Here is a 144,179-nt window from a genome sequence, read left to right on the forward strand (position 1 = left end):
GGTGCGATGTGCCGGGCCGTTGCCACGGCAATCACACCTAGTTGGATCGAGCCCCCGGTCTCACCACTTTAGGAAGATGGCACACTTTTATTTCATTTAAATAATCTAACTTTAGCAGGTGGGTGCAAAACTAGGGATATTCCACACTCATCAAGATCCACCAAACAGGTTGGGTTTGGGATCCCAGCGGTATTCCGGAGCCGGGATCCCACGCGGTATTCCGGAGCCAGGACCCCGGCTGCTGTAGGGATTCGGGCTCTGGTATTTTGACCATCCACATCCCATCTGACAGGATGCGGACTACCTCCCCTACCAAACTTATCACATTGCTCAATACAAACTCTTGCACCCCCACAAAAGTACCTTTGTTCTGGAGGATCTGCACTCTTGTAAATGAGCCTTAAAGGTGCATACACAACGATTTTTTTAATGATTATCGATATCATTCAATTGTTGAAAAAAATTGAGTTTTCTTTCTGAGTTAAGGGGCCTATCCATTAGCAGATAAATTAGACTGAACGATACATTGTTCAATTTATCTGCTATGGATAGGCCCTGAACGATGACAGATGCGCACTCCCGCGGCCGATAAATTGAATCTTTCATCTCTCCAACGTATTGGTCAATTATCGCATATCGCTGCCAGATATTAGAAATATCTGGCAGTTTATATGCGGTAAACGACGAAAGATATTAGCAGCAGCTACAGAGCACTGCAGAGAAAAAAAATCCACTCCCTGAATGTCATGCGATATCGTTCATCTTTTGCCAAATCTGTCATGTACATGACAGATATCTTTCAGCACAGTCACCGGAAATGTTCAATAGATATCTTTTGTCTTTCATCTTTAAGAAAAACGTCTGCTAATGGATAGGCCCCTTTAAGGGGCCTATCCATTAGCAGATAAATTTGAACGATTTATCATTCAATCGTTCAAATTATCTGCTAATGGATAGGCTCTGAACGATAAAAATGCGCACTCCCGCGGCCGACAAATTGGGTCTTTTGTCTCTCCAACATGTTGGTCAATTATCGTTTATCGCTGACAGATATTAGAAATATCTGTCGCGGTAAACAACAAACGATTTTATTATTAAAATGAATAGAACCATAAAAAAATAAAATCCACTCCCAGAATGATGTCATGCAATATAGTTCGTAAAAATCTGTCATGTACATGACAGATATCTGTCACAGCAGCCCCAGGAATTTTCAAAAGATAAATCTTTTGGCTTTCAGAAAGATCTGCTAATGGATAGGCTCCTTTAACGATGATCGTTCATGTGCGTTCACATTTGTAGTTCAGTCAGACTGACCAACTCAACGATTTTCAGTAATGGAATATGCAAAAATCATTTGTAGTTCAAAAAAATAAAAATCGGTCATTACATTTAGAAAATGAACGATTTTAGTAAGCGATTTTTGTTAATTTTTCCCTTGGAAAAAAAAAATTCACGAAAATCGTTAATTTACTAAATCATTGTGTGTATGCAACATAATATATCATACAGCCATTAGTGATGCACTGTCTGCTCTCCTGATACCTACAGAGAGAAATATATATATATATATATATATATATATATATATATATATATATATATATATATATAAAAAAAAGTTTTTATTTATTTTTTTTGTTTTATTACACACACATCCAAGAAAAGCAAAGTCTACCTGAATTGTGAAATTGTAGCGGTACAAACAGATGGGATATTCTATAAGCATATGCACATGGGTCTTCTCATAATAATAATAAAAAAACAAGAGCACTGGTAATGTAGCTACAGGCACTGTAGCAGAACACACAGAAAGCTTTTCAATTCTGGTTTAGTTTTTACAAAAATATAATTGTAACACCATTATTAGATTTTAAAAGATTTAACAATTGGGTTAATGTGCCTACAAAATTAGGAATGCGGACACTTATCAATTAAGGACCAAGATTTTTCTAAGCATAAAGTAGGTAGGAGAGGTTTCAGTGGGTGAGAGAAGAAGCACAACTGTTCCAGCAGAAGGGGGCACTAAGCCCGGTCGGGCATATTATGGTTTAATTTTCACTTTAATGCCATCTGTCATGACTGGAGTATGCCACTTTCGATATTAATACAAAGCAACCCTTTAGAATGATTCATCATACATGTAGCTCTAGGGAGAGCCCGCAGACACCCGGACAGAAGCAATGGGACAGGCGTCCAGTTTCCATGGCAACCGCCCAGCTCCTGCCACCCGCTGTCCCGTGCTACACTGACCCCTGAGCGCAGACGCCGGAGGCAGCCGGCAGCACGGAGACGATGCAATGCTGTGAGCTGAGCTGTCAGACAGGAAATATAGTGTCCCCCGTTACAGACTGTAACACTCACTCACACATACATACATACATACATGCATACGTACTACACGGGCTTACGGCTCAGGTGTGATCCATGACGCTGCTGCGGCCTGTGATGCCGGACAGAGTATGGAGAGGGTTAGTGGATACTCAGCAACAATCCCCACACCCGCACAGTACTGCTGCTGTTACACTGCGTCTGCAACACATTTTAAAAATGGCGCCTTTGCCCCTCCCTCAATCAAACTTCGCTACTAAACCTTCCCTACCCTAGTGACCAGGGAATGTGGGTGGGGAATTTAAATCCTGCAATACGCTTGCCATTCACTTTGAAGCTCCAAATACATGTTTACAACGTCACATCACCGCTGCCAGGCAGCTCAGCACAGCCACTATGCGCCTGCGCAGCACGACCGCTATGTGTGCGGAGACTGCAGCAATGAAGTCACCAACTGCCGGCGTCCGCGGGAGGGCGCGCGCTGCCCGGTGAGCGGGAAAGGTGGCGGCTGATATGTGACCTGCTGTCCCCGGCACTCTCCCCAACATCCAGAGTACCGGACAGGAGCTAGAGACGAGCTGCTGAGTTTTCAAAAGGAAATACTTTTTGTTTTTTACAGTTCCATATATTCATTATGTATAAGGTTACATAAAGGGATATTACTTATTTGATTTTTTTTCTTTTTGTAATATTTGTGGTTTGCTTTCTACAGGGGCAGTTTAAGAGTGCAGTCTCCATGCAGATCCCCTCTTCTCTCACCATCCCAATTGCAGAGTAGGCTCTGGTACTGTGCCAGAGTCTACTGCGCATGCGCGCCCATGCCATGTTCACAGTGATTTCCCTACTGCGCACGTGCAAATGGTGGCTGTGCCATTTTCCAAATAATATTGGACTCTAGAGAGGTAAGTATACTTTATGGGTGTGAAGCGTGGGCTATTCTTCCACGTGTACCTTTTATATGCCACCAAATCACTCTACATCAGTGGTGTCAAACTCAGGTCCTCCAGCTGCTATGGGACTACATATCCCAGCATGCCCTGCCACAGTTTTAGCATGCCCTAATACATACCTCCCAACTGTCCCCGCGGGCCTCAGTGTCCCGTGGTTGGGGGGAAGCATACACGCTGCTATGCAGAGCAGCGTGTATGCAGAGCTATAATAGACGCTATGCGCATGTGCACAGCATCTATTCAGAGTACGGGGGGAAGTCCGGGGGCTGCCCAGCATCTCGTAGATGTTGGGCACGCCCCATTAGTGATGTAAACGGGGGCGTGTCATCAGACCATGCCCCCTTTTGGGAGGTATGCTAATAGCAAAATTCTGGCAGTGCATGCTGGGACATGTAGTTCCACTGCAGCTGAAGGGCCCAAGTTTGACACCACTGCTCTACATGATCCTTTATGTGCCATTAGACTCCTGCTCCATAATGACATCAGAGAGCCCCAAGATACCCCTTTGCCATTGGATCCCTGGTAACATTACATACCATGACTGGTTGACTTGACATGTGATAGTGTATGATTGTCGGTAGCCCAATCTGATGAACGCCAAAGGCTGAACTCTGCAGATAGACATTACTGTAACAGACTGCAGCATACTTGCCTACTTTTTAAAAAGCATTTCAGGGAGATTGTGAAAGCAACACCTATGAGTAGGGATGGCCATCGGTATGGTTACCATCGATGGCAAAATAGAAAGTGGCAATCGATAAAAAGCGAAAAATGCAGCTGGTATTTGCCTTCGTTGATAAATGGGGGCCTTAGTCAGATCTGCTTGTTGATGAAAATTTTTCAGGGTTTCCTCATGTATTGTGTTTTACAAGTGATTCCATATTCTTGTCCACGAGAAATCTTATATGAAAATGCATGTAGCCATAGGGATCATTGTGCCTTATAACCAATGCAGGGAAATGGCAGTGATGATCCCATTTGAATGTATATATCTCTGATATATATATATATACAGTCAAGTGCATAAATATTGGGACATTGACAGAATTTTCATATTTTGGCCTCTATTCACCACCACAATGGCTTTGAAACAAGATGTGCTTTAACTGCAGACTCGGATTTAATTTGAGGGTAATTACATCCAAATCAGGTGAACGGTGTAGGAATTACAACGGTTTCTATATGTGCCTCCCACTTTTTAAGGGGCCAAAAGTAATGGGACTATCAACTCAAAAGCTATTTCATGCACAGGTGTGGGCTATTCCCTCGTTATTTCACTATCAATTAAGCAGGTAAAAGGTCTGGAGTTGATTCTAGGTGTGACATTTGGAATCAGTTGCTGTTGACTCTCAATATGAGATCCAAAGAGCTGTCACTATCAGTGAAGCAAGCCATCATTAGGCTGAAAAATCAAAACAAACCCATCAGAGAGATAGCAAAAACATTAGGTGTGGCCAAATCAAGTGTTTGGAACATTCTTAAAAAGAAAGAACGCACCGGAGAGCTCAGCAACACCGGAAGACCACGGAAAACAACTGTGGTGGATGACAGAAGAATTATTTCCCTGGTGAAGAAAAACCCCTTCACAACAGTTGGCCAAATCAAGAACACTCTCCAGGAGGTAGGTGTATATGTGTCAAAGTCAACAATCAAGAGAAGACTTCATAAGAGTGAATATAGAGGGTTCACCACAAGATGTAAACCATTGGTGAGCCACAAAAATAGGAAGACCAGATTAGAGTTTACCAAACAGCATCTCAAAAAGCCATTACAGTTCTGGAACAACATCCTATGGACAGATGAGACAAAGATCAACTTGTACCAGAGTGATGAGAAGAGTATGGAGAAGGAAAGGAACTGCTCATGATCCAAAACATACCACCTCATCAGTGAAGCATGGTGGTGGTAGTGTCATGGCGTGGGTATGTATGGCTGCCAATGGAACTGGTTCCCTTGTATTTATTGATGATGTGACTGCTGACAAAAGCAGCAGAATGAATTCTGAAGTGTTTCGGGCAATATTATATGTTCATATTCAGTCAAATGCTTCAGAACTCATTGGACAGTGCTTCACAGTGCACATGGACAATGACACGAAGCATACTGCAAAAGCAACCAAAGAGTTTTTTAAGGCTAAAAAGTGAAATGTTATGCAATGGCCCAGTCAATCCCCTGACCTGAATCCGATTGAGCATGCATTTCACTTGATGAAGACAAAACTGAAGGGAACATGCCCCAAGAACAAGCAGGAACTGAAGACATTTGCAGTAGAGGCCTGGCAGAGCATCACCAGGGATGAAACCCAGCATCTGGTGATGTCTATGTGTTCCAGACTTCAGGCTGTAATTGCCTGCAAAGGATTTGCAACAAAGTATTAAAAAGTGAAAGTTAGATTTAGGATTGTTTAGTTTGTCCCATTATTTTTGACCCCTTAAAAAGTGGGAGGCACATATAGAAACCGTTGTAATTCCTACACCGTTCACCTGATTTGGATGTAATTACCCTCAAATTAAATCTGAAAGTCTGCAGTTAAATCACATCTTATTTGTTTCATTTCAAAGCCATTGTGGTGAATAGAGGCCAAAATATGAAAATTCTGTCAATGTCCCAATATTTATGCACCTGACTGTGTGTGTGTGTGTGTGTGTGTATATATATATATATATAAAAATATAATAGCTACATATAAGAGGGTAAGGTGCAATCAGGGAGATTACAGCCATGGCCAAAAGTTTTAAAAATGACAAGTATTGTTTTCCACACAGTCTGCTGCTTCAGTTTTCATGATGGCAATTTGCATATACTCCAGAATGTTGTGAAGAGTGATCAGATTAATTGCAAAGTCCCTCTTTGCCATTACAGTGAACTTAATCCCAAAAACATTTCCACTGCATTTCAGCTCTGCCATAAAAGGTCCAGCTGACATCATGTCAGTGATTCTCTCGTTAACACAGGTGAGAGTGTTGACGAGGACAAGGCTGTAGATCACTCTGTCATGCTGATACATCAGTAATCTGAAAACCACAATTGAACAATTTTAGGATTTCCCAATCTAGCAATCTGTGCCCATACATTACAGATCTTTTTCAGTGATTTGCAGATCTATTGCAGCAATTACAGATCTGCCAATCTTGAAAGGCCCATCATTTTACTGGCAATGGTCTGCAAATCTGCTGATCATGCCCATACAGTAGCAATCTACAGCCCCAATCGATCTGTGAAATCCAACAAGTTGGACTATCTGATTTAACAATTCCAGTCACTTTTTGGTTTCAGTCTGCGATCTGTGAAGCCCATACATTACAGATTTGTATACACAACCGATTGCAGAATTGCCACAATTGATTGCTGACTTATGGGGGCCCTAAGAATAATAGACTGGAAGCTTTAAAAGGAGGATGGAGTTTGAAATCATTAGTTTTCCTCTGTTAACCATGGTTACCTGCAAGGAAACACGTGCAGTCATAATTGCTTTGCACAGAAAGGGCTTCAAAGGCAAGGATATTGCCGCTTGTAGGATTGCACCTAAATCAACCATTTATCGGATCATCAAGAACTTTAAGGAGAGAGGTTCAATAGTTGTGAAGGCAGCTTCAGGGCACCTAAGAACGTCGAGCAAGCGCCAGTACCGTCTCCTAAAGTTGATTCAGCTGCGGGATCGGGGCACCACCAGTGCAGAGCTTGCTTAGGAATGGCAGCAGGCAGGTGTGAGTGCATATTTACGCACATTGAAATGACTTTTGGAGGATGGCCTGGTGTCAACAAGGGCAGCAAAGAGGCCACTTCTCTCCAGGAAAAACATCAGGGACCGATTCTGCAAAAGTACAGGGATTGGACTGCTGAGGTCTGGGGTAAAGTTATTTTCTCTGATGAATCCCCTTTCAGATTGTTTGAGGCATCTGGAAGAATGCTTGTCCGGAGAAGGAAAATTGAGCACTACCATCAGTCCTGTGTCATGCCAACAGTAAAGCATCCTGAGACCATTTATGTGTGGGGTTGCTTCTCAGCCAAGGGAGTGGGCTCACTCACAATTGTGCCTAACAACACAGCCATGAATAAAGAATGGTACCAAAACATCCTCCAAGAGCAACTTCTCCCAATCATCACACTGATCGCACACCCCCTTCCTCAGCATAAATAAGGTTTTTTCTTTTTTATTCTAAGGGGGTGTGGCCACGCCTCCCGCAATTAGGCGACGCTGCCCGGGCTGGCTCTCTACGGCCCTGAATATCATATGGTCGCGGTGGGACAGGCCCTCAGTGTTAAAAAGCAGACGATTGTTTAGCAACATTATGTCACCATAATTAGAATAATAACAGCCAACCATGTGATTTGAATCCATTGGTTTTTGAATGTGATCAGTAATTGGGACCGCAGTGGTGCTCTGGTAGATACATGAGCAATATTATTTATAAATATATAAAAAAAATTTTTTTAAATGTTCTTTATATAAGGTGTAGTTTTCATAGATATAAGGAGTGGGTATATACAATCTATGAACAAAAATAGCTTAATTTGACTATTACAGCTTGGTCCTTGGAAAAACGATGTCTTATATTGATAACTAAGCTGCGCTTATTTAGGAAGTATTTTATATATATATTTATATTTACTGCTCAGATTACAATGTTATTTGCTGTCATGATCGTCCCTCATAGAAAAGAGAACTGCCTTGTATTACTGATCAGCCTGTTTCACGCTCATTGAAGCTCTGATACTTCTTGTTTTGATGGAAGCCTAGGAGCATATCCAATTGGGTACAAGGTAAAAAAAAAACGTTACGCCCAATTTTGGATTACCACGGGTATGCACGCTCTTGATACACACGGTATCCAATTTAAAAACAAGGCTGCATCTTGTTCACAGGCCACAGCCTGCCAAGGCTGCTACACGGCCCAAAGGCTGCATCTTGTTCTACGGCCCACAGCCTACCAAGGCTGCTACACGACCCAAAGGCCACAACAAGCCAAGGCTTACCAGCCCTCAAGGCTGCTGCACGGCCCAAAGGCCGCATCTTACCTCACTACCCTCGGGCCCAGACTAATCAAAGGCTTACCAGCCCTCAAGACTACTTCACGGCCACAGCTAGCCAAGGGATCCAGCCCTCAAGACTGTTGCAGGACTATACCTACAAAGTATAATACCCGTATCCTAGCACTTGCAGCTGCAGGAAAAAGCTTGCAAGTGCAGGATTTTTGCTATTCTCGACCCCAATTGAATATGCCCCCTTGACAATATTGACATCTGCGAGCTGCAGGAAGATTCCTGGTATATCTGATTGCTCGCATGGTTTGCGATCATATAACTGACAGCCTGGTGTGGTTACAAACTTTGCTACCATGCCAGGTAAGTGGTTAAATAAAGTAGAAACTACTCATTATCAATGTAGGACAAAATGTCACCACAGAATGGCTGCCAGTAGCTGGGCATCCTTTATATTAATCGGGAAGCTGGCTGTCTTAATACCGGCAGCCGGCTTCCCAACTGTCATCCCGGCGAGGGATGAAATGCCGGGCGTCTAGATGTAGGCGCCTGACATTTCCCCGATGCCGGGAGACAGGCACCCGGTATCCCGATCGAAGGGATGCGGGGGGGAGGGTTAGGGTTAGGAACTCCCCCCGGGAGGTTTAGGCACCCCCCCGGGGGGACTTAGGTATAGGCAGCGGGGAAGGGGGGGGATTAGGGTTAGGCACCCCTAAGGGGGGTTAGGTTAGAGAATACTTACCTTTCCATGATTGGGATTTCCAGCGCTGTCTGGCTTCTGCTGCCAGGAACTCTGCTGTTGCCGGCAAGGCGCTGCCGGGAATCGAACCGCCAGCCATGCTGCCGGTGGTATTTCATACCAATCCCCTTTATATAGGGCTGTGATCTGCATTAAAACATCACAATGCAGGCTGCAGTTAGAGATGGTTGTAGCTTAGATCAGCTCTGGGCCCTACATTAAATTCATCAGTAAATGTGAAGGATGGTGCTTCCTTTCATGACTGCAATTGCTCATGGGGTACATAAATCCTCTCTGTACCCCGCAACCAGGAGAGGATGGAGACATAGTTATTGTAAATGCAGAAGATAGTTATGACTATTTTAAGGTTTCTACAAGGCCTTGTTCTTGTATTATGTCTCATCATGTTGCACCATTGGTAGCAGCACAGATAAGACATTCACCAAGGATAAAGCTACTGCCTAATAACACACTTTCGTGTCCATCTGCTACAATTGTTATAAATAAATCACAGTAATAATTAAGGGAATTATTACTTTGAATTATTATGTATAAGGTGTTCCCAAAATCTCTTAGACCGTAAACTCATTGGGGCAGGGCAAGATTCACCTTTTGTTTCATGTCATAAACAAATTCCATTCTATGTCATAATCCCTTCAGTGTCCAGCACTGTGTAGTATGTCAATACATTAAAACTAAATGATAATATAAACTCCTGATTAAAGCTTGTGTATCAGATTAATGGATAGCTAAATGTAGGAATTGTGATGTAGTATAATTGACTCTGTTGCCCAGTGGTTCCCAAACTGTGTGCCGTCGTGGCACCCTGGGGTGCCTTGGGACACTTGCAGGGGTGCCTCAGGTTGGTGGTCCAGCACCAAATGAAATTATTTATGGTCAATGTAATGTAAATATGTGAACAAACAGAAATGCATACCTGTCCACCACATAACTGAACCTAAGGATGACAGTTAAGCACCATTTACCACTTTACTAAAAAAAAAAAATCTGAATTTCTCAATAACAAACTTAAACTTAGGGGTGCCCTGAAAACAATGCTGATATTCTAGGGCGCCATGATTCAAAAAAACGTTTTGGGAACCACAGGACCTATGCTCAGGATCAGGGGCATAGCAAGACCTATTGGACCAAATAGCACAATTTTTCCACAGGCCCAGTCAGCACTAGCTCTCATTTCTAATGGGAGGAATAATGGCTAGAGATGGATCCAAGCCCCTGTTAAACATGAGGGCAGAATAGGATTATGACCACATTATATCACACCCAATAGGATTAACAGTCTGTGACAAGTGTGTACCCATCTTAAATCATTTAGTATCACATCAGAATAATAATTTGCTTTATTCATTGTTTCTAAATTAAAAACTGCAGATAAAACGGCGGGAGGTGTCTGCAAGGGCAAGAGCTACAGGCCAAAAGTTGTTATAAAGTCTTTGCCTGAAAATATTATTCAGATTCTTTTTCTGAATATGTTGTTGTTCAGGACCTTATTGGAAGATGTAATCAAAAATCCTTATTGGTACTCACTATAAATGTAGGATAAAATGTCACCACAAAATGGCTGCCAGTTGCTGGGCATCCTTTAGCAGGGGATGTAGTCGGCGTCCGAGCTTGCGGGATGCTGATGGTCTAAATACTGGCGCCGAAATCCAGACAGGTCAGAATCCCAGCACTAGTATCCCAACCATCGGCATCCTGAAGGGTAAGTATTGGGGTGTAGGGGGAGTTTAGGGTTAGGTAGCGGGGTTAGGTTTAGGCATTAGGGGAAGGGTTAGGCACCGGGTAGAGAGGATTAGGATGCGGGGAGGGGGAGGTTGGGTTTAGGCACTAGGAAGGGGGGGGGGTTAGGGTAGGGAAAATACGTACCTTGCGTTCCTAGCTGTACTTGCAGCAGGATTTGTCGATCAAAACAGCCGTGCACGAGCCTGGAGCCGGCAGTGTAGATCACCAACTGAAGTTATAGAAAAAGTGCTGCTTATAGTGTTTATGCAGCAAATATCAGTGGCGGGGCGGTCTGTGTATGTACACTGCACTGTCAGCTAAACTCACTTGCAAAGGTACTTAAGGTGGTGCTGGTAATCAGAAATTGTGAGGCCCACTATAAATATAATCAGACAGGGCCCCCTTATGTTCCCCCACCCTGGCTTGTTGGACACAATGGCCCTGATTCAGAGCCGGACGCTCTGACCAGAGCGCCCGCTCTGAATCAGGGCCCACCTCCATTAATATGGAGCGTCCTCCTGGACGCTCGTATAGCTGTGGGTCACCACCCACAGCATATACGAGCGTGCAGGATGATGGTCACCATCGACAGCACGCCCCCTTTGATGAGACACTCCAAGCGAAGGAAAGTCCTTCGCTCGTCGGGTCTCGCGCATGCGCACGACGGAGCTCCCTCCGTCGTGCGCATGCGCAGTGGGGACCATCGACCCACTTGCGAGCGGACAGCCGCTCGCGAGTGGGTGTGAATGAGGGCCAAAGTTCCAACAAGCCCTGGCGCACCAGGGAAAGCACTTGCTATAGTATGATGCTTCTTCCCACATGACACACACAAATAAATATATATAAAATGTGTAAGATTTATAAAACACCTATACGATCCCTCCAAGAGAATGCTGGTCATTTTTTTTGCAAAAGTATATTGTGTCTCATATAGGAAGAATTATCAGGCTTCCTTTGCAGGAGCACATAGCTCCATGTGTAAGGTGTCTGACTGTCAGGTGAGAGGTGAGGGGAGCAAGACCTGGGTATGACAGTGTTTTGAAATGTATGTTAAATAAAGGAGGATGTGACTGAAGGTGCTTGGGGAGGTGGCCAGATAGAGGGGGAGAAAAGTGTGGCCAGGAGATGCTGGGGATAAAAGAGTAAGTTACAAATGAGAACAATTATAAACAGAAAATTGACAGGCACCGCTTAACTGTATGCCCTGTGCCATGGGACACGTCACCACCCTAGTTACAGCCCTGTTCTTTAGGTCCAGTTGATATTTAACATTTTAAGTTTCCAAGCAGACCATCAGACCTCTTTGTCTGTTATTGCCCAGTATTGTTTTATTACTATTTTATTCCAAATTGTATGGATTATGCTGGTGCTAAAAAAGTAACTGTTAATAAATACATATTTTTCTTTCATGACTGCATGTTTCTGTAAATGTAAAGATTTTACTATTATTTCATGGTGCCTCCCCTCTTTTAACCCCTTTGTTGCTGGGGACGAGTGGGGCTTATCCTCGCATATGCACCTACTCAGCAGTCCCCCTCAGACCTAGTGGCTGTTGTGGACTCCCTCCTGGCGCCAATATCAGAAGTGACGTATTGCACGCTGGCAGCAGTGTTTAATAACAAAATAAAAAATTTTAAATGTGGGTGAAGAGACTTCTTTCAAACAAGGTGCACACATGAAAGTTAATATCTGGTGAACACACTGACCACCAGACATTAACCCCCTGCACTGCAGAAAAATAATGTAGTCCAAGCCTGAGTGAAGATTTCCCCCAATCTGGCTACAAATAACTAAGGGGTCCAGTCCCCCTTTTGAATTTTGAAACCCCTTAGTACTTGCACCATGCTACGGCAAAATTTGATTTTTACTCACCGTAAAATCTCTTCCTTGGAGTCCATCTGGGGGCTGCCATTACTGGGTTATGCGTAGTGAGGTTTGGGGTCGGACACTAACTAATTGAAACTGGCTCCCACCCCCTATATAACCCCTCCCCTTCCACCATAAGCTCAGTCTATGTTTAATAAAGCCAGAGAAAGACCCACGGAAGAACTGAGAAAATCAGTATCTAGTATGAAACCAAACAAGGGAGAGATCCCGGCATCCCCCAGATGAACTTCAAGGAAAATATTTTACGGTGAGTAAAAATCAAATTTCCTTTTTCATCCATCTGGGAGATGCCATTACTTCTGGGATATACCAAGGCAAGCCTGTTAGGCTGGCATCTGTGGTGACAATGGTCCAATTTATTACTGACAATTCGCAACCCCTAATATAAAAATAGAATCAAGCGCTTGTATCTGTTTAAAAATGTGTAGCACAATACCATCCATTAGCGCAGTGATGTCTACTTTAATTGGCAACCCCTGTTCAGATTTGCATCCTGTAGCCACCACCAAAGTGACTGCCACGTCTGCAGAGATAATCTGAACATCTGCCTGTTTAATCAAGGGTCTGGCTTCACCCATTGATGAAGCAATTGGTTTTGCAGTGGACGGGCATGAATTCTAGAAAAGGAACGGCTTCAAATGAAGCCATCATTTTTCTCAGTAGCTGCATATCATTGAGAATTGAGATGAGACATCTGTAAAATGGTCCTTATTTTGGATTGCAGATCCTGAATCTTTGCCTGCAGAAGACACTGTGATACTGGGTGTCAAGGAGAAGACCCAAAAATACTATCCCCTGATGGAATTAAATTTGATTTGGGAAAATTGATGATCCAGCCAAATCGCTGAAGCATGTCTAAGGTAATCTGAAGATGTTGTTGTAATAGGGCTTTTGAGGATGCCCTTAGCAACAAATCGTCCAGATAAGCCAACACATTTATCCCCCCAAACTGAATGGCAGAGCCTTAAAATTCAGATGCCCCACTGCAAACTGCAGAAGATGTTGATTACCCCTCCATGAAGGAACCCCCCGTGGGAAGCCTAAAAGCTTCCCCTGCCTTGAGTCCGAAACCTAGGGGATTTTGATTTTTGTGTTGTTACAGGAAGGTAAGGACGTCTTCCTCCTGTGACTTGAGAAATAATTTTAGTTACTTCTGGACCAAACCAAGAACGTACTTCAAAAAGCAATGCTTCTAAAGCCTGCTTGGATTCTATGTCTGCCTTCCAGGTTTTAAACTCTCTGTGAACAACCAGCACAGATCGACCCTGTGTCCAGACCTTTTGGCAATTTTTTTTCTCACATTTTATACAAGTAAAAAAGTGACTGATCCCTGTTTTTTGCAACCCTTGTCTGGCTTAACCATATTGAGAGAAAGACAAGCCTAACCCATGCACATACCTACATTCCTGTGGAAAAAGCAGTTAACTAACTGGGGTTATTACTTGTCTTAACCTGGTGATCTATAAATATTGTGATGTGTATATATAAGCACCTTTACTGCACTGTTTCTTAGGAATTTAGGCAGTAACATACAGGGGTATACTAAAGATTTGTTTGCCTTTGTTTTTTTGCAAAGAATATGGACTTATAGGAGTCCGGGGAGTTTTGCATAAAACAGATGGGCGAATTAGAGTCTAAATTAGCCACTCCAGCTGCTCTCATCAGCTGTTTGCGCGTGGCTCTGAAGCTGCGTGAGCTGCTGAAACTGAAATACAGGTGGGGAGGTGTGGCCGGGTGCGCTGTCAGCATCCTGCTTCACTCAGGACACTTGATGTTATCTTAGCCTCCGGCATTCTCCAGAGACTAGTGTTATCGTGGCTTAGATTAATGACATTACCCACGGCGCGCCTGCACATGCAGCAGCACCGCATCCTGGGACCGTTCAAGCCTCTCACAAAGCTGGCAGAATGTTGCTGCTCTGTAATACCCTCTGGCTGTCCTCCAAACGGAACAATCAGAGTCCAGAGAGCGGCAGGTGCTGTGGAACCCCGGGAAAGTGAGACATGCTGGCCCTACAGTGCAATCATGTGAGTAATAACATACCGGCCGCTCTGCTCAAAAGCGGCATGCTGTGATGCAGTATATACAGGCAACTAGGTCTTTTACATATAACTGTATGTATAAATGTATAAAGCTTACCTTCTCTTTTGCCAACGGTCCATTCAGATGTGTGTCTGGTATGGAGAGAGACCCAGGGACTATGTAGTTTGGTGATGCTCCTACGGGCCATCTTTAGAGTGGGATACAGGGATCACACAAACCTCTATTCTAGCCAACTCCCATTCTGCTAGTGCTTGTCGCCAGTTGCCAGGAACTAAGCACCCAAACCAAAACAGAAAAATAAAGAAATTAAACTTAACTGAAAGCTAGGCGCTAGCTAGTGCCTTACTCCAAGACACTAAAAACAAGACTGAGCTGATGGTGGAAGGGAAGGGGTTATATAGGGGGTGAGAGCCGGTTTCAATTAGTGTCCAACTCCACACCTCACTACACATAACCCAGAAGTAATCGCATCCCCCAGATGGATAAAAAAGGAATGTACATTTTCCGTATGTGGGAGGTAGGGCACTATGTGCCCCATCACCTTCATAACTGTGTGGGTACCCATATTTAAAAGTGGGGAGTCCCCACTTTCACATTATGTGGCCCACTAGAAGCTAGTGTATGGTGAACACCTCTGATCACCAGACAAGATTACTCGGCAGTACTGAAAATAGATCTTTTATGTATATGGCCGGCAGGGCAGCATCTTGTAATGGTTCAACAGATGTACCATCAAGGCATTCAAGACCAAATTCAAATCTCATGGGGCTATGAATGATTCGATTGGCGGGCGGATCTTTTTAATGGCCTGGCAAAATCTCTTACTTAACTTCTCTGCCAATCTTCTGTCCAAAAGGAAACTTAAAGCTGCTATCTGCCCTATTATAGTTGAAACTGCCAATCCTTGCATATACCCGTCATGCAGAAATTTTAAAACCTGTGATGTTTTACTCTGTATATTATCAGAAGTGCATCCCATCCAGATAATATTTTTTTCCATATTTTATAATATGCTTGTGAAGAAACTTTCTTCTTGCTTGCATAAGTTTTGATTACTTGATCGGATAGACCTTTACCTTTTAATAACTTCCGCTCAATCTCCACGACGTTAAACAAAGATTTGCCAGATTTGGATGGAATATTGGCTCTTGATGCAGCAGATCTGGCCTGATTGGCAGTATCTATAGTTCCTGGATCACAAACTTCATTGCTGTTGAGAACCATGTCCTCCTTGGCCATTATTGGAGAATTGCCACAACCTCTACTTGTTCTCTTATCTTCAATATGTGAGCTATTAGGAAAAAAGGCGGGAATACATATCCTAGTTGGAACCTCCATCTCATTGAGAATACATCCACACTGCTTGTTCCGAGTAGATAATATCTGGAGAAGAAGCATTTTACTTTCATATTCAAGTGTGTTGCAATCAGACCTATTTCTGGATGATCGAATTTGTTCACAACGTGATGAAATACTTCTACATTTCGTTCCCATTCTCCCGGAAGAATCTTCCTCCTGCGGAGGAAATCTGCTACTACATTATGTTCCCCAGGTACATGAACTGCTGACAAAGACTTAACAAGAATCATGATATGGTCAGAAAAACATCTCGATTTAGGTGTGCTACCACTGCTACATTGTCTGAGAAACTTCTGAGATGTGTTCCCTCTACTTGATCTTGAAAGCTGTATATTGCCTTTAAAACTGCTCTTGTTTCTTTCAGGTTTGAAGACATTGACCTCTCTTTCAGGAACCAACATCCTTATTTCACCTGCTCCCCATGGTGAGCACGCCATCCTGAAGAGCTTGTGTCTGTCTTTAGTTTTAGAATCTGAGGTTGTGAAAGCGAAGTAATTCTGTTTTCTAATTCCTCATCTGTCTACCAGGAGAAATCTTTTCGCTGCCTGTCCCAATTTCATGACACATCTTAGTGGAAGCTTCTTTCTGCTGTAACATATTCTGTTAAAAATACACCTCATTCTCCATTATGCTCAAGGAAGTACCTCTATTATAAACTACATCCCAAAAAGATGAAGTCCTGACCTCAATGGAATTCTGTCACCAAACTGCAAATTTTCTTGCATCGCTCTTCTGACAAGACAATTTTGTATTGCAGCATGTCTATTTGTACTCCTAGGAACTATATCTGCTGCACCAGAATGAACTGGCTCTTCTTCCAATTCATGATTCAGCCATGGAACTGTAAAAATTGTACCGTGTGGTCCAAAGTTCTTCTTACTATTTTGTATTACTTGCCTAAAATCAAAATATCGTCGAGATACAGCCAAATCTCTATATCCTGTTTTCTTAGACAAGCCATCAAGGTTACGAGAACATTTGGAAATGTTCTTGGAGATGTTGTTAGAACAAATGGAAGGCAGGTAAGCTGGAAGTGTCTGTCTTGGTTACAAAAGCAGAGATATTTTAAAAATTTCTGACTGGTATATGGTAGTATGCATCTTTTAGATCTAACGAAGCAAGGAAATCTTTTCTTCTTAAACCTGTAAGGATTGATTTTTTGCGTTTCCATATGAAACTTTCACTTAAACAGCTTTGTGTAACTCTCTGGAGGTCTAGGATTGTCCTGATACTTCCTGTAATCTTCCTTACCAGAAACAAAATGGGAGTAGAAGCCTTTTTTCGTTTCTACCAATGGTACTGGTTCCACAACCTGTGACTCTAGTAATTGTTTCAAGCTTTGTTCCAATGCTCTGAATGGCAAAGTTACACCTGGAACCTCTGACTTTGCAAATGTGTTATTTCTTGGGACCTCTACAAATTCTATATGGTATTCCAGAGACACCACAATCATCACCCATCTGTCCTGGACAGAATACTTCCATCTTTTGGCAAATTTTAAAAGTCTGGCTCCCACTACTGTGGGAGAACAGTCATTGTCTTGTATTGGTTATTCTATATGATTGGCAAAAGGACTATCTAATCACACCAGAGGAGTACATTCTATTATACTGTCTACCAGGTCTATAGTTTCTGGCTTCTCTAAATTGCTGCTTAGGAGATGGCAGTGTAAATCTATTCCATCTATCCTTTGGCATTCTCATTGACTCCCTGCCTGTTATCCTCTGTTTGGTTCCGAACAATAACGAACCTTCAAAAGGCAATGTTGCTATGCCAATTTTTTGGAATGAGCATCTGCCGTCTAAGCTCATAGCCACAAAGCTCTTCTCGCTGTCACACCTGCAGCCATAGACCTTGCTGAGAAAGATAACACATCCAAGGATGCTTCACACAAATATTCTATAGCCTACTGCATTATCTCTGGATTCCCTAATAAGTAATGTTTAGAAATCTCTTCTAAATCTGTATGCATCAGCAAACTCCACAATCTTGAGGCAATGGCCACACTATAACTCAATGGGTATGCAATCGGGAAGCCGACTGCCTAAATACCAGCAGACGGCTTCCCGACTGTCATATCCCGGCAAGGGTGAAATGCCAGGCGTCTAGATGTAGACGCCCGCATTTCCCCCGACGCCGGGAGACCGGCGCCCAGCATCCCGATCATAGTGATGCCGGGTGCCGCGAGCGGACAGCTGCGGGGGGGAGGGTTAGGGCTCCCGGGGGGGGGACTTACCTTAGGGTTAGGCACCCCCCCCGGGGGACTTAGGTTTAGGCAGCGGGGAACGGGTGGTTAGGGTTAGGCACTTGGGGGGGAAGTTAGGGTTAGGCACCCCTAAGGAGGGTTAGGGGGGTTAGGTTAGTAGATACTCACCTATCCACGATCGGGATTTCCAGCGCTGTCAGGCTTCCGCTGCTCGGAACTCTGCTGATGTTGGACTGCCGCTGCGGCCGGCGGTATTTCATACCCATTCCACTCAATGGGCTCTATTTACTACAATCCGCATATTGAATGCGGATTGTAGTGTGATATTACCGAGTAAATTCGCATTGCGAATTCAGGTAATATCACAGGGATTTACTATAAATCCCTTGCAGGGACAGAGCTTGCGATAAAGCTCTGTCCCTGCGGATCCCATCCGCACTCTAGTCGCGGTATTTTCGGAAAAAATACCGCGACTAAGAGCACGCGCATGCGCCGACCGACCACCGCTACTACCCCCCCCACCGACGCTAAGCCCCGCCCCCCGCGATCGCGGACCCCCGCGACCCCCCCCCTCCGCGACCCCCCCTCTCTCCCTTCATTACACTTACCTGCATCCTCCTGGCCTCCGGTGGTCTTCTCCGGGCTTCCCGATCAGGTGATCTCCCATACTGCACTGGGGCCCGATCACCTGATGACCGGGCCCCAGTGCACTGTGGGAGACCAGCTGACCGGAGAGGAGCCATCACCGGAGGCCCAATCACCGATCCCTGGATTCAGGTAAGTGAAAAAAAAAATGTTTAATTTTTTTTTTATTTTTTTTACAGCAATCAGCTTGCGGTCTCTTTAGACCACATAGCTGATTACTGGTACCGGCTCCCGCCTCTGCTCTCCCCGTTAGAGCAGAGTGGGAGCCCGGTAACCGGGGGAGACCCTGGATAACGCCACCTCCAGGTGACGTTATTATCACAGGGCTTCCCCCGGTATTTTTTTACAATTAATTTTTAGTAACTTGCACACAGATCACATTTCCCATTACAATTATGGGAAATGCGATCTGCTTTACTAAAAATAAGTGATACTGGGGGTTGGAGTAGAATTTTACTAATTCTACTCCAATTGCCCTGTAATAAATACAGGTGAAACTAAAATAATGTGAAAAGGGTGTGAAAACACCCTTTTTCACTTTACTTAAGTAAAAATAATGTTAATAAATAGAGCCCAATGAAACAGCAGATGAGATATGCAACCTCCGAAAAGCATTGTCCATTCGTTTATTTATAGTGTCTGTAAATCAGTGATTCCCAACCTCGGTCCTCAAGGCACACTAACAGTTGGTGATATCCGTGCTAACGCACAGATGGTTTAATCAAAATAACTGAGGTACTAATTATGTTGCCTTTGCTCAAGTATGGCTATCCTTAAAACCTGGACTGTTAGTGTGCCTTGAGGACCGTGGTTGGGAACTCCTGCTCTAAATGAAGCAACATCTTCTAAAGGAATAATACTATATGTCAATTCAGCTACTGCTGCATCCACTTTACGTACTGTACACCAGGATACATGCACTCAATAAGGGTAAGATTCCCCAGTCACTTATCCAAATTCTGCCACTCCTTTAACATCATGTTTTTCATTACTTCAAGTACACCAAAACACCTGCTTTTCCTTGATCTATTTTCAAATAAAAGGTCTTTCTCATTAAAACTGTTCAATAGTTTCTTTAGAATTCATAGATTTATAAATGTTCTTTAACATACTTTCTTCAAGCTCCATATTGAACATCCTAGCTTCTTCTTGCAATTCACCTGATTCTTCACTAAATACACCCTCCATATCTTCTAAAGCCAGATCTGGTAATTGTGCCGCACAATCAATCCAAACTTGTCTGGGATCTAGACCTTTTAGATCTCTGCAGTTCCATAAACTTTTCTTTAGATACAAATTATTTCTTCATCCACTCCATTAACTCCTGCAGTTGATTACAATGACTAGGCACAGGTGCTGGCTGTTTAACACAATCATCACAGAAAGTCTTAAGGCCCCCATACATCAGAGATGTATTGCAGCAATCATGCAATTTGCAATCAATTGTGTATAAAAATCTGCAATGTATGGGCTTCACAGATCGCAGATTGCAACCAAAAAGTGATTGGAATTGTTTAATCAGATTGTCCAACATGTTGGATTTCACAGATGGATTGGGGCTGTAGATTGCTAGTGTATGGACATGATCAGCAGATTTGCTGACCGTTTGTAGCAAAATGATGGGCCTTTCAAGATTGCCAGATCTGTGTTTGCTGCAATCGATCTGCAAATCACTGAAAAAGATCTGTAGTGTATGGGCGCAGATTGCTCGATTGCGAAATCCTAAGATCGGGCAATAAATCTTCAAATTGTTCAATTGTGGTTTTCAGATTGATGATGTATGGGGACCTTTATCCTGACTACCAGAAAAAGTCTGGTCACAAGCTGCACATATATTAGTTACATGTTTCATCTTACAAATTTTCTTCCTAGGTTCTGCAGATACTGGAGGCACACTGTAGAACAATGAAACCCTTTACAGGTTGAGTCTCCCATATCCAAATATTCCGAAATACGGAATATTTTTAGCATAACTGACATATTGAAACCTTTGTTTTTTGATGGTTCAATGTACACAAACTTTGTTTAAGGCACAAAATTATTAAAACTATTGTATAAAATTAACGTCAGGCTCTGTGTAAAAGGTGTATATGAAACATAAATTACTTTCATGTATGTACACAAACTTTCTTTGAGCCACAAAATTATTGAAAATATTGTATAAAATTACCTGCAGGCTGTGTGTATGAAGTGTATATAATACATAAATGCATTCTGTCTGTATATTGGGGTCCCATTCCCAAGATATTTCATTATGATATGCCAATATTTCAAAATACGGAATATTCCGTTATCCAAAATACCCCTGGTCCCAAGCATTTTGGATATGGGCGATTCAACCTGTACTAATAACCATAACATTATATATATGTATATATATATTGTATGCGTTCGGGCATCCCGGCGGTCTGGATACAGACATTAACCTTACCGACGCCGGCATCCCAACCACCGGGATGATGAAGGCAAGTGGGGGGGAAGGTTATATTTAGGCACTAGGGGGAGGGTTAGGGTAGGGAGAGGGGGAAGGGTTAGCATACCGACCACCAAGTGTTGGTATGTTAACCCTGTTGGGATCCAGGCATTGGGATTCTGACCGCTTGAACCCTGTCTGTTGGTATTACATACAGATTCCATAATATATAATCTGCTCCCCCACCACCGCCGCCGCTCTGAATTTTATGTGCCAGCAATTTGCCGATACATGTTGACACCAAACAAACCAGGAAGCCGCTGCTCTGCTGAGATCTTTGTTGCAGAGACCCGTGGACTTCCAACAACACACCATGTGTCCCCACACACGTGTATGCACACTCCAATACTGCACCCGTGCAGGTGGTCACCAGCAGAAGGGCTACTCCCCAGCCCCGAAGCACACAGAGTTACTGGTGCAGTATCAGGCAACTGAACAGTGGGTTAGCAGGTGTTACTTGTAGTATGACCTTCAGAAGCAGCTACATATTAAGGGACCACCATTACCACTGGAACCCTTTGGTGATGCAGCATAAATAAACTAGCATAGTAATAAAGTGATACAGCATAAGTAAACTAGCATAGTAAACTATATAGTAAACTCTATAAAAACCATCAATAAGAGGTACACAGTTTTGAGCAGGAGCACCCCCTACAGAACACTAGGAGTCTTACCTGCTGAAGAAAATCCATGCAAGAACCATCTCCTCTTGGGGAAAAGACAACAGTAGGCATACATTCCCCAGGACCTTCTGGATGGACCGTTAACAGCTACTGCTGGTGAGTATATGTGCGACCACTGCGCCTCACAGATGTATCACACACATATACATCCCTGACTAGTTCACATCATACCTATAGGGCAGGAATGGGGAACCTCAGGCCCGGGGGCCGTATAAGGCCCCCCGTCACCATTTGGTCTGGCCCTTGGAGCTTTTTTATGCTAGCCTCATCTGGCTAGTAGGTAGCCTAGAATGGCACCCTGCAGCCAGGATCTATGCAGCAGTGCCACCTGGAGCACTCTTAAGACGCTTCAGACGGTCACACCGCTGCCCTTACAGTTCCCCGGAGCATCCTCAGGATGATCCAGGCATTGCTGTAATCACTAGCAATTGTGGCCTATATGACTTTACACAGATGGGGCGTGGCCTGTACCAGGCCCGCGAATAATGTTATATATATCTAAATGTCCCTCGGCAGAAAAATAGTTCCCCTATAGCAGGGGTGGGGAACCTAACGATACACTCACCCTCAAGCTTACTGCCTATACATGCCAGTATATAAATGGTCAGACATTTTAGTGGCTTTTGATTTTTTACTATTTAATAAACCTAGATCTTTATTTACCTACACTGCACAGTTGTTAATTTGAATCATTCAAGATATATAATTTTCTGCCAGTTGAGGGCAACCCCTCACAATTATTGCTCAAAAGGATGGAATAAAAATATATATTTGCACACAGGACTGTAACTAGGACTTGGCGAGTGGTGCCACTGCCCAGACTGCAGGGCCTAGGAGGCGAATCAGTTGCCCCCATAGCACCCTAGGAAGTGGCTGCAGAGCTATCCATAGTTTCCTCAGGATGCTCCGGCTGCTCAGCTCTTTCCTAGTTCCGACATGTAATATGACATCAAGGCGAGGAGACGGCGCAGGGCAGATTATAGTCCTACTTCTGCACTGTTTGCCCATATGCAGAGCAGGCCACATCTGCATGTATAGCATATGTGCTTGGTTTGCTGCTAGTTATCATCATGCAACTGTCCTAAACTTAAAGCAAATGGTATGCTGTCATAGGAGCATTATCACTTCCATCTACTTCTGCTCTGCAAATATGTGAACATCCCCTCACTTGTCTGTGAGAACACCGCAGTTCCACCTCTTCGGTCATAAGTGTAGATGTGATTGAAAGGAGTATGACTTTACATCGCTGTGTGTGTGCTCATTTTCTGAGTATACAAAGGGCATATTAGTGCAGCATACACTCCACAAACAGATTCAGCTCTGCATTAACTAGTCAATGTTTAACGGTTTCATTGATATTTATTATTTCCTATCCTAATATTATGCTTTATTTAAAAAGCAACAAAATAGTATGTACTGTACAAGGAGGGAATCATGATACAATCAAATCACGGGCAATGACAGGTTACACTAGGTAATGATAGTCTCGCCCCAAATTAATTTACGAAGTATTGAGAACACCTGATACATAAGTCAACAAATGCAGATGCTCTAGGGGTGTGCGCTACTTTAAGGTTGAAATACTGTATTATCAGCAACTAGTATTAAAGCGGGTGTGGCATATTTTGTTGACATTCATCATGTCAACACAGATATCTCATACTTAAAATTGAATCAGATAATACAACTTTTACAATGAATGAAAAAGCACCAAAATCAAATGGCATTTAATGGTTTATTTAGGGTTATAACTAAATCTATGTAAATGTATAGTAACAAAACAGAATCTACATGTAAAGAACATAAACCAAGATCCTTATGTACAAACAGACACATCTGCAGTGCTCTGTTTTTGGGGCAGACCAAGTCACATGTAATATTTGTTTATTGCATACAACACAGCTCTGCTTATACAGAGTATAACTGGCCTTCGTCACCTCTAAGGTGGTGGAGGATTTTACAGCTTAAAGGAGAAGAAACTGTACACATGCTGCATAGATAATGATTAATCTCATAACCACATGCCCGCCTAAGCGCCATCAAGGCTCCCTCTCTGGGCAATACATACATGCAATGCGACAGAGGTGTCAAATTGAAATGTGCTGATCTTCTCCATATTTGGCCTGTGTAAATAGATTCCCAAATATTATGTGCAACAAAAGTCCTATTTAAAAATATTTACATTTCTTACAAAGATACATTCACAGGTCTGACAGTGAAGTGTATAACTCATTAGGATGATTTTAAAATATTACAAAAACAGTTTGCAATTCATAAAAGAGGTTAACACTATAACAAGTATAACTTTAATACAACTACGCAGACTGAAAAACACTGCATCCATTGGTCTAAGAGAAAAGCTGCTTCCATGCAGACTTTCAGCAAATTTGCAATATTTTGACCCATCAGACCTGCTCTTAAAACAACTCTCTATTCACTAGGATTCTTTAAAAAATAAATAAATGCTGAAACACCTATATTTAAACATAGAACACACCCATATTGACATAGATTATAGACACTGACAAAAACATAAGCTATCAAATCAAACAAGTATTATAATCACCCTTGCTGAAAATAGGAGTTTTACCAACATAGCAGATGTTCTAAACATGTGTTATTATAGTGTCACAATGGGGGCGATTCAATTCAGCGACATGTTGAATAGCCCCAGGAAGGAGTTCCCAGAACTATTCAATTGACCGTGCTGTTAGCCAATAAAAGGATTTCTGCTGGCACCCTCCTAAAGTGCAGGCCACGAGGCTGTTTTCTGGCTCAGCACGGCGCTAACAGCCTTGCGGACGGCACTTTAGTCAGAGAATGCCAGCTTTAGTCACGCTAACCGGTATTCTCCGACTTAATTGGCATTAGTCAGACTTAACCACGCTCTGAATTGAATGGCTTCTTTCCGATGCTATTAACAGCGTGCTGAATGAATCGCCCCCAATATGTGGGCATATATATATATATATATATATCTCTATCTCCGTATATTTCCATTGGGTTTCTGCATAGGAAAAAATAACTGGGATAAAATTGGTGTAAATGCTACTATGACATGTCCAAATGGAATCAAACTGCGGTGTTTAGCACAAGTCAGTAGGATAAAAAGGTGGTTTCCACTTTAAATATTCCCTGTCATAAACACTCTCCTTTCTAACAACTGTATGTTGAAGGAAGTCTCTCCCTTGAGATAAGCACGATTCAATCTGTTTAGTAGGATTCTGGAACTCATAGGGTACATCTGTTGATCACCTTTGGCGCCAATCCACTTTCTGCAGCAGGGAAGATCCCAGACTGAACTAGGTTTTGAAAATAGTGGTTGCATTTGACCCCCTCCTGATATGGAAAAAAACAGAGCAATGTTGGGATAGTTATATTCAAGCGTAAGGGTTACAGTAACAAGCCATTTAATCACAGTGTTACTAGTTTTTCTCACTTCAGTTATTCATGAATAAAAAATGTATGTTTAAAGAACATAGATGTATGTAAGAATATATAGCTGTATATATTTTCTATAACTTTCAGTATAGTGCAATAGATAACTTGGAGATCTAGAAAAAAATAAATAATAAGTCAGTGTTTAAGCTAATGCCATGAGAATTTTTGGAAATTTTCATATAGAAAGGATAAAGCGTTCTCAGCATCTTATAACAGTACAAACCAAACAGTTTTAGACACATTGGCTCAAATCCTATTTACAATATATTAATGTAAGTACAGGTACTTTAGAATTAGAAGCAATGCCAGCGCTATTTTTATATGGCTGAATTTGTGTTAAGTGAGTGGTGTGTTTGTATCAGTGTGTATTTTAGTGTGTGTGTGTGTCAGCTTCGTCTGTGTGTGTATAGGCATAGTCAGTGTGTGTGTTGGCTTTGTCAGTGCAGTCTGTGAGAGTGTGTGCGTTTAGGCTTTGTCGGTGTTTGTCAGTGTGTGTATGTTTGCAGTGCCACCTTTTTATTTCTTCGAGGAGCTGAAATGCTGCACATAAATATAGTCAAGTAGACTCCAAATAAAGTTCAACACGTGGGGTGCAGATCCTAAGAACTAAGCATACCGCTCAGTCTTGAACATACAATCACATACAAGCAGCGCTCCTCAGGTACTCAATAATCCAAGCTTGTTAATCCATTACTGTGCAACGTTTCAGATGCAATTATTACATGTTTTGTCAAGGCATTGATGAAATATGTAATAGATTAATCTGAAACGTTGCGCAGTAATGGATTATTGAGTATGGATTATTGAGTAACCGAGAAGTGCTGCCTGTATGTGGTTGGATTTTTTGCGATTGGTTTTTTAACCAAGTATTGGAAACCCCCCTTTCAAAATCCTGCGTTTGCCACTGCATGTACTACTAAAAGAGGTGTGTGAATAGCACAAACCATCCGTGTATGTATTTTGAAACAAACCGTTCATAATTTGTAGAAGTAGTTTTAGGTAGTAGTTAACATAGGGGGGTCAATCAGATTCGGTATAAAGGGGGCAAATTTCTGTTGGAATAGCACAGAAATGCCAGCAATGGTACGGCAATTCACCCCCACAACCCCATACAACCACACTAACTCGCGGGTGCAAAGAACTCACACCTAATTTGGTTGACCCCCATGTAATAGTTGTAAACAAATAAAGCTTTTGATTTATTCACAGTGGCAAAAACAGCTATTGACAACACAGACAGTAGCTGGATAAACCCTACCTGCCACAGAGACACAACATTTAACATTTTATAGATCCGAAAGAGTTGCTATTTAAGAGGACCATCTGGCTCTCAAATTTGTATAAAATGGCTCCATATGAACAGATCATGTTCATTCATTGCACAGGTTACTAATATCATAAAATCAACGCTTCTAAATCAGAGTTCCCTTCTGGCAAATTTATAATATATTATATTTTAATGATCACTTTAAGCAACATATTTTTCCACTGTATTCTAACAAAAAATAGAAGAAAATATTACAGTATCTTATTTTGCATAAAGTGTTACCACAGAATGGCAAAGCGGTTTCACAGCTTAGAAATGCGCAATTTGAGGTTGTAGATGAAAAAAAGCATAACTATGTAAGTTTAATTAAAATATACATATGCATATTACAAATTCACACATCTTCAGCATACAAAACTGCATGTAAGCATTTACAAAATTTAAACTTACAGCTCCACAGTATAAATCAATTGATTCATATGATAAAGTTGTTTAGTAAATCGCTGTTTAAACATTCTGCAAGGAACTCAATTAGGCTGCTAAAAATGTAGCAATAATTTGATTGAAAACCTAGTTATTGATTCATTTGAGCGGTGTCTGAATATCATTTAGGGCCGGATTCAATCAGATGCTGTAATTTACTGTGCCGTGAAAAGGGTGATAGCCTCGGGCATTAACGCCCAGGGCTAATCAATTACAACCCCTTTTCCTCATGCATTAAATTACCCGCTGACATGCGTTAACCCATAGAATCTGGGATAAATTTGCAGAGCTGTGGGTTAACGCATTCGCAGCAGTCACGATTAGGACAGTTAGCGCAGATTTCAAAAACCTCGAACAGAAATCCATGTTAACTGCAGCCTGCAGGGTTGATCTCATTCTGCCACGGGCTATATTGAACAGGCCCCGCAGATCAATTAGCCGGCTGTAATTAATCGCAGCTAATTGAATCTGGCCCTTGAAGTACTATGGAAATTTTAAAATTAATATCCATATAATTCCTACAGACAACTGTTCTAAATATGGAACTGTAGCACCCCACAATTTAAAAATGTATGTATGTCCCCAAGAACTTCCTGCTGGTAGAAAAAGGTTTTTTTTTCTAAGCATCTGACATGTATTATTTAAATATAATACTACTATAAGCGCCCCATGATACACTACAATAGACCTTAACAGGTAGCCAAGACTACTATTATGTGGTGTACACACTTGAACAAGTCGTTAAATCGGCCGACCCATCTAACTATTTGGCAAGGTTATGCACAAACAATCTTGTGCATACACACTTACCAATTGGCCATCTGATTGGTCTGGCCAGTAAAACCAGCTGTGATGTTATTATCACTGGTTCCTATAACCAGCATATGGGTTGGTCACAGGGGTGTAAGCTCATACCAGGTGCCAATAGTCTAATGCAAAACAGTAAGGCCTCGTACCACTCCACATATGATAGTTACTAAAGTCTAGAGGTCACTGTAGGCTTCCAGAATTAATTTACTTGCAGGAAAATTATGTGAATGGAACAAGATGCTTTCAGAAAAAACAAACAAAAGCTAGTAACAACGTGTGTGTATGAAGTAATTAAAAACATTAAATTCTATGAAGTGGGAGTTCCATCTACAAGTCTCACTCCGCTCATCCTTAATGAATGTCCCGAAAATGAATGTGTGAGTACCCATGAGAAAGGTGCAAGCCAGTACCGAAACGGCCGTCAGGCATCACCTCTGCTCTATGATGTGCAACTCCATTCTGGAGTGATAAGCATACTTTTATCATACTGTGGGAATGCTGCTTACTTTACAATATACCCTTTTTTCAATTGCAACTCAAAGCTTGGTGTGTTGGTTTTCCTCCTTGCTGAAGTATGGATTACAAATTGGACCTCAAATACTATCTAACCTTGCACCCATCTAATAATTCTTTGTGTGGCACTTGTTTATCACACATACACATCCTTAAATAAGGGGTGCACACACCAGACTAGAAAAAACATCAGGGTTTGATTCACATTGAGGCCATAAAATACATCAACGTTTCGGTCCTGAGCAAGGACCTTTGTTGACAAAGATTCTTGTTCAGGACCAAAACATTTATGTATTTTATGGCTTTAATGTGAACAAAAACCCTGATGCTCTTTCAAGCCTGCTGAATGCACCCGTTATTTAAGTTTGTGCATTCAGGGTCCAAAGACTCTTTTGGATAGCCACGTGTTATCTTCCCTGGGCATGTCCTCTCCCCTCTTTACCTGTTTTTTTTTTAATATATTTTCTATAGCCTTTAACCTGTATATTTAAAAAAAAATCTCCACAAAAGATGCAATAAATAAAAAAAAACAGAAAAACAATAGATTTAAAAAATAAATAATAATAAAAAAAAAAAACACGTCAAAAAAATTGCTTAGCGTTGGTGGATATACGAGGTCTTAGTGCTGCATAGAAGCGGATATTATTTTTAACAATAAGACCTGCAACACCGTCTATCATTTTAAGGGTTTGAAGCATATTACTAGAGTATAAAACACACTGTCAATTGGAGGATATAAATTTAAAAATAAATATTTGCATGGATATCTTAGGTCTGACATATGCTCCCTGTTACTCATATGAAGGATCAGTGGGGACTTCAGCACAGACTCACATCCCATACGGTTTCTCTAGCCTTTCCATTTTAAACACAGAAAATTCCTTAGGTAGCCACTTACTACCCATGGAGAAACTGATGGTACCTGTGATCAATTGTGGCTGCCCTCATTGTTTTTTTATGCCACAGATGAGACACTGAGCATGTATTGTCCTATCGTGCTTTGAAACCAAACCAAAGGTCTCAGAACACAATGGGTAAAGGCAGTTTGGCAGCAGAGGAAAAGATGACTGACCAAGATGGCTCACACCTTCTGCAGAAAACACAATATTCTTATTTAATAAAAGTCAGTAAAAACAAGAAATTATAAACAAATGTATTTACACTGAAAACTAGTTTTTGACATATCCACTATAAAAGTACAGTAGGGTTTAAAAAGAGGAATCATTCTCCACATAAATCAAGTGGCAGATGGTATTTTATTTTTTTAATCTATTAGTTTGCTTTAATTTCCTTTCTATAATGTGCCACAGCCTTTAGAAATGACTACACAATATCAAAGAAGTACATGGTAAGTTTTGGAGTACCGTTGAGCAAATTAACACCAGATTAGAGAGGCAGGATAATACAGTATAATTTTACTGTATTATCCTGTTGTTTTTGTACAAGACTGGCCAACCTATGGTTCTCCAGCTGTTGTGAAAATACAAGTCCCAGCATACCCTCCCACCAATCAGCTGGTAAAGCATGTTGGGACTTGAAGTTTCAGGTTGCCTGTTTTTGTGGTTTATTTGACAATTTCAGTGGAGCTGGGGAGTGACATTTTTCATGCAGACAACAGATGGATATTATTTACTTCAATGCACATTGTCTGGAAAGCCTGCTTGGCATGCAATGACGTGCGACCACATATTGCTGTAATATATACCAAACAAAAAGATGAAAGCTCATTTACCAATTGGCCTACTTTCATTTAATTCATTGTAAGCCCTTGTAATCACAGGAAGATACCGATTCAGTCAAGGTGTATAATGTTTATCTTTACATAAACCATTGTGAATTGGATTTTTATATTCAATAAACACTATATTTTGGGGATATTTAGGTCCATTCTGAGCTTTGAAATAGCTATGGTTAATGTAATAAGATTAACAGTTGCAATAATTTTATGAGGACACTGCTTTTCTTTCTTTGGTACCTCACTTTCTTTTGCTGCAGTTGAACTAAGATGGGAACATTGATATCTGCTTATCAAAAGGTGAAAAAATAAAACATTCAACTTTTGATGCCATTTAGCATAGAGAATTAGGGGGAATACATGTTGAGCGTACACTCTTAACTGTTACTGTAAGTGGAAAAACATACATGAAAATTCAAGAGCACGCAGATAAAGTATTAGCCACAAAAACATGTTTGTTTTGATAAATCTGATAGGATAGCACAAATGAATCCATGTAATGAAACTTAACATTAAGCAAGAAAAGCTTTGGTAGGCTAAATTAATTCAACATCAGGCTGAGAAACCCAAGAGTCAGAATATTGTTCCTGCTACACAGAAATCAGCAGTTTACAGATTCACCTTCTCATGGTTGTCACTTAAAGAGAAATCCAGATAAGGCAACATATGAAGGTGCGCATGCCAAAACTGGTGCAAATAGTATACTAAGCAAATGACTGTGAAATCAATTGCCAACTTGTAAAAAAAAAAAAAAAGTCCTCTTGCAGAAGCCTTTTAAAATCCATCAATGAAATGATTAATGTTTGTGCACAGTGTGTTCAGCTTGGCATAAGGATACGTTCTAGGGCACATAATATATTATCCCAGTTTTTACAAAGAACTGCAAACAATGTCACTGCAAAGAAAGTACACATTATATGAAAACGACTCTTCATCATCGGAGCTGTGAACTTGGCAATGGTAGATACAAAAACCAGGAGGACTGTGATTAAAGCCAGGAGTATATTTATACATTTGCCCAGGAGTACTTTGGCATTCACTGTCTCAGACTGTACAGCTAGTTGTTCTTGCTGATGGAGCTCCAGTTTAAAGACACGAGTCTGACACGATTCCAAAGCTTCCTATGAAATAAAGTATATATACAGTTAACATATATCAGGGAACATTAACCTACATAATGTGTTAACTGAAAATCAGACCCTCAGATCAGTCACAGAATGTAGAACAGATGAAGCACACATTCCAGTATGCATACTTTAGTACAAGCAAACTAATAGTGGTTAGCAATTTATCATCTGAAGGTACAAAAGCATAAAATGTATTATAGAATTGAACCCTGATAAAAATTAGGTCATCACGTTTGCGTGAAGCCCTAACCGAATAAATACATCGCACATAACTCTCTGCACACGCGGTGGACATTAGGTGTGATGTACCTGCGTGTGCCACAGCTGCGATGACAGGACAGAAGAGGACCATGAATGAGGGGTAAGTAAGAGTATAGTTCAATAAGTAAAGGTAACAAAGACATCTCTCACATGTGTAATGTTCTCTATTTTATTCTAACTTCCCACCAGGCCAAAGTAGGTAGATAACTATTTCCCCTCACAGCCATTAGACTGCGTCTCATATGTCCCAATATCAGTTGAAAGATGGCGGGGCTCTCTTCAGGTGGAAGCAGCTATAAATGGCAAAAATCATGCAAATCTGCATTGGCCCATTCGCATGCACAAAGCATTTTTACGTACATTATACTACACAAACTGGCATCAGGCTCTGAAGAGAAGGTTCTGGTACAGAGATCTCATTCTGCATCAGCCCCAGAAGAGTAGACTTAAACTCTGGTGCAAAGAAAGAATTATGGGAGATGCCACATTAAATCTTAGCTACAGGAAGTATACTGCTTACAATAGGGGACTACAAACCTAATTACTGAGGATATATACCCACGCAGAGCCTGCTGGATATTTACACATATTGTCCTGATCAGGTTGGAGTACCTTACAAATAAGTGACCATTCCCCATCAGTGGCACCTCCAGAGGTGGGGCTGCAGCGCAGTCCAAAATTCAATAGGGGAGTCACACCAACTGCCATTTCAAATGCTGCCATACATAGATGGACGGGACTCACTGGCAGTTGGTGTGGCTCCCCTATTTGAGTTTTGCACTGTGCTGCAGCCCCACCCATGGAGCCGCTACTGATCCCTATACACAACTGAGGACTGCTTATATCTGCGTCTCTAAACATGGTGGACTGATGTAGTCTAGCTTGGTAAAACATGTATCTTTCAGAAACACTCTAGGTGTTATTTAGTTTATTTGTGGTAGAAGAGGCATGTCTAACCAACTCGAAATTTCCATTTTAAAGTGATGCTTTGTGGTTCTTTAAAAAATTACAGATCTACATGTTTACATACATTAATAATAATAATAATAATACGGACCACATATATTTTATATCATGCATGCAGCACATCTCATCAATTGTACAACTGAAAGGTGAAAAGCTCTGATATATTATTGATGGCAGTGAGATTCTTCCATCAAAGCAAAATAAAAACAGAAGCGATAACTAGTCTGTACAAAGTACTTTTGCTGCTGGCCTCACAAATTGGAGGTCATTGGTTGATCAGATTTGATATACAGATAAGAACTTTGATCTTGCTAAATCAGATTTTGACCTATAAAAAAACCATAGGCCAACACAGTTTGCAATCATTGGATCCTAGAAGAAGCAATCTGGACACACAATCCCTGTTTCTGGCCAACTTTAGACATAGACAAATCATTTTATTCTGAAAGTAGATGTCTTTATCTCCCTTCTCAAAATTAACAAAATAAAGAATGTTCGCTATATTTTCTAAATAGACGTTTATTCCACGTAAAACCATAGATCTTGCTTAGCATTGGAGTGACATTTACCTGAATATCTCTAGATCTTTCATAAGCTTGATAGGCAACCTTTTCTTCAATGCTTGCCAGATCCTGTTTTAAATTGGTCGTCTCATGCTGATGTAGGTCAGTCAGATCATTTAGTTGGTCTTCAAGCCTTTCATACCTTTGAAAAAGTAATTGTGGGATGATTAAAGGCCAAAAATACAAGTTTTTTTTCCAAGACAGACATGTTTCAGTATCTTGTCAGAAGTCATGATAGTTGCGATTGTACAAAAAATTATTTTATTAATGCAAAAATAATGTAAAATAAAGGTTAATAATAGAACAAATCATAGTTGCTACTGAAGTTCACAGTAGAGTGCGGTACAGGATAGATTATAAAATATGAGATATGGTAAGAACTTACCCTTGTTATCTCTATTTCTACGAAGTCCATAGGGTATCCACAGGATACCTTGGGGTATAGGTGTGACGTCAGTCGCAGGGCACCAAAGAGTTAAGCTTTCAGCCTCCCAGGATGCACTAGGTCCCCCTCCTATACCCCGCCCCCGGGCCAAGGCACCTCAGTTAGTTACCAAGCCATAGGCCGGAGGAGGAGAAGGAAGAGAGAGAACAAAGATCTGGACACATACAAGAATCACATTCTCACCAGAGGGAGACGGAAAACCGGTGACCAGAGCAAAGCCCATCTGCAGCACAGGTGCGACAGGGCGGGAGTCCTGTGGAACCCTATGGACTTCGTAGAAATAGAGATAACAAGGGTAAGTTCTTACCATATCTCATATTTTCTACTTCAGGGTCCATAGGGTATCCACAGGATACCTTGGGGATGTCCCAAAGCAGTATCCTTTAAGGGTGGGGACGCTCCTGTGCAGAAAGGAGAATCCGCCGCCCGAAGGAAGCATCCTGAGAGGCGAAGGTGTCAAACCTGTAATACCTCACGAAGGTATGGACAGAAGACCACGTAGCAGCCTTGCAGATCTGAACTGCCGAGGCACCACGTCTAGCTGCCCACGAAGGACCCACAGACCTAGTGGAATGAGCCTTCAGAGAAGGAGGGACCGGTAGGCCTTCATGAAGATAAGCTTCAGAAATAGCCATACGGATCCAGGCTGCCAAAGTTTGCTTTGAAGCAGGCCAACCCTTTTTACGGAAGCCAAAGAGGACAAACAAAGCGTCCGACTTCCTAAACGAAGAAGTGCGGTCAACATAAGTCCTTAAGGCCCGCACAACATCCAAAGAGGCCTCACCCACGGAAAGACCCGGTGAGTTAAAGGCCGGAACAACTATTTCCTCGTTAATATGAAACTGGGAAACAACTTTGGGAAGAAACTCGGGCCGAGTGCGGAGCACTGCCCTGTTCCCATAAAAAACCAAGAAAGGGGGTCTACAAGAAAGAGCCCCTAACTCAGAAACACGTCTGGCCGAAGCAATGGCCAGAAGGAAAACAGTCTTAGCTGTTAGCCATTTAAGATCCACTGAGCCCAGTGGTTCAAACGGCGGTCCTTGGAGAGCCCTCAGGACCACAGCCAAATCCCAAGGCGCCACAGGTGGAACAAAGGGCGGCTGAATGCGGAGAACACCCTGCATAAAGGTGCGCACCTCCGGGATTGTAGCAATCCTACGGTGAAACCAGACAGATAGGGCCGAAACCTGTACCTTCAAAGAAGCAAGGCGAAGCCCATGATCTAGTCCCGCTTGCAGGAAGGCAAGAATCCGAGACAGACGAAACTCCCGCGGTGCATAACCTCTCGGTCGACACCACTGGAAGAACGTATGCCACACGCGATGGTATATCCTCGCGGAAGACGGTTTCCGAGCTCGCAACATGGTACGCACCACAGAGCTGGAAAACCCCCGGGACCTCAGCATGGCCGTCTCAACAGCCACGCCGTCAAAGACAGCCGAGTCAGGTCCGGGTGAAGGCAAGGACCCTGAGACAGAAGGTCCGGTCGTAGCGGCAACCGCAGAGGAATGTCCACGGACAGACCCTGAAGGTCTGAGAACCAGTGCCGTCTGGGCCACGCGGGAGCTATCAACAGGAGCGTCCCTCCTTCCTGTTTGAATTTCCGGATTACCCGTGGAAGAAGGGAGACCGGAGGGAACAGGTATGCGAACCGGAACGTCCACCGGACGGACAGAGCATCCACCAGAGACGCCCCTTCGTCTCTTGTGCGAGACCCGTACACCGGCAACTTGTTGTTGTGCCGGGACGCCATGAGGTCGATTTCTGGAAGACCCCACCTGTCCACCAGTAGTTGAAAAACGTCCGGGTGCAGGGACCATTCCCCCGGATGAACGTCCTGGCGACTTAGAAAGTCCGCCTCCCAATTGAGCACTCCCGGGATGAAGACCGCTGATATGGCCGGAAGATTGCGCTCCGACCAAACCAGGATCCGAGAGACCTCTACGAGAGCCGCCCGACTGCGAGTTCCTCCTTGCCTGTTTATGTAGGCCACGGTGGTAGCGTTGTCCGACTGGACCTGCACCGGGCGACCCTGGAGAAACCGCTGTGCCTGCTGGAGAGCATTGAAGACCGCACGGAGTTCCAAGATATTTATTGGAAGCTCCGCTTCTGTCGGCGTCCACCTGCCCTGGAACAAGTGTGGACCCGAAACTGCTCCCCAGCCCCGAAGACTGGCGTCCGTTGTCAACAGGACCCAATTTGGAACCCAGAACGGACGTCCCTTGTTGAGGTGGGTCGTCTGTAACCACCACGTAAGGGACAGGCGAACCTCCTGGGTGAGCACAATCGTCTGGGACTTCAGAGACTGAGTCAGCCCGTTCCACTTGGACAGGATCAGGTGCTGCAGAGGTCTGGAGTGAAACTGGGCGTATTCCACCATGTCGAACACCGACACCATGGAGCCCAGTAACCTCATCGCCGAGTGTAAGGACACCCGGCGGCTGTGCAGACAACTGCGCACCCTTGACTGTAAAGCAGAGATCTTGTCCTCCGTCACGAAGATCCTTTGCTGTCCCGAGTCCAATAAGGCTCCAAGATGCAGAATCCTCCGAGACGGGATTAGAGTGGACTTCTGCCAGTTGATTAGCCAGCCGTGCCGTTGCAGCAGTGCAATGGTCAGGTCCAAGTGGCGTAACAGGAGCTCTGGAGATCCTGCCACCAATAACAGGTCGTCCAAATACGGCAACATGCGGACTCCCTGCAGCCGCAGAGAAGCCGCCATGACCGCCATCACCTTGGTGAAAACACGTGGTGCTGTTGCCAGGCCAAAAGGTAACGCCCGAAACTGGAAGTGGTCGCTGCTGATTGCGAACCTGAGGAACTGTTGATGGCGCCAAAGAATAGGGACATGCAGGTAAGCGTCCTGTATGTCCAATGACACCAAGTAGTCCCCAGGTTCCAGCGCCAGAATGATGGACCGTAGGGTCTCCATCCGAAACTTCGGGACCCGCAAAGACTTGTTGAGTGCTTTGAGGTTGAGAATCGGACGATATGACCCATTGGGTTTCTGTACCAAAAATAGATTTGAATAGAAACCCTGGCCCCTCTGGGAGAATGGAACCGCCACTATAACTCCAGCCTGGAGCATAGTGTGCAATACCTTCCGCAGCTCCGTAGCCTTGTTCCGGTCTGATGGGAGACCCGTGGTGAAGAAACGAGCCGGGGGTCTGTGCCGGAAGGAGAGGGCGTATCCGTGAGAAACCACCTCCAGAACCCAAGTGTCTGTCGTAGTGGTCGACCAACACTGGGCGAACTGTAGCAGGCGGCCTCCCACCCTGGGATCCCCCAAAGGGAGGCCCGGACCGTCAGGCCGCAGGCTTGTCATCTGGCTTGGGGGCCGGACGTCTGGTACTCCATGCCTGCTTCCGGGGCTTGACCGATTTCTTAGGGCCAGCCTGTCGAGGAAACGACTGTGGTTTGGGCCTGCCCTGGGCCCTAGATGACCGAAAGGACGATGGTCCCGAACCAGAAGGAGCAGCGGCCGACGGGAGACAGGCAGATTTGGCTGCCGCCAGCGTGGCCACAATCTTATCCAGATCCGGACCGAAGAGAACTTCTCCGGTAAACGGCAACGCTTCCAGACCTTTCTTGGAATCTGCGTCCGCCTTCCAGGATCGCAGCCACAAGGTGCGACGAGCAGCTACCGCTGCTGAAGAAATTCTAGACACCAGAGTACTAATGTCTAGAGCCGCCTCGTTGATGTAGGTGGCCGAATCACGGAGATTGCCAATCAACTCCGCCTGATCGGCCGGACAGTCGGATTCAAAAGAAGCCTCTAATGAATCCGCCCAGCGCTCCATCGCTCTGGCAACCCAGCAAATGGCCATAGCCGGCCGTGCTGCCCCCCCTGCAAGGGAATAAGCGGACTTCAGGCAGATTTCTACCTTGCGGTCCGTAGCATCCTTAAGGGAGGACATGGATGGCATCGGCAATGTGGCACTACGGACAAGACGGGTCACGTGAGAATCCACCTGTGGAGGGGATTCCCACTTCGCAAAATAATTATCCGCGAACGGATAAGCCACCGCCAGGCGTCTCTGCGGCTGGTATCTTTTGCCAGGTTGTTTCCACGCCTCCTCTAAATGGTCCACCAACTGACCCGAAAGAGGAAAGACTGTGGCATCGCCCTTCACATCTTTGAAAAAGGCATACTTAGATTTAGCCGCTGGGGGAACTTCGTCCTCAATCACCAAGGCTGTGCGGACCGCCCGAATAAGTCCAGGAATATATACTTTGGACTTAGCATCAGCGTCCTTAGTATGGAGAGGTTCCTGATCGTAAGGATCTAGAATCTCCCCATCATCAGACATCCCTTCGTCATCCTCATAAGGAGCGGACAGAGACGCCACCGGCCTTTTATGAGACCGCATCACAGACTCCCCTTGCAACACATCCGACAAGTGCTGTACAGAACTCGTCAGGGAGTTAACCCACGCTGGCTCCTGAGAACCCGGGAGCGGGGAAATAGGGAGACTGTGTGGTACCACCAATTGTCGTGGGAACCCCTGCATGGGTGACGACACCACAGACTGCTGGGACAAACCCATCGGAGTAAACGCGGGCTGCGGAGCTAACTGGCCCACTAAAGCTGTTAACGCCTGAGCGAAACAAGCCCAGGGCGGCTCCTGTACCGGTGCTGTAATCGTAATAGGCCGCGCCATGGACAAACACTGCCGGCAAAGGCCCTCCGCGCTACCCTCCCCCTCCGCTAACGGTACTTTGCACGTGGTACACTGTAGCCGGAGGGGAAAATCACTTTCAGACATGATGGCACCACGTATGTGACCTCTCTCACCAATTAAGTATTAAATAGGCGAGAGACCACCCTGCAGCACCGCACCGCAAGGGCTTTAGCAGAAAGAACAGGGACAGTAATAAAGCTGACAGTTTAGATGAAGAAAAGATTACAGGCAGCAGCGCTAGCACAGTCACATACAATGCAGAGAAATAACAATTCCTGCACTAACAGCGCTGATCACTCAACTACACAGACACAGGGCCTGGTAGGACACAGCGCTGCATACACAGACCTGACCACAGCGGAGGAGAGGTATGCGGGGGGACCCAGACCACGATGCTTCCGTCCAGCGCTTCCAGCAGCGTTCACCATGCGTTCTGGAGAAGATGGCCGCCGAGGAGCAGAGAGGAGGCTGGCCTGGGGGAGGAGCGCTGCCACAGGACCAGTCGGCAGCATGCAGAGAGGGCTGTGTGCAGCGGGGGAGGCGCCGGCTGTGAGACAGGGAAGGCGCGCTCCCCTGGCATGCATTTAACCCCTGGGACGCCGCAGCGCTACCGCTCTGCTGCGGTCCGCTGTCCCAGGGGGTAGTGGAAGCGCAGGTTGGTCGCCTGGCTCCACGCTGCAGCCAGTCCCCAGGGAGCCCCCTGCCTGGGGACTTAGGACCATGTGATCAGCGGGGACCCACCGCGGGACCCCGCTGCTTACCTCTGTCCCCCTTGAATCCGGCCATGGTCCGGAGCATCTGGGGTCACTGCTAGCTGTGACCCCAGACGCCCACCAGCATCCCCGGATCAGTACCGGCGTTCTGGTACCGGCGGGGTGTAGGGAAGACAGCATGGACGTCAGGACTGACTGTCCATGCTGTACATCCAGTTGTGCAGCCACAGCTGCATGAAGAATAAGCTTCAGGGGCTCTTCTAGCCCCCACTCCAACAGGTGCACCCGACTCCGGCCGGGCACCAAACTAAACTGAGGTGCCTTGGCCCGGGGGCGGGGTATAGGAGGGGGACCTAGTGCATCCTGGGAGGCTGAAAGCTTAACTCTTTGGTGCCCTGCGACTGACGTCACACCTATACCCCAAGGTATCCTGTGGATACCCTATGGACCCTGAAGTAGAAATGAATAATTCTAGCTAACCAAAGCGCCGGCTTTTGAAATGTTATATTATTATTATTATACTTTATTTATATGGCGCCACAAGTGTTCCACAGCGCCTTACATAGTACATAGAACTAATAGGTGAACAAGAAACAAGTAACTTACAGTACATTACAGTGCATGACAAGGACACGACTTACATACATTGCTGAAATAGTGATTAAAGCACTCACAATAAGCAGCCAGGAGTTGGCAGTCCCATGTTAGGTGCCCTTATGGGGAGTAGAGAGTAGAAGAAAATGTAAAGAGAAGCACATGAGGGAAGAGGTCCCTGCTCATGAGAGCTTACATTCTAAGGGGAGGGGCAGACAGACAGGCGTGACACAGAAGGGGAAGATAGGAAGGAAAGAGCATGAGGTGGGTTAGGATGAGTGCTGAAAGGCCTTGATGAAGTAAGGGCTCTATTTACTACAATCCGCATATTGAATGCAGATTGTAGTGTGATATTAACGACTGAATTCGCATATCAATATAGGCAATATCACAGGGATTTACTACAAATCCCTTGCAGGGACAGAGCTTGCGATAAAGCTCTGTCCCTGCGAATCCCCTTTGGAGCCTCATCACGGTATTTTCGCAAAAAATACTGTGACTAAGTGCCCGCGAAAGGGCAGACTGACCGCCGCTGCTACCCCCCCCCGGCACTAAGCCCCCCCCCCGCAACCCCCCCTCCCTTAATTACACTTACCTGCATGATCCGGGCCTCCGGTGATGTTCTCCATGCCTCCAGTCAGGTGATCTCCCATACTGCACTGGGACCCGATCACCTGATGACCAGGCAGCAGTGCACTATGGGAGACCAGCTGACCACAGGGGAGTCATCACCAGAGGCCCGATCACCGGTCCTTGGAGTCAGGTAAGTAAAAAAAAATTTTTACAATTTTTTTTTTTTTTTTTTTTACAGTAATCAGCTTGCGGTCTGTTTAGACCACACAGCTGATTACTGGGACAGACTCCCGGCTCTGCTCTCCCCGTTAGAGCAGGGCAGGAGTCCGGTAACCGGGGGAGACCCTGGATAACGCCACCTTCTGATATTTTTTTACAATTTATTTTTAGTAACTTTGGCCAGATCACATTTCCCATTACAATTATGGGAAATGCGATCTGCTTTACTAAAAATAAGTGATACTTAGGGGTTGGAGTAGAATTTTACGAATTCCACTCCAATTGCCCTGTAATAACTTATAGGTGATACTAAAATAATGTGAAAAGGGTGTGAAAACACAGCTTTTCACTTTATTTTAGTCAAAATAATGTTAATAAATAGAGCCCTAAGAGGTTTATGCACTTTAAATATTAATATATATTTCAGCATCTAGAAATGTAATATAATAGTCTTTTAAAATATTTGTTAAGGGGAAGCAAGTAAGCTAATCAAGGAATATTTTTATTTACTCTTTAATTTTCCATTAAGCAGCTGTTAGAAAACATGAGGTTTGTTTGCTTAGAGAAAATATATTCTCTGTATATTTTCAGCTAAATAGGGCTATTAAAATGGTGTTGATCCTCAAACAAAAGTTAGCTTTGCATAGTTTTCAATAAGAGCACAGTAGTGTCTTTATATATTTTTGTTGAGATTATTTTATGTATCAATACAAAAGACATAATAGACTAACTTGTTTTCATCTAAGAACAACACTGACTGAGTAGAACAGAAGAACATACTTCTCAAAGGGCACAAAGCCCTATTGCTAGCAAAAACTTAGTGCAAGTCCCTTTGATATGTATGAATACATGAATACTTATTGTGGTGATCGAGTGGAGGTAGATTTAGATTTTTAACATACTGTATATTATATCCAAAGCTAACTTTTATATCTGGAGCAACTCATCAGCTTTTGTTTATTATTAATATTATTTATTTATTTTAAGAGGTGGAACTAGAATCTGAAACCGGGCAATGCAGTTCCAAACATGTGCAGGGGCCCTTTTGCATTCTCAGCAGAGCAGGACAGTGGTCTCCAGCATGAGAAGAATTACCGTGGTGGCTGAGAAACTCTTAGTTGCCAGATTGATACAAAAAATCATAAATATATATATATATATATCCCTTTCTAGGAGGTTCTCTAACAGGCTTCTTTCAAAATCCTCAGACCTAAAGAAAAACAGAAGACAATCAAGAATACAAAATAATAAAAACTATATATGTAAAAACTTTTTGTTGGTATTACACATATTTATATACCAGAAACCAAAGCGAACTACGATTTTTTGGGGGATCTAATTCATTAAGACCTTAATGCATAATATGATCATTTAGAACTCGTTCATTTAAAACTCATTCGTTTAAAAAAGAGGTAATTTCAAACCCTGAAAGATCTAGAAATATTACTACAGAGAGGTCTACAGGAAAATTGTATCTCCAGGGACGAATTTAATTATCTTTTGAATTTTACGCCTCTATCACCTGCCAAAATTACACAATGACGCTATACATCCGCCTGGCCGCCCCAAAATATCGGGTATTGGCTCCCTCACATCAAGAATATCTGAATTTGTGGACATATATATTAAAAAATATGTCCAAAACCTTGATTCTTATATTAGAGACTCGACCCAAATATTACAAATTATAAAGGATATTGAATGGGATCCCAGTTTTATGTGGTGTACGGTAGACGTTCAAGCGCTATACACCTCTATACCTCATGAGAAGGGGATAGAAGTGATAAAGAGGGTATTGCTAGATGATCCAGATATGGATACGGAACTAGTAAATTTATTGGGGATTGTTTACAATTTGTCCTTAAATACAATTATTTTACATTCCTTGATGATTGGTTCCTGCAGACATGTGGGACATGGCGATGGGGATGATTTGCGCACCGAGTGTAGCAAATTTGTATATGGGTGATTGGGAAACCAACACCCTGAGTTCTGAAATTAGGAAATTAGAAAGGAAATATTGCCATGTACAAAAGGTTCTTAGATGATATAATTATTTGGAGAGGTTCTGAATTGAATTTGAAGAGTTTATTAATCACTTTAATGTGAATAATTATAATTTAAAATGTATTTATAAATATGAGAAGACCACTATTGAATTTTTGGATCTAGTGTTTGAGACTATGGGGCATATTGAAACTTACACCTTTTTTAAAGATGTAGATAGTAATAGCTATCTGCAATATTCCATCTGTCATCTTTCACAAGGGAAGAGAAATATACCATTCTCGCAGTTTTCTAGGCTTCGAAGAAACTGTACATCCATAGAGAAATTCAATCAGCAATGTGACATATATGAGGAGAGATTTTTACAATGTGGCTATCCCTCTGAATTGATTGAGAATTCTAAAATAAAAGCTAGAACTAGAAGTCGTGAAGATCTATTAATATATAAACAGAAACAAAAAGGAAAATAAATAGTTTTGCCCTTTTGTCACCAAGTATAATAGTGAGGACAAGGAGATATTGAGAAAAAATTGGCATATCCTTAAACTTGATCCTATACTAATGGAACACCTTCCAGATCACCCTGAAGTGCTCTTCAAAAAAGCCAGGGACATTAAGTCCTATATTTCAAAAGAGTTGTTTAGTGTCTATTCCTGAAGAGCCTAGGGGTATGAATACTAAAAACTTTTTGAAGAATACAAAAGGTTTTTTTCTATGTGGGAATTGTAAGATATGTAAACTGTCCGAGAAAGGAAACAAAAGCTTTCCTAGTTACTACCTCTACCAAATCGTAGGAAATTACTAATTTTATTCATTGTAATTCTTCTTTTGTTGTATACATGGTAACCTGTCCATGCGGTTTAAGCTATATTGGAAAAACGAAAAGAATTTTTTAAAAAAGGTGCGGATTCTTGAGCATATCCGTAATATTAAAGATAAAGTACAGAACCATAGTCTACCTCATCATTTCCAACAGTGTCATGGTAGTAATCCTGACTGTTTAAAAATGAAAGGACTTGAGCACATTTAATTAAATAAGAGGGGAGGTGATAGAAACAGAGCACTTATGAAAAGAGAAACTTATTGGATTTTAACACTTGATACTTTGAGCCCTAAGGGGTTAAATGAAGGGTTTGAAATGACCCCTTTTTTAAACAAATGAGTTTTAAATGAATGAGTTTTAAATTAAGTTATCATATTATGCATTAAGGTCTTGATGAATTAGATCCCCAAAAAATCGTAGTGCGCTTTGTTCTCTGGCATATAAATATGTGTAATACCAACATAAAGTTTTTACATACATAGTTTTTACTCTTGATTTTTTTTCTGTTGAGGTCTGAGGATTTTTAAAAAAACCCGTTAGAGAAAGCCTCTTAGAAAGGGAGGGATAGATAAATATATATATATATATATATATATATATATATATATATATATATATATATATATTTTAGAGTGAAATAAATGTGTATTATGTTATGTTTTATGTAACAATTTTTAAATCTTATAGCAATTATGTGATTAGTCTTACAGCTATGTTACCTTTGTAACTATGCACCCGGAGTGAGGTTTTGTATGCTCCGTGGAAAAGCGAGTTGCTATAATTGCATTTATATTTGTGCATTTGTGTCTGTTAGAAAGTACTAGCAGACGGCTGATGTTCAACTGTTAAAAAATGTGATTAATGAGACTGTTTGTATTACGATTAGCTAGTGCCTATTTTAAAAAGTGTAGATTAAGTCACCTGGCCAGCCCTCTAACAAAGTAAGATACGAAATGCGCTAAGCCGTGGCCTAGGTGATCTGTTCTCCTCCATCAAACGGCCTTCGGCTCTGACCCCGGTGGACAGTGTACAGTAGGACGCTGCACCTGTTCGTTCTACGGTAACGTGCATGGTGGACTTGTGTTCTCCTTGAAGCGGGTGGCAAGCTGTTGTGCTGTTGGATATCGGTTATTGAATCATGTGGTAACCAGCCCACACCTGTTATATATCTGGTACGAGTACACCTGTTACTAAGTGTATTTCTTGTATGTCTTTTAAAGAAATTAAAACATTTATGCACTATGGAGCGCCCCTTGTCTGATCTTCTATTTTAGTGTCTTACACAGTGGGATTACAGTGGTTCTACCTATAAGAGAAGGGAGCTGCGGTCCTAAAGATTGAGAAGATTCTAGTGCGGGAAGTATTTCATGAATATTTATGCTGGATATGGACAATACTAATACAAAAGGAAGCACTTCAGTGTGTGTGTGTGTGTATGTATGTGTGTGTAATATATACAGTCAGGTCCATAAATATTGGGACATTGACAGAATTTTCATATTTTGGCCTCTATTCACCACCACAATGATCTTGAAATGAAACAAACAAGATGTGATTTAACTGCAGACTTTCAGATTTAATTTGAGGGTAATTACATCCAAATTAGGTGAACGGTGTTGGAATTACAACGGTTTCTATATGTGCCTCCCACTTTTTAAGGGGCCAAAAGTAATGGGACAAACTAAACAATCCTAAATCTAACTTTCACTTTTTAATACTTTGTTGCAAATCCTTTGCAGGCAATTACAGCCTGAAGTCTGGAACGCATAGACATCACCAGATGCTGGGTTTCATCCCTGGTGATGCTCTGCCAGGCCTCTACTGCAAATGTCTTCAGTTCCTGCTTGTTCTTGGGGCATTTTCCCTTCAGTTTTGTCTTCATCAAGTGAAATGCATGCTCAATCGGATTCAGGTCAGGGGATTGACTTGGCCATTGCATAACATTCCACTTTCTAGCCTTACAAAACTCTTTGGTTGCTTTTGCAGTACGCTTCGGGTCATTGTCCATCTGCACTGTGAAGCGCTGTCTAATGAGTTCTGAAGCATTTGACTGAATATGAGCATATAATATTGCCCGAAACACTTCAGAATTCATTCTGCTGCTTTTGTCAGCAGTCACATCATCAATAAATACAAGGGAACCAGTTCCATTGGCAGCCATACATGCCAACGCCATGACACTACCACCATGCTTCACTGATGAGGTGGTATGTTTAGGATCACGAGCAGTTCCTTTCCTTCTCTTCTCTTCCCGTCACTCTGGTACAAGTTGATCTTTGTCTCATCTGTCCATAGGATGTTGTTCCAGAACTGTAATGGCTTTTTTAGATGTTTGGCAAACTATAATCTGGTCTTCCTGTTTTTGTGGCTCACCAATTGTTTACATCTTGTGGTGAACTTTCTATATTCACTCTTGTGAAGTCTTCTCTTGATTGTTGACTTTGACACATACATCTACCTCCTGGAGAGTGTTCTTGATTTGGCCAACTGTTGTGAAGGGGTTTTTCTTCGCCAGGGAAATAATTACTTTGTCATCCACCACAGTTGTTTTCCGTGGTCTTCCGGGTCTTTTGGTGTTGCTGAGCTCTCCGATGCGTTCTTTCTTTTTAAGAATGTTCCAAACAGTTGATTTGGCCACACCTAATGTTTTTGCTATCTCTCTGATGGGTTTGTTTTGATTTTTCAGCCTAATGATGGCTTGCTTCACTGATAGTGACAGCTCTTTGGATCTCATATTGAGAGTTGACAGCAACTGATTCCAAATGCAAATGTCACATCTAGAATCAACTCCAGACCTTTTACCTGCTTAATTGATAATGAAATAACGAGGGAATAGCCCACACCTGTCCATGAAATAGCTTTTGAGTTGATAGTCCCATTACTTTTGGCCCTTTAAAAAGTGGGAGGCACATATTGAAACTGTTGTAATTCCTACACCGTTCACCCGATTTGGATGTAATTAATTACCCTCAAATTAAATCATAAAGTCTGCAGTTAAAGCACATCTTGTTTGTTTCATTTCAAAACCATTGTGGTGGTGAATAGAGGCCAAAATCTGAAAATTCTGTCAATGTCCCAATATTTATGGACCTGACTGTATGTATGTATGTATATATTAATTATATATATATATATATATATATACATACACACACACCACACAATGGGGAAGGGGTCACTGAACCTCGAAACGTAGAATAAGAGACACCTGCTTTCACCTTTGTTGGAGTCTCCGGAGTGCCGCTTATGTGCTGCTGCTTATATTGAGGGGAGAGATCTCCATGTTTTTTTTTTAGGGCACCCGGAGCAAGGTATAGTCAGTCTCATGGTCTTTTACCCGATACATCTGCGAATAATTGGGGCAATCTGGCATTTTGCAATGATTGTCCCAAATAAATCGGCAATGTATGGAGTTCAACAGACAAATTCCGAAAAAGTGATCGGAACCACTACATCAGGTGGTCCAACATGTTGACTTTCAGCGATCAATGGGGTGTATAGATTGGTAGTGTATGGAGATGATCAGCCAATTTACCAATCATTACTAGTAAAATGATGGGCCTCTCAAGATCGGCAGATCTATAATTTGCTGATAACGATCTGCAAATCACTGAAAAATATCTAATGTATGGGTGCAGATTGGTGGATTAGGGAATCTTTAAATCGGGGGGGGGGGGGACACACAATCTGTGGGGGCGATTCAAGTGGTTTTTGGGAGGCTCTTTATTTTGGGCGCCCGCTGGAGCATTATTGCTCTCACCCTCAGGGGAGTGCCAGCAAAAAATATCATCAGTAGTACACTTGCATCTGCCCCATAATAAGGTGCAAAAAGTTTTCCTCTAAGGAAGCATATAGACACTTAGGGGGTTAGTCAATTGTTTTCACCCATGGCTGACACTAATGGGTGCCCAATGGAGCAGTTAAATTGTTGCTCCGTTCAGGTGTGAATAGTCGCAGGTGGACACATTTCTGCTCGCACCCTTCTGAGGTGGTGAGCAGAATTGTTCGATAAGTCTGTGGTTTGGGCACCCATGCTAATGTTTGAAAACTAGGCTAACTAGGACTCTAGATGGTTTTTGTCGGTCTATTTGGGCACGACATGCACGATAAGACATGAGTACCAAAAACAATTGAATATCAAGCACCGATCTCCCATCACTTTAGAGGGGAGATTGGGCAGGTTAAAACAATTGAATCGCCCCCTTAGGTTCTGATCCTCATAGGTAGCAATTGCTTGTGCATGTCCTTATTGAACTTCACCTTTGTGAGACTATCGTGTCACACCCACATTCCACCTCTACAGTCGTAAGTATAGATATGTTTGCAATGCACTTGGCTGAGTTTGTATACCTGCCCAAAGGACGGCTAACTTTATTAAGACATGTGCAAAGTATAACATATGTATTACAGCAGTGTACGATCTTATAACAAACCCATTTAATTTGAGTGGATGGTCTTTTTGGGAGGCACCTGCAACTTTTATTTGGATGGGAGTGCCACCCCCTGGGACTTATATATATACACACACACACATTATATATATATATATATATATATACATACATACCCACATACATACATACATATATATATATATATATATATACACACACACACACACACACACACATATATGTGCCTATGAGAAGAGGTAACTGAAATGCTTGTGGTAGAACACAACAAAAAAATACAATAGAATAAGTAAGGCCAATCAGTTAACCAATTTGGCTGCTCTATCTTACAGTGTATGGGCATGATATCGGACAGAGCGCGCACCCGTGGGGTTGTACATCGCTCCCCCTGATCTTATTGCAGGTTCAGTCGATCTGGGGATGCGATGTGCGATCCCATACAGCGCTATGCGGGTGAGGGAGGTGGGAGCCGGCATATCGGGAGGTTGGTGTCAGGTTGCGGCCTAGGATCGACTGTTACTCACCATGGTGCCGGCTTCCCCTGATCCCTCAGGTGGTCAGACGCCAGGTGCAGCGGCGGGTGACGCGCTGAGCATTATTCTTAGAGCGATGTGGACAACAGAGTGTCGCGTAGGGCCTTGGTTACTGTGGTCGCTGTCACGGACCCGGCCATGACAGTTCACATCAGCTGACTACCCTTTACCCAATGGTAGTGGTCAGCTGACGCTGTCCACGTATGATCTGCTACCTTAGGGTATAAAGCCTGCCTTCGGACAGAAGGAAGTTGCCCGTGCAATGTTGTCGCTACCTCGTTCCAGGTTCCCTCTTCGTGATATCCTTGTGTCTACAAATACCAACTCCTTGTGCAACAGTGTGTCCTAAACATCTCGCCTGTGTGCTAAGCAAGTGCCTATCCATTGTGCAACAGAGAATATTTACATCATTACCTGCATACCCATCAATTGCCCCCTTGGTGTGCAATTGTGCGTCTGGACACCACACCGGTGCGTATAATCAGCGCCACTCCTTGGTGCAACTCTGTGTCAAACCACCATCATTTGTGTGCTGTTACGAGTGCCACCTCTCGGTGCAATTGTGCGACAAAGGACCTTTCCAGTGTACAAGTTGCAATCTTCTCATTGGTGCCGTTTACTTCTTACAGAAGTAGTTATCTAGTAACTTCTCTGTAGTAACTTCTCTATTCCCGTGGGTACCGGACACCTGACCAAAGGACCGCGACCTGCCACCTGGGTGCAGCTAAACCCACATCCCGCTTGGAGGGTCACTGGTGAACACCTCACGGCTGGTTAGACACCATTGGTCAGGTCTTGTTAACCTCTGGTATTCGTGGAGATCTTACATACAGGCCCCACGCCCCGGATTCCTTCCTCAGCCCGGGACCTCAGCTTTCATCCCCTCAGCAGGGGATTCCGCACAGCCAGCCATGACAATTGGCCACCCAATCGCACAGTGTGTGATGACCGCCTGAAAAATCGGACATCAAACCCCCCGTCGCGACGCACCGTGTATAGCCAGCTTTACATTCCCTGCAGAAATACATCTGCAGCATGCTAATAACAGGTTCTAGATCTCAGAGGCTCTCACATGTTGGTGACAAAGCATTGTACAAAAACATTACTGTCTGCAGAATGAATTGACATATCCCACTTTGAAAAATAGTAACTGAAAGCTTATGTTAAATTCTTATGCCTGGCTTTAGATGATGCCCACTGTAACCTATCAGTAGCAGTTAAAAGTCTACCAACACCAATGACCAGGTGCAACACTGGAAGAGAGTTCAACCAAGGTTCTTAAATCATGCAATAAATGTTATAATAAATGCAGTGGCACAATGGAACAAATATTTTATCAAAGCAAAAGTTTATTCCTCAGTGTTTCAGTGTAAAAACACATTGAGTACCATATAGAAAAGTGCACTATAACAAGATCTTATGCAAAATCAGATTACAATTGACATTTTCAGGTTCAAAAATACAAACTCTCAAACTGTATTTTCCAAGATTACCTTTTATATTTCTCCATCTCCTTTGCTCTGTTTCGTGTATAAGGTAGAAGAAACCAGACTAAGCCGACATTCTAATTATGTAACCCCCGCCCCCAAAAGGTACTTCTGGTTTCTAAAATACACAGTAGACCAGATGAAATCTTATTTAACAATTACACCATTATGGATTTGAAATGCACTCACATTTATTGTGCTAGTAAGCCTAGACCAGCTTATAAATATGTCCAAAAGGTATGCTTTATATGCAAATTATATGGGTGACCGAGTACCCTTCATATCATACGTTTCCCCTGATTTTATAGATTCTGTAACTTAAACTATTATACAAGTTTGCATCTAAAGTAACAAATTTGTTTTCATAGTCTAAATGAATCAGAAAGAAAAATATGTGCAAAGATGAATTCTCTTTATATTCACTGTTATTGTAATAAATACACTCCCTCCCATCATCTTCTGAATAAGACTTTCATTTCTATGCTAATGCAAGTTTCATTTTCTAAAAGTACTTTGGCCTTGATAATTATTTATGTATCTTGCTAGGTTAACATTATAGCAGCTATAAACACTATTCATACCTTACAGTGTGAAATTAAAATGAATTTATTCAGGAATCCTTGCCATTGATCAACACAGAACAAAACAAAGTTTTAATTTACAAATAATGAAAAAAAAAAATTGATTACATAGGTATACCTGGGAGGTATTCCGGGGGGGTAGGGGGTTGGAGGGATAGGTTTAGGCACCTTCGGGGGAGACTTAGGGTTAGGCACCACCCTGGGAGGGTTAGGTTTAGGGTGTGGGGATGGTTAGGCATCACCTTGGGAGGGTTAGGTTTGGGGTGCAGGGAGGGGGAAGGGGGGGTTAGGTATTGTCGTTCAGACATATCAGATGTACATATCCGCCGTCAGGTTTGGGGTAGTAGAATTCCCTACTGAGGGGTTGTGGTCTAGATTTGGAAGAACTCTGGGTGAGAGGCCTGGATACAAGAGCTCCTCGTCCACGGACCTTGGACGTTGGCAAAACCTGGTCAATGGTGCGGCATCTAACCTGCAGGGAGGTGTTCGCCAGTGACTCCTCCAATCGGAATATGGGCTTAGCTGCACCCTGCAGGCAGGTCGCGGTCCTTTGACCAGGTATCCAAGATCCGTGGGAATGGAGGCTCAAGATATCAATGGCCCAAGGGAAGTGCCTAACAAAGGCACTGTTACACTAGGAGTACACAGAGATAATACTTGAAAGTATTCCAGGAATAAAGTACTAACACACTTAGCACAACTGGTTTACACTAGAGAGGTACACTGGGAGTGACACTTGAGAAAACACTGGGAGTGACGTGTGGACACACTTTGTACTGCGGGGTGGCACACAAGGGAAACACTAGGAGAGGAGTGCTGACGCACTTTGGGTAGACACACAGAGGATGGGTAGACACACAGAGGATACACAGGGAATGGTGTGTGGACGCACTTTGCCACATGGAATGGCACTGGTAATAAACACAGGCTGAGAAGTATTGCACCGTAGCTCACAGGAGACACTGGTAACTTAATGCACAGGCAGGGATGTTGGCCACGCTGCTGCTCACTGGAAAACACTGGCAGTAATACACAGGCAGAGATGTTAATGTTATAGCACTGTCACTGAAAGTAAAGCTCTCAGGCTGAGATGTAACTAGCACTGCTGCTCACAGGGAGCACTTGTAGCAGGGGCGTATATATAATGGGTGCAGGGTGTGCGGGGAACACGGGCCCCTGGATCCAGGGGGGCCTTGCACCGCACACCCTGCACCCATAATATTGCTTACCTCTCCGGAGTCCCACGTCAGCACTGAGTCCGGCGCTGTAAAACGATTGGAAAATGGCTGCGGCGGCCATTTTCCCGTTGATTGCGCAGTACAGGGAAAATAGCCGCCACGGCCATTTTCTCGGCGCCCTGTGCATACACTATAGACTCTTGGCACACTCTAGTGCCCAGAGTCTAACTCCGGCGGTGGCCGCGCACAGCTCAGTGCGCTGCCAGGCGGAGAGGAGGGGGCCCGTGTCTGAGACTGCACACAGGTCCCCTCCTCTCTAGAAACGCCCCTGATTTGTATCTAGTAATCACAGAGAGGTGATGCAGCTGTAAGGTACTCAGGATAAGCTTGTGGCTTGAAATCACAGAAACAGCATGCACAGGCAGGGAAGTAAATCACACTGGTGCTGAAAGGAGACACTGGAAATCCCACACAGGCAGAGATGTAATAGCACAACTGCTCACTGGAAAACACTGGAATTTAGGCACACAGGCAGAGATGTAGATCGCATTGCTGCTCGCTGGAAAACACTGGAACAAAGGCTTGGAATCCAAGGGAACCTGGAACAGAACTCAACTAGAACACTAGGGGTTAAATTTACTAAAGTGAGAGTTTTTAGAAGTGAGTTTAAAAAGTGATGTTGTCCATAGCAACCTATCAGATTCTAGCTATTATCTTCCAGAAGATTAAATGTTAAGTAGAATATGATTGGTTGCTATGGGCAACATCACTTTTTAAACTCACTTCTAAAAACTCTCACTTTAAGTAAATTTACCCCTAGGAGTGACAATAGTTGATCAGGCAACTTCCTGGAGTTCTGGGGGCGGATTTATACGCAGAGGTAACAGATAATTGGAGCACAGCGTCAGCTGACTGACATCATGCTACCATTGGTTAGGAGCACTGTCACATGAGAAGAACGGTAATGCCGGCACCCTTGATGGGAACTCCGATCCCCAACACACACAGCTGACCATGAAGGTCTGCAGAAAGCACGTAAGGCAGAATACTCAGCATCTCGCCCATCACTGCACCAGACGTCTGACCACAAGGAAGTCAGGGAAAGCCGGCAAGGAGGTGAGAGATAGCCGATCCTAGGCTGAACTCTGACATCCGCTACCTATTTATCGTTTAATTGAACTGAACAATAGATATAGTAGCGTGTACCCAGCATTAGAGTACTATCAAATCCGTCAAAGAAATTCCAGCATGATAATGTGTCTCAAAGTGGTATACAATCGGGAAGCCGGCTGCCTTAATACCGGCAGCCGGCTTCCCGACTGTCATATTCCGGCGAGGGTGAAATGCCGGGCGTTTAGATGTAGACGCCTGATATTTCCCCGACGCCGGGAGACCGGCATCCCGAGCAAAGGGATGCCAGGTGCCACGAGCGGACAGCCGCGGACATCGGTATTTCATACCGATTCCCTTAAAGTATATAGCCTTCTATCTGGTGATTTATTAATAATTCACCTAATATTAGTAAGTATTTTTGAGGTGATAAGGCCTGTATACAGGCTTTTACGGTCAATAACAGATTCTGGGGGTGTGGTATATTATTTAGATATTTAAAATATAGACATCATAATGTCGAAAGGTACATTATGTAGACAACAAAAATGTCGACATGGACTATATGTTGACAAAGGAATGGGATTGAAATGCCGGAGGCTGTTTAGCCGTCGGTTCGAATTCCGACAGCGTGAGCCTGACAGCAGGAAATCCTGATGGTGGCAGACCCTCCCCTCTCCCCCTCCCTTAACCTGAATTAGGGATGCATAACCCTAAACTCCTCGGATGGTGCCTAACCCTAACCTCACCCTGGGGATGCCTAACAATAACCCCCCCTTATCGCCCCCTAAACCGAACCCTAACCCCCTTCCCCCCCAAAATCTAACGCTTACCACGCTAACTGCCCTAAACCTAACCACCCCCCCCCCACCCACAGCTAACTGGATGGGCGCCTCTGACTTACCTCGTTTGGGCACGCGTCGTCCTGGATTCCGCCGTCGGGATTATGATAGGCGTCTGTATTTCGACGACTATCATAAACCCTTTGCTGACATTCTGCAGTCGGTCACATACCTACATCCCGTTGACAAACTATGCACAGAAAAAGAAATTGCTGATGCACTATGCAATCATTACTGTTCAAATTTAAATGTATTCTGTACTTAAATAAAATTTCAGAGGTAGTTAGCATATCAGTGGCCAATGATACGGGACTGCCCACCAGCGCCCAGATCACCTCGTCAAGTAGGTCCCCAACACTCTGGGGTTCAAATCTGGGGCGCACTGCCCATACCATATGTTGACAATATGTAGATAGTCAAAATGTCAACACATAATGTAGACATGGTCAAACAAAATGTAGACATTCATAATACTGTATAGGCATATATATATATTTCGAAATTAAATGTTGAGATTCAAAATTTAGGCAAGTCTATGTTTTTGTCTGTCGCCATTTTGCTAATGTATAGGTAACTGTGCACACAGTTTAACCTGCAGTCAACATATAGTCAGGTCTACATGCTTTGCTTGTCATTTATTTATTGCAAATATGAAGGGGATAAGCTCTAGTGACAGAGTTTAGCAGAGCTAGATTAAGTGTGTGAGCACAGGGGGCAAGTGCCCTAGGTCCCCCTCTGAGCTTTTGATTACAGCTGCAATGCAGGAGTGTACTGCAAACTGTAGAACTTGAATAAGGACAGGGAGGATGGAGTCCAGTCTTGGAAGAGGGGCTACTCGGCACTGTACAGTATGTGACTGCAGCATGGGTAAAAGGAGGGGAGGAACAGCTGCAGACAGTATACACTGAGTATAAAATAAGAGGGAGGGGAGGACACTATATTGTCTGTATGTATATATGTGTATAAGTATGTGACTGTATATATGTGCATAACGGTGTGACTATGTATGTATAGGTTTGTGACTATGTATGTATGCAAACCCCCCCATCACAATTTTGTCAGGACAGTCCTGTATTTTGGGTACTGTCCCACCTGTGGGCTGGGAAGAAAGGTAGGCCAGGAAGTCTTACCTGCTGTGCACGCAAGGCTGTTGATAGCCCAGGAGCTGCGGACACTATATTCACTCCCCTAGCGTGAAGTGAGATGGGGACGTGACATGTAGCCATGCTCCCTTTTTGTGTGCACATCAAAGGCTTGCACATGAGGACCCAATCCACGTGTCCTAAATGTTGCTATTTAGGGCCCCCAGTCTTAAATGCCCCTGGCCCTGAAAACCATAATTCAGCTTATTGGCTTAGCGCTACTGTTGCGGAGTTTAGCGCAACAGTAGTTGCAATTAATTTATGGAGCAGCACATAACAGTGGTGTAGTCAGTCAGTTCAAAGTTCTCCAGCACGAGGGGGGGGGGATTATTTTCATTATGAGACATTTATGACATGCACAGTGCTCTTCCCTCAGTAGGTAAACTGTTGCAGCTCTGCCCCTGTGGAAATACACTTGCCCACATGCCATAATTTTAGCATGCCCTACAAGCAGCACAACTGACGGGGATTTGCGCTACTGTGATAGGTATTAGCGCAATGTTTGTGGCAATTAATGTATGGTGTGGCATATAACTGGCATGGAGTTAGCCAATGCAAAGTTCAGGAATGATTTTTACTATGTGACATTTAGGGAAATACTGTATGACTGTATGGTTTACATGATAGAATCTGTGTTTGCACATGCACAGTGCTCTTCCCTCAGTAGGCAAACTGCGGCATGCCAAACCCTTAGAACTACACACGCCAGCATGTCCTGCCACAGATATGATGTTAGGGCATCCATAAGCTACGTACCCTGCTGACTATGTTGCACGTTGGACCTGCATGCTAGTTCGACATGCGATGTCGCTGACAATGTGCGGGAGCGACATTGAGTGCACACATTAGACGATCAGGCTGGATCGGACAACATATCTTCTAGTGTATACTGGCCATAAAACTATGACAAAGAATGCTGGCATGTGTAGTTCCACAGCAGCTGGAGTGCCACAGGTTGTCTACCACCTGTTCTACATATAACTTGATATGAAAATTAGGCATATCAGACAATATGACTGACATGACAGGATCAGTGTTTGCACATGGGCAGTGCTCTTCCTTAGGTAGGACACTGTCTTGTACATTTATCCATTATGACTGGTCACCATTATTTATTATATTTTCTATATCGACATTTTAACTGTGTCTACATTATGGATTTCAACATTTTGCCTGTGTCTTAATTTTAACTATCAACCTAATGACCCAGTTGACCTTATGCCTGTGTCAATCTTTTGTCTGTCTACATTATGACAGTTGACATTTTGTCGTCGACCTTGTGATTGTCTATATTTTCATTGTTGACCTTTTGACTCAGCACTGTAACTTGGCGTTATCGCGTCCTGTGCCGGTCATGCCCCCCCCCCCCACCTCCCACCCCCCCCAAGCGCATAACGTCATCCCTAGGGACCAGGGCCACAAGCAGTGCCCAAAACATCCTCACGCTGTGGTGTCCATGCCTGGAGGAGGCTGCAGCCAGAATTATTCTGTAGTGCTGCCTGCAGAGTGCCATTCCAGGCAATCTGCTAGCCAGATGCAGGATCGTGGGGCAACAAGTGAAATTTTCACTTGTGATTCTGTGAGGAGACCTGGAAAACATGTACTGTTTGAGGTCCTGAGGACAGAGTTTGAGAACCTGTGATATACTGGAATAAGGACTGTACTATCTGCAGTTTATTAAGTTGTACAGTATACTGACATAGGTCATTTACAACTGGACATGGTATATTAAGGATGAATAGCTTCTTCTCTTCTCTGGACACACTCTTCTGAGGAAATCCTGATTGGGAAGAAACACGTTAGGAGTCTTTTGGTCACCATTGTGAAATGTTATCGTCCAGCACTTGTATCCACCAAGTTACACCCATCTGACCAGAACAGGTTGGGTTGAGACAGGTGCCTTTTTACTAACCGCACCAAGCCAACTTTCACAAGGGAGTGATTCCTGTCCTACGGAGACACTCCACCTCACCAGCACGCCACTGGAAGACATCACAGGCTGACTTTTTCAGGCCGCACATTAACAGCGAGTCACGAGCCGGGACGCAGTGTGGGAGAACGGACCCTACAGCAAGGCTGACAGAGCCTGAGGTTTGCTGGTGAGTGGCAGGACATTACATTTTATGTGGGTCATCAGAGCCCAAGGATAATAAACATCTTGTCCTTATACGACAGTGCGGCATTCCTTCTATCCCTGCAATTCGTTGTGGGGAACTGCTACTAATCTCTAACCGGATTCAGTTTAAAGTTCTATTTTCCCATTTTTATAGACCACCTTCAGGTATTTGAGAGATGCCGAAATATCTAAACCTGTCACACAGACAACAGTAGAGAGCAGCAGAATAACAGTTTCTCAAGCACAATCATTTGTATGGAGCATACTTTTTAATTCAGCGCCCGATGAGGCCAGGAGGCACAAAGCCATGTTGAGCCTGATCAAAATAAAGTCATCAAAAGGATGGGTGCACCTGTACAACAACTCTAAGGGGTCACTTCAATTAACTGCAAGGGGCAAATTGCCTTTGCAGCAATGTGGAATCGCCAGCAACAGTACCTCCTCTCGCCCCAGACCTGCAGATTTCTGTACACTGCCTATGGGGTTGTCACCAAAAATTGCGTCAGAAGACACCGTAAGTGCAACGTACAGCCGCACTTACTTGCACAGGAGTGAATACTTTTATAGTCCATGTATGTAACTCACCAAGTAGCATACATTAGAAAAAAATAAAACATTTGCATGGTCCCTCTAAGCTGCGCAACTCAGAAAAGGAAAAATAGTTAAAGTCAAAGACTTCACCCTGAAGGGCTGAGTCCACAATTGGCAGGATTTTATTTTTAAACCTATCATTTCCAGATTTGATTAAAAAGTGCTGACAGGCCTCTTACTTGGAATATCAACTTAATATATCGCATTCCAAATGTCGATAGATGACAATGAAATGTTGCATGCAAGTTTAATCTAACAATAGCCCAAACCGCAATTTATCCCTAACCTAACCCTAGAACCAGGTGTCGACATTCTCACTGTCTACATGGTGAATGTCACCTGAGACCAGCATTGCATCCCGGCCAGGGGCAAGGAGATCAGCTATTCACTGCTGAGTGGGATGTTGAGCTGGGCTGTAGGCGGCATTCAGGGACTGTAAAACAGCGTTATCATCTGACGCTTCATCTGGTGTTTTTGGATTCATTTATTATCCAGGTACCTCAACATGGTGTTATGGATTGAGAGCTAATCCTGCAATATCCCTTTCATTTAAAAGACGGCCAACATTGGATAGAACTGCTTAGTACATCTGGAATATTTACAACTCTTATCCTATTTTGGGACACACACATTATATATAGCCTAATTTCCTCTGGTGGATGAGAACGTATTTTTTGAGATTGCATTTAGAATTGTACATTTTACTATTAAAAGGATCTATATTAAATTTTAAACAGTCTTAATAGGCGCTCTTATTAAAAGGTATCAAATACTTTTAATTGTATGTTTGTTCTTGATTAAGCAATTATCAGAGTTGCTATGTAGGAGCTGCTGTTTGTCAAGGTGATCATCTATTAATATTTTATTTTAGCGCCCAAATTTATATATTAGCTTAAGTCAACATTCTGTACATTTCGGCATTCAGACTACATACACTGGGGTATATAATATAGGCTGCGGACTTAAAGCATTGGCGAGTCCCATGCAAGACTGGCCAATGTTTTAAAGTCATTTAAAAGGCAATATCAACCTGGTTTTGTCATTTAAATCACAGGTAATTTAAATCAGCAGACAGTCTTGCATGGGACTCGCCAATGCTTTAAATCCGCAGCCTATTACATATACCCCCATACATTTGTTTTAATAGCAAATTGCACAGTGGATACAAAGCGTTCACTATACATTTGACTGTTTATTCCCTCTTTAAAAAAACGTATGGACGTTGAACTGGATTAACCTTAGAACAAACTTTGGACTTTAGCCAAATTAAAATTAATAAAAAAATAAAAAATATCCAGTCATACTGCTGAGTAAGCTGTTCATACAAAGGCAAATCTACAGTTTGCAAAGTCAATAGTCCAGCCAAAACAAGTCACATAAAATGAAAAGATAATACATAATAACGTGAGCTTTCTCTTACATATAACCAATTACTGCGTCGCTAGGCTATAATTATATTTATACACTGGCAATTTACTGCTCGTAAGGTTAGTTCAACTTGCAGTGAGTCACAGGACGAATAAAATAAGTCACAGGTTATAAATATGTAGTAATAGCAGGTCAAAGTGAACATTTTACCACACAATTGGGCATTACTGTATATGAAAGGTTGTGTATTATTGAGCAGAGCAAAATACATGAACTAAAAGGGATTATGCTTATCTAAATAGGTCTATTAGTCTCTCTCTCACTACTAAGCTGCAGGTAGTCATGTTAAAAGAGAAGAGCTTCTCCAACTAAGGGCCGTATTCAATCAGCGGCGGAAACAAACTGGAGAAAAGTTTTCTCCATCCCAGACCAGGCGGAAAAAAAATGCAAAATCCCTATTTTTGGCAACAAATGTGGGGATTTCTTTCAGAACCCTTTGGACCCCCCCTAATGATAAATTACCAGAAAAAAAATTGTAAGTTGTGTACTTTGGCGAAAAACGACAGCGCAAATTTTGTGCGAAAAAAAAAACATTCATTGAAAATGGTTTTAACATATTGGGTCCGATTTTTCGATGGGCGGTATGGATGCGTCAAGTGTTTTAAAAATTGCACGCGTTCACAGTAGGCGGTTTATCAAGTTTTTTTTTTTAAATTTTGTTTTTACGACACGAAAATATACTTGCACCCATTTTAACATACCCCCAATTTACGTGGAACAGTAATTTCCAGGAAAAAAATAGTATCTTTCGCCCAAAATTTGCACAGTCCTTTTTCGCTAAAGTACGCAATTTATGTTTTTTTTCCCGGTAAGTTATCATTAGGAAGGAAGGGGGGTGTCCAAAGGGTTTTGAAAGATATCCCCACATTTTTAGCCAAAAATAGGGATTTTGCATTTTTTTTTCCGCCTTTTCTGGGATGGGGAAAACTGTTCTCCAGATTTTTGGTGAAAATTTCACCAAAGTATGGCTCTAAGCAGGTAGAGTTTAAGTGACAGCTCTGCAGTCCTGATATCCAGAAATACTCTGCTTTGATTGGTTAATTCATATACAACAGCAGGGCCAGAATTTGCTTTTTTATTTAAAAAACATTCCATCATGAGCTAAAGATGCAAGAGGAGCTACACCTGTCTGTAGCATAGACAGAGAAGTGCAGTACAATGTTACAGCAACCCTGACTAATATATTCATATTTGAAATTTCCATTTTGGCATTTACGCAGTCCTTTAAAATAAAAGCGGTTACCATCACAACAAAGACATGCCATCTCACTATGCACACATCCCTGTTCCCCCAGCCTTTACACTGGTTTCCTCTGCTATTCAGAATAATATACTGAATTATATATCTTTAACATTCAAAGACATTCATTATTGTCCCACCCTCAGTGATTGCAAAATACGCACTGTAGCGCATTAATAAGCGCTACAGGCACTGAGGGACTCGTTTTAGAAATAAACGGGTCCTGCAGGACGCGCTGTGAGTCACTGATCTGTGTGCGCTGCAGCAGCCAATAACAGTCCTTAGCATCTCCCCAACAAATCACAGCCTGCAGCTTCTCCTCGTCCAATTGCCGCCCAAACCCTGCCGACCACCCCCACTGCCTCCTACATCCTGGCAGCTGCTAGACTTGAGCTGACCCCTTGCTGCCGGCAACAGCACCAGGTTCCGGCGCAGGTAACAAGCTCACTGTCTCCAGGCTGCTCTGCAGCTTCAAGTTCCTGCTCTGTCGGGCAGCCGGCATTTGTGCCTCTCCTCCCATCATGTGCTGACTCCCGGCCCACAGACTTTCCAGCATAAAGGCCTCTCCATATAGTCCATGGGACATCACTCAAAAGTAAACAGGGTAACGGGGATATACAACGGATGCCATCTGTAACTTGAAGTCCACCTGTGGCTGTCCACGCAGGAAGCCAGGCAGGTGGACAGTGCCCGGTACAGAAGGGAGCTGAAGGTCTACATCCATATGCTATCTACCCTTGCCCCAGTGCTGCCCCAGCTGCTATCCTGACCCCCTCCCTACCCCCAGCATTGCCTGCCGCTAACTCCCTCCTTGCCCCCAGTACTGCCCAAGCTGCTATCTACCCTCAGCCCCTCCCTACCCCCAGTACTACCTGCAATTAACCCCCTCCTTGCCCACCAGCACTGTCCCAACTGCTGTTTGTACTTACCCACTTCCTGTCCCCAGTTCTACCCCAAATTCACCCTGCTTTTAACCCCAGCTCTACCCCCAACTGCCCCTTACACTTAACCCCCTCTACACCAAATGCTACCTACTCCCAGCACTGCTCAAGCTGCCACCTGACCCATGCACTGTCCCAACTGCTGCCTGCCCTCATCCCCCATTATATGAGATGGGGCGAAAACAAACTGGAGAAAAGGAGTAGGACCCAAATCTTTTAAAGTGAGGGGTCCCTGGGACCCACAATTTATTTTGCTCAGCACGATCACTGCATCCTGCATGAGAAATAGCCTTTACAAGCAGAGGCGTCACCCGGTGCGCACTCTGGATACCCACCACACTTCGGAGGTCCGCCCGGGCGAAAAGGGGGTCGTGTCCTAAGTAAAGGGGCGTGGTCTCACAGGGGATCCCGATAACATAATTCCAGGGGCAGCCCAGCATCACCGAAGATACTGGGCTGCTCTTTGAGACTGGGCAGTCTGCACTGTCGGCTCCTCTTCTATGACAGGAGCCGGGTGATGCAGGAGAATGTCACACTGCAGCACTCGGCTCCTGTAACTGAGGAGCCAGCATTTTGGAGTCACCCTCCCGAGTGCGGCCCATACCCCCCATCATGACGCCACTGTTTACAGGTATTCTCCCAATCACACATTTATCTAAAGATCCAGAGATAAGCGAACCAGCTAATCACCAACGCTTATGTTCCTGTAGGACTGCAATATCCATTAGGTAGGGCTTTCTATAACCTTGTTTTAATTTTGAACTTGTATGTTATGTTTACGCACCTTGAATTAACTGTGCAGGGATCCAATAAATGTATTTTAATAACTACTCTATAAATCTTAAAGTCTGCAGCAATGGTAGAAACATACAGCCATGCTTGCACGGTGCCATAATTACTTGTGCTTAGTGGCTATATAGATCATTTAAGCTTCAATAGAAAAATGTAAAAAATGCTTATAAATTAGTAATTACCTGTATCTTTCATCTTGTAAAGTTTGTGAAATGACAGCATAGTCTCTCTTAAATTGTACTTTAAGTGTCCCGATGTCTTCAACTAGCTGAGACTGAGCCTCTCGTATTTCTCGCAGCTCATCTAGAAACACAGCAAGATCTTGGCTATAATTAGTATTTGTCCGTCCTGTATCAAAGGCCTGGTTCCCATTGCTGTCCGCAGAACCGGATGTCCCACTAGAACACTCGTCATCACTTACATACTTGGGTTTGGTCACTATTGTTGCACTACCACTCAGGTTCCTGGGACTGTTTTCTGGATGAAAGTCATCAAGAGTATTTTTTAGATGAGCAATGTTATCAGCACTTCCAAACTTATTACGAATAAGATTTGCAAACTCCCTTGATTTGTTGAACACAAACATTGGTGGAGTCAAAGACACGCCTGGCATACCCGCTTTACAGGAGTCCACTGGCGCAGTAGGCCGAGAACTGATGTTCACATCTTTTAGAGAATGATGCAGGTCTTTCAGGTTATCTTTGGAAATATCCTTTGTACTTTTGGTTGTAGTGCCATTTTGCTCTACATCCTTTAACTTTTTATGATACTGCTCCAGTTTTTTCTGTAGCTGTGCTATCGAGTGAGCAGATTTCTGGTTCTTCTTCTCAAATACTTGTTTAATTCGACCTGCTTGCTGCTTGTCAGCGCTATTCACTAGTTTCAAGTACTCTGCCACGTTGCCATCACGGGCACTTTGTTCGATTTTAATCTGTTCAGTGACTTTGAGGATTTTTTGTTTCAGGCTGTCAGCAGAGAGTTTTACTTTGTGAAAGTCTAAGATACCATCTGGTATGTCAAAGTTAAGGTTGGTATCTGATCCTCCCCTTCTGATGTTTAGAGGCAAGCTGAGTGTGTTCATATCAGACCTGTTCACCTAGGAAAGAGGAGAACACAATTTTACTTGTGACTTAGATTGTATCCATCTTTATAATTACTTGCAAAGGAATTCATATATTTTGGAAATTCTTTGTGAGGTTTAAAGATGAAATGCCATTCAGCACCTGGGATCTTAGTAAAATGTAACTCCATTTTATATACTTACTCTTCACTTTCAGAATTTAAAATTAATTTGGGGATGTAGACCTTCGTAATGGATTGCAAAGCTTATTTGTAGGCAAACAGACATGACTGGCCATACGACATACCATCGGTTTCCTTGATATCACTGATTGATTATATCTAGAGTGCAGTGATGTATGGAAGTTTATTACATAAAATTATTATTCATATAGCACCAATTTATTTTGTTGTAATATGTGGTTTTGCTTTCCTAAATTTTGACTAAGCAAGAATAGGTTAATCCGTGCATTATATATCAATAGCAGTAGAACTCCATATGAATTAGTTTCTGCGGTGTGAGATATAGCTATAGCGGGTCCAATGGGGAGGATTAAAGTTGGGCGCAAAGCAGATAAAAGGAGTAATGGTGCATACACACAAAGCAATCAGACAACGATAACGCTGTCTGATCGTCAAGCACACCTCCTGGTGTGCTGGATGATCGGTATCGATCATCCAGCACACCACCTACTCGCCGACGACTAAGTCCCTATAGTAACTTGCTTGATATCGAGCAAGTTGACCTGCATGCACGGGCTATGAACAATATCGCTATCATCCATACGTGGCCGCGCATCGCTGGTTGCTGGTGAGTTTGTAGGGACCTACAAATAAACGATTTTAACGATAATGATATAGTTATCGTTCAAATCGCTCACTCATATCGCTCCGTGTGTATGCACCTGGGAAAAAACCATGTTGCAATGCAAGGGGGGCAAATGCATTTTTTTTTTGCATGCAGGGTAAATGCTGGCTGCTTTTGCATGTGGCTCACAAATACTGAACAGATTCATTTTTATACTGCAATTTAGATATGAACTAGGGCATGCCTCTTCCAGGTCCAAATATTTCTAGTTGATGTAAATCTGACCCCCAGTGCAACATGATTTTGCCCACATGAAAGAAAAAAAAAATCACTTTTTTTGCTTTGCTCCCAATTCCGAATTAGCCCCAATGAGAAAATGAGAAGAACATAAATACACGTCTATGGGGCTGATTCACATTTGGGAATAGAGTTATGCTTGCCATACATGGTAAGATTTTCTGTCCAACCATCCAACTAGTTGATTGGTTGGAATGAAAATCTGGTAACGTATGGGAGTAAATGATGATCAGCAATTTGCTCCTAAATGCCATAAAATAGATTAAAATGGTCGTTCAGACAAGTTTGTTAAATGTTTGATCTAAACAATTTGTTCAAACAACATTTTTTGTCCATTTTCCTGCGTTTGGGAGAAAATTGCTGATTGTCATTCGCTTTCATACCTTACCAGATTTTCATTCCAACCAATCAACTAGTTGAATGGTTGGACAGAAAATCTTACCATGTATGGCCAGCATAAGATCGAGCAAGTAACTTTGCACCATGCAGGGGTGCAAATACATTTATTTTTGCATGTGGGGTAAATACTGGTGGCTGTGGCATGTAGCCCACAAATGCTGGACAGCTTTATTTTTACACTGCAATTTAGATATCAAATCGGACAGAACCCATCCAAATCTCTGCCAATTTTTCATCTGCCCGCACCCCCCCCCCCCCCCCTTCCCTGTGGTGCAGAATGGTTTTACCAATAGTTACTTGCTCTTTCTGAACCAGGCCCTACGTCTATAGGGCAATATGTTGATTGGGTTACATTTACTAATCATTCAAGTATGTATATGCCACAGGATGACAAAAAAAAAAAAATCTATATTAATTAAAAGCATCAAAATCAATCTAAAAGCTGTGGGATCTAACCAAGTAGTCAGTCTGTAATATCATGGCCAGGATAAAACATCTACATAGTCTGCAATGGATTGCTCTATTTAGATCCCCATTGACCTAGTAGCAGAAAAACACTTGGTGACTAATTAGTAACATTCTGTCTGCCTCCTACGAAATCACAGTCCCCTCTCTGTTCCAAATAATAAATGCTCTCTCAGTAACAACTGATCAATACTAATGGGGTCCATATAGTAACAATTGGAGTAATTCAGCTTTTTTCCACTGATTTTGAAAAGAAACAAATGCGCAATGTATGGGTTCCACTGATCGCGGATATAGAACAAAAACTGATCGGAATCAGTGAACCAGGATTTCCAGCATGTTGGATTTTGCCAACCAATCCTGGCTTTAGATTGGCAGTGTATGGTAACAATCAGTTGTTTTGCCGACACCACAATCAACACACTGCCATCTAGTGCTATTCTCCACTACATCCTGACTAGTAGCAGGACGACATGCGAGTTGATGTATGGGCACTTTCATAATTCTCAGGTCCAATCTTTAGTGAAAATGATCAGTGAATTGCTGAAAATATTGGCAATGTATAGACACAAATTGGTGTATCCAAGAAACACCAAATCGGGGAAAATAACAAGGGATTGGGTAATTGTATTTTTGTGGTTACTGATGTATGGGCCTCATTAAGCACAGCCAGCAATTCATTAAATTGTTAAGTGAAGCAAAAAAAAAGTATTACTTTCACTTACTGCATGTTACTTTCACTGGGAATTTCTCAGATGTGTTCTTCCACCCTCTCTTACAAAAATCAATATATTTATTTAACCCTTAAATATCTCAAGAAAGTCAGTGATGCAGGTGTATAGTCAACTTTAAAAGCTTAAATATAATAATCATAAATATCCTGACAATACTACCATTACAAAATCTAGGATCACGATAAATAAAAACATTAACATATTACAATCAATGTGTTTAATATATGATATGTGGATGTCATAAAATAATACAATGTAAATATTAATCACTAACACCCCTTTCACACTGCCATCAAATAACCCGGGTTACTGTGCAGTGTGAAAGGGGCCAGTTTAAATAACCTAGGTCGAGCCAGCATTTCAACTCGGGTAGCGAGCAGGGTTGAACACGAGTTCAACCTGGCTTGCGGTGCGGTGTGAACGGGTAACCGAGGTCGAGGCGCCCTGGGTCCTGTTCACTGCATAGGAAGAACCAGAGCTTGCAAGGAGAGGAGATCATCTCCAAGCGCCGGCTCACCACGTGATGGTGGTGACGTCATCGACCCGGCATTAGTGCCGGGTTGGACCGCCAGTCTGAAAGGGGTTTCAGATGGGTCGCCCCCGGGATCGACGTGTGCACAATTCCCGGGTGCGACCATCCATTAGCGATCTGAAAAGGGGTATAAATTACTATTATATGACTCCAGTCACATGGTTTTCTCAAACTATTAAGATATAATATGGTTTATATTAACAATGTTCTGTTAAATATTTCAACCCACACACTCTTTTGTCCCATACACAATGAATGTTGGCAAAAGAACGAAGTGATTACCATACTTCTGTCATTCTGTTATAATTACAAATGCTAAAAAGACTCTAAGGGTAGCACAAAAAAAAACAAAAAACACCACCATATTTTTATGTTGCAAAATAACGAGTTCTATGGAGAGAAGGATAGGGGAAGGATTTCTGGACTGCACACTCTGAATATATATATATATAATGGGAGGTGCTATGGAGAGAAGGGTGTGGAGCGGGGAGCATAATGCACATTTAAGGATTACTGCAAGCAGGGATAGTGACAGATGTTTTGTATATGGAGCAGATATCCCCTAGGGAATTCAGCCTGGAGACGGAGCTCTAGGGGTATATTTACTAAAGTGCAGGTTTTTAGAAGTGGAGATGTTGCCCTTAGCAACCAAATTCTAGCTATTATCTTCTAAATGGTTGCCATAATCATTTATCTAGAACCTATCAGCTTCTACATGTAATTTCAGTGACTGTTTTAGATAGCAGATCGCTAGAAGCTGATTGGTTGCTATGGGCAACTTCTCCTTTTTAAGTCTATTGAAGGTGTAATACATCTCCACTCCAGTCTGTTAACTGATATCAATAAAAGTATTTCACCTTACAGATATTTTAAGAAATCTAGACTATGGGGTAAATTTACTAAAGCCAGAGTTTTTAGAAGTGAAGATGTTGCCCATAGCAACCACTCACATTCTAGCCATTATCTTGTAGAAGGTGCTAGTTAAAAGTTAAGTAGAATCTGATTGGTTGCTATGGGCAACATCTCCACTTCTAAAAACTCTCAGTTTAGTAAATATACCCCTATGAACGAAAAATTTTATACCAAGTTAAAAAAAAAAAAAACAACAACATTCCCCTATTTATTATTTATATATTTATTTATTAATAGGTCACCACAAAGGGTCTGCTGTGCCTTACAGAGTACATATAAAATGTAGGTGGGGAATTTATCAAACCTTGGAAAGAGAAAGTAGAGAGATAAAAGTACCAATTAATCAGCTCCTGTAATTTTTTAAACATGCCTGTGACAGAAGCCGATTGGTCTGTACTTTCTCTCCACGCCTTGATAAATTTCCCCCAAAGTGCTGTCATAAGGAGATATGAAGAGCAAAACATTACAATGACAGGATATAAAGTGCAGGTCATTATCATATAGACAAGCTAGAGAATTAACAATTATGCTGTACCTGTACAGTCAAAATAAAAACAAAGTTCCTGCTGACTGAAACCTGTATCTTAATAGAAATGAGCAGCAGGCAGATTCATGGTCACTGTAAGCATGGGGGATGAGATCATAGCAAAGTGAAGGAATAGAACACGATGGAAGAGGGATTTACAATCTAAAGGGTGTGGGGAAAACAAAGGATGACAGAGGGCCTGATTCAGTAAGGATTGGAATTGCAAAGCTACACGCAGGCAGCTTTGCAATTGCGATCCTTACTCTTATGCAAATGCAGCTGGTGTATGACACAGAGGTAGCACGCTGGGATTACCATCTCAGGCTGGCCGGCTTGCGAGCCCAGGACACTGCGTTGATCAACTCAGCCCCTGGGCTGGCCACCCCCGGAAAACGGGGCGGACACGGCCCAGTTTCCGGGGACAACGGCTGCCCCCGCCCCTTAAATGCCTCTGCCTGTCAATCAGGCATACTCGCAAAATGGGTCCTGCGCACACGCAGAATCAGGCCCAGAGAGGAGAGTCAGGGTGCTATCTTAGGAGTAGGTCTAGTTTTGGGAGCTTGTTTGATGCTTTGCAGAGTGTTGGAGAGTCCGATAGCAGGTTTATCCCGTTTTTCAGGTTTGATAAAAATTCTTCTGCATGTTTGATACTATGCTTACCATCTATGATTATTCTGTAGGCGAACATTTATTCAAGCGTTTGCATTCTAACAAACACTTACATCATAAATTACATTTATTCAGTCAACATGACCAAACAGGAATTGTAGTTTCAAACATCACAAAGACAGTATAAGAACACACTGCACTTATATACACAACCTCAACAAAAAGTGCATGCAAAATTACTTTTAAACATTGGCCAGCCTTAGGACAGCAAGTTACGCAAGGATGAGCTTATCATACAGGGGCAAACACAGGATTTAATACCACAAAATGGTGGGGGTTTAGGGGTCTAGTTGTTCATACGAGCTAATTGGTCAGATTTTGATAGGGTTTTCCCTATTCTATTCAGCATTGGTCGAACATGGTTTAGGTGTATAAACCATTTATCTGTGACAAAAAGGAGCAGAGCATTGATGAATTAAGTGAAGCAATGCACAGAAAAAAAAAATCTTGCACCAAGCTGCTATATAGGAGCTGGCCAGGGTGCTGAAACCACATGAGAGCATCTTGTGTGTATATTATATACAGCAGGTCAAATAAGTATTGAATACAGCAACATTTTTTGCAGTAAATATATTTGTAATGGGGCTATTGTAATTACATTTTCACCAAATATCAGCAACAACCCATGCAATCAACACATGCAAAGAAATCAAAACCATAGATGTCCATAAATTAAGTTGTGTGTAATAATGTGAAATGACACAGGGACAAAGTATTGAACACGCTTACTGAAATGTATTTAATACTTTGTACAAAAGCCTTTGTTGGTCATGACAGCTTCAAGACGCCTCCTATATGGAGAAACTAGTCGCATGCATTGCTGAGGTGTGATTTTGGCCCAATCTTCCACAAAAACAGTCTTCAAATCTTGAAAGTTCTATGGGCCTCTTCTATGAACTCTGATCTTTAGTTCTTTCCATAGATTGTCAATTGGATTCAAGTCAGGTGATTGGCTGGGCCAGTCTAGCAGTTTTATTTTCTCTTTCTCTGAAACCAATTGAGAGAGTGTCCTTGGCTGTGTGTTCGGGATCATTGTATTGCTGAAATGTCCACTCTTGTTTCATCTTCAGCATCCTTGTAGATGGCAGCAGATTTTTATCAAGAATGTCTCAGTACATTTTTCCATTCATCCTTCCTTCAATAATATGAAGTATGCCAGTACCGTATGCTGAAAAACAGCCCAACACCATGATGTTCCCACCTCCAAACTTCACTGTTCGTATGGTGTTTTTGGGGTGATGTGCAGTGACATTTCTCCTCCAAACATGGTGTGTATTATGGCATTCAAAGAGTTCACTTAAGGTCTCATCTGACCAGACTATATTCTCCCAGTATTTCACAGGCTTGTCCAAATGTTGTGTAGCAAAACTTTAAACGCGCTTCAACATGCTTTTTCTTCAGCAATGGAGTCTTGTGTGGTGAGCGTGCATACAGGCCATGGCGGTTGAGTGCATTACTTATTGTTTTCTTTGAAACAATTGTACCTGCTAATTCTAGGTCTTTCTGAAGCTCTCCACAAGTGGTCCTTGGCTCTTGGACAACTCTTCTGATAATTCTTTTCACTCCTCTGTCAGAAATATTGTGAGGAGCACCTGGTCGTGGCTGGTTTATGGTGAAATTATGTTCTTTCCACTTCCGGATTATGGCCCCAACGGTGCTCACTGGAACATTCAGAAGTTAAGAAATCTCTCTGTAACTAATGCCATCAATATGTTTTGCAACAATAAGGTTGCGAAGGTCTTGAGAGAGCTCTTTGCTTTTACCCATCATGAGAGGTTTCTTGTGACACCTTGGTAATGACATTTTTATAGGCCATCATTTGGGACTTAACCATCTTACATTAATTTGCACTGACAAGGGGCAGGATTGCTTTCCAATTACTGATAGATTTCTGCTGGTTTCTTGGCTTTCCATGCCTTTTTGCAACTCCCTTTCTTCAGGTGTTCAATACTTTTTCCCTGTACCATTTCACATAGCTTAATTTTTGGACATCTATGGTTTGATTTCTTTGCATGTGTGGATTGCATGGGTTGTTGCTGACATTTGATAAAAATTTCATTACAATAGCCCCATTACAAATATATTTACTGAGAAAAATGTTTATGTTTTCAATACTTATTTTACCCACTCTATATCCATCTTTGTCACGAATCCAGAACTGGTGTATTAGTGTGTTTTAATTTTCCCATTAAAAAAAAGACTTTTAAAAACATAATAAATATACTTGTATATGATTGATAAGTGGTTAAACTATTGTTAGCGCCCTCCATTTTTTTTTGTTTATACATACATACATACGTCTCATATGCAAAATGCTTGGGACCAGGATTATTTTGGATTTTGGAATATTTGCATACCATAATGAAACATTTTGGGAATGGGACCCAAATCTAAACACAGGAAGCATTTAATTTTATATACACCTTATACACACAGGCTGCAGATAATTTAATACAATAGTGTTAATAATTTGGTGTATGCTGTTGGGCATACACAATATCTCGCCTTCACCCATCTGCTCCTATGAAATGCACAGAGAGCTCTGCCAATCAGAGCTCTTGGTATGAGGAGCTACAAGCTGTAGCTAACTCTAATCGCAGCTGCAGCAGTCAGTGCAGGGACGGTCTAAAAAGAGAAGAAACTTGATCGTTCGGGGGGGGGGTGGGGGTGTTCTGGGTACTCAGAAATCGGACCTGTGTGCACCATTGGATTATTTCTTTAAAGAGCAGATAATGTGAGGCAGGAGAATCTATTCAGTAATACAGCTCCTGTGCTAATGTAATACAAGTCTCCCATTCTTTGCATAGATCAGTTTCCTGACTGACTGTAAAGTCGGGTACACACTATTCAAGGACCACAGCATTGTTGTTAGCATATAAATGTCTTCAAGAGTTAGTGAAAAAAGGAGAGTTATGGTAAAACATACTCTTGTTAACTCTTTCTTTGAAGTCCATAGGATCCACAGGGAGACAATGGGGTGTAGGTGGTACATGGAGGACCGGACACCAACAGCAAAGCTTTTTCCTATCCCAGGATGCTCCGGTCCTACCCCCTATACCCCACCCACAGCCAGAAGGCAAATCAGTTTTGTTAACAAGCCCAAGACAAGCAGGATAGGAGAGAAACAAGACTGGTACACTGAAGAATCACACTCTCACACAGAGAAGGAAACAAGTGACCAAGAGAAGAAACCCATAGAAGCCAGGTGCGTCAGGTCGGGTGCCCTGTGGACCCTTTGGACTTTGAAGAGAGAGTTAACAAGGGTAAGTTTTACCATAACTTCTTTTCTTCTTCAGGGTCCATAGGGAGACAATGGGGTTGTCTCAAAGCAGTTGTTCAAGGGCGGGGAAGCTCCTTAGCTTAGAGGAGAACCCGGCTGCCAAAGGAAGCATCCTGAGAAGCAAATGTATCAAAAGGCATAGAACCTAAGAAAGGTGTGGACAGAAGACCACGTGGCCGCCTTGCATAGTTGTTTCGGCAGATGCGCCTCGGCACAGGAAGACCAGTCTGCGTGTAAGCTGAGAGATAGTCATGTGGAGCTATCTAGCCAGAGTCAGTTTGTTAGCTGGCCATCCCTTGTGGAATCCATATAGGACAAAGAGGGAGTCTGATTTCCTGATGGAACTAGTACTGTCCACGTAGATCTTCAGAGCATGGACCACATCCAAAAAGAGACATCACCTGCCGAGAGGTCTGGTGATTGAAAGGCTGGAACCACAGTTTCCTCACTAAGGAAACAAGAAAACCACCTTGGGAAGCAAGCCAGGGAATGTTCGGGGAACAGCCCTGTCCGGATGAAAGATGAGAGAGACAGGAGAGCTCCCCTAAATCAGATACCCTACGGGCAGATGCTATAGCCAGAAGAAAGAGTCTTTGCAGTGAGCCATTTGACAACTACTGACTCCAGGGGTTCAAATGGACATTCCAGAAGTGCATGGGAAACCAATGACAAATCCCATGGAGTCACAGGAGGGACAAATGGAGGTTGTATATGTAGAACACCTTGCAGGAAGGTGTGAACATCTGGTAGAGGAGCAATTCTGCGCTGGAACCAGATGGACAGAACAGAGACGTGTACTTTCAGAGAGGCTAGGCGGAGTCCGAGATCCAATCCAGCCTGAAGAAAGGCAAGGATTCTAGCAACCCTGAGGGTCATAGTTTCTAGTAACACACCACTGGAAATATGTATGCCACACGCGGTGATAAATCATGGTAGAGGCCGGTTCACGCGTCTGAGCATGGTCTGGACCACAGATTGAGAGAACCCTTTAGACCTTAGGAGTGATGTCTCAAGAGCCAAGCCGTTAAAGACAGATGGGCCAGGTCTGGATGTAGACAGGGACCCAGAGACAACAGGTCTGGTCGCAGAGGAAATTGAAGAGGTCTTTGAAGGTCTGAGTACCAATGGTGTCTGGGCCAAGCCGGAGCTACCAACAGGACCGTGCCCCCCTCTTGCTTGAACTTCCGAAGAACCTGGGGTAGAAGGGGGGCTGGAAGAAAGTTATGCCAAATGGAAGGTCCACAGATAATGTGTCCACGAAGGCTGCATCAGGGTCCCTCGTCCTGGCCCTGTACACTGGAAGCTTGTGGTTGTGTTGTGAGGCCATGAGGTCCACATCCGGTAGACCCCATTTGTCCACCAGGAGCGGAAAGACTTCTGGATGTAGAGACCACTTCCCTGCATGCACGTCGTGACGGCTGATGAAGTCCACCTCTCAATTGAGAATCCCCGGGATGAACACTGCGGTGATGTCTAGGAGATGGTGTTCGGCCCATGTGAGAATGCGGGACACTTCTGCCATTGCTGACAGACTTCGAGTGCCTCCTTGGTGATTGAGTTTAGCCACTGCCGTGGCGTTGTCGGACTGTACTTGTACTGGTCTGCCCCGAAGAATATCTTGAGCCGGAGGTAGGGCTTTGTAAATGGCTTGGAGTTCCAGGACATTGATTGGTAAGACTACGTTTGTTGGAGTCCAGTGTCCCTGGAAGGAGTGCTGGCCAATCACTGCGACCCACCCATGGAGGCTTTTGTCCGTGGTGAGGAGTCCCCAGTCCCAGATCCAAACGGGTCGACCCGTTTAAGTAGGACGACTATAACCAACAGGTGAGGGACAGGCGCACCTCCGGAGAGACCCATTGTCTGGGATCTGAGCAGATGGGACAGCTCGTTCCACCTGGATAGGATCAGGTGTTGTAGGGGCCTGGACTGAAACTGAGCGAATTCCACCATGTCGAAGGTGGACACCATGGATCCAAAGATCTGCATTGCAGAGTGAATTGACACTAGGCAACTGTGGAGTAATCTATGCACTCGATGCTGTAATGCAGAGATTTTGTCTACTGTCAGGAAGATTCTCTGAGCCTGAGAGTCCAGGATGGCTCCCAGATGTACCATTCTTTGAGAAGAAGTCAGGGGAGACTTTTTCCAGTTGATCAGCCAACTGTGCGTTTGTAGAAAGGCAATGGTTATTTGTAGATGGCGGTAAAATATATCTGGGGAGCTTGCTAAGAGCAAGAGATCGTCAAAATATGGGAGCAGTCTGATCCCTTAACCTCGAAGATAGGCCGCCATAACAGCCATAATCTTGGTAAAGACCAGAGGAGCTGTAGAAAGCCCAAAAGGCAGAGCTTGAAATTGGTAATGGTAGTATAGCAAACCAGAGATACTGCTGATGAGAAGGTGCTATAGGTACATGAAGGTAAGAGTCTTGAATGTCAAGAGACACCATAAAGTCCCCAGGCTCCATAGCCAGGACAATAGAGCGTAGGGTTTCCATACGAAAACTGGGCACCCTGATAAACTTATTCAGAGACTTGAGGTTTAGGATAGGCCGATTAGACCCGTTGGGCTTCTGAACCAAGAAAAAAGGGTAGAATAGCAGCCCTTCCCTCACTGTGAGGAGGGGCCCGGAATTATTACTCCCGGGAGCAGTAAAGACTGAATGGCCTTCTGGAGCAGCAGGCATTTGCTTGGGTCCGATGGAGGTCCTGTGCAGAACTGCTGGGGGGGGGGAGCCTCTGGAATGAGAGGGTGTATCCGTGGTAGACCACTACTTTTACCCAGGCATCTGAGGTAGTCTGACGCCAGAACTGGGTGAACTGAAGTAGTTGACCTCCCAGGGAGAGGCCCGCTCCGTCAGGCTGAAGGCTTGTCCTCAGATTTGGTAAGTGGACGTCTAATAGCCCAGGTCTGTTGGGTCCTAGGCTTGGAGGCCTTAGTGGATGCCGACTGCCTTGGAAAGGACTGACCTTTAGCTTTTCCGTGAGGACAAAAGGATGACATACGAGGCTTCATAGTAGATGTAGATGGCAAGAACGCAGTCTTGGAAGCTGCCAAGGTAGTCACAATCTTGTACAATTCTGGACCAGGATCTCCTCAGAATAAAGCAGAGACTCCAATGCCTTTCTGGAGTCCGAATCTGCCTTCCATGAGCGAAGCCAAACAATACGGCAGGCTACCACGGAAGTAGCAGATGCCTTGACAACTAAGAGACCAGTATCCCAAAGCCGCTTCCCCTAAATAGGAGGCTGCATCTCTATTGTGAGATATGTAGGACAGCTGTTCCCTCTAAGCATCAGAGGGAAATGTATCTTCTAGGGCCTCTGCCCAACTCTCAATGGCTTTTGCCACCCTGGCCGTAGTCCTGGCAGGACGAGTAATAGCTCCTGTAAAAGAGTATATAGATTTCAGGCAAGCTTCAATCCTTCTATCCGTAGTCTCCTTTAAGAAGGTTGCAGTATGGATAGGTAAGGTAGCGTTCTTAACTAGGCGTGTTACGTAGGAATCCACTGCAGGGGGAACTTCCCATTTAGTGCAATCAGTAGTTGGAGAAAGGTAAAAGGAAATTAAGCGTTTAGGCAGCTGAAACCTTTTATTTGGCATATTCCCTGCTTCACTCTTATGATCAGATAACTGATCAGAGTGAAGAAACTCTGGCAAAACTACCTTTTGCCGATTAAATTGTGGCTCTTTTGCCTTAGGAGTGGGTTCTGCCTCTATTTCAAGAATAGATTTTTCAGCTCTCACAAGTGCAGGTATATCCAATTTAGAGGGGGGTTCCTCGTCTGACCGGGGAATAGTCAGTGAGAGAGGTCTGAGTTTTCTGCCTCCACAGATGACAATTCAGTATCTGATAGCTGGGTGGACTGGGAAGATCAGCATGCTTAGTAGGCTTACTAGGTAAGGGTCTCTCCTTTTGCAGCATTTGTTTAAAGGCTGTAGAGGTATCCGCCAGACTGCACGTCTACCCATGGGGGAGGCAAAGGATTACCTGCTGTGGTGGCTCCCCCTATGGGATGGCTACAGGGACCGCGAGGTGGTCCGCAATTTTTACCAACACCTGTGAAAAAGAAGCCCAGAGGGGGTCCTGAAGAGAGGATGCAGGGGCTGATGGGCCAGGTGCTGTATAACATGATGCACAAAAGACCATCTTGAATGAGTTTCTCTGAAGCCAAGCCTGTTAAGCAGAAATTGCAAGACACCAGAGTGGGAGCAGCAGGCTGCTTGTTATTCTTGCCTTTGCCAGACATAGCTGCAAGAATAATGTAGCACACGATCTGGCACAGTGCAGTGAGCAACCCAAATATATGAGCAACATGGCAGTGTAGTGCGCAACACCAATATATAGTGTATGATAGCCCTCACAAATATAGGGAGATGTGAGGTACAATGAATACTTTACTACAGTATTCCAGGGTTATAATGAAAGAAAGGGAAAGGTATAAGCTTCAAATTGTATAGCGCGACGGAATTTGCTGCGCTATATAAGAAACTGTTAATAAATAAATAAGCTGACAGTTTGAGAAAAAAAAAGAAAGACAGCAGCGCTAGCACAAGTCACATACAATGCAGAGTATACAATATAACTGCAGTGGGCACTAAAATCAACTGTACAGACTGCAGTGGCTGGTAGGAAATAGAGCTTTATAACCTGGCTCCTGGGAGAGGTATACAGGGAGACCGGACCCAGCGTTCCCGGAGATCTGTTCCTTTGAGTCCCGGGCAGCAGTCTGGGGTCCGAGGAGCCCTGCTAGCTAGGTCCCCCGAAGCCCCGCCGAGAGTAGCTAGCCGAGGTCTGGAGTTGCAGTGCCGCAGAGGGGTGATGGAGCAGCAGTGCAGATGTCCAGAGGACTATCTAGTGCCGCTTGCTCTGTTGAAAAATTTAATTAAAAAATAAATCATAAAAATAAAGCTTGGGCTGCTTTACAGCAGCCCCACTCCAACTGTGGTCCAGCTCCTGCCGGACACCAACGAAACAGATTTTCCTTCAGGCTTTGGGCAGGCTACAGGGAGGAGGACCGGAGCATCCTGGGATAGGAAAAAGCTTTTCTGTTGGTGTCCTCCAAGTACCACCTACACCCCATTGTCTCCCTGTGGAGCCCTATGGACCCTGAAGAAATCTATATTAACAAGAGTTATGAGATGTAGCGTGTTGTTTGTATTCAGCCGGGTCTTTAAGCCGTTGAAGACATCTGAAGACTAAAGATTGCTCAGTGCGTACGGGTGCACACCGATCCGATAATCTGCTGCTAGTTTGTACCTAGCTTGGGTTCCAGTGTTTGTACTCAGCAGGGTCCTAACTCATGAAAACAACAACAATGCTGAGGACCTTGTGTAATGCAGCTAGGGATAGCACAGCATAGCATAATATTATAGTGTTTTGTCAACACCTAATGCGAGATCTCTTTTTATGGAAAAACATGTTTTGACAGCAGTTATTTACCAGACACTATAAAAGGTGTTTTTTTTTCTCTGTTGGGTAAATTCCAGTTCACTTACTGTATATTTGCAAAAAAAAAAAAAAAAGACCAAATTATACAGCGATACAGTGAGTTGCTTCACAGACGGCTCATAGAATTAAGCATATTATGGGGCTACGCCTTGTCTGAGTAACTGATGTTTGACACCTGTTAGACTGAACTTTGCCACCTTACTAATTATAGTTTATGGATAAAATCTACCCTGTAACATCTAGTCTTTAAGTATTTGATGCAGTTAGGACTACCAGGGCTACTGTGTGTACATTTGTAAGGGACACGATCAACAAAATCCTGTACTACTTTTATGTTTAAAGACAGCAATTATGATTTACTGATTGCTATTGGCTTTGAGCCCGATATACAGTTATGCCAATGTTTTCACAGCTGGGAGATATTTGTCAATTTGCGCATGTGTAAAGGTACATTACCATAGTTGCTTACAGCGTGATTGACAGGGAGCATTTGGGGGACGAAATATGGAGTGGTGTCAAAGACCGTATGTGTGCCACGACAATTTCGGAGGCATCACCTCAAACAAATATGGCTCCGGTGTCCATCGGCTTACGCAGGACTGCGACAATCGAATGATCTGTGACTTATGCTACGTCTTTGTACGTAATTGCTTGGATTTGCAAAGCTGCAGATAAGAGTCTCAATACATCTCCCGGCAGCTGCAATATTTGCAGATTTTTATGTAGTAGCTGTGTACACATACGTAGCAGCAGCAGCGACATTAGCGTACAACTCCGAATGAGGGCCTTCGTGTGGATAACTCATCCACTAAAGTGCTTTTCTCTGATAGCTTGTCAGTTTTCACTCCTACTTTGCTGATAGAGAGTTATCTAGTTGTTGTGGGCATTCATTTGTCAATTAGGTCTATTCAATTGTTATTTGGAACCTGTTAGTAACATGTGCTGACGGAACTATTCAATTGTTGCTCCGATCGAGCGGGAGTTCCGCAGGCACCCAGATTTCTTGTCACATCATCCTGAGGTGGCGAGCAGAAATCTGTGAAATTGTACGTTTGGGAGCGCTACACAGTACTTTGGACAGGTTTAGCCCCTTTACGTAGCTAAACACGGTGCATTTGGGCGTGACTAGAGTGATAACTGCGGCACTCATGCCCGATCGCAGCAACCATTGAATAGCTTTGTTGGACACCCATTACTAACGGTGGCCAATAAATAATTGAATTCCCCCCAGAAATCTCACATTGATGGATATGTCCTCGTGTGCTTCAAAAAAAAAAAAGCCCATCTGTCAAAAGCCACAAAACAGGGTGAGGGACCACAAAAAAACAGTGTATGGATGTCCTAATCTGGCCAAGCATTGGACTTGTAATTCTTAGTTTTAGGGTTGGGGTTAGGGACAATGGGGAGGGTTAAGGGGCAGATCCATTGTAATCGTGCAGTGATTTCACAGTCTGTGCTGTGGCACCCTCCCTCATCCCCAAACATGGGCAATCTGTCATTATCGGCAGATTGAGCAGCATGTTCAGGCGATGATAGAATGGCAAAAACGACCAGCGGGAGCTCGCATCGCTGGTCGTTTTCAACATTTTCATGGCCGATTTGTGAACGATTACTGAACCATTGAACGATATCGTTAAATCGCTCATTTTAAAATCGGGTTGTGGATACCCGCCTTTAGAGTTAGGCTACTTGCCTAATCCTGTTGGGTTTCTGTCTGTCGAGATGCCGGTGTCTGTATTCCTACCGCTGGCTCCCCCACCGCCGGAATCCCATACCCAACCAACCCGAATAAATAATGAGTAAAATCATTCATGCTGATCTTATCAATTTATTGGTTTTAAAAACAATTGTTAACCAAAACACCCACATTTATATTATGTGAAAATCAATGGCAAGTATAGGGAAAGTGGGTGCTTTATGCTACTCAAAACTTTTCCATTTTAACACACAAAACCAACCCATATATAAAAAAAAAAAAAAAAATCTTTCTAAACCAAGCTGAAAGACATCCACATGTATACTGAACTATAAGCAGTTGCCTGAATCCAACTTCAATGCACTTCACTAGACTGAAAAGAACATAATTTCAGGTAGCCATAAACAAAGACACAGATTATTAAAACTACTTTTTCATACTCTTTTCTAATTTTCTTGAGCACAAAATAATGTCACGCTATAGTGGGTACACATTAGGCGATAATTGAATACGGCCCATAGCGTCCAATATAAGTTTGAAGAGTCATGTTTGGCGAAAAGCGGTCACATGGTTAAGTTATCGCCGCATTTAATAGTTTTGATGCCATCTTTTCGTGTACTTTCTCAATGCGCGCTCCAGCTTTTCGCCCTATCCAATTGCAAAACACATGAAAACGCATATGTAGGATAATTGTGCATGGCAAAACTAGTGAAAAGTACAGCACAGCTTGGGGAAATCAGTCTGTACCCCATAAAAAGCCTCACTGACACTGGAAATTATTATATAAGTATTAATAGCCCTAATAAAAGTATTTTGGGGTCTTAAATTGAATCAAATGGCTATTATATGCTTACTTGCAGTATGAAAAAAATTATATAAAGCAAATTCTTTTGGAAAAAAAATAATTGCTGTAGTAAAATTGGGGGTACATTAAAATGGGTGCTAGAATACTTGTGTCTATAAAGTGCAGTTTAAAAAAAAAAAATACACCTGCTGCAGCCGTCAGATGAGAGTATGTAATGTGCCGTTACGTGCTGCATTTAGCAGAATGGGGTCATTCATCACGCCATCGTACACAGCATTGGGCAGTGTGTATGCATTTAGCAGCATGGTGTCATTCATCACACCATCGTACACAGCATTGGGCAGTGTGTATGGCAGTTCCATCGGAATTGGTATGTAATACCGCCGGACTAAATACAGACGCTGGAAGTCCAAACTTTCAGGATCCCAACTGGGGCTGGGAAGTACCCTAACCATCCCCTCTCCCCCCCCCCCCCAACCCTCCTTTAGTGATGCCTAACCCTAACCTCCCCCCAGTGGTGCCTAATCCTAATCCCCCCCCCTTCCTCTAGCCTAACCCTCCTCGGGGGGTGCCTAACCCTAAATTCCCCCTGGGGTGCCTAAAACTACACCTCTCCCCCCGCAGCTAACAGTATTTAGCCTATCTTTAGTACAGAGCCGGGATTCTGGATGCCAGTAAATGATGTGCATCCCGTTTCATCACTTCGCCCCGTCGCTGGGTATACACATCGTGTAGTGTGTACCTAGCCTAACAGCCTCTTGTTAACCAACAAAAACATTTCATTTACACAGATTTCTCAGAACACTGACTAACAAACAATGTATGGGACTTTAAAACAAAAGCATCTCGGTTCTCTTACAAAGACGACCTGGGAATCACCAGATAAGTAAATGTACTCCTAGTTTTATTATTGCTTAAGTGAGAGTTCTTAGAAGTGGAGATGTTGCCCATAGCAACCAAATTCTACTTAACACTTAACTAGCACCTTCTAGAACAGGGATGGCCCGTGGAGCTGTTCCCCGTGGCCCGCCAATGATTAGTGTAGTGCGGACCGCAGTAAGTGTGGTCCACATTACACACAAAAACACGTGTAGTACCCAGTGGCGGTGTGTTTGTTTTGGCAGCCAGTGAGAAGCAGACAGACTCATTGGCTGCTGCACCCACGGCCGAAGCCGGGCACGAGCTCACTCCTGAGCTCCACAAGACAAAAAAATAGGGTGACAGCGACCTCTGGTGGCCCAAGCCTGAAAATTATGACTGAGAAGTGTGTTAAAAATGACGGTTTTATTCAGTAAAAAAAGAAAGTAAGGCACAAAATATATTCTAAAAATAAAATATCACTGTAAAAGTAGGATAGAAATAGGTGGAATAATAAAACTGCACCAAAATCAGACACTGCTGCACTGGTATTTCGAAAGACAGACAGAGACAGACACACCCCCTTGATGAAGTCTGACGAAATGCGTTGGGCCTTCCCAGACTTCACCTCTTACGCCAATCTTAAGGGGCCTATCCATTAGCAGATAAATTTGAACGATTAACGATTTATCGTTCAGTCGCTCAATTTATTTGCTAATGGATAGGTTCTGAACGATCAAAATGCGCACTCCCGTGGGCCGACAAATTTGGTCTTTTATCTCTCCAACATGTTGGTCAATTATCGTTTATTGTTGACAGATATTAGAAATATCTGTTGCAGTAAACGATGAACTATTTTTTAATGCAAATAAATAGAAACATTAAAAAAAATCCACTCCCTGAAAGATGCCATGCAAAATCGTTCGTCGTTTCAAAAAATCTGTCATGTACATGACAGATATCTGTGACAGCAGCCCAAGGAATTTTCACAAGATAAATCTTTTGTCTTTCATCTTTTGACAACATGAAACTGGGTCCTGCCTTAAAGAGACAGGACCACACCCAGGGCTATCAGTTACTAAGCACCTGGAAAAAGAAAGTTTGTCTTACATTTGAAAAACAGGGTGCCCTAGCAAGTGTGACCACAAAGGCACCCTGTTTTTCAAATGTAAGACAAATGCAGCTTGAGCCACAGGTGGCAGATCAAGTTCATTTATCTGAGAATCAGTGTAGGGACTGGCCGGATAGGAGTGACCATGAAGCGGTGGTCAGCTTAACAAATTTTCTACTTCAGGGTCCATAGGGGGTCCACAGGGTTGACCTTGGGGTATAGGTTGGGAACCAAATCCGGGCACCACGCAGTTAAAGCTTTTAGCTCCCAGGATGCACTTGGGTCCACTCTCCCTATAACCCCGCCCCCCAGCCAGAGGCACCTCAGTTTAAGTTGGTGCCCGGCCCGAGTCGGGTCACCGTTACTGCAGGGGGGCTGCTTAAGCAGCCCCTAAGCTTAAATTTTTTTTTTTAAAGAGTCTTATTTTATTATTTTTTACTACTTTTCAGAGCGGCAGCATCAGACTGTCCAATGGACGTCTAAGCTGCCGCTCCTACACCCCGCCGGCGCTGCGACGCCAGTACAGATCTGGGGATCGCAGCGGAACCCCAGAGTCTGTACTAGCCGGGCTCTGGAGGAATCCCTGGGCTGCTGCCGGATCGACGGGGACAGGTAAGTCGCGTTGTCACCGCTTGCGGTGACCCGCGTGTACATGCAGCTTTATGCCTCCGGTCTCTGGGGACAGACCGGAGGCGCTAGCGGTGGCGGCGGGCTCCCCCTCCATGGAGGCATACCCCGCGTGTCCACAGCCCACCAGGGATTATAGTGGCAGCGGGAGCCGGCATCCCGGGGGGGGTTAATTGCTAGCCAGGGGAGGAAGCCTTCCCTGTCTAGCGGCTCCTCCCCTCAGCTCAGCGCGCCTTTCAATACTACAGTCTGGCGTCACTGAGCTGCTTCCTCCGCGGGCCACGCTTCTTCTGAGGTCTCCAGTGGCCATTTTCTCTCTGTGGTGCTGCAGAACTCCTAGGATGTCAGTGAGCCCAGTCCACCTGCGTACCTGGCCATTTTGGGTGAGTGTACACAGTGCTATAGCCTTTCCAGACACTGAATCTGGGCAGTTGAATGTAGCGACATTGTGCAGTATATTATATGTCATGCAAATGTATGTATATATATTTTTCTGCATTGTATGTGACTTATGCTAGTGCTGACTGTCTGCTTTTTCTCTCACCTGTCAGTGTATATCTATCCCTTTTCTTTATCTGCCCTAATACAGGTGTACCTGGGGTGGTTCTGAGACCTCACATATATATACACTTGTTAATATTTGTGAGGTTTGTCACATACTGTTGCGTGCTGCACGTTGCCATAGTTTAGATGGAACTGTGAGTTGCATACGCTGATAATGGGTCCCTGCAGCTAATCTTAGCGTCAGTCAGGACCGGTATGGCGCTGCTTAATATTTCCGTCAAGATAGTCAGATATATCTGACTAGGAGATTGCACACGATACTGCACCCATTATTGCTATCCTGCAAGTCATAGCCTGCAGGTAGTAGTGCGGAGGATTTTAACTCAGAAAGGTTTATGTATGCGGCACCATCTGGTGCCGGGCCCCTTGCACGACCCCCTTAAAGGGCGGTTTATTTCTCAGGATCCTCTCCTTTGAGGATCGCCGGGCGGGCCCCATTGTCGTCACTCGCTTGGAGTTACTTCACCATACTGCCCTTTTGAACTCGGGGTATCTCGCAATTTCTTGCAATTTACCCCTGTGCAACAGACTATCGCTCCCCGCCAGGGTTTTTCACAGTACATGAATTACCTCCGATACCACATCGGTCTGTCATTCCCCTTGCAGGGATTACCACAACGGCCACCCTGGTGGATGTCGTTTTCTACTAAATACTAATTGGCGTGATATACGCCCTGTGGTTACTTCCCAGTGGCTCTGCCGTGAACTGGATGGTGTATTCGGCTCTTTCCCTCTCACATGGGGGGAGCAGATTTCAAGTATTATTATCCCTGCTTTGGGGCTGGTAGCCAGGTTCATTCTGGATATAGAGAATGTCGATCCTGCACCTGTATCATACATCTCCCGTTTTCTGCCCAGCGGGTGGATCTCATAGCGGGAGTCTGGCTGTCGCCAGATACGAGGAGTCACAAAGGCCTCCTGTTTTCCATTCCCTGAGGGTCCTCACAAGTAATGGAAATCCCCTTCTGGGATGGATTTGTATGTTAATCGTCGGGTTACAGGCATTAAAACGCCTCCCATCCCGGCGTGGACGGATTATACGGATCCGTAGGTGGTAACTTTGCCTGAAATCAATGTATTCGTTTTCAGGGCCTGTTGCCCGTCCTACCATGGCCATCGCATGGTGATGCTTTTGTGACGTTTATCCCCTCCAACACGTCTGGGGTTCAAATATCTTTTGCCGCTCACATAGAATATGCAGTGGTCATATGTGGGATTACCTACATTGGATGCCGGTGTTCTAACTTTCAGGGTTTCGGCGGCGACTGTATCCGCCGCAATACCCTATGGCTGCGTTATGGGAAAGCAGAGGTGCAGACTCCTTCCATGGGGAAGATCTTGTTTGGTCCTGACCTTGACAAGATCGTTGCATCATTGGCAGTATCACTAATGGGGAGATACCGTCTTTAGCTACTCCCACTACATTCGGACTAACTCTGTTAAGTCTTTTTGTCCTCAGGGTCAGCCTAAAGGCCTGTTTTTTCCTAGGCTGTCGGCCACCATATCCAGTACCGAGCAGTCCTGGACTTCCGGACAACCCTGTTTCTACACCTGAGGATAAACCTTCAGCCTGGAATTCCAGAGTGAGGTACTGATTCTCAACGGCCTCTTACTGCTCAGGCGGCCTCCTCACAGGCATTGTTACACGGGCCCTTCTTCAGACCCGATCAGGGCCTTACAATCCCAGAAAGCTATACAGTCTTTGCGGTAAGCAGAGCTATTTCGGCCAACCTCACTATCTCAGTGAGGGACTGGTTGTTCCACTTTCCTTCTGGGGCAGTGACCGACTGGTCCTCATTTGCCTATACTCTGTCTCAAATCCCTGAATCAGATTCCAAGGGTGCCTGGACTCAGGTGGAATTGTCCATGCTCCATCATCCGACGTTTGGAACCTGGGGATTTTATGGTATATCTGAGTATTCAGGATACGTACCTACGGGTGCATACAGAGCCCTCTCATCAGCATGGGTTCAGGTTTGCTGTGCCACAGCAACACTTGTAAGTTTCGGGCTCTGCCTTTTGGGACTGTCCTCAACTCCACCGGGGTTTACCAGCTTTATGGATTTTCTGACAGTTCACCTGTTCAGTGTATCCGAATGCTCCTTTCTCTGGACGGTCTCCTGCTTTTAGCAGGATCACCAAGGTACTTTACCGCCAGGTCAGGATAACCGTGGCTTCTTCTCGGCACAGATAATTAGTCAACGGAGAAAAAGTCCTCCCTGCATCCCTCACAGGGTTTTCTTCATCTGGGAGCACTGCTGGATTCTCAGAATCTGAGAATTTTTCTGGCGTAAGACAAGATCTCCACTCTTCAACTTGGAGTGTGCGGATATCTACGCAGTCGACATATGTCATTACTCTTTGTGATGCGCGGTCTACCAGAGTGTCTACCTTTTGGTAGGGTGGAATGTGCTCAGTTCCATTCCAGGCCTTGCCATAATTGACTCCTCTCCAGATGGATCGAGTTTTTTCCATCGGATCGCTGTTCGAACGATGATACTTTCTCCGGAGGCGAGTTGGTCTCTGTCCGGGTGGCTATGGCCATCTCGTCCAGGGTATTCTTTGCTACAGACAGTGTCTGGTCCGCATTCGTTTCAGGGCAGATGGACGTCTGTCGCTTCTGCCCTGCCACTTGTTGATTCTTTAGGCTGTCTTGGGCCTTCACTCTGGCCTAACCCATATGTCACGGTAAACCTGAATAGGTTCAGTCCAACAGTGTCACAACAGTGGCTTCCATCTAGGCAACACTGGTAGTTGGGTGGCAATGTCAGGAATGTAATACATTCTGACATAGTCCAAGGGTCTTCTCCTGGCCAACTCTGCAGTGTTTATTCCCGGAGCTCTCCATTGGGAAGCGGGCTTCCTCAGCCATCACGACGTGCATCCCGGGGACTAGTCTCTTCTCCAAGAGAGGTTTCAACTCCTGGTGAGCAGAGGGGGCCTCCCTGAGGGGATTGATCCTCATGGCCTTCTGACTCACACATTACCGGTGTTACAGTCCAGCTCTAGGAGTACTGAAGCTACAGTGACTCTTTGTCAGTGAAGTGGTCCTTCCACTTTGTGTACCTGTGTCCTCCGGTCTCCCTTCTTCCTCGAGGTCTTCGGAAGTTTAATTCGAGACGGAGGGGCTTTGCTTATGGGGGCTCCAGTTCATCCCAGACATCACTGGTACTAAGATTTTCGGAGTCTCCTCATCGATGCTCCGTTCTTACTGCTTCACTATCTGGACCTGTTGTCTCAGGGTCCTTGTTTTTCCCTGGACCTGGATCGTTTGTCTTTAACTGCGCCCCTACTGTGGTCCTAGGGCTTCCCTGGCTCTGTCTTCATTGAGATGAGAGCAGATAGGCCAGACTTTGCTGGGATCTGCCACGGACTGTGGCATACATAATTCTTATGGTATCGTACCTGTCGATACGATCCTCCGGTGTAAGCCAGGATTTCCAGATATTCTGGCATTCCTTCCGGCTGGCTTGGGTTTCACCCTTGGCCTGGCCTTCCTGACAGTGCGGATCTCTACACTGTCGGTATGGTTAAATTATGGAATTGCTCCACTCTGGTATCCAGTTCATCCTTTGGAGTGTTTTCTGGATTATGCCTCCACTTGTCCTCCCTAGGGACTCCTTTGGAGTTAGTAGTGGTTCTTTGTTCCCTCCGGGGACAGTCAATGGAACCGCTGGTTGTAATAGCCATTACATGGTCTATTGTTTAAGCGCTCTCTCTCTCTCTCTCTCAGGGTGTTTATATCAACCAGGAGAGTGTCTGAATTGGGAGCGTTCTCATGTGACTCCCTCTTCTGGAGGGCATCATGTCAGGGTGTGAGTTGCTCTTGCCCTGTGTTTCTTCTTAGAGTGGTTTTTAGGTTCTATATTATTCTGGAACTTATGGTACGGCCATTCAGTCCCCAGTCCTCTCGGCTGGTGTGGCCTCATTGACTGTGGTCCGGCCTCTTTGGCTTTATGTCATCCGTTCAAGTTCCTTATGGTAATCGGACTCCTTATTGGTGGTCTGCGGTTTCTGGTTTTCACAGGAAACGATGGCCGGCCTATAATGAAATGTTGGCTTGATGGCCTCGTATGTCTTCCTCAGGGGCCTACCCATGGGTGGGCATTTCTGTCGTTGAGGCTTGTTTTTTCTCGGGCCATGTAACCCTCGTGGGCGGCTCGTTGTGGCGCCTCGGCTGTTTTGCCTTAGTAGGTGTCCACGTGGTCTTCTGTCCATACCTTTTTAAGGTTCTAGGCATTGGTTTCCTTTGCCTCTCAGGATGCTTCCTTTTTGGCGACGGATTCTCCTCTCAGCACAGGAGCGTCCCCACCCTTGGTTGAACTGCTTTGGGACATCCCCAAGGTCAACCCTGTGGACCCCCTATGGACCCTGAAGTAGAAAACAAGAGATATGGTAAGAACTTACCTTTGTTATCTCTGTTTCTACGAAGTCCATAGGGTCCACAGGGCGCCCGCCCTGACACACCTGGCTTCATATGGGCTGTGTTACTGGTCACCGGTTTCCCGTCTCCTTTTCTGTGAGTATGGTTCTAGAGTGTTCCAGTTTTCGCTCTCTTTTTCTCTCCTCCTCCGGCCTTTGGCTACTTACAAACTGAGGTGCCTCTGGCTGGGGGGCGGGGTTATAGGGAGAGTGGACCCAAGTGCATCCTGGGAGCTAAAAGCTTTAACTGCGTGGTGCCCGGATTTGGTTCCCAACCTATACCCCAAGGTCAACCCTGTGGACCCTATGGACTTCGTAGAAACAGAGATAACAAAGGTAAGTTCTTACCATATCTCTTGTTATTGCAATATTTTGGAACCAACATTCCCTATGTTCAAAGGAGTTGCAGTTTGAAAAGCATGTGAGTGCAGAGTTTGTATGATTATATATAGGTTTTTTTTTTTTGTTTTTTTTTAATCAGACCCCGAAAAAAACAACCTTTTAAGAGCTGCCTGCGGGCTGCCTTCTGGGGATCAATTAGAATGCGGTAACTCACCACGGCTGATAGAATTCCCCCGTAAGTATGTAAATGTCAGTATAAAGTAAGAAAGCAGAAAGTAACAGTCTTAGATAAAGTACATCCACAATCACCGTTACAGAACATTTCCTCTTGTTATGTAATCAAAAAAATGACAAACTCCTGACGCCAAGCGAGTAAAAGAATGCGCTCAAGTCTGACTGCACAATGCACTCATCTAACATAAATAAAGTCTTAAGTTTTTCACCTTCCGGTTATACAGTACAAGGAAATCTTTTACATCAAGAAGAAAATCTATACAACAACATAATCCGCTAGAACAGCACATAGAACATGAAAAACAGAACATGATGTATGCATGCTCTTTACCACTGAAGGTAGGTTTCTTTTTGGCAAAAATATTTGAACAATGTTCATATATCTTTTAGTTATATCAGAAAAACACAACATGTTTCATAGGTCAACAAACCCTAAATAAAATCATTTATATTTTAAAATCGCTGCTTGCTTTATTCATTATTTCCCTGGCATATTTATAGCTACAAATAATCCTGTTTAACTGAGACAACAGCTAGAGTACAGATTGTGCCAGTAGTAAACAGCATTATTGCTGCTAACACACATTTTGTTTATGCGTGTGCACGCACACAAATATATTATATATATATATATATATATATATATATATATATATATATATATATATATATATATATATATATATATATATATATATATATATATATATATATATATACATACACCTAAAACAGGTTCGGAAGTGGTGTCCTGTGAGCCTGCAAAGATAGTGTACATCCCAAACATCGTTGGCCCCTCAGTGAAGGGAATGGAAGAGTCTTCTTCTGTCCCATCTACAACCCTTGCTACATGTCGGCAGGTGGCCATTTCCATCCTAGCCGCTAGAAGATTGCTAGTTGAAGACCACCACTTAAATTGATTATAGTTTGCATGCACCTCGGCTAGTTAACAGAAACCTAGCAGTCCCACAATCAGGGTCACCACTCCTGCCAACACATAAATATATTTAAATAATAAAGCATATGTCATCATATGAAGGCACTTTTTTTTTCTAATGTGCATCGTTGGCACCTAACCAACCTTACAAAATGCGGTGTACATGGCATGGAATTATGGAATATCGATCTTCAACTTTCTCTGAGGTGATCAGTTTCTCTCTAATAAAGTAGCAGCAGGTGCTGGGCTTGACACTGAAGTATTTGGAGGGGTTATTGCTGCATGTTCAGTTCCCCTCTGGAGCAGCTCATTGGTCCTGGTGAGTAAAGGGCAGTGTAGATAAGGAAATGGTTGTTAATGAGAAAAAGGATTACCCGGATACCTCAGTAGGCCAGTCTAAACCCGATTAATATCATGCCTTGTATATTACGCTATTGAACAAGTCTTAAAAGTCACGCATGTCATGGTCATCTACATTTTATGTTACAACCATGTTTATAAAGTGGTGCATTAAAGTATATTGTCGATCTGAAACCTCTTAAATGTAGCTTTCTGTTATACAGGTTTTAGATATGCAACAATATTTTTATTTGGGATGCAGTTAGGATTCAGACGGGCACTACCCCGACACTGCAAGCCCGACATGGGACTAGAGATAGGCGTCAAAATCCCGACGTCTATAATTAGCCCCACTACGAAATCCTGAAACCCGGCTTACCAAACAAAGGTGAGCCGGGTGTCTTAGCTTCTAGCCGCTTACGGGAGGGTTAGGTTTAGGGGCCCCTGGGGGACTTGGGGTTAGGCAACCCCCCCAGGAGGGTTAGGGTAGGAAAAGGGGTGGTTAGGGTTAGGCACTACTAGGGGGGGTTAGGTTTAGAGTGCGGGGAGGAGGATAGGGTTAGGGTACTTACCACCCCCCATCGGTCTTCTGGTGTCAGTATATGATCAGACACCAGATACATAGATTCCTTTTATTTAGCTTAGATTAATAACATTTCATAATAACTCCATTCCTTATTGAAAAATTTTGTTGAACGCAGACCAGTGAATTTGTGGAAGTTGTGAAATGTATCCCAGCAGGTGTTTGCAGGGAATACACTTCTGAATTTGGCAAACATGCCACATAAACGTGTGTTTCTAACAAGCTTGACAATCACATTATACAGAAGGGTAAAGCAGAGTACTGTAAAGGTGCGTACACACTAGACGATATTTTATATGACTTGCCCGATTTTAATGCATCGGATCGACAAATAGTGTACAATATGTCCATATCGTGAGTATCTACCCATAATAACGATACCGATGCGCGTCCCCGCGGGTCGTACATCACATCTTCAGATCTTGCCTACAGCAGGCAAGATCTGCCAATTTCGTTAACAAGATTTAGGTCGTTGGTCAGATAGTTTGTCAGATTGGACAGTTTATGCAAGATATCGTTTGTCTGGGAGTTGCCGGGGGAGTTCAAGGGGAATTGTTGACAACATTGCATCTTTTGCGAGTCGTCTAGTGTGTATGCACCTTAAAGGAGCGTACACACTAGACCAGTGGTCGAAGTGGGGCGGTATACGGCAGTATGACATACCGCCACTTCCCGGCCCCACTTCATTTTAGATGAAGAAAAGATTGCACCAGCGCTGGGATCCAGTATGGGATCCCAGCGCTGGAACAGCGGCGGCAATGTGTTAAGATGTGTCCCGCAGGGGACACATCTCAATCGGGGCAGTGGAGGCGCTGACATGTAGGCGGGACAAAGTACCTGGTCCCGGCTGCACTGTAAGCACCACGTACTGGACGGCTGCCAGCCAATCACGAGACTCGCAGCCGCCAGCCAATTGCAGGGCTCGCAGCCGCCAGCCAATTGCAGGGTTCGCAGCCGCCAGCCAATTGCAGGGCTCGCAGCCGCCAGCCAATTGCAGGGCTCGCAGCCGCCAGCCAATTGCAGGGCTCGCAGCCGCCAGCCAATGAGAAGCTACCAAATGGCAGATTCTCATTGGCTCTGCTGCGAGCCAGATAAACTGGAGGGAAGACCCGAGGATCCCGGTGGCTCCACTCCAGCAGCGCAGGGTAAGAGAGAATTAGAGAGAGGGGAGGGTGTGAGAGAGGGAATAGAGAGAGAGAGGGGCAGACAGAGGCAGGCTAACTATTGTAGGGGGTGAAAGAGAGAGGGAATCAGTAAGGGCAGGGTGTGAGAGAGGGGAGCAGGCAGGGAGAAGTGTGTGTGTGTGTGTGTGTGTGTGTGTGTGTGTGTGTGTGTGTGTGTGTGTGTGTGTGTGGGGGGGGTTAGAAGTACAATGGAGTGATATGGAAGCAGGGGCCCATAGTAGGGGGGGGGGGAAAGATTCAATCTCCATACCCCCACCTCTAAATTACCACTTCGAGCACTGCACTAGACGGTATGCTCCCTGAGCGATATCGTCTAGTGTGTCCCCGGCAGGCTGTGCTCAATGTCGTTCATGACAATGACCACACCCGCTGAATGAGCCAGGCTCTCTCCCCCATTCCCCAACATGAAGCAACCTGACAATATCGTCAGGTTGGCTTGCATGTTTACCCGATGAACGATAATGACGAACGACCAGCGGGAACGCGCACAGTCGTTATCGTTCATCGTTTTGGTGTTAAAAATGGGCGATAAAGTGGACGACTGAACTATAACGATTTCGTTATCGTTCACTTTAATCGCCCAGTGTGTACGCACCTTAAGTCTGTACCTTGTACATGCAATGTAAATCCACCAGTGTGCCTCCAATAGGAATTATATTTTTTTCCAAGCGCCAAAGTTTCAAAACACTTATTTCACATTGTTTACACCTCATTGTGCCTGAGCTGATGCATTACAAAAAAGGGATTCTTGGTGGAAATCAATTATACAATTCTGTTTGTAGTTGTGATGCCTTAGAAATCAAAAAGCATGTTCCCAGTAATTAAATCTGCCGAATCACTCTGAGCAAAAATAGCACATAGCTTAGCAACAAATTGGAAATCTCTTTAGAGAAAAAAAACATTGAAAAGCACTTTGTGAAATAAAACGTACACAGTATGCAGAACATATACTGACAATATAGAATATAGACAAATAACACTCCATACACAGTGCATAAAAGTTCTTTTCAAAATTACAAATGCAATACGGTATGTTAAATTGTTTGCTAATTTGCATATTTATTTTGGGAACTAATGGTACTGTCATTCCAGAAGCCATGTTTAGATATTGTGCCATTTTCTGCAGTAAATGCTTCAGAAACAGTTAATGTATGGACCAAAATTCCAGGAGCCGTTGATCTGATTCATTTACTACAATTGGGATCTTGATCATATAGCAACCAAAAAGGCACCATGCAGTAGTCTCATTGTAGCTCACATGTATTACCAAATCACACATTTTTTTAAGTTGACCATACACTGCAATATCAGAAGCGATATCAGGCAATAGACCCAAATGCAGTGTATGCAAGACAATAACACAAACCCAATAATACAGAAACTAATAGTTATTAAACATGTTGCAAAGTGCAGCCAGATAATGACTGCTATTGGCCTCTGTCTACAGTAAGAAGCAACACTGAAACCAGAGAAGATATGGTTGCTATGCCTGATTGGATGAGATGTGGTAGTTACTCCAATCTGTGTCTGACCAAATTGGACACTGAGCCCAACAATCACTGGGATTGCCCTGTGGTGTGCAAGTATTAGATGGGAGCTTTTATTTTTGTCTTGCATGCTTACAGTGCCTTGAAAAAGTATCCACCCTCTTGGCTTTTTCCCTTTTTTGTTCCATTACTACCTGTAATTTATTATTATTTTTTTTTTAATATGAATTTTATGTGATAGATCTGCACAAAATAGTCAAATTTGGTGAAGTGAAATGAGAAAAATATATATAAAAAATGAATCTTTATAAATAAAATTCCGAAAATTGGCAAGTGAATATGTAATCACCCCCTTTGCTATGAAGCCCCTCAAAAGTTCTGGCGCAACCAATTACCTTCAGAATTCATATAACTAGTGAAATGAAGTCCACCTGTGTGAAATCTAAGTGTCACGTGATCTGTCAGTATAAACATACCTTTTCTGAAAGGCCCCAGAGACTGCAACACCACTAAGCAAGAGGCATCACACCATGAAGACCAAGGAGCTCTCCAAACAAGTCAGGGACAAAGTTGTTGAGAAGAACAATTCTGGGTTGGGGTATAAAAAATATCCAAATCTTTGATGATCCCCCGAAGCACAATCAAATCCATCATCATCAAATGGAAAAAACATGGTACCACAACAAACCTGCCAAGATAGGTCCGCCCATCAAAACTCACAGGCCGGGCAAGAAGGGCATTAATCAGAGAGGCAGCATAGAGACCAAAGGCACCCCTGAAGGAGCTGCAGAGTTCCACAGCAGAGACTGGTGTATCTGTGCATGTGACCACAATAAGCCTTACACTCCATAGAGCTGGGTTTTATGGAAGAGTGGCCAAAAAAAGCCATTACCTAGTGATAAAAAGAAGACACGATTTGAGTTTGCCAAAAGGCATGTGGGCGACTCCCCAAATGTATGGAGGAAGGTGCTCTGGTCAGATGAGACTAAAATTAAACTTTTCGGCCACCAAGGAAAACGCTATGTCTGGCACATACCCAACACATCCCATCACCCCAACGGGTGCGGGATTTACCACTGGACCCATGCCCCGCGGTTGGAATCCCGACAGCGGCATCCTGGAAGAGGAGGAAATCCCGATCGTCCAAGGTAAGTATTGTCTAACCTAATTCTACCCCCTAACCCTCCCTTAGGGGTGCCTAACCCCAACCTTCCCCCCCAGTGCCTAACCCTAATCCCCCCTTCCCCGACGCCTAACCCTAAGCCCCCCCTGGGGGTGCCTAACCTCCCGGGGGGGTGCCTATCCCTAAGTCCCCCCGGGAACCCTAAACCTAACCCTCCCCACGGCTATCCGTGCTCGGCGTCCCTTCGATCGGGTTGCCGGGCGCTGGTCCCCCGGGGTCGGTAAAATGACAGGAGTCTAGATTTAGACGCCTGTCATTTAACCCTCACTGGGATTAAGCAGTCGGGAAGCCGGCTGTCGGGATTAGGTCCGTCGGCTTCCCGACTGCATACCACCCTAAGAACACCATCCCCACAGTGAAACATGGTGGTGGCAGCATCATGCTCTGGGGATGTTTTTCAGCAGCAGGGACTGGGAAACTGAAGAGTGTCAAGGGAAAGATGGATGGTGCTAAATACAGAGATATTCTTGAGCAAACTAGTTTCAGTCAGCCTGTGATTTGAGACTGGGACGGAGGTTCACCTTCCAGCAGGACAATGACCCGAAGCATACTGCTAAAGCAACACTTGAGTGGTTTAAGGGAAAACATTTAAATGTGTTGGAATGGCCAAGTCAAAGCCCAGATCTCAATCCAATTGAGAATCTGTGGTCAGACTTGAAGATTGCTGTTCACAAGCGGAAACCATCCAACATGAAGGAGCTGGAGCAGTTTTGCCTTGAGGAATGGGCAAAATTCCCAGGGGCGAGATGTGGGAAGCTCATATAGACACTTATCCAAGCGACTTGCAGCTGTAATTGCTGCCAAAGGTGGCACGACAAAGTACTGACTTTAGGGGGATGAATAGTTATGCACGCTGAAGTTTTCTGTTATGTTGTCCTAAATGTTGTTTGATTCACAATATTAAAAAAGAACACAACTTCACAGTTGTAGGCATGTTCTGTGAATGAAATGATGCACACCTTCAAACAATCCATTTTAATTCCAGGTTGTGAGGCAAAACAAAACATGAAAAATGCAAAGGGGTGAATACTTTTGCAAGGCACTGTATGTGTAGCCTACCTGCAGCCATTTTGTGTATAAAAAAGTAGCAATAAATGTGGATAATCACTGCACTCCACCTTGTTTTCCAAAAACCTTCTGTTGGAAAACGTACATTATTTTTTTTCCTGTGTCCATGTATATAGAGGGAGATTTATCAAAGCTTGTAGAGAGATAAAATGGAGAGAGACAAAGTACAAACAAATCAGTGTGCTCACCCCAATCATCTCCCAACTGGCATTTTTCAAACAGTTGCCAGTTAGGAGCACCACTGTCATACACAATGAGTTTTAAAACTAGTTTCATATGATAAAAACACATTGATAAATGGGCTCCATAGCCTGTAAAATGGCAGTTCTACAACTTTCAGACATAGCTAAAAACCAGGGAAATTGCCGGGGCACGCTGAGTCAACCCCGGTCCTGCTTATGTCTGAAAGGATTAGACCCCGGGTTGACAGTCCCAGGTCTGCGACCTTGCAATTGACCAGGGTTATTTTCGGAACTTGCAACCCGGGTCAGTGGCCCAGTTTATGTCTGAATGGCCCGACCAGTCGTGAAGGAGCTGATTGGCAGGGCTGTTACAGATTACCTCATCAGCGACAGATGGCAGAGGATGGCGCTTAGTACCCATCTCCACCAAAGTATCCCTCTCCAAACTAATGCTGAAAACAAAGAACTCTGGGCTACATGTGTAACTCATTGGCCATGATTAAAGCAATGAAGTTTTCACCCTTCTCCAAGCACACAAGTCACCAGGCAGTTTGCATGACCTCATTTTTGTGAGCCAAAAAAAGTGTCCCCTTTAAATTACTTCACACTGAATGCTAGGGCAGACACAATTAATGTGTGGAAGGGGTCAACCCGGTAAAAATCCAGGTCTGCGGTGTAGTGTGAAAGGGGGTTCTCCAAGCTGGGACCCGTGTTACACCATTGTTGAAAAACCCAGGTTGTAGCAGTGTATTTGCCAGGGCGTATGTCTGAAAGAGGTATTACAGGTTGAGTCTCCCATATCCAAATATTCCGAAATACAGAATATTTTTAGCTTGACTCAAATAGTGAAACCTTTTTGATTTTTGATGGTTCAATGTACACAAACTTTGTATAAGGCACAAAATTATTAAAAATAAAGTATAAATGACCTATATATAGGCTGTGTGTATAAGGTGTATATGAAACAAATACATTTCATGTATGTAGACAAACTTAGTTTGAGCCACAAAATTATTGAAAATATTGTATAAAATTACCTTCAGGCTGTGTGTATATGAACCATAAATGCATTCTGTGTTTAGATTTGGGTCCTATTCTTAAGACATTTCAATATGGTATGCAAATATTCCAATATCCAAAATACCCTTGGTCCCAAGCATTTTGGATATGGGAGACTCAACCTGTACAAGGTGATTGGTTAGTACTTGATAAATCTTCCCATAATCTTTTTGAAACCATCCCAATTTTTTTTCTTTTTTTAAAGAATCTATATAAAAAAATAAAAAAAAACACGCACACAATAGAAAAAGCAATAAACTGTGACGCATGATCCCTTATGACAAACGTACAAAACATCACATTTACTGGTTTAGTTTTGCAATGTTAAGGACTTTATAAGATGTACTAGCAATGACAGAAGAGTCTCCATATCCTGCAAAAGTTACCACTGACCTGAAAATCAACTTGGCATTCAAAACAAAGCCTTTAACACAAAAGACAGTCTCAATGCCAAGGGAAGTAGACTTCCGATGTTCCCTATTTAAGAGTGCCAAATGTATTGGGCTGTCCCAGAGACGGAATTTTCCTGGTTCCGGTTTACAAACAGATTCACAGAACATCCTTGAAAACTACAATATTTAATTAAAGTATTAAACTTCCAAAGTTAAATTTACACCTTAGACACAAAAACATTGAGTACTGATTGATTTTACCATGTTGATTAAAAAGACTGCTACTAACTAAAACAAGTAGTTCTACGTTTTTATGTCCAGTTACCATTAATTACATTTTTATGTCATCTTGCCTTGCAATGCCATATAATTTCAGGAGAAAATAAGTTTTTTTAGGCTAAGGACCAAATTTAATTATCCTCGAAGTGAAGATTAGCCGCAAGGCTGTGCCCAGGGCTATTCAACTGCAGCACTCAGGCTGCGCTTAAAAGGAAATCCATGTTTTCTGCCCTATGGTGGCGGCCACCGATGCATTGACCCATAGCTCTGAGTACTTAACCCAGAATATATGGCTTAATGCACGTTAGCCGCAGATTTACTGCACAAGGAAAAAGGCTTCTAAATGAATAGCCCGTGGTTTTGAGTCTCGAGGTTACAACCCTTTTCCTCACGCAGAATCATATATGTAGGATAATTGAATTCGGCCCTACCATGATGTTCTTCCATTTGTGGGACAATAATTTTCTTTTTCTATTATTTTCTTTTGCACTCCAATAAAAAAAAAAAAAAAGAGGTTAAGAAAAAAACAAATAACAAAATGCTGCACAGGTGCTGGCTCCACCTTCTGTAAGAACCAAGCTGTGCCAATAACTTAAGTTTTCAGCATAATGGAATATACATGTTGCGCTGTAAACAGTGGACAGAGTTGCACCCTAATTGTAGAACTGGACCTAGAGCTTGAACAGGAACACCAAAGCTCTCAGAGCCAGGAGTAAGCACTCACAAGCTAGTTATAGGTCTGTATATGGTTGCTTCCTGTGCTGTATATTGCAGCTGCGATGCAATTTATGGCAATTTATGGCTGACATTGAAACAGCATGCAGAGCTTTGTGACACCTTATAAATAAAGGATAATTATATCCAAAAATATACTGGTAGGTTAATTGGCTTCCAACAAAAATTAACTCTAGTGTGTATGTGTGTGAGCATGTGCTAGGGAATATAGATTGTAAGCTCTGCTGGGCAAGGACTGATAATAAATAAGTATGCTGGGCATATAAGGAAAATATGGGTCAATTCAAATCCGCCCCCGAACATTGACGTGAACCACTGCAGCTCACATATCAGCGGTGGGCTGTACACTGCAAGTTTTCCTGTACACCTCTATGAAGTGCAAGACAAACTTAACAATGTTGATGGTTTCAATGGCACCTTGTGGCCCTAGCGCTGATCTGTATCTCCCCAGGGAGTTAATTAGATCTAGACAGACCTCCCCTCCCTCTTTCCCTAACCATGTACATGATGTATGCACAAGGCTGTCACAAGCCCAGGGGAAGCCCTAGATGCCACCTCACCTTTTAAAGTGGGACCGCCCTATCCTAAAAAATGGGGCACCCCTGCCGATTCTTACCTCATGCAACTTAAGCGGGGCATACGCGGTGCGATAGGCACCGTGCGACGCGACGGGGGATCTGACGTCCAACATATCGGGCGGTCTCCACACACTGTGCGATCGGGTGGCCAACCGTCTGATATGCAGGCTCCCCACTCCCCTACACGCATAGCGCTGCATGGAATCACACATCGCACCCCCTGATCGACTGATACTGCAGTAAGATCAGGGGGTGCGATGTACGACCCCACAGGTGCGCTCTCGGTCCGACATCAGGCCCATACACGGTGTGATATAGCAGCCAAATTGTACCAATCCGTCAGATCGGCTGCTTTATCGCACAGTGTATGGCCGTTCCCCAGACTGGCAGTTTGGCAACAGCTTTGACATACTCCCAACTTAAAGTACCAAGGAGGAGCAGCAGCCAGCTTCACATGTCAGCAGCACAGTCTAGGCTCACCTAAAGGTAGTGTCTACCTGTAATATTCACTTGTAGCAAATCAAAAGGTTAACATATTTCACCTTTAGGTCATGCAGGTCACATGGCAAATTAAAATAATCTTGTTATAAATCCATGGTTCATCACGAAAAAATGTTATAGTTGACAGCTATTTAATAATATGTTGCCAATCACAAAAGGACTTGCATAATGTGGTTCAATGATGCCTTTACAGTAACAATCAAGAGGTAATTAAAGTGCCCCACTCCCTTCCTAACCATGCATGCGTTAAATAGCTAGCAACTATAAAAAAAATTGTGATCCATGGATTAACAAATAATGTATTTTAACTTGTAATGTTATGTGTAATGATTATTTGTTTCCAGCCTATCCTATTAGTTCTTAGGAACAGCCCTGGAACAAGTTGTCAGTAAGATTAGTGCCAGAGTGCTGACATACACTTAGGAGCAGTGGGTGGTGGCTGAAAACCATAAATTCCTGAATCTATTTTACCAATAAAGCAGATGGTGCTGGCTTTTGTTCAACAGGTGACACTTAAAATAAAAGGCTTCCACATGCCGATGTGTGCACTTCTAAAAACAGAAACAATTTGGTAAAAACTCCCCACCACTGCACCTGTGAAATCCATTACCAAACAGCAACAGAATACAGCATTCACATTCGTTATTGTTGCGGACAGTTCCCATAAGACCAATAGAGACAATTGTGGCTCCATTTGCAGCCAAATTTCCTGCAGTTCTGTTACTTTGAGAAAAAATGCTAATAATCTAATTATCTGCCCTTCAGATTCACTTACCAAATAACCTACCACAGTGTCTCCTCAAGATAAAAGTTTTAACTTAAAACATATTTGTGTGAATTATATATGGTCCAAGGAGGAGGCGTGACATCAGCTGTATTATGTAAACCCTAGATAATTCTCAGCTGTGTGTAGGTCAGAAGGAGTGTTCTCATACTTAGGATAAGGCTAGGAGACATTTCAAAAGAAGAGATCTGCTAACAGAAAAGCCAGAAACTATTCTGCCTTCAGGACATTTGCTCACATTCACAAGAAACAGGATAACAGCAAAAATGAGAGAAAATAAATTTTACACTGATCCTAGATTAGCTGTGTGATTTATGGAATCATTATTTTGGAATAACTAAGAAAAGAAAAATGAACCCCCTTCTCCACACCCAAAAAATACAAATAAAAAACCTAAATAGTTGAGCAGGCATGAAGCTGTATCATCATAGCCCCTATCTAACCTAAAGTCATTCCGCCTATATCTGTGCCCTATAACATCAAGTCAGCAGGAAGATAACTAAAAATGTTGCAATGTGAAACAAGTATTTCAAATGTATTACAACAGAGTAAATTGTAACCACAGCCAAGATATCAGTTTTCCACATAGAAAAACTATTCATTCCTTTGTAGCTCTCCTTTTACAATCTAGTACTCGTATTTTGATCTGTCATTCGTTATGCCGTATTGCAGGTTTTTCAATCTTCCTCAAATTTGTCCCCATCATCACCCCTGCCTCATCTCAGTCTGCCTCATAGCCCTGTCTATCACTTCTGTCCCCCTCAACACCCGGTCTCTCTATCTCATTTCTATTCCCATACCTCTCCTATCTGTTTCTGCCCCCTTTTCCCCCCCTCATCTCCTTGTTTCTCATCTCTGACCCATTCTCCCCATCTCCCTTTCACTCTCTCATCTATGTTCCCCTCAACACCCCCCCACACACACACTTCCTTTTCCATCTCTCATCTCAGTCACCAATCCCCTACTGGAGCAAGGGAGGTACTGGCTGGAAGAACTGAGAGGAGGTAACAGTCCTTTCTTAAAAGCCAGCCAGTGAGAGCTGTGAGGGGAATGAGGAGATGGGGCTTCCCTGCAGATAGAAAATCATTTAGGATATCATGGTGGACAGGTATCAAGCCTTTAAGAGAGATAAAATGGAGAAGATGCCCACAGCAACAAATGAGCTTGTTATTTCATAGACTGTCTTAGATAAATGACAGAAGCTGACAGGTTGCTATGGGCAACTTCTCCATTTGATCTCCCTCCAACGATTGATACATCTCCCTACAGTATATACAATGACATTTTTGTAAGGCTTAAGAAGGGCAGGGTGTACAAAGAAAATGGTTTTACCATCAAACACCACAAAACAGGACAATATAATCACAGATCATATACGGTTTGGCAGGAACCCAGCTTAAACATGACTATTTAGGTAGCAAAGACTAGTCAATGAAAACAATGCATGTATTGAATCAAAAGAAACAGATTATGGCAGAAGTTCCCAAACGCGGTCCTCAAAGCTCCCCAACAGTTCAGGTTTTAGAGATATCCATGGTTGAGCAGAGGTGGATTAAGTAATTTGATTGAGGTACTAATTAAGACACCTGTGCTCAACCGTGGCCATGTAAAGCATCCTGAAACCATTCATGTGTGGGTTTGCTTCTCAGCCAAGGGAGTGGGTTCACTCACAATTTTGCCTAAGAACACAGCCATGAATAAAGAATGGTCCCAAAACATCCTCCAAGAGCAACTTCTCCCTACTATCCAAGAACAGTTTGCAGACGAACAATGCCTTTTCCAGCATGATGGAGCACCTTGCCATAAGGCAAAAGTGATAACTAAGTGGCACGGGGAACAAAACATCGAAATGTTGAGTCCATGGCCAGGAAACTCCCCAGACCTTAATCCCATTGAGAACTTGTGGATCAATTCTCAAGAGGCGAGCGGATAAACAAAATGCACAAATTCTGACAAACTCCAAGCATTGATTAGGCAAGAATGGGCGGCCATCAGTCAGTATGTGGCCCAGAAGTTGATTGACAACATGCCAGGGCAAATTGCAGAGATCTTGAAAAAGAAGGGTCAACACTGCAAATATTGACTCTTTGCATAAACTTAATGCAATTGTCAATAAAAGCTTTCGACACGTATGAAATGCTTGTAATTTTACTTCAGTATACCATAGCAACATCTGACAAAAAGGTCTAAAAACATTGAAGCAGCAAACTTTGTGAAAACCAATACTTGTGTCATTCTCAAAACTTTTGGCCATGGCTGCAGATTATTGCTTTGTACATGGCATAAACTCTATTAATAAAAGTGATGTGTCAAAAAAAAAAAAAAAAAAGTTCACAAAAGTCCAAATTTTGATTGGAAAAATCATAAATTTATCACGGCCAATTCCCCTCTGCTGGAGATCAGCAGAAGATGACTGAGTGATTAAATGCAATCCTGAAATTCATCATGGTCTCCCACATAAATTAAACATGTTACAAAGTTGGTCATTTAGATTCATGAATCTGGTTTATGATGTAGATCACACACACACACGAAGGAATTGGTTTAGCAAACAGAATTTTAAAACAGAATACGAATAGTATATTTTCTATGCTATAGTGGTTACTCCAGACCTTGAGTTATACTGACTTAAGAATTACATGCCAGATATTATTCTGTGAGCATGCCTAGGGCTATGAGGTAGGGAGCGCACCAGAGATAATGAAGCCTCAGGCAACAGCAACAGAGAGTCCATATGGACGCCTCTGCAGCTACATAAGAGGGATGCATAGACCGAAGCCTGCGATAACTGCATAAGGGGTTCTAATATGCAGTATAGAACACCTGTTACAGTATACAGTACATACATAAAGCAGCGATGAGCTTCAGGCTAAGGCCAACGCAGAAACCCATTATGACCTTTAATAACAGTAATGTGCGTGCGGTCAGGTGAGCAGAGCCTTTCCTGTCAAACTTAGGTACACTCCAAAGTTTTGACTATAAAAATAAGTAAAATTTCAAGAAAATATTATAAATATCTTCTTTGGATTATTCTAATCATTTTCTATAGTCAAAACACTGTAGTAAAAAGTGTATGGCAGGTGAGGCACTGTCTCCCTTGTCTACCTATTCCACACATCCCTGATCAAAACATACCAAATGTCCAGCACTATATACTGCTGCACTTTGTATAATGCCCACATGAACCTTCGGGTTCATATATGCATCTGTAAATCAGGCTCTGATACTAGCCAGTGCCTCCACAGCCATGTACCTCACCGCACGTCACTGCCTATTAACATGAAAACACAAGTGCTAAACAGCATCTCTAAATTCACCACCTAAAATACACAAAAAGGTTTCCAAAAACTATATAGTTACTTATATAAAACATTTTACTTCTTTATATAGTTTTCTCTTTGGTTGAATGGAGGTATGTGAATGGAGTGCAGGAGCAGTGGGAAATATCACAGCACAATTCAAAAAGCAACAGACTTGTCTAGCGCATAAGAAGATGCACGGTATAATAAAGAAAGTCAGGCTGGCTCTCAAATGAATTAGCACTGTAAGAAAAGAAAACAGGGAAAAGAAATAAAAATATGCCTGTTATGGACCAAGCAAACTGAAATGAACTGTGATAACGCGTGCTAATTGAACGCCAGCCTCTATTCATTTAGCCCCGCTTTTAAATTGGGTATTTCTTTTCAGGTCTCCTGAGATCCGAAAATAAATCTGCATTAACCCTGCAGTTATCGGGTGATCACAGCTAGTTAATGCACAAATCTGCGTATTTTACACGGATTCTGTGTGTGGACGCTCGATAACCAGTGTTATTGACCATTAACATGTTCATTTAACGGGCGTTAAAGCTATCGGGTGAATTTGGGAGGCTTACTGAATAGCCCCGGGCGTTAAAGCCAGAGGTTACATACCGTTATTACCCGTGGTAATTTACAGCGGGTATTTGAATTCCCAATAAAATGAGCAGTGTTAAGGTTCAGGCAGAGTAGTCAGCAAGTAACGTGACTTTTTTAAAATAGAAATTAAAGTGAAAAATCAACAATTGTAAAACTAAAGATAGAGGGAGAAAGTCTTGGGAAGACAGACAAGGGTATAGTAGTTCTAAAACTATATTTCTGTTAGGTAGTTACAGTAGAAGGACTGTAGCAGTCAATTTACAGAGGAGATGATCCCGATAGTCCTGCACAAAATATATGTCATTTAGTCACTACACAAATCCTAGCCCTCATAGGAAAAGTATAAATAATATATATCCTTAGTTTAAAACAGTCAGGAGGGCTATCACTCAGCTGCTTAACAATCGTTTATACCACAAAAGAAAAGCCAAAGAGTTCAAAAAGTAACGCTCTTCAGACTCAACACAATCCAAACTTTATTAGATAATGTAAATATGGTTTGCTAGAGGATCCTTATTGTAAAGTAAAACTATTTTGAACCCAACTAGAACTGTAAAACTAAAAATGTGATTAAAATCTGTGTAATCTTGTATCCCTTTATAGACTATTGTTATTGTACTCAAATATTGATAGTTCTATATTGGGTACTAACTTATGATAACACGTGCAAATTGAACGCCAGCCCCTATTCATTTAGGTTTCCTCTATTACGATTTTCATTGAGGATGTACAGATAAGCAAGTTAATGTCAGAGAATATTTGTATGTTATCTTAAATCAAACTGAAAATACAGTTAAATTGTTGGCATATAGTTATTTCCACTCAGTAAAATGTCTCTCAATTATTGTTCATGGATTACAATATTTAACAGACTTATCTTATCCAATTATAGTTACTGTAGGTCACATTTCCATTGTAATATTAAATGAATATTATGAGTGTTACCACTTATTATAAAGAACACTGGGAGAAAACTCCCTGATATTAGCAGTTATTATAGCAGCCAGTCTGTTTGTCAACTTTTATTTCCTTTGACAGATGATATGTCAGTCTGACAGGAAGATGTAACCAATCAATACTACTATGAATATAATCAAGTTATCCCTTTTAAACATTGTCATATTATTGGCCCAGCAGTAAGCATTACACTTTGCTATAGATTATCACTCTAATACAGCCCTAAATAAGTTATTAAATGTTTCCACTGTTACGATTTTCATTGAGGATGTACAGATAAGTAAATTAGTGTCAGAGAATATTTGTAGTTATCAGGGGACTGGACTGGAGTTACCCGGGGTACAGTACATGTGTCTGCAGAGCACAGATATGTTCTGCTATCCATAGCCGCGAGTGATTACACCAGCCAGACTCACGCCGAAACAATCTCAGCGGCAGTGCTATCGAGAAGACCCGATATACACCGCCGGATGCCAGGAGGTGAGATAGGGCTAGTTCCGTAGGGACAGCTAGATCCTCCAGCAATTGTGCTCCGAGGGAGTCTCCACTAAATCTCAAACGATAGACCGGGACTTTCTTTTAACCCTTCAAAAGGGCTATAAACATAACACTGATGTAACATATTTCTTGTGCATGCATTTTGCTTTTAAACATTTCATTTGTATCCATTTTTACACTTTATAACATTTTGACATATGGTTTGTAAACAAAACTTCATTCATTTACAGTGCTCGTTTTCATAAACTACTTATTACTATTTATAACTGAGCTGCTACATATATAATCAGCGCGGACAATTCAAGCTATTTTTGAAAAATTGGGGGTGATGTGCGTGTGTGTGTGTGTGTGGTGGGAGGTTCAGTGTCCAAAAGGGTTCTGAAATAAATCTCTACATTTTTAGACAAAAAGTAGGGATTTTGCGTCTTTTCTTTTTTTTACATGGTCTGAGATGGTGAAAACTTTTTGCCTGGTTTTTTTTTCCCCGTTTTTGCCTGGTTTTTTTTGGCGAAAATCAGCCGATTTCACCTCTAATTGAATTCGGCCGTAAACTGGAATGTTTAGGATTGGACTGAAAAGTAGTTAAAATGTATATAATGTTGATTTAAGTAGAGAGGACAAGGGGGTTATACTAAAGCCCTGTACACACTAAGACAATATTTTGCACGATTTCGCCGATTCCGACCATCAGAACTACAAATCATTCAAATCAACAAGTGTGTACTCACTAGGCGCGCTCCCGTAGCAACGTCCGTTGCATTTTCAGGTCTTCCCCTACATGTGGCTCAATCTGACAATCTTGTTAACAATTTCCCGCAAATCGTGCAGTGTGTACGCACTACCAGACGACCAGGTGATATAACTAATGATCTAACCATCAAACGGTGTAAGATATATCGTTTGGTCATTTGGTAGATTGCACAGTGGGTATGCACTAGATCGTTTGTCTGGGAGTTAAAGAGAAATCTAGACGACCATTGCATTGTTTGCTGATCGTCTAGTGTGTATCTAGCATTAGTGTAATGCATTCAGAAGAGAGCAACCCCATGTACCTGCACTTGATCCAGTCCTTGTTTGATTTTTTTTTGATTTTTATTTTTTATTAAAATGCAATATGTTTTTATTGGTATTTACAAAATATAGAGGGATACAAAACAGAATTGTTGGCTATTAAGGCAAGGCTATATGTTTGATAAATACACATACCATTTATCCAATTTTGGTAAAGTGGAAGATAAAGCTGAGGAATTGTTGAACGATTTCTATTTTGTAACATTTTAGCAATCATTTTGTAGAGTGGATTTGATCTGCTCCAGTGTTGGGATAATGTCACCCTAATTTCTAGAAGATTATGACCCTTATTTTTCATTGTGGACTAGGATATTTGGGGAGTTCTGGTGTAGAAGGGCTACATCTGGTGTAGAAGGTAGATTCACATCTACCACATGCAAAATTGGGTAGAAAAGATTATTTAACACTTAGCCCAATGTATTTTAATGGACAGGCATTTCCAAGAGATGGGAATTAAACTGCCTAACTAGCAGATCTTTATTGGTGATATTACTGCTGGTATTGAATGGAAAGTTCTCTCTATTTGCAGACCATACAAAGCTATGTAACAGAGTAGGAATACCAAGTGGGAGGGAGGTGGGTGACCACAATAATTAGTGAGCTAGGTAAATTAGAAACATGGTCAAAATTATGGCAGCTACAACTCAATGACCCAAAAAAAAAAAATCTTGAAAGATAAAAAAAAAGCTAAAAGCTGAACATGGCATCAATGACACAAAATTGCAAGTACGGAAGAGGGATCTACGTTTCACTATTTCAAGTCACTTCAAATAGACATTGTATCAATAGGAAAGGCTGTTTATTTCTGGAGGCCCTACTATATTATAGAAGGTTTAAAATTCACCAACAGTTTTAACGTACAGGAGGAGAGAAGTCCACAAATAATAGGAAATACTGTAACAATAAAACATGCACTAAACCTGGTGGTAGAAGGTTTAGGAGAAATTTGGGTATCAAGTATTTTTCAGACATCTAGAATTGTGGAATAGTCTTCCAAAACATTACAGGATAATTTGCACATGCTTGTTATAGACATAAAGGTTACTCTATAAAAAGAGCTAATAGTCAAATTGGTGCTGAGATTTTCAACAATATAAATGGACAGACTAGGAAGGCTAGCCATTATCAAATTTTAGTTTCTAATTTGCAAGTCCATCGAACTGTAATCATGCATTATAGATACAGATTTTAGCTACTTTAGCAACATCAAAATAATATCCAAGGCGGGTATTTTAGAACATGAAGTATAGTCCACTTCCAGATGTCACTTCAACCTCAGTGGCAAGGCAGAACATTGCCCATTATGAAACCATGAGCATACATATTACAAACCTTTCTGGTGTTGTATTATAACTAATTTGCAATCCAACCACTATTCACTTACTAAGTGCTTAACACTTTAATACATTGGTAGGAAATTAAATGAATGTAACAAATAGAACAAACATATTATTTGGCCCAGATATATTTTTGTTTATTAAAATAAACTAAACTAAAAAATGCCTTACTGTATGTGCCATCATTTTGTATACCTATGTGTTCTATGTCTTAATAAATAATCTTAAGTGCCCTTTTCTAGCCATGTAAAATGTTGCAACAAACGTGTAATGTACTATTTGTATTGTCTGTATCATTAACTGCTGTTGTGAGAAATAAAGCAGGACACTTATGTATTTTTGGAAGATGTGAGTCACTCTATCATCTGAAGATATGCCAAGTCACCCAGAACATAATACCCTCAAGTCATCATAAATAATATGCTGTTAATAGTCCCATTTTATTTCCATATTATGTGGAGATGAACACGCATTTGTGCAGTCTATGAATCATAACCAAGTGGAGAGGTTACAATTTATAATCAAGTGATTTTGGTTAAAGTTCGCTTAACATAATGATAGTAAACATTAAAAAGATAAATCACAAAGAATAACTGTGCAGTTTTCAGAGCCACTAATATATAAAATTACAACATTTATTTTTAATACAGCAGTAGTACAAGCATTAAACTTGCACACATGCACCCTACCCAGACCTGCAGCATTCATAAAACATACCTGTGCAATGCAATGATGGGATTACACTGGGTTTGTAATCAAGCTTGAGCAGACACATTCATATTACCGACAACAGCAGATCACACAGAATAAACAAAGAATGAATAACATTTCTTGGAGACTTGTAGGAAAATTAAAAATCAGACAAAATTTAGTGTGTATATATATATATATATATATATATATATATATATATATATATATAATTTTAGGGATGTGCAGGCTCGGTTCTACTCGGTTCCGTTTGGTTTCTTTCACCGAATCTTATTGGCTATCCAAAACTCGTGACAGCTGATACCCAATAAGATTCGGTAAAAAAAAAGCGAACGGAACCGAGCCTACACATCCCTAATATATATATATACACACACACACAGTATATATATACCAGCAGCCTTAACATTAAAACCACTTAGAGGTTGAAATGAATAACATTAACTCATTACAATGTCACCTGTCAAATGGTGGGCTATATTATGCAGCAAGTGAATAGTCAGTTCTTGAAGTTGTGTTGGAAGCAGGAAAAATGGGCAAGCGTAAAGATCTGAGCGACTTTAACAAGAGCCAAATTGTGATGGCTAGACAACTGGTAACTGGTTCAGAGTATTTCCAGAATGGCAGGTCTTGTTGGGTGTTCCTGATATTCCTTGGTTATCATCTACCAAAATTGGTCAAGGAAAGGTCAACCGGTGAACAGGCAACAGGGTGATGGGTGGCCAAGGTTCATTGTGTGTGGGGTGAAGGCTAGCCCGTGTGGTCTGATCCCACAGAAGAGAAAAAAAATCCTCAAAAAGTTAATCCTGGCTATGATAGAAAGGTGTCAGAATACACAGTACATCGCAGCTTGCTATGTAGCCACAGACCAGTGAGAGTACCCATGCTGACTCCTGTCCACTGTCGAAATCACCTAAAACAGGCACGTTAGTATCAGAACTGGACCATGCAGCAATAGAAGAGGGTGGTCTGGTCTGATGAACAATGTTTTCTTTTAAATCATGTGGATGGCCAGGTGCATGTGCGTCATTTACCTGAGGAAGAGATGACACCAAGGATGCACTATGGGAAAAAGGCAAGCAGGCGGAGGCAGTGTTATGCACTGAACAATGTTCTGCTGGGAAACCTTGGGTCCTGCCATTTTTGTGGATGTTACTTTGACACATACCACCCACCTAAATATTGTTGCAAACTAAGTACACCTTGATAGCGACGATATTACCCGATGGCAGTGGCCTCTTCCAGCAGGATAATGCACCCTGTCACACTGCAAGAATTGTTCAGGAACGGTTTGAGGAACATGACAAACAGTTCAAAGTGATGACGTGGGGATCTATTTACTAAACTTTGGATGCAGATAAAGTGGATGAAGATAAAGTACAACCAGTTCCTGTAATTTTTCAAACACAGTCTGTGACATGGCAGTTAGGAGTTGATTGGCTGGTACTTTAACTCAGTTCACTTTATCTCCATCCAAGACAGTAAATAGATCCCATTATTTGAAAGCAGGGACTCCCTTCTTTCAAACAAGAGTGCCACCGAGTGTGTAGGTGCCAGGTTTGTGTTACCTTGCGCACATTAACTACCCTCCTCATTCACCAGGTATAAATAGTATTTCTGCAATGCAGGTTGATATAATCTGGATCTCTCAGGTGATCACCAGACAATAACTACTAATAGGCCACATAAACTAAAAGAGGGGACTATCCTCTTTCAAATAAGGATGCACCCAGAATTTATTGAATACAGGATGGGAGAAATTGGCCTTTAGCATGAGTTCTGCAGTGCAGGGGTGCGCTCTTGTGAATCCACATGATCACAGGAAGTCACATAAGTCGGAAGAGCGGATTCTCTTTACAAGTCTGTCCCTAATGGAGCATACACATGGTCAGATGAACGATTTTACCAAAGTTTTGAATGATGATTTGAACAATTTGAACGATTGAACGATTTTTGACTGCATTAAAATGAATGGAATCGTCCAAGTCTGACTGCAAACACATCAGATGTCAGATATCGTTATCTGACAAACGGGAACGCGCATCGTTCATCGTCCAGGCATGTCAGATATGTTAGATTTTCCTTCAGATATGAACGACTGAACAATTTTTAAATCGTTATCGTTCAGATCTGAAGGAAAAATCTGACCGTGTGTATGCACCATAACACTGTTAGCGCCAGGATGTGGGAAACTTAACAATTGTAATGCTCTCCCCTATTTCCTGGCCTTTAAAGATGTATCCAGTGTTTGCAGAGTAATGTAAATAACTAGTAGAATTTGCCACTTATTGACTGAATAGTATATTAACAACATATTATGTTCTTTTATTCTTATTTTTTTATTCAAACTAATTGGGGGGAGAGTTTCACAAAGATGAGATGCCAAACAAATAAGCTATACTTACCTGGAGTGCAGTCCAGTGCTACAATCCTCTCTTCTAGTTGCCCAATTAAAAAAAGCAACAGTGCTGTTGATGCACCTCGCCATTGACCTTCCACTTCATGTGACAACGCTGCTGTTAGTTTAGAGCAGTGGTTCTCAAACTCGGTCCTCAGGATCCCACACAGGTCACGTTTTCCAAGTCACCCAGCAGGTGCACAGGTGTGTTCATTACTCACTGACACATTTTAAAAGATCCACAGGTGGAGCAAATTTCACTTGTGCTTCTGTCAGGAGACCTGCAAAACATGCACTGTTTGGGGTCCAGAGGACAGAGTTTGAGAACCTGTGGTTTAGAGTCTAATCTTAGCAGCAGAGAGCTGGGCGAAGCCTTCTCTGTGACTCTCCAGATTAGGGTAAGACTAGCTAGATTGCAATTAGAACTTTGTATTTTACTTTTTTTTTTAAACTTTAAGTGAAGTTATCCTTTAGTGTAGAGGTTCCGCCATTACAGTCCAGGTTTTAAGGATATCCATGCTCGAGTCCAAATGGTTAAGTCACAATGACTGAGGTAATAATTAAGTCACCAGTGCTCAAGCATGGATATCCTTAAAACCTGGACTTCAATGGCAGAGCTTGGGAACATCTACTTTAGTGCAAGATCAGTAAAGTTACAAGATTCATTTGAAAGAATTTTGCATATTTTCCGATATACAGCACAGGAATCTCCAGTTATTCCAGAGTACAAGTCAGCACAACTAAATTGCCCTATAGATTACTCATTAGAGAGCTAGCATGTCTAGCATTATGTACAGCCCTAGCTCCAAGGAATTTGGAACTCCTGGGGAAAAAGAACAAAACATTTTCAGAATATTTGTTTTTTAGGAATAAGATATTTCCATGAAGTTATGCAAATATTATTCTTAGAATTTATACTCCATCTCATAGTGAGCAAAACCAGTCAATGTGTTCTGCTGCCTTCTCAGTAAATTAGCTAGTTATTACATACATTAAATCAACACAAGAATTGTTCAATATACTGAGCGAGTCTCCATTGTTAACAGGAACAAAATAATAAAAATAACTTTCTACCTGAAAGGTTCTCAAATGATGCTGCAATAGAATGTTAGTGCTCTTTCCATCATATAACGGCAGGCACTGGAGGAAACACCAATATAAAACTCAAAATTATTATACACAAGACACTTGGCCCAATTCAGCAAGGTTCGCTATTGCGTACGCATCTGCAAATTCATACGCAACGCAGCTGCGAATGGATGTTAATGCCTGCCATAGTTCATCTGGAATAGAGATGTCCACTGCTGCTTTCTCACATCCGCACGTCGCTTACCTGCATAAACATCAGTACCATCGAGGCACATTGGCCAGTCACGCACATTCACAGCAGGAACAGCAAATCTCGCTACTCGCAGTGAGTACTCCAGCTGTGTATGCAATCGCAGTGGCTAATTTATGCACGCCCATACAACAGCGTTCAAACGGACAGGCACGCCTGCATTTTTAGGACCACTCCCCCGTCACCACCCCTATACGCTCACAGCCTGTCACTCAATCTGCGATGGCTTCCTTTGTGCATCCATAATCGCAGTGCGATCGCAGCGCATGCGCAGTGTGGCTTATACGCAAACACAATGGCTAACAATTGCATTAGCGATCCTTACTGAATCAGGCCCTCTGTGCAAAATATCTTTATATTTCTACCCTTGAAACTGATATATGTGAAATGTGTAATGATTTTCAAAAGTAAGGAACAAAAGGATTGACTAGGACTGAACAATATTGTTACTCTAGAAATGGGAGTACCATGTTGTACAGATGTGTCCACACATCTAGCCTCCTTGCACGTTAAACAGCCCTTCTAGTTGCGCCATGCCATGTTTTCTTGTGACTTGCTCCCTTAAAATGCGTCTTATTCTCAAAGTAATGCGAATAGGATGCACAAGGAGCTTCTGCTGATTAAAACGCCTATATTGTGTGTGTGACTGCTGGTGTATCTGCCTACAAAATACTACATTAGTGTCAGCGACTGACACTGTAACGTAGCATTTCACATGTAAATACACCCGCAGTCACACACAGAATATAGGCATGCAGCATAGCATTTTAATCAGCATAAGCTGCTTGTGTTTCCTATTCACATTGCTTTGCAAATATGACCCATTTTAAAGGAAAAAAGTTGCACAAGACGATGCTCCGCGCTGCCGAGTCACACGGTGCTCAAATATTATGTGTAACATGACTTGTAGCGTACGGTGGATAATGTATGTGGACAAATCTGTCTATCATAGGGCACAAAAAATTCCATGATAGTGGATACCTCCAAGGAACTACTACATTGTTTTGTATAAATGATAGGACGCTGGAGAAAAAAAAGCAAGTAATAAGCAAATAATATTATTTTTGTGAATTTATATAGCACCAATCATATTATGCAGAAGTATTCAGAGAATACATAATCAATCACATCAGTCCCTGCCGCAAGTAATCTACCAGTATGTTTTTGAACTGTGGGAAGAAACAGGAGCACTCAGAGGAAACCCACTCAAATATGAAGAGAACATATTTCACTCCACACAGATAAAACCCATGTCAGATTCGAACCCATGAGTCCAGTACCCTGAAGCAGCAATGGTAGCCACTGTGCTGTCTTATGGTCATTAGTATTTATGAGAATGCTGTTTTGTCCTGCTGGTTGTTTCTTGTGCTTGTAGTAGCGTGGCTCATTAGTGTTCTTGCACCTCACTTGAAATAAGTGTTGCAGCACCAACTAATTAGCTAACACCAGCAGCCAATTACAAGCCGAAAAAAAAATGATGCATCTGACACTCTGCGGCCGCTCTCATGCCCTGGGTCTCAGCAAGAGCACAGAAAATATAAAGGAACTGAGAAAACACATTTATAGCAGTGTTATAGCCCCAAACCATGGCGCTAGTTACATATAGCCCTTACATAAAACTTGCCATACCACAATAAAATCAATATTTAAGTTTTAAGATGTATGTGATTGTAGCATTATTTAGATGTGAAAAGAAATGCATGCTAGCTCTAAATGGATCCAAGTAACTATTCACTTTGCCAGAGTTGTGACAATGACAACTATTGTCTGGAAAACAAGAGAGCTGTCAGATTTATAAACCAAGCTGCCTACAGAGGACAAAAATAAGAAGTTGTGGATAGTTGTTCCACTGTCACACTCTCCTGTGCATTCTGCTTTTCAGCACAAATTGTTGTAGAGGGCTGTCTGCTGACCCACCAGGGAAATATAAAAGCCATAATTGTCCTTCCCTTAAGCAGGGCTCTACCAGGCTAGCTTAACCCCTTTAAAACCATAGAAGGAAAATACATGGTCAGATCAATTTCCATAGTTTTGAGCCCCTTTATAGTTATTGTTTTAAATTTGAAATAGTTTTTAATTTTATGAACAACAGCACGGGAGGAGAAATTGATTTTCATTTTACAAAAAACTGTTTCTATGGTACTTTTACTTTTAAATATTTAGAACTACTAAAAATGGACCCCCAAATATATTAATTTACTTCCCATAATAAGGGAACACCATGGGCAGAATTCAATTGTTTTCGCAGCCCGCATCTCCCGTCTAAAGTGAGAGGAGTTCGCGGGCCGCTATGCAATTATTCCAGATTTTCGTGCTGATCGCGCCCAAAGTGGTCGGGTTTAGCCGCGTAAAGCAGCTAAACCCGACCAAAGTGCTGGGTGTGATCGCGAAAAGTGATGTTTGGGTGCCCAAACATGTCACTTTTCGCACATTTCAGCTCTCACCCCCCTGGGGCTGCGAGCTGAAATGTAGCGCTGGCAGCTGATCGTGCCCGACAGGAGCAAGAATTGAATAGCTCCGTCGGGCGCGATGGGGGGAGGAATCAATTGAATTCCGCCCCATATGTGCATTTTAGATGAAGGTATTTGGGAGTTACAGCAACAGTGCTGAGATGTTTTATCTTTTACTTATTTATTACCAGTTATTATATAGCGCACACATATTCCTCAATGCTTTACAGAGAATATTTGGCCATTCACATCAGTCCCTGCCCCAGTGGAGCTAACAATCTATATTCTCTAACGCGCACACACACACACACACACACACACGATAGCTTTTGTCAGTAGCCAATTAAACTACCAGTATGTCTTTTGGAGTGTGGGAAGAAACGGGAGCACCCAGAGGAAACCCACACAAGCACGGGGAGAATATACAAATTTCACACAGTTATGGTGCATACACACGGTCAGATTTTTCCTTCAGATATGAACGATAACGATTTAAAAATCGTTCAGTCGTTCATATCTGAAGGAAAATCTGACATATCTGACATGCCTGAACGATGGACGATCAACGATGCGCGTTCCCGTTTGTCAGATAACGATATCTGACATCTGATGGGTTTGCAGTCAGACTTGGACGATTCCATTCATTTTAATGCAGTCAAAAATCGTTCAATCGTTCATCTGACAAGTCTGACAAATCTGACCGTGTGTACGCTCCATTAGAGTCATGGTGGGAATCGAACCCAAGGCCTCAGTGCTGTGAGGCAGTAATGCTAACCTACACCATCTGTGTTTTAAAATATAAGCCAGGAGCCTGTAATAGGTGGAAAATGTGTGTGACAAATAGATCCAATGCATTGCATGGTATAGCAGGGATATTCACCCAGTTTGAGTAGGAGGACATGAAGTTATAGGTAGTACTTAGGACAATGTAGTGGTTTTAAATATCAGGGGACCAAATGAGCAAACTAAATGATTGCAGCCATCTGCATTGTGACTTTTATAAATGTCATTTTGCATTAAGAGATTAAGAAAAGTGAACAACAGGACTACCTTCCACATGTGGAGCGAGACTTGATTATCTTACTTTTGCAGATCATAGCGGAAGCTTCAAAAAACAGGTAAACAGTTTCCACGTGTTTTGAAGATACTCCATAATGATCCAAATCAAAATTTAGCAGCTAATTAACCTAGAATTACTCTGGTTTTTGAGCCGCAGATCACGTACATCAAGCTAACCTGGAGAGGAACAGTGCAATGTATGTGGAGGCCTGTTCACACCTGTAGGATTTGCATATTGAGGCCTTATGTAAACAATGCTATAGGAAGGCCCTGCATGCCTTTGCATCTACAGTACTGAACAAATTTCACAAATCCACCTACTGTATGTTTTAGAATCCAAAATCACAAGCTTTTCAATTATCCTAATGACTGCATGTAGGGTGTTTGGAGGAACATTTGTATGGAAAATTTGACTCAATGATTATCTGAATGAGGCTTTACTTCAGTTTGAAATACTGGAAATAATGGCAATTTGCGCACTCCATGTAAAATTATATGCTGTGAGTGGGTTTTTTAGGGGTCTATGTACTAATAACCAAAGTACTGCCGCGATTATTATGTATCCATCTCGCTGGGAATATATCCCCACTATGTACAGTATCAAGGGGAACTCACAGGGACTGCATTAGCGGTCCCTGCGAGTTACAACCCCGGCATTTATAAGAAGTCTTTCACAGAAGAGAGAGACTTCTCCGGGGGAAGCCGACACATGCGCAGTGTCATCTTCCGGGCAGGCCAGGGGCTGCGGGGGATAGATCGAAAGTTCTCCCCATTGGCTTACAGTAGTTTACACCATCTGAAGATAGTGTACACTACCGGGGCTAAACTCCAAAAATCGTCAGATCGTAGTGCCCATGGACAATAATGGGGACTGCGATCTGAAGTGCTAATTAGCACTTTTCCAGAGATTTCTGTGAAATCTGAAATCTCCTGCATTGTGCTATTAGTACATAGGTACAATACATAAAATTATGCAGAAACTGCAGTTTCTGCATAATTTTATGTAAAAATCAGCTCGATATATAGGCTCCTTAAAGAGATCTAGCATGAATCTGAGCTAATTACTATAATTATATATTAGAATTTCTTATTAATCCTTTGGTAAAGAAAAAAAGAGCAGGGCTCATACTATGGCATTCCATAACTAAATATTTATGTTGGAATGTCTGTTATGACAATAGATATCTGATGCTCCCCAAATACTTTGGTAAGGAAGTTTTCCTTACACCAGTCACTTCCAGAGTGGTGGATATTTATATAGCACAAACATTATTTAATGCTTTACAAAGAGTGGGTCCATTAAACAAATCCACTTACAGGAGCTTTTATTTGGCAAATACCATCAAGAAAAGTACTCAGTTAATGAAAACTAAACAATAAGAAATGCTAACATTATAAATAACTATAATACTGCAAAATTGCATAGTTAAAAATGAATATCAGTAGGTATTCTTATCTATAAAGGCAAAATTATGTGAGAAAGTGAGTCTGCTATGGAGAGCTACAGACAGCTGACAAAGACTTGAACAAACATCAGTGGGAGAACTGGAATGACCTGGGTGGTGCAGTGATAAGAGATACCACACAATCCCCTATGAAGCACAGGAAAGGCAAGTAAGTTCCTGGAAAATATAACTACAGTAAATCTGCTTTTGCAGTCTCACGCCAAGGCAATAACCCTTCACTGTACTAACACTAAACATAATAAACCCAAGTACACTTTGCAGTTTTATTTAGCATATATACCAGTTGCAGAGTTGAGAATGGAAAATAAGTTTGAATAATGTTAAGATAGCTCTGACTCATGTGAAAAGGGTGCTTTAGAATGAGTATAAAATAAATACAGGCAAGAGTCACTGTAGTAAGCACAGACAGAATATTAAAAGCCTTTTAACTTCCATTAGTACATGGCATTTTCCAGTTAAGGAAACAGAACTCTGCTTAAGTACAGATGACAAAAGGTTATATATTAATATCCTGCTACCATGTTTTAGCAGACAAGTGCTAGGTCAGATAGGGGTGGGTACACACCTGCCCAATATTAACCCGATTTGGCAGATTTAAGCTGCCCATCCACTACACAATGCGGGGACGACGGCACGATTACGACACAGTCATCGTCTCCCGCGGGGTGAAGTGCATACACTGAACGTTCAGAGTATGCAGATCAATCATCCTCGAACATGGCATCCTGACGGCGGTTGTCAGGTTGAACGTCATGTTCGGGTGATTGATGTTAAAAACCACTAGTGGGCGCGCGCATCGCTGGTCGTTTTTAACATTTTACTGCCCGATTTGCGGGTGATTACCAAGGGATGGAGCGATAACGGCCATCATTATCGCTCCATCGCTAGGTTTAATCTCCTAGTAGATAGGCAGCATTAGCCAAATCGAAACGGAAAATCGGGCATATCATGCAGTGTGTTTGCCCGATTTGCACACTCCCGCGGTCGCATGCGATATTGTGTGATTGGCTGTGCTGCACGACCAGTCACAGAATATCGCAGGCGGTGCCATACATATTAATGAAGGACGGAACAAGTAATCGTTCCTTTGTTCATGAAATCATGCAGTGTGTACCAGCAATCATGCGATGTCCAGTGTGAAGGCAAAATCGCCCTGAACATCGTCACGATTGTCGGTAGTTTAGGTGTGTACACTCTCTCTAATAAAGCAGTAGCAAAAGGTCTTCACATCCAATCTCAATATGAAGACCTGCACCAACAGATTACAGAACCAGTGTATCAAGTACCACAGTAGAGAAACTGCACGGTGAGTAAAGTCATCATGTAGTACTGTAAAATTAAATGTGCAGGATGAGTCATGGAGAAATATATATATATCTCACACAAATTTCTGTGTCACTGCATATAAAGTTCATCCCTTTTCCAGCGGTGTCTGTCACCTAGGTGAGAATTGCCAGCATTACTTGTATAGACTTGCCAAGCATTTAAAACACCCACTCACAGGGGAGATGTTAGCAGCAGCCCTCCGTCATGTAAGTGTAAGCTCCCGTTTCGGTCACCATCTGACATTTCACAGGTAGCAGCGAGTTATCAAATATATATCTCGCTTGCTGTAACTTCCCATACTGTATACACATCCTATATCCATTGTAAATGGCGCCTAGTAATGATTGCGCCCTCCACCTCCAGGAGCAGCAACTGATAACAGCAACACGCTTACAGGATAACTTACACGCATGTTACCCATGGGGGAGAGGGGGGGGGTGTATAGCACTATATATATGTAATGCTAGTGTCATGTCACATAATTACACAATGATGAAAGGAAGAGTATATGGCACCCAGCTGATGTTCTACTAAAGATCCCAGCATAAAGGATCTAGAGAATTCTGGGACCAGTAGTTCCACATCAGCTGGAAAGCCACATGTTGCCTGCCCCTGGTCAGTTCCCCATGGCTCAGGGTCCTTACCCGTGTCTTGATTCTCTGGTGCCTCTCCGGATCAGAGTAGGTTCTGTCCACGGCTATCCCTGTGTCGCTGCCCGGCATGTCTGCTGCTCAGATCCTGGCTGTCACCACACTAAATAGTCCGACGCCAACCCAGGAGGAGGGAGAAGGAACCTGCTAGCGCCGCGGCCACGCTGCCTGCAGCCTTCTGCTGGTACATAATAATAATAATAATAAATCCTGCTAGTAGCTGCTGCGTGCCGGGATATACTGCCCAGTGACTGCTGCACTGAGGTTACTCCTATCCGACCCTATGCGTGTGTGTGTGCTGCTGGCTAGGCGTGCCTGTGTCTCTGTGTATCAGGGCGGATCTTAGGCACGCCCCCTTTCTCGGCACACCCCTTCACTGCCGGGGGGAAATACCTGTAGAGTGCATAGCAATGTGGGGCTTCTCCCTGCCCGCGGCGCATGAGGCGCTCACAGAGCACGAGCACAGCTAGAGGACGATGGAGGCACGCTTCCTTCCTAGTCTGCTCATAAATTTCAGCCTGGGGCCCCATCGGGAAGAGCCCCTGACATTGCACTGGTGCTTGCATTTCCTGTACTGATTTACAGATCACAATAGGTGCATCTGTGGAGGGGCAGACGTTTGCGTCAGCTGATAAGGAGAGTTGGGCAGAGTCATGACTCAGGACCCTTTTGCTCAGTGGGGAGTAGTCGCAGAAGTGTGCCTTATGGATCATTATTATTAAATAAGTTATAATGGTGGAAAGAGAGAAAATATAGAGATGTTCCATTTTGGCTGTAGTTACTTTTGACATTGCTAACAAACTTGACCATTGCACCAGCTCAAAGTTGTTGGAGATCAGAGGATGACAGTGGTGGTCGTATCTGGTGACACCATCCGAGGGGGTGACACCAAAATAGCAGAGCTGCTATGCAATTATGCTGTAACTCCCTTGGATGGTGTCACCGAGTAGTGGTGATGCATGACACCCCTGTATCCGAGGGAATCGGTATGATTTACCGCCGGCCACATGGCGGTTCAAATCCCGACAGCGGCAGCCCGGCAAGGGTGAAAATCCTGATCGTTAATTAAAGTAAGTATCGCTAACCTTCCCCCCCCCCCAACCCTCCCTTAGGGGTGGATAACCCTAACCTCCCCTATAAGTGCCTAACCCCCCTCTAAGTGCCTAAACCTAACGCCCCACCTTCCATGCAGCCTAACCCTAAGTCTCCCGGAGGGTGGGTGCCTAACCACCCCTTCCCCTAGCCTAACCCTCCCGGGGGGCTGCCTAACCCTAAGTTTCCCCCAGGAGCCCCTAACCCTCCCCCCCGCGGCTGTCTGCGCCCGGCTTACCTTCGATCGGGATGCCGGCCACCAGGCTCCCGGCGTAGGTAAAATGACAGGCGTCTGGAATTTGACGCCTGTCATTAGACCCTTGCCAGGATTAGACAGTCGGGATGCCGATGGTCGGCATTCAGACCACCGGCATCTCGACTGCATACCGTCCGGAGAGGGTTGTTGCTGGATCCAAGTTGGAGAAAGGACCTCTGACGTCACAACCATGTGACCGCTACGACGGGGCCGGTCAGCTACCAGTGTTACTATCCACGTGGGCATAGAGGGGGAATATAAACCTGTGGTGAGCCACCGTGCCCAAAGCGTGGTGAGCGAAGCGAGCCCGCGACAGGCAGTTTTGGCCCCCGTTCTGAACCTTGCCCCACGTTTTAGGGGGTGTATTTCTTGCAGTTGCTGGAGGGCTGGTGCAACGATACAGAATGATTATTAACAGTCCTGTATAGCTGCTTTTGATTGGCTGATTGTGTATTGACTACATTAGTTAAATAATTAGTGGCAATGGACCCCTTTTAACAACGAAACATAACCAGGTGGTTATGTCCTCCTTTCAGTATTTAACAAACATTGGTAAGCTTAGCTTACTGCAATTTTCCCCTGTACTGTGTTAACGCCATCTATAGATACGGCCCTCATTGCCAGCAATGGAGACCTGGCAGCAGCCTTTACGGCTTCAGCAAAGCTTTCCAGGCATTGCCATGTACCCACGGGGTATAAGTGTCAAGCGCATGTGAAGACTGGCTGTCGCACATGCGCATGACACAGCAGCCCTTGGTAGGCTGCTAGCAACAGAGCGGAAGATGCCACTAAGGAAAGAGACGTCGCTGGACCTCGCCAAAGAGGTAAGTGATGTTACATCCTAACGGCATATTCCTTAGTATCACTGTGATACTAAACAAAATATGCCACTGGTTAATAAGACTCTTTATTAAATGGGGTTCTATGTTATTTCAATTTTCTGCCATTTATTCGCATTACTTAGTATTTACATTTGGATTACTGCAGGACAGAATATTCCCAATCGAATTTCAAAGAGGAAAACAAAAACATGTTTATATTTTGTGTTTAATTACATTTTATATTGAAAATGTGACTCTAACTTTTTATTATGTTGTGTTCACATTGGGTGATGTATCTATAGTACTTTCAACTAATGCTGGCCATACACCTACCCGACCAGCATAAGATCCGATTCATATACGATTCCCTGGCAGTCCCGGCAGCATGTTTGTTGTTTTTCTTTAGCACAGGATCTGTCGTATGATTCATCCTGTGTCTCACAGGCTCATAAGGGAAACAGTCATTGAAATGAGTTGAATTGCTGCACGATGGATCGCATGAACAAAATAAACGGCACGATCTACACACGATACGATGGACAAGATGTGCTACACATCTGATCATACGATCCGATTATAGGAGCTGCGGGAATGCGCATCGGATCGTATCTTACTAAAATAATACACGATTTTCACAAGATCCATCTGATGACTCATCGAAAATCAGGCAATCAACCCGAAATCGTGCAGGTGTATGGGCACCTTAACACTGCCTAGCAACATTTGTACACTATTGTATTTGTATACATACTCCTGGCACAAATACTACTGTTTTTAATTATGCTGGAAGCATCTCATAATGTCTGAGTCAACATACTGTATGCATGTAAATATGATGTATCTTTTTACAAGCGTCTTTTTAGTGTACATTCTGACAACGTGCTTGTAGATGAGACACAGTGTGTCTCTAAGGGGGTCTATATTATTTGTACAGTGCATCCTGAAAATCAACACTCCTTATCGCCGACAACTTGTCATTTTTATGGGGGCTATATATGATGGAGGCTCAGGCTGAATAGGAGCCCCTTCCAGTATAAAGGAAAAAAAGGTAAGGTGAAGGCTATGTTGTTACGCCTTGTTGGGACCCAGCTTGCCTTATACACATACGTGGCCATCGGATCCCACTTCAGTAACTAAAAGTAAATGTATACTATAGACTTCAATAGCTGACATATTTTGAAGATGGTGTTAGTTAAGGTTTCTAGACCTTGGTAAATGGGAAATGTTTGCAGTCTCCATAGAAAGCTATGGAGACTGCTGAAGCAATCATTAAGAGAGGAATCACAGCACATACCCCACTGCAGTACCCCCTTAACAAGCCCCATGTTCTGACATGCACCAAATCATCCCGAAAACTGCCACAGTTTTTAGATTGATAAATGGGTAATAAACATCATACATTTATTGTACTTGGTTATAATGTAAATTGCGACAATTGTAAAGTACTTCAGAGTATGACTGCACTATAGAAATACATCTTAATAAAGTAAGTACATAAGTACATTTAAATATAAACTTCAATAAATATCCTAGAAAGTTCAGAAAATAAATATGTATAATTAGAATTTGCAGTCAATGTGCAGAGTAAAGTTGAATTTGTGTGTACTAGATCATTTGTGGTCAATGGGCAACTTTGTGCCATCCATGTGCCTTGCTGCAAAAAGTTAATATCTAAAAAGTATTATATAGCAAAAGAAAAATATTATAGCAAACCCAATTGTCCAGGAAAGGCAAAGTGGCGTCAGTAAAGTGTAGAGTTGAGCAAAGCTGAAAAAAGGTGTCCATGACTTATTCACTTTGGTCCTGATTCAGCAGCGATCCCAACTACGATTACGCACGCAATCGGCCGAATGTTGCGTTCTGTGGATGCATATGCATCGCAGTGCGCGCACGCCAACACTCTACTGTGACCGGGACTGCAATCGCAGTGACTACGCAGACCCATCACAGAGTGATTGACAGGAAGCACCATGTGGGGGAGGTGATTGGGGGGGTCTGCAAAACGCAGACATGCAAGTGCGTTTGAATGCCATTGAAGGGGTGTGCATAAATTAGCCACTGCGATGCCATACACAGCTTGGGCTTTCACTGTGTGCTATGAGATTAGCAGTTCCTGAGTAAGGTCATACCTTGTACAAGTGTGCGTGAGGCTGCGATTGTTCTTGATGTTACTAATGGTTTCACAGTCTTCCTAAGTATTACGGATGTGTGTAAGGTAAGTTGGGTGTCCTAATGTTGTGCTGTGACGGCATAGCGATCACAGAGGATTAGCATATCTTCGCAGTGAGACTGCGTGCGTAATCGCTATTGCAATCGCAGTTGCGATCCGTACTGAATCAGGCCCTTTGTTCCATATTTAGCTGCAAAATGTTGCACATTTGGTGGCACATTTTAAGCATTTCTAATCTCCACCAACACCACACAGCTCTGTTCATATGTTCAAAGACTACAAGAGAATGTAGAAATACAGATGAATGTCAGTTTACCGAATGGCAAAGTACAAGTAGAACTCATAGATTGATTCCCTGACGCTTTGCACCTTTTGGAAATGGCATGTTCTCCCGCAAAACTTGATTTACGCAAAATGTTGCTATAGTACAACGTCTCTCCATCTCAAGGAAAATGGTTTAATTAAATAAAAGACAGACCTCACTACTACTAATGGCAATGAGAGATGTTACTATACAGTCACAGAACAACATTTAAAGTTAAACAATTGAGATTGTGATTTAAGAGCAGTCTTAATATACATCAATACTGTCTGCAGTTCATTTTTCATTGGTAACGTATGCTAGAGAGAGGAGGGTGTGCAAGGAATGTTTATGGGGGGGGGAGGGGAGAAACAGAAAGAGCTACAGTATATAGATGAGGAAACTGCCCTGATCCGTGTTAGTAAAAAGCAATAGTACAAAATCAAATAGGAATGGGCAATAGCAATTAATTTATCAGGGCCCATAAATCAGGACTGTATTTAGAACAGCTCAACATGTGCCACCGCCCAAGGCACAAAGCTGAGAGGAGCACATGTGCATGATCCCTGGGAAATGGTTAAGCTGGGTACACACTACACAATCCTGGATCGTGGCCGACGGCACAACCGACGGAACGATATGTCAACCGGCTGTACATACTAAATGATATATTGTGCGACCGCACAATATATTGTTTAGTGGCTGCATTCAGGAACATGGTGTCGTTGAAGATATTTCCTGATCGGCCTACACTGCAGGCAGATCAGAAGATGTGATGAATGTCCCACGGGAACATGTAATAGTCAGTACACAGTAGACGATGTGCCCAATATGTCGGCCCTATCCGCCATTTCGGATTACATATTGTCTAATGTTTGTCCAGAATTAGAGAGTGTTCTAACTAACTGCACTTTCAGAGGACTAGACATGCACTCTCTCTTTGTTGTTGTAGTAAGCCAGTTGTTTGTCCACGCCACACAACTCCAGTCTTTCAACTAAGTATTTTCTAGTTTAAAGAGTTTCAACAAAATATACCACATACTGCATTCTAATTCCCTGGCCATGAACTTCATCTTTTCGATACCCCTACTCCCTTTCCAGGTACATCTCACTTCAGTACTGTTTCCCCTAAGTGCCCCTCCTCCAGGCACCCTTGCAATTTGATGACTTTTTTTTCAGCCACAGTTTTTAGGTCCCAGCACCTTACCACCAGCACACATTTAATGCTATCAATTACTATTCACTTTTCCCACCCTTATCTGCTCCATACATCACTAGTAGCTTTTTCTTCAAACAAAACCATAGCTGTCAACGGGCTGGCTGGCAAAGTTTAGCCTGGGGAGCATGCACAAAGCACTGGCCCATGAGTGGCAGCTCTAATTTTATATATATACCGTGTATACCTATTTATATAGGCATTTAATTTATGTATTTTCCTGGATCCTCACCAGAAACTTCTCACCATTTTCTAGAGAGCTTATTTGAAAGTGCCAGCTGGTAATTGGTGGCCATTTTGTTGGAGTATCCTAATCTTTATAGCAAGACTCCATTTTGTTGGAGTCTATTTTTTTGGATGTCTAATCTACATAAATACATGACATTGCTTTAAGAAGATATCCTTAACCAAATATATGAACAATTTTATCTAAATATAAAAGGCATAAGATACATATAGAATAAGAAGTATATAAAAATATAAAAGAGTATATAAATAGTAGTCATTATACAAAACAGATCATTTTACAGTTACAGAGCTGGTTCCGCCACTGACATCAAGCTCACACCCCTTCTATATTAAAACTGTACTCACATATATATTCCCTTTCCTCAGAGGGCGTGCCTGAGCCTTTGGTGATAATGCTGAAAGTCACCATCTCTGAGTAGTAGTACATTCCCCCCAGCAGGCACACACAAACACTTGCGCCCAGCTCAGAGAGTTGCGAGAGAGGTACACTGTAAGAAGCCTGTACTATCTGTGGGTGGGGTAGTAAACTGTACTTATGCAGAAAGGAACTCACCATACTGAGTTTCTTCAGTAAGCTCCTTTGCCGCCCCGGCTCCTCTCCTCAGCTGAGGTCAGCAGTGAAGCTGCGCATGTGACATTGACGTCACGCACACTGCTCCAATAGAAAAAAACCCAAAAACTTAATTGCATTAGTTGCAGTGACCAGTCACAGTGCAGTAATTGGAAGCACTGCTCCACAGTGAACACTGCCGGATCGGAGCTGAGCTGAGCTCTGATCGTGACAGCTGGCCCTGAAAGGTGTGAGGCGGCCCGGCGGCATTGCTCAAGGGTCCGGCCAAGTAATCCGCACCTGAGGCCACCTATTCTGCAGCTCTGCAGGGACCAGCGGCCAGCCTAAAGTGCTGAAAATGGGATCGGCCCAGGGGGCATCTGTCATCCTGCCCCCCGGCCCAGCCCGCCTCGTCCTCAACATTTCATGTCAGCTGCTCCCATTCTCTTACTGTTTTTACACATTATCCTTCTCATAACACAATGCCAGCCTTGTATCTTCCAAACCTCAGACTGCAGCCATCTCAGTGCTTTCCACTTACTCCCGACAGCTAGGCCAGGGACTATAGCAAAATAAGCAGTGTAGGCAGTTCATAGACTACTTATAGCCCAGTGCAGAATGGCAACTGCACATTAATCCACAGTCCTTGGGCTTTGTGTGTGGAGGCACCGCTCGCGCACACCTAGCTACGGGCCTAATGCACACTATATGTATATATTGGATATATTGCATGTATGATAAATTTTGTATCGACAGAATGAATGCATGTTTGGAGCAGTAAAACTTCTGTGAAAGCAGGACAATGTTGTTATGTGATATACAGTCAGGTGCATAAATATTGGGACATTGACAGAATTTTCATATTTTGGCCTCTATTCACCACCACAAAGGATTTGAAATTAAACAAACAAGATGTGCTTTAACTGCAAACTTTCAGATTTAATTTGAGGGTAATTACATCCAAATCAGGTGAACGGTGTAGGAATTACAACGGTTTCTATATGTGCCTCCCACTTTTTAAGGGGCCAAAAGTAATGGGATAAACTAAACAACCCTAAATCTAACTTTCACTTTTTAATACTTTGTTGCAAATCCTTTGCAGGCAATTACAGCCTGAAGTCTGGAACGCATAGATATCACCAGACGCTGGGTGTTATGTTCTGGGTTGCTTGTGGACCCGGGGTGGTAGCAGGAGCGATCACAGAAGCAGATTTGAAAATAAAACTAGGATTTTTAATAAGTGCTTGAGTAGACATATAATGGCAGTAAACAAAAGTCCAGGAAAATATAACTGTGCACAAGAGTTCTGTGGTGGGAGCAAAAGGGTTAATGTCCAGGTAGAAACAATTAGAGCAGTCCAGGTGTGCAGGTAGTGAAACTGAAAATAATCAAGCCAGGTTTGCAGGTAGTGAATTGAAAATAATCAAGCCAGGTTTGCAGATAGTGAACTGAAGCGCAGGATGTCAGCAGGCTCAGGCACTCAGGTATGGGCAAGGGTGATAGAGGTAGCGGGGTAGTCCAGTGGGAACTAGGAGCTGACAGGCAGACTGGCAGACAGCGAATTCACAGGAAAGCACAGAGAACTCCCTCTCAGCTAGGCTGAGATACACGTTGCACTGGCAAAGAAGGAAGGCACTGACCCTTCCTAAATACCCCATGCCGTGCTGTTACTGGCCGGAGGGAACTTGTGACTCACCAGGATTGGCCAGCCTCATCACATGGCCAGAAGGCAAGATGGCGGCGCCCATGCCAAACGGAACGGAGACGCCGCCAGGCCTCACCAGCGCAGAGTGACAACAGGGCCGCACAACAACGCGCGCAGCCAAAGCCCCCCGCCAGACACCAGCTCCGCCACCAGACAGCCCGCGCCACAACGACCTCACAGGTAACACCCGCCTAGCGCCATGCTGAAATACCCTGGCCGTGACAGTACCCCCCCCTTTTGGGGTGGCCTCAGGACACTCACCAGGCTTCTCCGGATGGGCAGAATGGAATCTCCTGATGAGTGTGGGAGCGTGGACATCACGAGCATTGGTCCAGCAACGTTCCTCTGGACCGTAACCTTTCCAGTCCAACAAATACTGAAGATGACCTCTGCGCAGACGAGAGTCCAAGATCTGGGCGACTTCAAACTCAACTCCTCTCTCCGTCTGGACTCGAGGAGAAGCAGGTAGAGCATTATGGAACTTATTCAGGACTAGGGGCTTTAATAAGGAAACATGGAAGGAATTGGGAATTTTTAGGTATGAGGGTAACTGTAAACGGTAGGCCACTGGATTAATGACTTCTGTTATGGTGAAGGGACCGATGAAGCGGGGTGCGAATTTCATAGACGGAACTCTTAGGTTCCGAGTAGACAACCAGACCTGGTTTCCTACTTGCATGCGTGGAACTATTCTACGCTTCTTATCGGCCTGGGTCTTATAGCGAGAGGATGCCTTCAACAAATCAGACCATACTTGAGTCCAGATGGCAGCAAAATTCCTCACCGTGTCCTCCATGGCCGGTACATCGAAAACAGGCAGGCTTCGGAATTCGGGACCACGAGGACGAAGGCCATATACAACCTGAAATGGCGTTTGGTTAGTTGACGAGTGGTAGGAAGCATTATGTGTAAACTCAGCCTTCGGCAGCAAGGCAGCCCAATTGTCCTGGGAAGATGACAAAAATTCTTAAGAAAGTCTCTAGATCTTGATTAACTCTCTCGGTGGAGCCGTTGCTTTGCGGATGGTAGGCCGTGGAAAAGTTTAACTTCACTTGAAGAACAGAACACAAAGCCCTCCAGAATTTAGCAGTAAACTGCACACCACGGTCAGAGACAATTTCAGCAGGAAGGCCATGTAGACGAAATATGTGTTGGACAAACAACTGTGCCAGGTCAGGGGCAGAAGGTAACTTCTTCAACGGTATATAGTGGACCATCTTAGAAAATCGGTCTATTACAACCCAGATAGTGTTGAAACCTTGAGAGACTGGCAGGTCTGTGACGAAATCCATGGAGAGATGCGTCCATGGACGTGATGGAGTAGGTAATGGAAGCAATTCCCCAGCTGGAGCTTGTCGTGATGATTTATGCTGGGCACAGGAGGAGCAGGAAGAGATAAACTCCATTATATCTGCCTTCATAGAAGGCCACCAATAGTGTCTTTTCAGGAACTCCAAGGTCTTCCGAGTGCCTGAGTGCCCTGCGAAGCGAGAGGAATGTGCCCAGGTGAGAAGCTGCTTCCTTAATTCCGGGGCCACAAATGATTTTCCCGTAGAAGGCTGAAGTTGTAATGCGGCGAAAACTCTTGATTCCAAGACAGGGGTATTGCTTTGATTTTCAGATTGATCATCACAGAGGAGAGATCTCGATAGGGCATCAGCCTTCTGATTAAGTGCTCCAGACCGGAAGGTCAGGGTGAACTGAAACCTGGCAAAGAATATTGCCCAGCGGGCCAAACGAGGACTCACACATTGGAGGTTTTTGAGAAATAGGAGATTTCTATGGTCCGTAAATACAGTAAATGGAAACTTGGCGCCTTCTAGCAAATATCTCCATTCCTTCAACGCCAACTTTACAGCTAGTAGTTCTTGCTCACCTATGGCGTAGTTCCTTTCGGCAGGAGAGAATTTTTTAGAAAAGAACCCACACGGATGGACTCGGTTGTCCTCATAACGTTGATACAAGATTGCTTCCACAGCTTCAGATGATGCGTCTACTTCCAACAAAAAAGGCCTGTCCAGATCGGGTTGTCGAAGAACTGGTGCTGAGATAAAGGCCTGTTTTAGAAGATGAAAGGCAGACTCTGCCTCAGGTGACCATTGGGCAGGATTAGCACCTTTGCGGGTCAAGGCTGTAATGGGAGCCAGCAGTGTAGAAAATCCCTTAATGAAGCGTCTATAATAATTTGCGAAGCCCAACAATTTCTGGATGGCCTTCAGAGTCTGAGGTCGGGTCCAATCCAGAATTGCCTGTACCTTCTTGGGGTCCATTTCTAAACTGGAGCCAGATATTACATAGCCGAGAAAAGGTACACTGGGCACTCCAAAGACGCACTTCTCCAGTTTGCAGTAAAGGTGGTTTTCTCTCAAACGGGTCAAAACTTCTTTAACATGTTCTTGATGTTTAGCCACAGAGGGTGAAAAAATCAGTATGTTATCCAGATAGACAACAACCGAAACATATAACAGATCCCGGAAAATCTCATTAACGAAACTTTGAAAGACAGCAGGGGCGTTACACAATCCAAAAGGCATTACTAAATACTCGAAATGTCCATCTCTGGTATTAAAAGCGGTCTTCCATTCATTGCCAGCTCGGATACGAATGAGGTTGTAAGCCCCTCTTAGATCTAATTTCGAAAAAATGACAGAGCCCTTGACCCTATCAAACAACTCAGTAATCAGGGGAAGAGGGTATCGATTCTTTAAAGTAATGTCATTAAGGCCTCGATAATCGATACATGGTCTTAGACCACCGTCCTTCTTGCCGACAAAGAAAAACCCAGCTCCGGCAGGTGAAGTAGAGGGGCGAATGAACCCCTTTGCCAGGTTGTCCCGGATGTATTCGGTCATGGCTTGAGTCTCAGGCAAGGACAGCGGATAGGTACGACCACGAGGTGGTATCTTATCAGGTATCAATTCAATTGGACAGTCCCATTCCCTATGAGGGGGTAAGATATTTGCTTGTTGTTCAGAGAAAACGTCGGCGAACATCTGATATTCCTTGGGAATGGCAGAAGAAACTAATGGAACTGTCTTTCTCACAGGTCGAATTTTTGGAAGACAGGATTTCTGACAGTCCATACCCCATGACAGAATCTGCATAGAACTCCAATCAATCCTGGGATTATGTTGACGTAACCAGGGTAGACCAAGAACAATTTCTTGAGAGGCCTCTGATATCACCAGGAATTTTAAGGACTCAGAATGAAATGCCCCAATTCGGACCAATACTGGTTGAGTCTCTTTGGTGACTATCCCGTTAGTTAGAGGGCGTCCGTCTATAGAGGTCAGAGAGATGGCATGGTTGAGAGACAAACAAGGAATCTGAAATTTATCTATGAAACTAGACGTTATGAAATTTCCGGCTGCTCCCGAGTCGAGTAGAGCAGTAGCAACGACAGGTTTGGGTTTAAGATCCAAGGCTAGGGTAATCGTGAAATCTTTAATTTTTGGAGACGGGTTCATAACTCCTAACTTGATGTCTCCAGGGTCAGTTAGGATTTGGCATTTCCCGGTTTACGGGGGCAGGAGATCAGCAGGTGACCGGACTCTCCGCAGTACAGACAGAGGTTCTTTTGCATTCTTCTCTGACGTTCTTCTTTAGAGAGGTGTGTATGATTCACCTGCATAGGCTCCTCCTCAGTAGGGGAAGGAATGGGACGGGTAGAAATGGAGGGGGTAAATGACCTTTGCCGGTCAGTTCTGTTTTTTTCAGCCTGACGTTCCCTGAAGCGTAGGTCAACTTTGATACACAAAGAAATCATGTCGTTCAGATTAGTAGGAAGCTCTCGAGTGACTAGATCATCCTTTAGTCGGTCTGACAACCCATGCCAGAAGGTCAAGGTGAGGGCTTCTTCATTCCATTTGAGCTCTGATGCTAAAATTTGAAATTGCACGGCATATTGACTGACAGGATGGACCCCTTGCCTCAGTGTCATGATGTTTGATGATGCTGATACAGTACGCCCAGGTTCATCGAAAATCCTCCTGAAGGATGACACAAAGCCTGCGTAATTATCCAGCAGCGGATCTGAGCGCTCCCAGAGTGGGGAAGCCCATTCCAAGGCCTGGCCGGATAACAGAGAGACTATATAAGCCACTTTAGTTCTTGCAGTTAGAAAGTTGTCAGGCTGCAGGGTAAAATGTATGTCACACTGATTTAGGAAACCTCGGCAGAGTTTAGGATTGCCGTCAAATTTATTTGGTAAAGGAAGACGTAAGCGGGGAGATGATCTGCCTCCTGTATTCCCAGACGCTGATGCGGATGTAGATGCTGGTACTTCAGGGGTAGAAAAGGAAGTTTGCAAACTATCCTGTCGCTTGGACATCTCTTACAGAAATTTAGCCATCTGATGCTGCATGTTTTCCAGATTTTCTAAACAACCAGAAATGCACCTGAACAAATCCACTCCTGATTCCTGATCCATGGCCGGCTCCATGGGGCCAGTGCAAACTGTTATGTTCTGGGTTGCTTGTGGACCCGGGGTGGTAGCAGGAGCGATCACAGAAGCAGATTTGAAAATATAAATGTGCACAAGAGTTCTGTGGTGGGAGCAAAAGGGTTAATGTCCAGGTAGAGACAATTAGAGCAGTCCAGGTGTGCAGGTAGTGAAACTGAAAATAATCAAGCCAGGTTTGCAGGTAGTGAACTGAAAATAATCAAGCCACGTTTGCAGATAGTGAACTGAAGCGCAGGATGTCAGCAGACTCAGGCACTCTGGTATGGGCAAGGGTGATGGAGGTAGCGGGGTAGTCCAGTGGGAACTAGGAGCTGACAGGCAGACTGGCAGACAGCGAATTCACAGGAACAGGAAAGCACAGAGAACTCCCTCTCAGCTAGGCTGAGATACACGTTGCACTGGCAAAGAAGGAAGGCACTGACCCTTCCTAAATACCCCATGCCGTGCTGTTACTGGCCAGAGGGAACATGTGACTCACCAAGATTGGCCAGCCTCATCACATGGCCAGAAGGCAAGATGGCGGCGCCCATGCCAAACGGAACGGAGACGCCGCCAGGCCTCACCAGCGCAGAGTGACAACAGGGCCGCACAACAACGCGCGCAGCCAAAGCCCTCCGCCAGACACCAGCTTCGCCACCAGACAGCCCGCGCCACAACGACCTCACAGGTAACACCCGCCTAGCGCCATGCTGAAATACCCTGGCCGTGACACTGGGTTTCATTCCTGGTGATGCTCTGCCAGGCCTCTACTGCAAATGTCTTCAGTTCCTGCTTGTTCTAGGGGCATTTTCCCTTTAGTTTTGTCTTCATCAAGTGAAATGCATGCTCAATCGGATTCAGGTCAGGGGATTGACTTGGCCATTGCATAACATTCCACTTTTTAGCCTTAAAAAACTCTTTGGTTGCTTATGCAGTATGCTTGGGGTCATTGTCCATCTGCACTGTGAAGCACCGTCCAATGAGTTCTGATGCATTTGACTTAATATGAGCATATAATATTGCCCGAAACACTTCAGAATTCATTCTGCTGCTTTTGTCAGCAGTCACATAATCAATAAATACAAGGGAACCAGTTCCATTGGCAGCCATACATTCCCACGCCATGACACTACCACCACCATGCTTCACTGATGAGGTGTATGTTTTGGTTCATGAGCAGTTCCTTTCCTTCTCCATACTCTTATCTTCTCGTCACTCTGGTACAAGTTGATCTTTGTCTCATCTGTCTATAGGATGTTGTTCCAGAACTGTAATGGCTTTTTTAGATGTTGTTTGGCAAACTATAATCTGGTCTTCCTGTTTTTGTGGCTCACCAATGGTTTACATCTTGTGGTGAACCCTCTATATTCACTCTTGTGAAGTCTTCTCTTGATTGTTGACTTTGACACATATACACCTACCTCCTGGAGAGTGTTCTTGATTTGGCCAACTGTTGTGAAGGGGTTTTTCTTCACCAGGGAAATAATTCTTCTGTCATCCACCACAGTTGTTTTCCGTGGTCTTCCGGGTCATTTGGTGTTGCTGAGCTCTCTGGTGCGTTCTTTCTTTTTAAGAATGTTCCAAACAGTTGATTTGGCCACACCTAATGTTTTTGCTATCTCTCTGATGGGTTTGTTTTGATTTTTCAGCCTAATAATGGCTTGCTTCACTGATAGTGACAGCTCTTTGGATCTCATATTGAGCGTCGACAGCAACTGATTCCAAATGCAAATGTCATACCTAGAATCAACTCCAGACCTTTTACCTGCTTAATTGATAATGAAATAACGAGGGAATAGCCCACACCTATGCATGAAATAGCTTTTGAGTTGATAGTCCCATTACTTTTGACCCCTTAAAGAGTGGGAGGCACATATAGAAACCGTTGTAATTCCTACACTGTTCACCTGATTTAGATTTAATTACCCTCAAATTAAATCTGAAAGTCTGCAGTAAAAGCACATCTTGTTTGTTTCATTTCAAAGCCATTGTGGTGGTGAATAGAGGCCAAAATATGAAAATTCTGTCAATGTCCCAATATTTATGCACCTGACTGTATGTGCATATTGCTGTGACCAGGGGTGTAGTGACAATGTGGGGCCTTTATTACTTTGGGGGTGGGTGCAATATTGGAAAATAAGTGCCTAACACACTATCAATACAGGAGGCGCAGATCTTCCTATGTACATGCTGTGGCCCCTTATGTCACCTCTGCACCTCACTTCTACTCCTCCTCTATGAGTGCACTGCTCTCTTTTTGCATTTCTTCGACACATCTGCAGTTTCTCCTCCCCCTGCTGTCATATTGCTGCTTCTAACATTGGAAAGTTCATTGAGCAGTATTTTTATTATTTTTAGTGGCCAATATGTTTTTCTGGATAAGGAATGCATGCTTTTTTGTAGTGCGGCAGCAGAAGGATTTCTCCTGTTTGTGTGTAGTACTAGCTTTTTATAGCACTACTCCAGCATCCCCCTTTTCCTCGGCCAAATGTGTATCTCTTTATGACACCCCTCATATTGCCCATTTATGTGTGTGCATCCGTGCCTCCTCTTAGTGTGTGTATATGCCTTTCTCCCTCTATTTCTCTCTCTAATGTTATGTTTTTTTATATTTCTTCATCATGCATGTCCTTTATCTTTACCTTTCCACCTTATTCTATCATTAGCCCGCACCACCACTTTTGCCCTGTCCCCTCACAGCTCACGTTTTCTCTTGCCATTCTCGCACCATCCACACCTTCTTCCACTTCTGCCATCTTCACTCATAATCTTCCTCCTCTTCTGTTGAAGTCAATGGCTTCCCACAGGCTGCCGATCAGAAGTGACAAGTACAAAATCTGATTTTAATAATGTTTACTTTATAGAGCCAGTAAATCTAACCACGAGGTAATATTTGGCAGCTTTAATTAGCAAAGGCTTCCCCGTACCTGCTCTACCCGCTTGTATGTCCTGCATGGGATGTCCAGACACCCTCACTTGGTTGCCTTTTTCCCTTACCTTTGGCATAGTTTCTTGGTCCTCAACCATTGCATTTCCCCAGTGGACCCTTCATGTCCCAATACAACACTGCTCCTGATGATGTTTCCTTCCACTTGAACCAACTCCAAAAAAGGGAGATCTGGAAATTGGACTGTAGACTGGTCTAGCACTTGTACTAAAAATAGCTGAATATGCCCTTCATGTGCTAGGCCATTAGTGGGTGTACCACACCACATATAGTAGCACATACTATTGCTACCACCAAGATGGGAGGGGCACTATTGTAAAATGTGAACTTATGGCTCTGCCCTCAATAACTACTTATTTCATGAGACCTTAGTGCACTTTCGATTGTAGTGCTGGTCTACACAAAAGAAAAGTTAAAATGCTACCTAATAAGCTAGTGTTTATCTGCTTCAAACAATTATAATAAGTGCATATTGAAATGTTTAATTTAATTTTCAATTGTTCATTTTTTTTCCTACAGAGCAGAGTAGGTAGGTAGCGGATTGTTTTCAAATATATAAGTATGGCCCTCATTCAGAGCCGTACGCAAACAGCAGTACGCTCGTTGCGTTCCGATGTTGACTAACCGCGCATGCGTCGGTGTAACACTGCGCATGTGCGTACGGCAGATTGCGAGCTTATTTTGTCTCATTCGTCAAATAGCGTACAGGAAGTGACATGTCAAATGTGATTGACAGGGGGTGGAGATGGAAAAACGCAGGCGTGGCGAGGCGTTTTTGGGGCGTACATACATTAGCAGATGCGAGCGTAAAATGTGTACGGACCGACTCATACGTCACTGGATGATCCTCTTTCCCTTCAAAATGCTCGCACAGCTTAGGGTCTGGATTACTCGACCACATTGGCGATGGCCTTCTCCTCCATCCCGGCACTCCACGATGTTGCAGCGATTAATCGCGGGTGGTCAGAACAGCAATTAGTGTTGGATTGAAAACCGGCTTGGCATGTGTTTTGAAAGCAGTTTTTTGGATTAGCACAAAAGCGTACGCAGGTGGAAATCATAGCTGCTAATGTGATGATTACACAATCAATTTACGTACACTTGTGGGTGTTTCTTTTGGGCTCAATTTGTTGGTTAGGGCCTATTGTAACAATAATGTCATCATGTTTTTGTTTTTTTTACCTTTTTCTTTTGGCCTGTTGAATTTGCATCGTTATGTTAAATTTTAAACGTTCCTTAAAGAGCCCTTTTTTTTTTTTGCATGTAAAATGTGGTTTTTGCCAGTTTTTGCCTTTTGGCCCAGGATTAAATGTAATCCATTTTGACAATAATGTGAGAATACAATGTCAGTTTTTTTATTTTTTTTTATTGCTCAAACAAAAACTAAAATAAATAACCGATTTGTGGCGAAGATTTTTTGCAGGGTTCATTCCCAAAGTTACAATAATTGGGCCAACATAAAAGATTTATGAAATGTAGAACACAAAATTAAAAACAATTCACAAGAAAGGAAAGGGAAGTTTTGACCAGAAAGGAATATGAGCCAAGCACAGAAGGAGTGTGGGAAAAGTCGCCATTGCTGTCACCGTTTTTTCACCCGTTTGGCTGGGGGAGGGAGGGCGCCAGACCGGGTCCGGGATGTAATCGGGCTGGCCTGTCCAGAGGCAGATGTTGTGGCCTCTGGACTAGGCACAGGGCTAGGCACATTTGGAGGATTGGCTGATGTTGTGCCAGAGGTGGAGGATCCTGATGTTCCGGCAGGAAGGGAGGTCGGCTCCACCATGTGCTGGCGAACGAGCTGCTCCAGGGCATTGGCGATGCGGATGTTGGCCCTGGTATTTTCCGCCAGGGCCTGACCAATGGTCACGTTGGCCGCAGCATTTTGCTCCAGGGCCTCAGCCACCCGTACCAGACTGGCGTCCATCCTCTGCAGAATCTCCGTATGGAAATCCGATTTGAAATTGAGTTCTGTGAGGAGGGCCACTGCCTGCGAGGGGGATTGCCCTGGACTGGCTTCAGCAGGGTCCTCAGCCGGATGTACTGGTTCCTCCCCTGCAGAGCCAGCAGAAATTCTGCGGCCAAGGCTCCCCTCTGGAGCAGACTCATCCGCCTGTGTCTCTGTTTGGAAAAATGAGAAAAGACTCACGTTAGAATCTACATATTGGCACAATAACATTTCAGAGTTGGTGACATCACAAGATTTACCTGGGACAACATGAGGAGCCGCAAAGTCTGGCATGTCCGTATCCATGTTGGACACGCCAAACACCTCCACAGGCTGCACACACCCCTGTGCCAGCTCTTCTAAATCCGTCAACTCCAATGACACAGGGGTGGGACCCCCACCTGTCCCCCTTGCATGCCTAGCCCTGTCCGCCAGTTTTTGCTTTAGGCGATATTTGAAGTCGCCCCATCTGTGGGATAAAATTGGAACCATTATCCTTTTGTTTAAAATGGGGTTTGTTTATAGGGGGGGCAAGTGTTTACTTACCGCCGTTTGACATCCCGGGCTAGACGGACATAATCACCCACCCTATTGACAGCAACGGCTACCTCTTCCCACATTCTCCACTTCTGGCTTGTACTCATATTCCTGTCTGCCTGTGGCAGGATGTCCACACACTTCTGAATCAAAACCTCCATCTCCTTTCTTGTGAAATGTGGCTGCCTTTTCTTTTTGGCAGCTTTGGCCGGAATACTGGGCCCAGCAGCCTCTTCCATGTCATCCTCCTCACCTATTTGTGTAAATATGCAGATTTCTCAACTTCACAACTTGCCCAATATTATGTTTCAAATTAATCATTGAGACAAAATGCATGAAAGACTTACCGCCTGACTCTTGTCCATTGTTTCCCTGGTCTGTAGCCATGTCTGAGCTCCAAACAAGAAATACACCAGAATTTAAATGTTGTTTCGTGACGTATATTTATACATGCGTCCTTATTTTGCGGCCGCATAACTGATTGTGCGTTCCTATGATCCCTCCTTAATTTTTGCGGGAAACGAAACAATATTTATGGCTTGGTGAGTCTCGAGTCGAGGTGGCGTTTTTGGATTGTTGGAGGTTACCTTGGTTGGAGTTTCTTGTTTGCGGATTAAGGAGTTGGCGTTTGGAGTTTATTTTGTTTGCTAGAGTTGCGTTTTTATTTTCCGGTCGCTTTTTTTGGGATATTTTTTTGGCCTCGTTTCTTGATTTGGTAAGTTTTGTGAAGTCTAACTTTGGTTCAATTGGTGTCTCCTTCTGTTTGTTATTGTTCTTAATTTTTTTAACCATAATTTCATCTCTTTTAGGTTTTTTTTTCTTTCCGCCCCAAAGACCTTTTGATTGGGAATCTTATATATTTACTCTTGGTAAGTCCATTTTTTAACTTGTATTTGCGAACTAATTAGCGCATTCTTCTCTGTTTGTATAGTGACTTGTATTTGCGAACTAATTAGCGCATTTTTCTCTGTTTGTAGAGTGACTTGTATTTGCGAACTAATTCGCGCATTTTTCTCTGTTTGTAGAGTGACTTGTATTTGCGAACTAATTCGCGCATTTTTCTCTGTTTGTAGAGTGACTTGTATTTGCGAACTAATTAGCGCATTTTTCTCTGTTTGTAGAGTGACTTGTATTTGCAAACTAATTAGCGCATTTTTAAATGCTTATTCATCCTGTAAAATTGTTTGTGGTTTCCCATTAGCATTTTTGGCTTACATTTGACTCCAATTTGACGTACTGTGTGCAATGTCGTTTTGCTCATTGCCCAAATGTGTGTTTTGCCTATTTTATGTTTTGTCTTGCACCAAATTTAGAAACATAAATGCACAGACGAAACTTTTTAAAATTAATATTGGGAATATTTTCAGTTTGGTCGTATCATGACAATACCCCGGCATGTAAGCAGCAATGGATGGTATCATCAAGCTAAGTTGTTTTAATTTTCTTTTGGGGTGGGTCCAAAGCCTTACATTCAAATCTTGCCATTTCAGGTTGATCTGGGGCGGATTGTTCTGGCCATGCTCCCGGAAGCCGACCAACCTCAATCTCGTCCCAGGCGTAGGCATCATAGGCGTGCAAGACCCCAGATATTTCGAACACGTGTCACCCTTTTTGGAATGCCCGATGATGAGGTTTTAAGACGCTACCGTCTTCCTCCCAAAATCATCATAGACACTCTCTCATTAATAGAGAGTGATCTTGAGCGGCAAATTGACAGTCCAACAGCAATACCACCACTTCACCACTTATGCAATTTATGGCGGTGTTACATTTCTGTGCCTCAGGATCGTTTCAAACAACGGTGGGAATAGTGGCGGGCATCTCACAATCCTCCTTTTCCAGGATCCTGAGGGCAGTGATGGAGGCACTTTTCAAGCACCTCCATCATTTTATTAAAATGCCTTTGGATATGGGTGCCCTTAGTGTGGCCAAGGCCAATTTTTACCAAATAGCTGGCTTCCCACACATCATAGGGGTTGTGGATGGTACTCACATACCACTTCAGCCTCCAGCACGGCTGGAGGCAATATTTTGCAACCGTAAACACTATCACTCCCTGAATGTAATGGTGGTATGTGATGCCTCCCTCCAGATCCTGTCCCTGAATGCAAAATTACCAGGAAGTGCACATTACTCCTTCGTCATCCGGCAATCAGGGATATGGCACAAATTAACCAACCTACAAGCTGGTGATGCGTGGCTTCTGGGTAAGTGGAGACCTTTAGTACATAACAATGTTAAGCTTGATACACAGTGATCCTGATGTTGTCTATTCTTTTCACAGGAGACAGTGGCTACCCTTGCATGCCCTGGCTGCTCACTCCTTATTTGGCTCCCACACCAGGCCCACAAAGTGAGTTTAATACCGCACTTACAGCCACCAGGCAAGTGGTGGAGCGCTGTATCGGCCTTTTAAAAGGCCGATTCAGATGCCTCCACCGCTCTGGTGGCGAGCTCATGTATTTGCCGGATATGGTTTCGAAAATTGTGGTCCTGTGTGGGTTCTTTCACAACATCGCCATAAGGAGTGGTGTCCCAATGCAGCCAGAGGATGCCTTACCTGAGGATGGCCCCCCCGAGGTTGGTCGGAGGTCAGTATGTGGGGGGGCCATACGCGATGATGTGGTGGCCCGATATTTTAGGTAATTATTGACCAAACAACAGTGTTTATACCCAATGTGTTACGGTTTGTTTGCGTTCATCTTTTGTGATATAAATTTTTGCCCCATCTTCTGTTTGTTTGCATAATCTTTGGCACTCCCACGATGACTACTTCCTGCTACCCTTCAAAAACCTTTATGTAGAAACTTCTGGAATATATTATGACACCCATATTGCAACGCCATATTTTTTAAATCATGTGGGCATGGACCTTCGTCAACCAGTTCTTGATTTGTTGTGTGTTTGTTTCCTGTTTTTGGTATGTGGTGTATTTCTGATTATCACTGTGTGTTTTGTTTGTGAGTGACCACTTTGTTTTTTAATTTCTGTTGTGAATAAATATTTGGAGAGTGTAATTTGTTTCCTTTTTGGGCACGTTAGAAGCAAGTGTAACCAAACTCACAAACGTTAAATTTACCTAAGGGGTAACCCAGTAATGAAGCAAGTGGAGCTAAAATGTAATATGTTTTCGGGGTACTAACCAACACACCAAGGAATCCTGTACAATCAGTTGGCTTCGTAAGATCGGCCTAAGCAGATTGCCCACCAAATAGGAACCTGTAAATTGTTGTAAACTATCATGTTGTCCACCCCAAAAAAGGAAAATGACATTGGTACTGGTAGGTGTTTCTTGTGCCTGTTTGCCTTCAAAATACAACACACAATCTGTAGTGAGATTAATTGGCAATCCTTGCTTGAAGAGTCTACTTATGTCAGTGTAAAGAATCTTGGATTTACTAAAAACGCATGAGACAGAGCGTGAATTAAAACTGATTTATTTGTAAACAATTTGTAAAAAAGAAAAAAAAAAAACTAATTCCTAAGGAGGACCGCCAGATGGTCAAGGCCCTGCAGCAGCCCGGTGACTTGCTCCCGCATACGGGCCACACACTGACAGATTTCTGCCCGACGCCTCTGTTCCTCTGTGGGTGACAAAAGTTTGGGGATTAATACATCAATAATGAAGCAACATTCAAAAACAACACAAAACAAGCAAACCAAAACTTAAAAGCTTGTGCCAAAAAACAACATTACACGGATAAAACCCAGCACCCCAAAATGTCGTAGGCCAAAAATACAAGGGCCCAAAAAAAATGCACACAGGTGTGATATGTGTATGGTGAAATCAGCAGGAACAGGTAAAGACAACCCCCAAAAATTCCCAAAGGCGACAGAAAGCCCACAAAAATGGGGACGACACATGATTACATACAAACAGTTTGTGGTGCCCCAAAAAAATCAAAACACATACCGTTCTGCAAAACGCCAGAGCGAGAAGCCACTCCCTCGACCACCTCGGAGGTGGCTACATTCCCCAAACCTAGGGGCAGGGTGTTGGCAGAATCCTGGGAGGGGGTATTTGGAGGAGGGGCGGTTGGAGGAGAGGGGGAATTGGGCTGGAGGGGAAGTAGACCCGAAATCTCGGCCACAGGGTCTGGGGAGGAGGGGGTAATTGAGGAATTGGGGGTTGGAGAGAGTAGTCTTTGCTGTGCCCCTAAAAGATGTAAAAAATATTGTGGTTAGTTTCAACAGGAATCCCAAAAAAAATAAAAAAAAATAAAAAACATGCACATGCAGATATGAGTACAATGACTAAATAGGACAGACATGAAAACATGCACATGCAGATATGAGTACAATGACTAAATAGGACAGACATGAAAACATGCACATGCAGATATGAGTACAATGACTCAATAGGACAGACATGAAAACATGCACATGCAGATATGACTACAAGGAATAAATAGGACAGACATGAAAACATGCACATGCAGATATGAGTACAATGACTAAATAGGACAGACATGAAAACATGCACATGCAGATATGAGTACAATGACTAAATAGGACAGACATGAAAACATGCACATGCAGATATGAGTACAAGGAATAAATAGGACAGACATGAAAACATGCACATGCAGATATGACTACAATGAATAAATAGGACAGACATGAAAACATGCACACGCAGTTAGGGCCCACAAGATAAACTTGAAAACCACAGTCCATAAAACTTACTTTCCTCGATCTGCATGCGAAAGCATGCCAGCAAGCGGGGCGTCCACCGGTGCAGGTCCGACCACCTGCGCTCCAGCTGGCAAATATGTCGGCGTGAGCCGAAGGAGCGCAGGCGGCGACGTACCTCCGCATATGCGGAACGCTTTCTGCGATTTGTGATGGGTGGAGGCTGACTGGTGATCCGCCTGTCCATCACCTCCGTGAGCACCAGCAGTTCGCGCCTGGTGAATGCGGCGGATCTCATGATGGCAATGGTGTATTTTTAGAAAATTATTTTTAATAAAGCACCAAAAAAAAATTTGATTGGCTAATGTATTTGGGAAATTAACAGGACAAATTCTATTGGTTAGTGTATGAGTCATGTGTTCGACAGGGCCACAAATCTCTTGAGAGTTATGATAGGCTTGATGCAGTGACATGCGTAAGCAAATTAAAATAAAGAAATGAACCACAGAAAATTTGCGGGGATCCAAACAAATAGAGCAATTGTTTAATTGGGGCTAACATGTCTTTTGAACAATAAAAGCGAATGTTTAAGCCGTACGTATTCTGCGGGTAAACACAAACACGGACAAGATTAAAGTTTATTGCATTGTGTTGAAAAAAAAAAAACAATTAAGCCTAATTGATACATTGATTGGCATGATACGATTGAGGGAGGTAGGCAGAATAAACGAGCAGGTAATCGGAATCTGACAGGCCCACTTCCGGTTTGTACTTGTGCGTGCGTTCCCTTCAAGCCATTTCGGGGATGTACGCTCGCTATTTGGCACGCTCGTTAGTTAGAGGAGGGGTCGCCTGAGTTTGGGGCGGATTTTTAGCTGCGTACGAAAATACGAGCGAGTGCTTGAATTTAAATATTTTTTTACGTACGCCGAACGTACGTACGCCCACTTGCGAGTGGGTCTGAATCAGGGCCTATGTTTTTAACATTTTGTTACTTCCTCTTTAACATAAATAGACATGCAAAATGCCCCGTCTGCACTAATGCATATCTTCCGGAGTTTTTTTTTATATAGTATATAAAAGCCAACAGGAATTGTTACATACTTTATATACACACATTTATGTATCTAATAATAGATACATGCTGGAATGCCCTTGTGGGCTGAAACACTTTGGCTGCACGAAAAAGAGTTTAAAATTAAGGGAACACACTAGAAATATTAAGAATAAGCTTAGTACACATACTGGGCTTGATTCACAGGTGAAAGTAGTGTCAATGTCGGACACAAGCAGTCAATCCTTTCAGTCTGCACATGCATCTGGGCTGTACCAAGGGACCGGGGCACTTAAGACAGGGGGGCCCTCTCCCTCTTCTCAGCGATGTACCCTTGGCTGTGCCTGTTGTGTGTGAACCTCCTCCTCCCGCACCTCCATGAGGCAGCAACAGTAGCACAGGTCCTACCTGCACTCCTGCAGTGGGAGGCAGTGGAGCCTCATCTTGGGCAGTGCGGGGACTGATTCTGCTCATCTCCAGCCTCCACCCCCAGCAGTAGCTCTCCCAGCAGCAGTGTGGCAACTGTTACCGCACTGCAGTTGGGAGTGCTGTGCTGGCAGCATAGGCTGGACAAAAGCAGCACCAGAGCTGGGTTGGAGAGAGGGCTGGCAACAAAAACCTTGAGGCCCAGCACTCTCATTCTTGCCCCCGCATTGGCTCATCTCGCACATCGGCTCCCCACTTGGTACAGGCTGATCGGCTTAAGTCTTTTCCTACCTCTGCAACAAGGGAATGGGTATGATATACCGCCAGCCGCATGGCCGGCGGTTCGATTCCCGTCAGCGGCAGCCCGACAGGAGCAGAGTTCGAAGCAGCAGAAGCCCGACAGCACTGGAAATCCCGATCGTGGATAGGTAAGTATAGACTAACCTAACCCCCCTAACCCTAACCCTCCTTAGGGGTGCCTAACCCTAACTTCCCCCCCAAGTGCCTAACCCTAATCCCCCCTCTAAGTGCCTAACCCTAACCACCCCCTTCCCCGCTGCCTGAACCTAAGTCCCCCGGGGGGGTGCCTAACCCTAAGTCCCCCTCTGGGGTGCCTAACCCTCCCTCCCCCTAGCCTAACCCTAACCCTCCCAGGGGGTGCCTAACCCTAAGTCCCTCCCGGGAGCCCTAAACCTAACCCTCCCCCCCGCGGCTGTCCGCTCGCAGCGCCCGGCATCACTACGATCCTGATGCCGGGCGCCGGTCTCCCGACGTCGGGGAAATGCGGGCGTCTACATCTAGACGCCCGGCATTTCACCCATGCCAGGATAAGACAGTCGGGAATAGGCTGCCGGTATTTAGGCAGTCGGCTTCCCGATTGCTTCCCGCAACAAGGAACCTATAAAGAAATGGATCCTCATTATCATGCAACAGAGGTAATGTTTTTTTGTTTTAAATTAGTGTCTTAATGAAGATTATTGTGCCACAGTCCCTTCCTCCATGAGTCTCTTCAGCTGTCTCATCCCATCATGTCGCTCCAGCAGCCTCAGCCCCCCCATGTCTCTCTAGCTGCCTCAGCTCCCCCCCTGTGCTTCTGCAAAGTCTTAGTTTTCCTCTATCTTTCCATTGCCTCAGATTCCCCGTGTCTCTCCATAGCCTTGGATCCCTCCCCCACATGTCTATCCTGCAGCCACAGCCCTTGTCTCTGAAACAGCCACAGCCCCCCATGTTTCTTCAACAGCAGCCACATCCTCCTGTTTCTCTGAAGCAGCCTTAGCCACCCTGTGTCTCTGCAGAAGTCACAGCTCCCCTTTAATTTCCCAGCAGTAGCAGTCACTCCCCCCTGTGTCTTTGCAGCACCCCCCCCCACCTTCATCACTCTGCAGAAGCAGCCACAACCTCCCTGCATCTCTCTGGGTGGTAACAGAGGGATGGCTGACTTGTGTGTCTCTGCAGAAGTCACAGCTCCCCCTTAATTCCCCAGCAGTAGCAGTCATGCCCCCCTATGACTTTGCACCACCAACCCCCCCACACCTTCATCGCTCTGCAGAAGCAGCCACAACCTCCCTGTGTCTCTCTGGGTGGTAACGGGGGTGGCTGGCTAGATGGCCTTGCATAGATTTGCAATTAGAGCTGCCTTGAGTGAAAAAACCTTCAGACCAACCTGTGGCCAGATATTTTTCAGAAGTAAGAAGTTTGAAGCACATTATCATCAACCATGTCCCAGGGGACATCAGAGGGGATGATCCACATAAAAAACTTCTGAGACTGGAGTCCAAATGGATTTTTACCTTGGATACAGTTAAACCGAGGGGTGTTAATAGCCAATTATCCTTCAATATGTTTCAATAAAGAACAGATTTTTGTTTCTCTTTTATGTGATCTCTTATTATGTCATTGTCTTGTAATATGGGGGCTCGTGGATTTATATATTTTTTGA

General features: G+C 43.4%; 2 protein-coding genes across 3 annotated transcripts in view; both read right to left on the minus strand.

Annotated features, from left to right (window-relative positions):
- CEP83 (centrosomal protein 83) overlaps nt 1-2,566 on the minus strand; it is a 60,767-nt gene extending 58,201 nt beyond the window's left edge. The window contains exon 1 of one of the 2 annotated variants that reach the window (XM_088453829.1): nt 2,412-2,566. The gene's annotated coding sequence lies outside the window, so the exon portion shown is untranslated. Of the gene's footprint in view, nt 1-2,398 lie in introns of both variants that reach the window. The other variant, XM_088453830.1, reaches the window with a different exon arrangement.
- A 27,129-nt stretch (nt 2,567-29,695) lies between these two features.
- TMCC3 (transmembrane and coiled-coil domain family 3) lies at nt 29,696-118,093 on the minus strand. The gene is made up of 4 exons (XM_088453831.1): nt 117,893-118,093; nt 61,840-62,753; nt 33,215-33,350; nt 29,696-31,412 (listed from the first exon to the last, which is right to left on the minus strand). The coding sequence occupies exons 1-4, from the start codon at nt 117,968-117,970 to the stop codon at nt 31,110-31,112; spliced, it is 1,431 nt and encodes a 476-aa protein (XP_088309957.1). The 5' UTR covers nt 117,971-118,093; the 3' UTR covers nt 29,696-31,109.
- Between the last annotated feature and the right edge of the window lie 26,086 nt (nt 118,094-144,179).

Source organism: Taudactylus pleione, unplaced genomic scaffold (genome assembly GCF_031769625.1).
Source record: "Taudactylus pleione unplaced genomic scaffold, aTauple2 ptg000040l, whole genome shotgun sequence".
Lineage (NCBI taxonomy): Eukaryota > Metazoa > Chordata > Amphibia > Anura > Myobatrachidae > Taudactylus > Taudactylus pleione.

Coding starts and splice junctions, on each gene's coding strand:
- TMCC3 (XM_088453831.1), bottom strand. CDS start 117,970: ATGCCGGGCAGCGACACAGGGATAGCCGTGGACAGAACCTACTCTGAT. Junction 62,754..117,892: donor ACCAGAGAATCAAGACACGG/GTAAGGACCCTG, acceptor CCTCTTTCCTAG/GTGAACAGGTCTGATATGAA. Junction 33,351..61,839: donor TTACAAGATGAAAGATACAG/GTAATTACTAAT, acceptor ACTTTTTCAAAG/GTATGAAAGGCTTGAAGACC.